General features: G+C 35.2%; 6 protein-coding genes across 9 annotated transcripts; 3 read left to right on the plus strand and 3 right to left on the minus strand.

Moving 5' to 3' along the window:
* The first annotated feature begins 9,257 nt into the window (after positions 1 to 9,257).
* On the plus strand, positions 9,258 to 38,362 carry vri (nuclear factor interleukin-3-regulated vrille). Of its 2 annotated transcripts, none has more exons than XM_036366775.2 (3): positions 9,258 to 10,592; positions 34,290 to 34,703; positions 34,832 to 38,362. In XM_036366775.2, exons 1-3 carry the CDS (start codon positions 10,544 to 10,546, stop codon positions 36,796 to 36,798), a joined length of 2,430 nt encoding a protein of 809 aa, XP_036222668.2. In that variant the 5' UTR covers positions 9,258 to 10,543; the 3' UTR covers positions 36,799 to 38,362. The 2 variants fall into 2 exon arrangements, with proteins under 2 accessions (XP_036222668.2, XP_014100794.3); XM_014245319.3 differs by lacking the exon at positions 9,258 to 10,592 and adding an exon at positions 31,893 to 32,749.
* A 3,477-nt stretch (positions 38,363 to 41,839) lies between these two features.
* GABPI (zinc finger DHHC-type palmitoyltransferase GABPI) lies at positions 41,840 to 51,382 on the plus strand. Of its 3 annotated transcripts, none has more exons than XM_070106219.1 (4): positions 41,840 to 41,925; positions 42,151 to 42,301; positions 42,363 to 43,223; positions 43,284 to 43,806. In XM_070106219.1, the coding sequence occupies exons 3-4, from the start codon at positions 42,406 to 42,408 to the stop codon at positions 43,459 to 43,461; spliced, it is 996 nt and encodes a 331-aa protein (XP_069962320.1). In that variant the 5' UTR covers positions 41,840 to 41,925; positions 42,151 to 42,301; positions 42,363 to 42,405; the 3' UTR covers positions 43,462 to 43,806. The 3 variants fall into 3 exon arrangements, with proteins under 3 accessions (XP_069962320.1, XP_069962319.1, XP_014100353.3); XM_070106218.1 differs by lacking the exon at positions 41,840 to 41,925 and adding an exon at positions 50,925 to 51,063 and having other exon boundaries at positions 41,932 to 42,301; positions 43,284 to 43,464; XM_014244878.3 differs by lacking the exons at positions 41,840 to 41,925; positions 42,151 to 42,301; positions 42,363 to 43,223; positions 43,284 to 43,806 and adding exons at positions 49,774 to 50,695; positions 50,925 to 51,122; positions 51,175 to 51,382.
* Positions 43,791 to 47,768, minus strand: LOC106626339 (uncharacterized). Its single transcript, XM_036366764.2, has 5 exons — positions 47,127 to 47,768; positions 45,662 to 47,049; positions 45,193 to 45,583; positions 44,057 to 44,580; positions 43,791 to 43,994 (listed from the first exon to the last, which is right to left on the minus strand). The coding sequence occupies exons 1-5, from the start codon at positions 47,349 to 47,351 to the stop codon at positions 43,847 to 43,849; spliced, it is 2,676 nt and encodes an 891-aa protein (XP_036222657.2). The 5' UTR covers positions 47,352 to 47,768; the 3' UTR covers positions 43,791 to 43,846.
* SerRS (Seryl-tRNA synthetase) lies at positions 47,877 to 49,608 on the minus strand. The gene has a single exon (XM_014244877.3). The coding sequence runs from the start codon at positions 49,510 to 49,512 to the stop codon at positions 48,019 to 48,021; it is 1,494 nt and encodes a 497-aa protein (XP_014100352.2). The 5' UTR covers positions 49,513 to 49,608; the 3' UTR covers positions 47,877 to 48,018.
* A 575-nt stretch (positions 51,383 to 51,957) lies between the features above and the next one.
* On the plus strand, positions 51,958 to 53,196 carry LOC106625071 (uncharacterized). Its single transcript, XM_036366767.2, has one exon. The coding sequence runs from the start codon at positions 51,958 to 51,960 to the stop codon at positions 53,059 to 53,061; it is 1,104 nt and encodes a 367-aa protein (XP_036222660.2). The 3' UTR covers positions 53,062 to 53,196.
* Positions 52,795 to 54,369, minus strand: cnir (cornichon-like protein). Its single transcript, XM_014244874.3, has 3 exons — positions 54,186 to 54,369; positions 53,805 to 54,127; positions 52,795 to 53,741 (listed from the first exon to the last, which is right to left on the minus strand). The coding sequence occupies exons 1-3, from the start codon at positions 54,258 to 54,260 to the stop codon at positions 53,669 to 53,671; spliced, it is 471 nt and encodes a 156-aa protein (XP_014100349.1). The 5' UTR covers positions 54,261 to 54,369; the 3' UTR covers positions 52,795 to 53,668.
* Between the last annotated feature and the right edge of the window lie 89,810 nt (positions 54,370 to 144,179).

Below are 144,179 nucleotides of genomic sequence, written 5' to 3' on the forward strand. Positions count from 1 at the left end.
TTTTTTTTTAATCAAAATTTTTAGTTTAAAAAAATTTTGGGATATTTACGTTTTCGGTCGTAACAGCATTTTTAGAACGACCACTACGTTCTTCGTCGTCGGTACTCGTATGGTCTGTACGAAATTTAGTAAAATTTTTGGAACTGTTACTTCGCAAGGAGCAGAACCCGAACACAGTTTTTTATATAAATACCATTTTTCCCCAAAAAAACTGTTTCACTAACATACGAAATACCTTTTTAACCAATTATCCGATAGCTGTACAATTTATATACGTATCTTTTGAAGATTAGATTAGAGAAACGATAAGAACTTTTCAGGCTGTCTGTTAGCTATATTTATACTGGCACAACTGGTCGAAAGTGAAAGGGCGGACCTGCGTCATGTCGGACACAAACGGTGACCTGTATTGTCAAAAATTAGACTGTCTGAAGTAATCGTCATTCGCCAGAAGCGCACAGCTTTGGTAAATAGGAGAGGAATTGCGTTTCATCAGCACAACGCCAAGGCCACATACATCGTTAGTGCCTCGCCAGAAGCTCCGAAATCATTGGTTAGGGTGTTCTTATGCATTCGCCTTACCTGGAATCAAGTGATTACTAACTTTTCATATTTATGGAAAATAATTTTTCTTCTTCTAAAGATAGACTGTTCCAGTTTTTGCCAATAGAAAAGAAGGTTTCTATGAGAGTGGCATTACTTTCAAAATGGCAATAAGTTATCGAACCAAAGGATATATCATACATACATATATTTGAGCTTAAGCGGATCATTCTAATTATGCTAAATAAAACGTTCAATTGAATGTGATAATAATGCAATTCTTGTATTATTATATTAATATGAATACGTTATTAATTGTTTGTTCACATTTCTTCGGAATATATTGTACGATATTATGACGCAATTTTGTACTTATTATCAAAAAGATTATCAGAGATAAGCATTGAATATTCAAAATTTGTACCTATACTGGTTACGAAATTCGAATATAAAATACAAATAACGAGTATGTATACCTAATTTGTATATGTATTGACATATTATTTACTTATTGAAGTATTTTTAAACTCTCACAATCGCCCATACACAAAGGTATGTTGGCATAAGCATGCATCGGCATCTGTATGTGCAGTAGAGAATATGATAATGATATTAAATTTAATGATGACGTAGACGCTGACTATGCCAGAGTCAATGTCGGTGTCCTTTTGCGTGAGTGTTTTGCTTCTAAATTTCAAGGTTGAGTCCGCCGTATAATATCACGTTGTGCAGTGTCATTAACAGTTCGTTCACATGGTCCGTTTCCTTCTCATCTTCATTCTACTTTCATTTTCGTCCTTACCGCATTGACATTTGGCAGCTTTAGTTTGCGAGACACCGCGGTGGCGTGGAATAGCTATATGAATATATGTACATACATACCTATGTATGGAAAGTAAATAACTTGCGCATCGAAGAGTAAGGGTAATGGTGGATGATGGTATTTTATATGATTAAAATATTATATTATATTTATTTAACAATTTTGTTTAGTGTTTAAGTTTTTTAATTTATTGTAAATATTATTCGCATGTTTTAAAAGTACCGAACATAGCTCACTTGAATTTACTACTCATTCATTCTCTAAAAATAATATAATATATATGCGTAAGTATATAACATTGTCTTTAGGAAAAATTAGTGGCTCACATATTTGAAATTTATTTGCTTTTTTATTAAGTGTTTTCAAAATAATACTATTTTTGAAATTAAAGCATACTTTTTATTTCAAATCTGCCAGCTTTTTATACGGAAAAACAGGTACAGGAACGAACTCGGTTTCCGTCTAACGTGGAATATAATATTATTTTTCCAATAGCGGCAGACCCGCGACAAGCATATCTACAGCTCTGAGCTATTTCTGAATGGACGAAACTTCTCAAAAACCCTTTGAACAGTTCCGAATCGACTTACTCGGACTTATCAACTATCGATAATACTACGAAAATATTTAAAAAATTTTGTTGCCTTGACAGTAAGTTCTTAACCAATACGGAAATGCATTTGTATCCGGTTATTCCTCAAAATTTTTAGAGGAATGTTTTTCGCCACAACTTTAGCAAGAACAACAAAGAAGAAAAGAAGTTCGATCAAGCATACAGCAAATATGTGGTAATCAGAATTTCGAGCATAATTCTACCTAAGTAAAATTTTCTAAATTATATTTCAGGCTGGATGTATGTCTATATAGTATAACTATAAGTAGTGTGCCACCGTTGTAATACCAATTTCATTTTCCTACAAGCCCTTTTCATTCCAAATACAGCTTTATATGTTTGCGCATGTCTCAGGTCTCTCCAGCCGTGAATGAAGAGCTAAACGAGTCCAAAAACACAAACTTACATAAGGGTTCAAATAGAGCGCATTGGTCTTATGTACCAACAAGAACTGTGTACTTATGTCCTTACTGCATTTAAATGGTTTAAATGCAATTTGCCCTCGATTATATGGTATATTTAAAGTTCATAACCCAGCTCTGAACTTACATAATTATAATTATTGGATTTGTATTATATACATACATATATTATTTATTTAGTTTTTTTTAGTGACTGAGATATCGAATTTGACCCGAACTATCCTCCATATAAACTGCGTGTGCAAACCGAATAGATAAACAATTTTTCCTAGATTAGTACTGCAACCTGTTTTTTATGGTCGTGTGAAGTCCATATATCAATCATTATGTATTTAGCAGCTGTTTGTTTACGACGCGAAAATTTTGCCTGCCGATTTTTACTATGGAAAAAAAATTGCCAACTTGCATGAGCTTTTGTGTTTCCAATTAACTTACGGCTATGGCTATGGAATTATTGAAAATGTTGCAGAAGTATTTTGGTTAGTCTACTTTAACATGAACACAAGTATTTCAATGGCTCAAAGCGTTCAGTCCATTACGTGAAGTCATTGAAAACTTTCCTCATGCGAGTCGTCTCTCCACCCTGTGGAGAAACAGTGCTTGAAAAAATATAATATAACGACGTTGAGTAACAGTCGCAAAAAAGCTGTTTGATAACGTAGCTGAGGACTCTACGTTCATCAAATATATCATTACCGGTGACGAGACGTGGGTTTATGAATATAACGTCGAAACTGTCCAAGAATCTAGCTAAGTAACCATATGAGGATTATAACCAGTTTATGGAAAATTGGTTTAAGCGTTGTCATACTTGTATTGCCTCAGTAGCTAACTTTTCAACCAACCAATTGTTGTTGTTCACATTTTTTAATAAGGATGATGCTCTTTTATTTTGCCTCTACTGGGATATGTTATACCTATATAGCTTTACTAATATTTGAAAGTGTTTATTTTTCTTGCGCATGCAATACGCTCTTTCTTACATTATTCCTCACTCGTGTTGTTTTTTACGGTCTTCCTCTCAATTTTTCGCTTTTGAATTCTAAACGAAAGGGAAAGGCCATTGTTCTTATATACATACGACCAGGATGGTGCGCCCATCCCAGATATACAAAAACATATATATATATATAGACATGTGTTTGTGTGTTCGTACTATTTACGTTGCCAAATATTTTGATTTGTTTTTGTTGTCAGTCTGAACGCAGACAAACTTTATTAGTTGCATGACCCGACATTATGGTCACAGACATTTCCCAAACTCCGTTAGATTTTCTTAACCTCAAATTCAACAGTCATCAGTACTATGTAAGATGGTAGTGTTCAAATTGGTGTATGAAGCAGACAGTTAGGGTACGTTGACACTTTACTTCCCTACAAGCGAATGGCATTGGCGGGTGAAAATTATGTAAAATCAAATTATTATACAAAAAAAAAGGTGGTGTACTGTTATATACTTGCATCCCACGTTTTAAAATTTTTGATTTAATTTTTTACAATTAATCATATAATAATTTTTTTTTTAATCTTCCTAAAAAATTTTATTTCGCTTAAAAAAGAGCATAAGGCTTAAACGTATCTTTAATTTTGCATTCTGTAAAATTTTACGCTGGCGTTTTTGAATATTATTTGTTATACTTGTAAGGAACTAATGCAATATAAAAAGAATGGAAATGTGGAACACAATATTTTCAAATTTCAAATATAATGAATCACAGGATCTCAACATTTATTTTTTTGAATATTTTTTTCGTTATTTAATTTTTTTTCATATTTAAATGAAGAAGAACTGTTTAAATACGAATTTTGTAAAAAAGAATTTCCTCTAAATTCATTGAAAGATTTTTTGGAACAGAAGACTTAAGCAACGTACTAGATTTGGCAAAGAACTTAACGACTATTTAAAGTTATGGTATGGTGTATACATAAAAATATTTGTATTTTTAATTAATATTGAAGCAACTGCACTATATTAACAGAATGTGGCAATAAGTTTTTGAATTCAAAATTTTCCCAGATTGGTAATTATTCGATGACCTTTTATCGTACTTTTGGTATTCATCTTGTAACGATTCGTAATTTTAGACTGGCTTACTCTTTCAAATCACTCGGTTAATGTGGCTTTTGAATCTTATCTTGCATCTTAAGTCAATATATTCCTCAATGACTGCATCTGAATGTTATTTTGCTTTCGAATAACTGTTTATCAAAATGTTCTTAATCTAAAACAAGAACAAAAGTTTGACTTCGGCTGCACCGAAGCTATAATACCCTTTACAGGTGCATTTTTTTTATAACACAAAAGGATAAGGAAAGTTTGAATGGCAGCTATACGCTGTAGTGGTTCGATCTGAGTAATATTATATAAACAGAGATTGTGCTTGGCTAATGATTTGTACCAAATTTTATGAAGATATCTCATCAAATAAAAAAGTTTTCCATACAAGGACTTGAGTTTTATCGATTAGTTGCATGACAGCTATATGCTGTAGATGTCCGATCTAAACAATTTCATCGAAGATTGTAGCATGTCTTGGATAATAACCTCTATAAATATCTTGAAGATATTTGGTCAAATAAAAAAGTTTTCCATATACTTGTAGGAATGTATGGCAGCTATATCCTTTAGTGGGTCGATATCAACGGTTTCGATAAATGAGCAGCTTATTGGTTCGAAAAGTACGTGTCAAATCAGATCAACTTAAAAATTGAGAGACTAGTATATATAGACGTACAGAAAAACGGGCATGGCTAAAATGACTCAGTTGTCACGTCAGGGTATACAAAGAAAGATCTCAAAGATATACATTTTGATATACAAGTATATTAATAAAGCAACAAACATTGGAAACGCCCTTATTGAACTAAATATGTCTATCTTATAAATCATTTGAGTTCCCTCAACCAAGCTAAGTGTCAAGTTAGAAAAAATACAAAATTATACAAGTCCATTGTTCACATAACGGTACTTTTAAAAATTACTAAAATAGCGATTACTAACAAGTTAAGTCATCTAGAATAATATGCCCCTGGTATGTGAAAACGTTCTTCCAAAAAGTAGAATTTGTTCTATTTGGGAGTTCCTTTTTTCAGAAAAATATCTCTTGAATGGTTTTTGCATAATTTAATATATTTTAATGTCAACATTTTAATTAATCGATCATTCTATGGGAAAATGTAGGTATTTCTTCATCTCCGGTTAATTTTAAAAATAATAATTTTTGGTGAAATTTTGAAATAAGGCACTGACCTTAAATCCCTAACAATTCCGGGAGTTTCTAATGTTCATACTTAAGCTTTGTTCTATATATATATATATATATGGAATATATTAAGATCTGTCAAAAGTGAAATGCATCATGATAACATAACGGACCAACAATTAACAATATATTTCTAGTGGAATCATATCGATATATTCAAAAAAGTATAATGACCAGTCGGAAATTATAACGATAACTATAGTTAAATGTATCTAATAAGGTTAATCACATAACAAATGGTCTACGCTACGTATACTATACATATATACTGGCATGTACCATATGCATGCTAGACACACATACACGCACACACATACACATCAGCATGTGTTTTATGCAATTGAGAATAAGAAAGTTGGTTAGCACACATATTTTCTATATGCTGTACATACATATATACATATGTTGTTGTTTGAACATATGCATAGTGGTAACATGTTGTTTCTGCTAAGAACCCAACTTCCAAGTTAACGCCAAATTACGGTTGAGAAAAGAGAAAGCGATCGCGCACATGCTCACATAAGAACACGACGCAACACTATCATAAGTAATAAGCGAACAAACAAAGAAAAACAACACAACAACAAATAGTTATACTTCTTTCTTTTCTTTATTGAAAAAAAAGCTTTAGAGTCGGAAAGTAGGTCAACCACTTCTACATACAGTTACAGGTTAGATCAGTGGCTGTATGTATTAGTACATAAATATATATATATATATATATATATATATATATATATATGTATGTGTGTGTGTTTACATGTGTAAATGTGGAAATAATTTGAAAATACAACAATTGAAATTATTTTATGCACGGCATTCGAGCAAGTTATATATAAATGAGAACAAAATAAAACACTTCTCATTAGAGCACAACAATAACAATAACTGCAACTGAGCTTCTAAAAAGTTGGTAGTACTCAATTCGAAATCTAGTTTCAGTTTTAATAGACGAAATGTCATACTTTTATTTAATGTAAGAGCTTGGAATAATTCCTAAGCAGTCTATGGAAAATACCGCAATATAATTATTATTATTTTTTAATCTCATGAAATGTAACAGAATTAAAGTTTACAATTAGAGATTCAATATTTTTGACGATTTCTTTAATAAAAAGAGGCTATTTTAGAGAGTAAAATTTAATAAGATTGAGGTTAAGGCTTTTATACCTATTTAATTTGAATAAATAAAGATTATATAGAGAAATTACAACAAGTCCAATCTCTTTGAATTTCGCTAGCAGCTTTAGCTTTGGTTTTTGTTTACATTTGGAATCGATTTTTTCCACATATTTGTGCACTTTTCTAGATTAATCTATTTTTTGACATTTTAATATTTATCAACATTTTAAAGTGATCATTGAAATCGGCCCAATCGTTCCTGAAAATATGCACTGTTTTGTTCGTTAGTGTTGCCATTATGAAGGTAAATTCAGAATGCCACTCTAAGAGAAACCCTCGTTCCTATTTGCAAAAAATTATAGTCGAATTTCAAAGAGAAACCTCTTGAGGCAATTTTTTCACCAGTAAAATCATTCGACATAGACAGGATCAGTTAGCAATCATTTGGTGTCAGAGCCGGGCTATATGGTGAATGCATAAGAACCACGCAAGCAAGCTGCCGTAGCTTCTGGCGTGCCACTATACAAGTGTCTGGCCTGGCGTTGTCCAGGTGAAAGACATTTTCAGTCCTATTGGACAAAGCTGACAGTTTTTGGGCGATTGCTTCCTTCAGACGGTCCAATTGTTGACAGTATAGATCTGAATCAAGAGCTTGTGCGTAGGGGATCATCAAACACATAGCGAACCGTAATTCCTGTCAGACTACTAAAGCCACCTTTTGAAAAAATGGATTTATTTTTAATATACCTTATACATAAATATGTATATTCGAGAACCAAACGTTTGGGGACTTGTTCAGTGCAGTACAGTGGCTCTTCTTTTCTCGTACAGTTCTAATTAGTAGCTTGCGTTTAGATTCATTCCATAAAGCACTTTTTTGATTCTGGTGTTACAAAAGGGGACTAGCGAGAGGAAGAGAGAAAATCACAATTTTTTATAATTTATTTTATTATTTTTTTAAGGTTAGGGCTACAAGAAATATTTTCAAAAACTACTAACCTCTTTCAGATATATACAAGTATAGCTGTGGGGCAATAAAAAAACATATATATATGTATGTCAGCACAGTGTGCATTAGTGGGTGCAGTGGAATTAAACTCCACAATCGAACTGCTGCACAATATAATGGAATAGAGTTGGGCATGCGCATAGTACAACAACCGTTGGAATAATGACTGGTATTTGGACAAATATTTTTTTTAATTCTGGTTTATAAAGAGAAATTGTTCAATATATTTAGATTATTTTTTTTGGTGTTATTGCAAAATTGTATAATATTATTACATCTTTTAAATTTTTCATCTCATATTTACGGACATAAGTATTTATTTAAGGGAATTTTTTTAATTTATGCATATGAATATGTACATATATATAATATTTCCAGACGAACCCACACCTTCATCTACATATTTACTTATATTATTCCCACTTATGGACTCAGATTTAAAGTTATTTAATTTATGAGGTCAGAGCGGTGATCATCAGCGCGCTTAAGTAATATTATGTGTACGATTACATTAAGCGAAACTTTCACTTTGAAGGATCATCCAAAGCACATGAGAAAAGAACCTACTTTTGTTCAAACAGCAACGCACATACATATGTATATCAGTTATTAGCGCATGAGCCGAAAAGCCGAAGAGCGCCAACGATCATTTATTGAGCGTAAGCCAGCTTAAACGGGACTTATTTAATATGCCAGTTTCGAAGCGCGGTGCGCTCGTGTTCTACTTTTTACAGTGATTTCTATACTTACTTCTATATGGTGCAGTATTCTCATTCTTGTGCACTTGTGTATAATATATACATATGTATATATTTGTATGTATGGTATAGTATAATATATGTAATAAAAAATTTTCAGCTTGGCAGCGTGTTGCGCTGGTTACCAGTTCCGTGGGATTGGCCCCATTTGCATGCAACTGAGGCACCAAGCCGCGCTGACAATTTGTTAGAGGTTGGGAAAATAGTTGTATGTATGTGTATATATAATGGATAGATCTTCACTACCGCTTCTAACTTGGTCACTGATATTTACGGTTCTATTCAAAAGCCGTACGTCTCTTCTTCTTCTTCTACTTCAATGTGTAAGCAACTTTTTTGCTGCTACCCACTCCACTATGCTGTTAGCCATTTCTTTACCTTTGTTTTGCTTGACGAGAACAATATGTATGTATTTATGTATGTACATATAGATATTCTTTGCTCTTTGTATTGCTAAGTTTATCGTATCGTCAGACTTTCTTCGACGTAGAGCAACAGCGCACTCAACACACAAACAACACATAGTGCCCAACGTAAAGCTATAAACAACACGACAGTCATGCCCACTGGCATACAAATGTATGTATGTATGTATATGTATGCGCATACAAATACCATTACGATGGCAGTAGTCGAAGCAACATCAGCAACAGCACGAATGCCATTGCAATTCAAAACAACAAATCAGTCATAATTCTTACGGCAAGCGTTAAGGAACATATACAGTAGAGACTGAGGCCGAAAGTTTTTTAAAAAATTAATAATAGTAAAAAATTGGTTGAATTTAACTGCTTTTAAAATAAAAAATAAAAACATTAATAAATCCTAGTGAACTGTCATACTTTTGGTGTTTTTGTACACCAACAAACAATTAAATATAGTTTTGGATTTCTAGCAAAGTAGTGTGTTTTTAGTGGCTTGATTGAGAGTCTAGTAAACATTATTTAATCAAACATTAAAGCAAAAACAAAAAATATTACTACTGACAATACTATATTGCGAAAGCTAACTGTAAACTACACGTGTCCGAAGTGATTGTATCGTTGTGGTGAATTTCATAATAAGTCCGCGCGACAATAACATTTTTAAAAGTACCATTAATAGAATATTACGTTGAAATATGCAAACATACATGCAAACATAGAGACAGACATACATTTAAATAACAAATTTATTTGGGTGAGGAAGCGGAAAGAGCAAAAACCCAAACGAAAAGCGCATTTTATTTAATAAAGAAAGGAAACAAAGAAAAAAAAACATTTTGTATTAGTAGAAAACAAAATACAACAACAATAAAAACGCCGCAAAGGCGTCAAAGTACAAGAGCAACAACGCGCAATTAGAACTTTCGAAAATTACCGTCCCCATTCGGGCTAAAAGCAGACGATTGGCAAAATTGCGCCATTCATTCATTCGGCTTTCAGCTAACGACACCTACGTCAGCTGTGCGTGGCGGCATAAATTCGCCTAACAACCTACAAACTTTAAGCGTGTATGCATGTGTACATTGTGAAATGCGCATAGCCGAGCAAAACAAATAACAAGAAATTGTGTCACTATAATAATTAAAGTGTGTAGTCTTTTATATGCGCACGGCAAACTAAAAAAAAAAAACAATAATAATAATAAGCGAAAAGCGCTCAAAACAACAATAATTACTATTTGTGATTAGCCGATTGGAAGAGAGTTGATAACGCACTCTTAAACTATTGTAACATTTTGGGTAGCTAGTGAGAGAGCACGCATTATCATTGCAAACAAAAAGCGGAAATATGAATAGAATTGTGGAAAAACAATAATATATTTCTTGAAAAACTATAATAAAAATAATATAACAGCATTGAAATCGTGTGAAATGCGCAGCAAGAGCTTTCACTTAAAAACGCTTTAAATAGAAACAGCAAATAAAGTGTGATTTTTCTCGAAAAACATTCGTGTGAGTAGAAATCAGTCAGCAAAAGTAGTGAGCTGCGCTTAAGCGACTTCTTACATGTTGGACCAAACTATTGCAGTTAACGGTAGCGGTTCTTTCAATTTGGGTAAGTTCTAAAAATGCATTTGATTTAAAATAATTTTTAAATTTATATATGTTTTTATGTGTATATACATATGTATGGTATGTATGTGGAACTCATATCAATGGTGCATAATTTCACTATACATACACATGTAAATAAATTGAAAAATACATATATTTTTACATATGAAAAAACTTTATAACAATAACAATGCTGTTATGTTATTTGCAAATTTAAATAAAAGAAGAAATATTTTATAAAATATATTTAAATAATGCCTCATAAAGCGTAAGAAAACAATTTTATAAACACAAAATATATTTAAATAATGTCTCATAAAGCTTAAGAAAACAATTTTATAAACACAAAAATATTCAAAATTGCTCAATAAAAACAAAATATATATATATATAAATAAAAAAAAATATTTAAAGATTGTCTTATAGGCTTAAAAAAATATGTTTTAATACAAAAAACACATATATATAATATTTTTGGAGATTGCCTTATAAAGCTTTAAAAAAAATGTGTAAATAAAAAAAAATATTTTCCAAATATGTTTGAAAATTGTTTTATAAAGCTGTTATTTACATATTCTATATTTATCTATATATAATACATATTTACATATACACACATCTACAGTGTATATCATTATCGTTGCAATATGTAGTTTTATTGATATTGCAACGATAATGAGTAAATTCCTATATGCATAAATAATCTTATGTATAATTGTTTAAAGCGCATAAATGACTCATGCGTTTTTCACAGGAAAGAATTTCACTTTCGTTCCTTGCAAAACATTTCATACATACCGACATATATATACTCGTACTATTTCTTGTGTTTGCTATGGCAATCGAGCGCTTCTATAGTATGCATGCCTCTCCTACCCATTAGCAGCTACAACAAATCAATTTACTACACACACACATACACACATATATACAGATGATATGAGAGCTAGGGGCCACGTGCTAGAGCGTTTGTTTTTCTAGCATTTTGATAAGAGCGAATTGCTCATGAAATCAATAGATGCAAAAATGTTTGTATATATAATATAATTGAACATATAAACATACATACATACATATGTACATATACCATACATATGTTTAAATGAATATGTGATTCTTCAGCCTTTTTGGACTTTAAAACCAAAAATCAAAAATATACATTGTTTTTATATACATATATAATCGGTGTCATAATATTTTGAAATCTTACATCAGTAAATCTCATACATGTACGTATGTATTTATAAGTATTGTATGAATGCATCATCGAGAGGGGGTGTGGGCAGTCGCACTGCAAATATAAATCGTAATTTACGCAATCTCTATCATAAAATTGAGATAATATTTAAGTAATCGACCGACAAGCGACGAACGCCCAAAACACAAAAAAAAAAAACAAGTAACACATACACACATATTTTTCATATTCATATAGAATCATATACTAAGCGCATATGCATAACGCAATCAAAAATGTTTCGCACATACAAACATACATATGGGCAGACATTCCATAGAATATAAACAACGCATCTATACTTGCACCAGCCGAGCAAGCGACCCAACCTCGCTAAAGTGAGTTCATCCAGTCAGCCAAACATGCCTGCATCTATATACATACATATAGATGTGTGTATATATGCACATAAATTCATAATACGCTTTACATAGCAAGTATATAAATTGGCGCAGACCCATGCACACAAAAAAAATTAAATATATAGATATATATATATGTGTGTGTGTAAGCTCACTCTTACACAAAGCCAGGAATATTACGAATTTACCAACACATTCGCATGGCGCAAAACCCCTGCCGCCAATCGAGTGCTGTAGTGCAGTTTAAAGTTAATGCACTCTAACAGAAGTTCAAGGCTGTGCAAATCAGTCGTCGCCGTCATCGTTGCCTTCGCTGTCGTGTCGTTGTTGTATGTGTGTTGTTGTTGTTTTTACTTTAGCTTTGTTTTGTTGACGTTGGCGTTTCGCTCTGCCGTCGTTGAAGTATTCTCGGGTTGTTGGTTTTTTATTCTCACATTAAATGTAATCTTTTTTTCGGCAACAGCAATGTGCAAATAAATATATGTACATATGTATGTACCGTATGTATAGAGTATGAAAACAAATATGAAAACAATTTTTTATGAATTAGTATACAGTGAGGCTTGCCTAAGTGGAATTAGCGCAAAGTACAAAGGTATGCGTTAAAATTTTTGATGTGCTTTATGAGATGTAAATATTGATAAAATGTCAGAAAACACACTAAAGGGCTACAATAAGCAGTAATGTACTTCTTTAAAAACAAATGTAAATTTTATTCTTTTATGCTTTCAAAAATATCAAAGGTTTGATTTGCTTGAAAAAACCCACAATTTCCCACAAATAGAACAAACTCGAACTCTCATGACCAAAGTTTATTTTGATGGCATAATAGAGGATTTAAATAGTTATTTACTTATATATAAGAAAAAAATATGTACTAATATATCCATACAAAATAATACGTCTTCAAATGTCATTGTTACTCAATTAATTTCGACTCGTATGCATTCACATTATATGCGCATAACTGTATGTATATACATATTATATTTTGTAATATTCGTGCCCCACGATTTTCAAGTGCAGCAGACGCAGACACAGTTGCGTGAGTTAGTGCTCTCTGCTCAATTCTTTGTTGCCAAAGAGTGCTGATGGTGGGGTCGCCACGACCATATGCGTGTATGTATCTATGTTTGATTTCACGAATGTATAAGTGACACCGGCATTATTCGCATAAAGCCGCTGCAACAAAATGTGCAACAACAACAACAATAACGAACACTCAAACGCTTTGTGTAGCCAGACTGAGTAGTAAACAGCGCAATGATGGACAAAAAAATACAAGAACAGCGACAACACTGACCATACCGCATTGTCAGCGGTTAGCAAAATAAAGGCAACAAATGTATAGCAACAACAATGCAGTTGAATGCTTTTTTTTTTTGCAATATGTATCCACACACTAAAGAGAGCGTACGTCTTTGTTATTTACATACTTACGCCTAGACACCAACAAACATTCATTCATATAAGCACAGTGGCAAGTTGCAAGAGGATCGAACTTACTGCGCACCATTACTAGGTATAAATAACGCGCTACAGGAGAGGGTGGAGTTGAACAGAGTTCCTTAAACTAGCACGAGTAGTGAGCGGGAGACGCAAGCGGCAGACAATTCATATGACGGTCTGTCGCCTGAAAAAGTCGGCACTGTGGGGGCGGAGTGAAGATAAGTGTTTGACCGATTCACTTTTCAACAGAAATTATATGTATAAAAGCACAAGCACAGGCAGGCACACTGTCATAAATATACATATATATATACGTGCATATATATACACACATACATACATAATTATATGTATCCAAGTAAGGCGTGATGTCTGCTTTTGTATATATGGGACAAGCGCAGCGCAAGGGATTGACAAGGGAATGCCCTTAGATATAATTCCAAGGCTAGAAGGGGAAAGCTTAACAACAACAACAACAAAATATAATATAACAGCAAGAGCGCAATAAAGAAGGTCATTGCCGCCGTTAGACAGCAGAACATTTGCCAGGCGCTAAAGCACAATAGCCAAACGAAGTGCAAAAATAAATGCAATAAAAGCAGCGTAAACAACAATAGCAACAACAAGGTGAAAACCAATAAACAGATGTGTTTGCGCATAGCTATAGTCTAATATTTGTATGTGTGTGCGTGTGTTTGTGCGCGCCAATGAGTTTGTATAAATAAAAGAAGGAAAGCTTGCGCAAAGAAAGTGTGCATCGCCAGCGATTAGCAAAATGCGACTTAAGAAATATAAAAATAAAGAAATATATAAAAACATGAAAAAAATAACAACAATAAATAATCTAGAGAAAGCAGTACAAATAATATCTAAAGGCTCATGATATAATAATGAGTAAACTTGTGTATATTAGGGAGGTGCATTGTCTATGAACTATTGGTAAATATTTTTGTAGCATACTTTTCGGCTGTTAAACGTACTTGTAGTTATAATAACTTTCATAAGTTGAACTATTAGTTTCGTATACACATATATTACGAAATTAGTAAGGAAAAATATTTCTAAATTTCAAGCAAGATCTTCTATAGAACTATCTGCTGAAGTGGAAATTAGCCGCATTTAACTTCTGTTTTTTTTTTCATAAAAATAGTAATAAATTTTAAACCACTCTTACCATGCAATTAAAAACTAAGTAGAATTAAGCTAACTTCGACTTGACTAACGTTGCATTTACAGTAAAAGCAAAGACTCTTCAAAACTTGCATAAAAATTATTATATTCACTTTTATTATAATTTTTGCAAAATCTTTACTTACCGAACCACCCTAAGGCTCACGCATGTATGCCAAAATGCGCATGCACAGACGTATACAATATTTACACAACGAAAAGGAGTTTGTGAAGTTGTCGATTTCTCATGTTTCTCTCGTAGGTTCAAGGCCAATGTAGAATGAACGATTTCACAAGCAGCAAATGCTGTCCTTTGGATTAATTTAACTAATTTATAAAGTTCATTAACGCCGAGCAGCATTCAGCACTTATATAACGTCGTATAACGTAATAAAATGTGCTGGTGCAATAATATGTGAATTTGTGTGAACAGTAATATGAATATGTACAATAAATGCAAACATATAAATATAGTGTTTGTTAAGCATTTTGCTTACAACAGCACAATAAATTACTGCATATGCTTGATGAATTGCATATTCTTATATATATAATGCAAATAAGTATAAGTATATGAATGTATCTATTTGAATATCTACAGATGTATGTATGTATATATGAATATTAAATTTGCTTAGATCATCATATAATATAAATTATAAAAGCAAATTCGTATTAAGTAACGTTTATTACACATAACTGTAAATAATTATAAATAGCTGTTGCTTTGATACTTCCTTTGTGCAATATTTGAATGTCCTAGGAATGATAGAGATGAAATTGTGACATAATCGCCACGCACTGTCTTACTTCCATAGTAATCACAAACTCCTTTCTTTAATGACGTTACAAGAAACCCCGTTAGGTGCATTTTTTATAGCATGAAAAGGTATAAAAAGATCTTTATTTTGTCCGGACATTGTGAAAAAGTCTATAATAATCTATGTCAAATTTCGTGACGATATCTTGTCAAATAAAAAAGTTTTCTATACAAAGACATGAGGTGCATTGGTCAGTTTGTATGATAGCTATATGATATAGTTGCCCGATATTGGCGGTTCCGACACATGGGCAGCTTTTTGGTGAGGAGGGGACGTGTGCAAAATATCAGGTGATATCTCAAAAACTGAGAGACTAGTATGACTCAGCTCGACCCACCGATATTTTACATAATATATACTAACGTGTTTTTAAAATTTCCTTTTGTGTGTTACAAATATCGTTACAAACTTAATATAATTTATATGATAAGGGTATAAAAAGTAACAGGGCGAAACTGTCGCATTACCTCTTTCTATCATTCTTAGCATAAATCTAATTAGATTAAATATTACTCTTAAATAAAAATAATAGTTTTAAATTTTCTCTTAGATAAAAACCGTTTTACTTGACCTAATATGTTTACTCATCCATAGCTTTTTTGAATCGAGTAAGAAGAGAGATAAAATTCTTATCAATTGTACTCTCATTAAAACCAAGTCCACCTTCACCATGCATCATTCATAGACAATCGAATAAATAACGCTTTCGTATATTTAGAAGCATATATTGAGATTTACATACGTATATGTAAATATATACAAATGAAAATACAAATATACAAAAATATATGTAGATGAATGTCCAGCACGAAGTCAAAACCCGGCCTGAAGGTGAAGTTTTCATGCGAAAAACAAACAAACCGAAAGGTGTTCAATAGGACAGCATTGCAGTTCGCCACTCAGTCATTCAGTTAGTCAGCCAGTAATTCGGTCGATTATGGATACGTTCTGCTGAAGTAAGAAGCAGCCTACAGTCGGATCTACGTAAGTGAGGTGTTCGTCTTGGCACTTCTGCTGCTCGGCGCATTCGGAAGCAAGCAATACCGGCGCGTTGGGCAAGAACGTTGCTGTCGTGTGTATAAAGACGAGTGCAGCAGCGCAGTGCTATCAAAACAAGCTGAACAACTGCGCAGAATATTTGCAATTTCATTTTGTATTACCCCACCACACCCACCGGTTTGTTGGTAAAATTGTTGTTTATTGGTGACCAATCAACCTACTTGATAGACTCTGTTCTAAATTTAGCATTACGAAAGAATTCTGCCACATACAGCCTTTCTTCTTCGTAGCCTGAAATTCTCGTGGCTGTGGCTTTAGCAGATGCATACTTATATATACATATATATAAATATGTATATGTATGTTTTTGTTTGCAGCTGATGTACATTGGTATGGCAGTTTAAGCAGCTATTTCATGGCCTGCCCGACAACATCTCTTTCTTCCTGCATAACTGGCAATTTAGTTGCTGTAAAAGGGATATTACTCAGCACTTTGAGCCGTCTATAAATACATAAAATTACAAGCATGTGCTATTGCAAACATATCTACATACATACTTAAGATTATATGTATATCAGCTTTTGTATTTATATAATAAATTAATTGTATTTCTTATAATTGTTGCATTATCTCTACACCAGCTAGCTTATATAAATATATATATATGTACATATATGTATTGTATGCATATACATACATATAAATATATATGAATTAATCTCAAAACAAGGCGTTTCTCGTATAAATGCAAGTATGTTACATGCATACATAAGCACATGCATGCTTTATATGGTGTAAGATTGCGCCCATTATCAGGCAATGGCTATTGTAATGCTATTGCGAAATTGCCGGCTTACATAATAGTCTTGATTAATCAGCAAAATTTAAATATAATGTAATCTTCTGATTTTTTCAACATGTTATGTTGAAGATATATACATATGTTTGCTTGTAAGTACAAATATGTATTTTTTAACGCTTGTGAATCTGTGTAGATATGTATGTGAGTATATGATTCTATGCATTTGTCCTACGAATGTAGTTTTCTATTCCCATGCCAACGGAGCTACGTTACCAGAACGGATCCGAATTTATATCCGGCCAAGCGCAGTCAACGCGGCAGCATTACTCATTATTTTTGGGAACGCTCTACAACAGCAATATACAAGTATATACATTTTTTAAGCATTTTTTAAGGAAGACAATATTACAATTTTATATTTTATCAGCGAATGTGCGAACTCTCAACTAGGTTAAATTTTTACCATTGAAGCATATCTGCGAAAATTTTACAAATAAACTTAACTCGACTAACTTAGTGATTTTATGCTTTCAAGCGGTAAATAAAAATATTCGTATAATATTTTTTACAAATTAATATTGCAAATCTGTTATTTACAGAACCAACTTCCTAATATTGCTTTAGAATATATATTTTTTCTATGAAAGTTCAATTTCAATACATGCGAAAAAAACTTTCTAAAGTCAAATTAGTAATTTTGAAAAAATAGCACAGATATATTTTTGTTGTAGTTTTTGGGTTTGAAACCCCAAAAAAAACCGAATTTTCTTTGCTGGTTTTCGATTCATCTCTACTCCTTGAATGCCTTTTTGGCAAGTTTGAGCTTATTTTATGAATCTAGTGCGAAGTTCGCTGCGATTGCTTGAGTATATCTCTAGTAGTTTACTACACTATTTTTATGCCATGAACAGGCTATTAAGTAAGCCACGATGTTTGTAACATCCAAAAGGAAACGACGGAGACCCTAAAAAGTCTATACAAGTATACACACATATAAATGATTTATCCATGACCGTCTATACGTCTGTCTGTATATACGTTAACTAGTCTTTCAGTTTTCAAGATCTCGCTCTAAAATCTTGCATACATCCTTTTCTCGGCAATAAGCTGCATATTTGTCGGGACCGCCGGTATCAGACCATCATAGCATATAGCTGTCATACAAACTGAACGATCAAATACATGTCCTTGTTAAAAAACTTTTTTGTTTGAGACAACGGTACAATTTCCGATGAAATCGGGGTACTATAGAATATAGCTGCGATACAAACTAAACGATCAAAATCAAGATAAAGATCTTTTTATACCCTTTTATGCTATAAAAATGCACTGTGTAGGGTATTATAGCGTCAGTGCAGCCGAAGTTAATCGTTTCTCTGGTTTTTTCTTCTAAAATTTATATTTAAAATCACTAAATAAAAAAATGTTCCCAAAGTCGCAACAGTAATCTCTCTAAAATTGCGAAAATATTCAAGTTTCAAACTCACTTGCCATTAAATCACCTATTCTAATGTAACTTAATTTATTGCGTTAAAAACTGAGCTCATTTATTTCTATAAATAATATGCACTAAATTTTTATAGATATGCACATAAGCATTGCTACATGCATACAAATATGTTAGCTGTTTTCACTTCTACATAATTTAAAGGTTTCTATTATTGCTTCTTTTTACAATTTCTACACTTAATTTTTTTAACTATTTATGACATATGGTCGAAAGTAAGTAGACGAGAATCTACAAACGGTCTAATGCTCGAACAAGCACGGCTAATAAGTAATTGTGTGCGTAATGCCATTCAATTTCTCCAAAAAGTTCACTTACCCAAATACTTGTTTATGCCGCACTAATGGCCAACCAATGCGCAGATGCAGCTTAGCATGCTAAACGTGCCCCAGTAAAGACTTGGCGCTTGATATTAACGGTGACAACATACATATATATTACATACAAACAGATGTGCTTTTCAGCCAATACTTTGCTGCTTAAAGTACAACGACTTCGAAAATATATAGATATATATGTATATACAAGTGCTTGATAAGCGCTGCTATATATAACTCATATGTTTTTAGATATATTTAGTTGTTTATATATATGTATATATACATAATTGTATATAGTTTGACTATTATTTAGTCATTTAGTCTGCCGGTCAAGCGCATACATATGTATATATGTATACATATTTAGTTATGTATTTTCATTCCATTCTGTACGCATACCAAACGCTCTGCGTCGCGATTTTAACGTAACACTTTCTCTTCCTAACCGTTCATTCGAGAGTTAAGTTATAAACATATGTACATATATACATATGCTGTGCGCTACCCAACTGTTGCGGCACTATCGCTGTTGTTTCACTCTTTACCCACATTCATTGTTCATTCTTTATAGTATGTTGTTGCTTCTTGCCTGCATTAGTATTCAACGCTGCCACGCGATCGCTTGTGCATGCAAAGCACCAACAGTCCCACTTACCAGAACTATCGCTCCGCTTTCACAGCGATCAGTTAAGTCTGAAACTTAGAATGACTATGGAGCAAGTAAATATGTATGTATATATGTACAAATGTATGAGTAGGTATATATATATATATATGCTGCTTCTGAACTTTTTTTTTTTGCTTAAGTAACTTTCTTAAGTAACCGAGATACAGACTTATGTATATATATGGTATATGGTATATGTACATACTCTCATATGTATATGTAGATGATATAAGTATATTCCATATACTTGCAACTTCTAGAAACAATGAATAAAACTTATAAATTTATTTTATAATGGAACTTCGATTTACAATGCGCCCCAACACCCCAAATCCAACGCAATCGCGCTTATCTTTACCACTATTGTTCACTTTCTAACTATTCTCCAGTCGTTTCTTCCGCTCTCTTGCCTTTCTTTAACGCACAAACTTCAAGCGCGCCGCTACACTGCACTCTTTTATCAGCGACAGCCAAAAGCTTCGCTTCATTTCTACTTATACATATGTATGTGTGTGTAGTGCCCGCACGAGGGGGCCGGTTAATGGATCAAACGTGAGGTAAACCGGTTCGTTTGAATCTGAACTCTAAATTTTCAACTGCCCACTCTTTCGGCGTAACTTGCATTGCTTTTGTTTTTGCCTTTTCCGTAGCTCTTTCATTCACATTTCACACAGCTGTTGTTGTTGTCATATATTACTCTCATTGCGGTGTTAAGTTGTAGCTCTATTAGCTTTCGCAATGGTGTGAGGTCTGTAGCCGAGTTGTTTGGTCTTACTGTTGAGCTTCGCTCCGCTCGGTTGATATGACGAACAAGAAATCCGTTATATGACCCAATTCTAAATTGAAAGCCAACTAACAGCACTGCAAACGAAGTTGAAAAGTGAGTAATAAAAAACAATACATTTCGTGAGTGCACGAATGTAGTATTGAGTAAAAAGAGACCAGTTATTGAAATACGAAAAAAAGTAAAATTGCACCATATAGTAGAAGATTAGGTCGGCGGTTACTGTAGAAAGGTATACAATAACAATTGCGTGCTAGAAAGTTTCGTAATTGTTTTAGTACAACGGTAAATGTCGATGTCGCCCTGTACGAAAATCGCAGTGAGAATTTTTGTATAAGATTGAGCAAGAAAAATATGTTCACCTGTTACTAGAGCGAAATTTTGAGCTTTACCAGTTAGATCAAGTATGTATGTACTTTTGATTTCAAAGTATATTTCAAAGGTATAAAAAATATATTTTTTTAATATATTTAATGAAATTATTTAATTAGGAAGAGGAAACGTATTTAAAATATTCTTAAAAATAGAAAAAATTAAAGGGGGCAAGCAGTCATATATGAAACCCCAACTAGAAAGCGCTCAAAGAGGATAAGGTAAGGATATGATAGCGTAAGAATGAAAGATTTAAAGATTACGACAACATTTTGGCGTAACTTTTTGGGTTCGAGTTTACCAGAAGTAACATCATAAAAGAATTAAAAGCTTGTTTTGAATGAAAATACCATACCGATAGAGGTTCATGCTTGCTACGGAGGGTAAAATATAGAAATACAAATATATTTGTATTTGTTTGTAGGTTTGTAGATTCTAACATTTCTAATATCTAACTTTTTACTACAGGGTACGTGACAGCATTCTCTCATACGTACATATGTATGTCTAAAATTATTAGCATAAGTTACATGGTGAAAGTAAGAAAGTCGTATGCATAATAATAAATTAAAGCAACTCTAAGAACAATAATAAATTATAAAATAAAAGATAAATTAATAAAAAATGCATTTTGTTAGATTACAATAAAATAAATAGTAGAACTTTGGACAAAGAGAAAGAATTTATTTGCAGTTCTGGCAAGTAAAGCTACAAATAGTAGAACAAATGTTGAAAACTCTATTGCTTTGTTATTTTATATAAATACTTATTTAAGTGTTCATAAATATATTTTCAATTATAGACCCGATCAAGCAGTTGTGAGTTTAATTTATGACACGCACGAAAAGAAAAATGAAAGGAACTATCAAATTTGTATAGTAATTCCAAAGAAATTCAAATTCATGACGTCCCTCATGAATGTATTATTCTGTCCAGCGCATCATAAAAAAAAATTACTTTAACTTCGGTTAGCTATAATACCCTTCACAAATAAAAATAACTTTCTATACAATAATTTGATTTTTATCGTTGATATCGTAGGCAGCTATAGTAAAACGATCTGGAAATTTATTTGGTTATTGTATCGTTGTCTTTTACATAAATTCACAATAATTCATGCAAAATTTTGTGAGGACATCTTGTCAAATAAATAAGTTTTCCATACAAGCACTAGGATCCGATTGTTCAGTTTGTATGACAGCTATATGCTATGATGGTCTGATACCGGCGGTTCTGATAAATAAGCAGCTTCTTGAAGAGAAAAGGGCGTGTGCAACACTTCATGTTGATATCTCAAAAACTGAGTGACTAATTTGTCAGACCAGCTTGTACATATAAGTCAACTTAGCTCGATTACTTCTGAGTGTTACAAATAACATAATAACGGGCGGAAACTGTCGTAATCACTATTTCTATAATTTTGGACGCCATTTCAGGCTTGTTTCTGTGTCTTAACGATTTTAGTAAAAAAGCCTCTTGATGCCTGATATAAAATATAAGTGCAACGGAAAACTTTTTATAAAACTTTTATAAGAGCGTTAGAAATCTCTCCAAATACAAGTCTACATTTCCACTTCTAAAAACAATGTCTAAATTAGAAAATTTCTAAGAGTCTCATAAGCGGAAGTAAATATCAGTAAACGCAATCAAAACTTCCACATCTCACGTTATATGACGGTGGGACGATTTAGGGCGATCGCTGCACAAACTTTTACAAGTTCATTTTACCTCCAGTATCGAACTCACACAATCAACGGTGTTAATATCTAGAAATGTATTTAATAAGCTTTGCTAGCTGTGCATTTAAGAATTTCTACAAAAAGTTTAATGCATGCGGCACGACAGCTTTAGGTCAGCAGCTCAATATAAACCGATCATGCATGACAAGTTGTTTTTTTCAAAAAGAAACTTTCTGTTGATTGAGCTTTCGGCGGCTTTTATAATTCTACATGCATATGTACCTACATATGTATGTATATAGCAGCAACTATTTTAGCGGCGAAATTTCACACTGTGCGATCGTGACGTTGTCGTTCCTGCAGAAAGTGTTCAATGAACTCGCCAACGACATAAATGTGGGTCAGTTCTCTTGTCACTTGCCGCCTGCATAAGCGAGTGAGCGCGCAATGACAACAACATGCATGCATTATACATTGGTATATACAGTAGTTTATTTGTTTGTATATATGTATATACATATATAAAGTGAGTTTTGTGCAAATGAATTTGAATTCACCTTGCTTCGGCAGTCGAAAGAAAAAACAATTGCAGAGAAAGGTTCACTTAAGAAGAAAGAGCTAGAGATTTCAAGAGCTGCTTGAAGCTAAACATCCATACCTGCTGCGACTAGCAATGATAGAAGTTGAATTCTATACATACGTATATATATGTATGCATACCATATGTTTCTAAAATAAGAAACTCTAATTCATTAATAATTTTCTCCAACTAACTGTAAAATATTTAAGTATATTGATCTCGTTAGAAGTGCTTTAATTTTAATGAGATACTTAAGTACTACAACGAATATATATGTATGTAAGTATAAGATTGAGAATATAATATAATACAAATACACATATTATAATGGCAGCCTCTGAGTGTTATGCCTCACGTAATTTAAAGCGTGAAAGTTATTATTACTGAATTATTTTGCGTTCACACAATTTGTTTCTTTTGTTTGTTTAGCGATAAAGCATTTAGCCTTTTTGACCAGTCGTCGCTTCGACGCATTTGCGTCTGCCGCTAGAGTTCATTAGCATTTCGGTCTCATTTTGAACCTTTGTAAATTAATAGTTCTTTTTTTGTTCATTCTCAAAAATGAAATTTCACGTTATGCACAGTGTTCACGATATGGAAAAAACAGCAATAAAATTTGTATAATTTTTTAGTTGTAGCTGTTTTGTTTAGTATTTTTGTTTGCTTATACTTATGTATGTGTGTATGACATTATAAAGTTAATTCAGCTTAACTGTTATTAGTGGTGTCTAATTTCAGAGTGGTAAATGTTGTTGTATATATGATTTATATATTATATATACCTTTAGTAATAGTAGGAACCATTAAAATAGCTGCTTCCAATATATAAGACAGGCTGTGGCGAAGCGAACATCCAACTGATATAAATCATATAGATAGGTATAATTAAATTGAACTAACATATGATTATACCCGCTAATTGATGTAAACCACATACTTTTAATTTACATTTTTATAAGTCAAGTTAAAATTTAGCGTCTAGTGGCGACTAATATAAGAAATATATATTTTCGAAAAAATCTATAAGATTTTGTAAACCTAAATTATAGGTACTACATTAACTTTTCTTCTAAGGATTTAGACCAGTCTATTGTTCTCAAAAAATACCAAAAACGGAATCTTATATTACATAAGACTTATTAATAAATCGGGCTTGTGAGAAAGAAAAAAACTTTTTACAAAAATATTTGCAGTACACTTTTTTTATAAGAAAAGTTGTAATAACCTTGCTTCGGTAGTCGAATGGAAAAAAGAATGGGAGAAAAAGGTTCACGTAAGAAGAAAAAACTAGTGATGAAATATAATAACGAAAAAGTCGTAAACAGTTTACTAGATAGTGTTAAATGTAGTAATCGATAGTCTTCGAAATCCATCGTCGCCCAATTTGAAAAATGTAGTTTCAAAAATAATGAGTTTAAATTTTGCATCCTGAGGTAAATGAGCTGAACAACGACGCTACAACAGATTGTATCTGATGGAATTGAATAATTTGTTTAGGTCTCTAAAGCATTAATTTGTATAGTAAGATGCGAATAAGCAACAATAAAAACTCGGTTATATTTCTGCGCACGATTAGTTAAAAAATAACCGACTTCAAATAAAATTTTGCAGTGAAAAAAATATCTATAAATTCCAGAAATTCTAGTTTTTTTATAAGTAAACATAGTAGGTGTAGTAGTACCAACAGCAAACCAATGAAGTATATGATTTATAACTGGAAAATTAACAGAGTCGTTAAATACAAATTTAGTAAAATTTCAGCTGAGTTGTATGTTCCTTTGACACTCGCTTATGATAAAAACATGCCTATTTCATAACTAAAATGTAGAGCGCACATGAATTCAAACTAAAAATAGTTCACAAATAAAAATATTCGGTGAAATTGTTTTCCAAATAATTTGAATATAATACATAAATATGTATGTATGTATGATTTATATAAACATCACCATATCTACAATTACGCATATGCATACAACATTATATGCGCCCATTTATGTTTGTGTATGCGTGCCACTTTGTATATTATCTGCTATTGCATAAGAATGTTGACTTAATTTACAATTATTTACATATTTTCATAAAAAAACTTAAGATTAGATAACTGTTTATTTAGAACAAATATTTGCTGCGAATTATCACGTTGATTTAGTGGTCTACAGTGCTACCACGCCTACTTGTGCAGCATATACATACAAGCATACTTACATAGTTAGATAAAAATATGAAAACTATTTTCTACTGAAATTCCCACAATTAAGTGTACACACACATGTAAGCACACTTCCAGAGCAAATAGCAAATTGTAACCGTGTATGTGTGTATGTTCAACGGCACACCACCCTGTGCTGTGCTGTGGGGGGCTGTCGAGAACGAAGGCGATTAACATCATCACGTTGAGTCACGTTTGGGTATTTGCACAATTCGCTCTCACGTGTGATTGACATTCATCAAGTTGCTGCCGAGAATGCTTCGAGCAACGTGGCCCATTGGCGTCGCAGCTAACACTGTGCCATTGTAAGTTGCTTTGTTAGCCGACTTGTTGCGCTTACTGCGAAATTCAGTTGTTGCAGTATGTAAATATTATGTTATACAAACATATTGTTGGCATAATTAACATATCGCAAATATAATAAAAAATATGTATGCACAATTAACATTAATTCATATTAATTTATGGAAGCTTTCTGATTGAATTCTGTGAAAGGGAAGTAAATATTGTATATTGAAAATCAAATGTTAACATTTCGTTGTAATCACTTTCCAAGTCCTTGCATTCGGTTATGTGCAAATCTTTTAGCAAACACTCATATTATGTACATTCCTGTGTACTTAATAAGTAGTTACGTATACGCCCTGGTCACCCAAGGAAGCAAAGTTAGGCGCATTCTGTATCCTGTAATATTAAATATTACATTTAAGACGAACAAAAAAGCTAATCTAAAGTGAAATTCACTTACTTAAACTCAAAATTCAATATAAATAAACATTTTACATAAATAAATAATTTTATAATTCAAACAAATTCAATATAAAATATTAAAGATAATTTAGTAATTGATAGAAACATAAAAATAAATATAATTAGAATAAAAAAGATAAAAATATAATAAAGAAATAAAAAAGCAATAATAAAATACATATATATAATATCAGAAAGAATAATAATAATAATTTTATTTTTGATTTATGATTTAATACTTTATATTTTAAAATCCCTAATCACACTCGGTTCTTTTCAAATACAAAACTGAAAGTTGTCACCTTTCTACATTTATTTTAATTATTTTGCTCTCCGAATTCCATGTTCTTATAATTATTTTTTATTTATAAAAAACTTTCATTAAAACTGATGAAAAAATAAAACAATACTTATAAAAAAACGAGGTGGCAATTTCAACAGTCATAGTAAACTCTGAAATAAAAAAAACTTTGCTTATAGTAAAACAAAATTATATAATTTCAGAGTTGCAATAATTTATTTCAAAAAATGTTATTAGCATTTAAATTCTTTTTTTTTCTAATTTCTTAATTAAAAATAATTAAAAAATTTGTAATCCCAAATATCGGATCGAAAAATTAAAAATAAGATCTGAGTCTTACCATATTGAAAAAGTAAAAAACAATTTAATCCCTACTACCGTATTGAAAAATTAAAATAGAGTTAATCCTAAGTTTATAATTAAATATAAAAAAAAAATTTTGAATTTACCTGAATTTCCCAAAATTGAAATTAAAAGTTGGAAATCTAATTTATAACTGACAATTTTTTAATTAATTTTCAGCCTGTAAATGATAATAAAAAAATATAAATAATTCATATTTTAAAATAATATAATTTTAATAATTTTTTTTATTTTTACAATTTAAAAATATAATTTTTTACACAAAATTTTTTAATTAATTTGCAACCGTGTATATAATAAAAAAAAAAAATAATAATTCATCATATCTTAAAATAATTTCATTTTACATATATCTTCTTTATTTTATATAGAAATTAAAGAAAAATAAAAATATTAAAAAACGAAATAAGTTTAAAATAGTAAAAAAAATTAATATAAAAATAATATTAAAAAAATTAAAAAAACAAACATAAATATGTCCAAAAATTGCAATAATAACACCAAACTTATGTCTTATTAGTCAATCGTGAGCTTTTTACAACAGCACAGTCTAAAGTACTACTAGATTTTGATAACATCGTCTACAACGCTTAAAAATGAAATACAAGTAAAGATAAAAAACTTTAAAGTTGTAAAAAATTATGTAAATTATACGTACTATGTCAACAGTCTGAAGATTAATCAAAGTGTTTATATACAAATTTCAAACTCATAAAGTAAGTAGTTTTAAGAACCAATTATAATTGAAAAATATAAAAGAAAAATATAAAAAATTTAAGACAACATAAACTTAAAAAACAATACAAAAATTAAAAAAAGATGGAAGAAAAATAATTCGAAATTAAAAAAATTTGCATACTATAATAAAATTAAAAGAAAAAAAAATTAGGTTACATGATTTACCTCAACAATACCAATCCTATGCCTTTGTAATAAACACGCTGTCTAAAAAATACTTTTAACTACTACACAACCCTTTTACAATTCCAAAAAATTCTCAACTCCTTATCCCTACTATTTTAATTTACATAATCAATGTGAAAAATAACAGATATCAGAAAGCAAAAAAAAAATTAACAGCAAAATTAAGTTTTACTATAAAAAACTAACAAAAGTTTACATAATCGTTATATTATCAACGAAATTAAGTATATTCAGCGCATTCGATTCCATCATATTCGCATATATTTCTACTTAATTCGATGCCATTCGCACTGCCCCCAAACCGCCAATAAATCACCCGCCCGCCACCGCTTGCCCAGCGTTCGATTTATATGGAAAAAATGTATATTATTATATTCTTGAGTGTTATTGTTATTGTTGTTATCGCCATTTCTGTTATTATTGCACCACTAATCGCTACAACAGCGAAATGAGTGTCTAGAACATGTGAGCTGAGGGAGCGTTGCACTGGTGTGTTTTTTTTATAACAACACCAAGCACATTTCCCTACACGTGACACACGTTCTACCTTCGTCGGTTGACAGTGGTCGCGTCGTATGCCGCCCCGTGCATTGATATATAAATAGCGCTGATTCTAACTTATAACAGCGGCTATGACAACAACTACAATTGCAACAACATCACCAACGACTATAACAACAATAGCAACCACATCAGCGGCCGCCATGATATCAACAGCTGCTGAAGAATGTGCTTTTGCTATTACGTTTTTATAAGCAGCGGTGTTTCGTAACCGCTCGCCAAGCAAACCGTTGGAGAATTGTATGAGCAACGTGTATGGTTACATGTATATATACATACGTATGTAGGTGTGTACATACATGCCAGTATGTAGTTTGCAACGTGAGGAAATATCGCAGCGAATTGATTGCATTGCGTCTATAGAAGTAAATGATTTGCCTTGTTCGCAAGGGTGGAGGGGGGTAGCAGGGAAAAAAGGTTGAACAAAATTAAAAGATTAGAATTTAATTTAAAGTTATGTAGTATATTTGTTTAATTGCTATTGCACAGGCCTAGTAGTCTACTGCAAGATAGTCGGCTATAAACGTGCCTAATATCCGGTGTTAATGAGAAAATTATATAGTGTTGTTATTGTTTTAATTTTAGTGGAAATGCACTTCTCAAATTAACAATAACTGTAAATAATTACGCCCACTATCTTCGCTCTTAATTTATTAACTGTATATATTTGGGACTTAAAACTGAGCTTGCAGCTAAGACAGGCTTCTGCTTTGATTCATTGGAGAGTTTTGATACAAAACTCGGCTGAATATTTTGAGAATCTCTTCCAGAGCAGAACTACATTCGGAGGTTTTCAATTTGTGGCTAGTTTTAGTCTTCAAAAGACTGATGAGTTTTATGAGAAGTTCTTTCTTGGCAGAAATTCACTCGGGGGCTTGACTTTATTGGCTGATGGGTGACCATTATTCCAAAAAATAACTAGTTTTTTTTTAGTCGAAAAGGGAAGCCTTATAGACCGCCTGTAGAGCATCTCTCAATTCTACACCACACATACAAACATACATTTATGAAAATGAGAAAGTTAAATCTTATGAAAATTATGAAGAATTGCAATAACAGTAACAAAACTAATTTAATATTTTATACCCTACACTAAATAACATATTTTACACCATTTTAAAAGTTTGAAACAACTTCTTAAGCTCTCTGTCGGAACGCAAAATGTTGAGGGTCTCTTTATTTGAGAAAACAATTTTAAAAAATATTTTTTTGTGTCATTATTAAAAAATTATTATAATTTGTGTTTGAAAAAAAAATTTTGAGATTATGTTTTTGTGCCCATAATGACGAAAATTTATTCATTTACATTTTTTTTTCAATTTATTTAAAATTTTTTATTTAATTTTTTTGAGAAAATTGTAGTGCAAATATATTATTGAACTAAAAAAATGTACATACATCCATACATATATACATATTTTATTTAAAAATTGTATTTATTAAACGACTTGTTATGTATTTTTTTTGAAAAACAAATTTGAGAAAAATGTTTGTGTGCTCATAATGAATTAAATTTTTTTATAAATACATACACTTTATTATTTAATATTTAATTAAGAAATAAAAAAAAGTAATTTTATTCAAAAAAAATAATAGAGGCAATAATGCTTTTATTCAAAATTTGAAGTTTCAAATGCCACTGATTTACTAAAATTAGTCATACATATAAACAAATTATATTAAAAAATTATTCATTAATTTTATTAATTTTAATTGAGAAAAAAACTAATGTCCATAAAAAAATGCAACACATTCACGCTTGACCCACTAAAACAATTTTAGCCATACAATTAAAAAAATTCTAACTCTAGCCTTTAACTCTTTATTGAGCGCTTAAAAAAAGCGGTTCAAATATTATTAGAAAGCTCCAACACCATTTTCTCCCTTGCAACAAAGCCGCGGCATTAAGAAAATGTCGACAGTGAAATGAATATTATCTTTTACTGAGCCACACTTTTTTAACCCACCATTTTTTGTCTTAAGTAGGGCAATACTTTTGGAGAACCGTTAGCATGGCATTATCACATTATGCCCTACTGACGTGCATACACTTTGACTGGCTTAGACCTAGAGATCGCTTGTACTTGTTCCTCTATGGGAGTATTTTGTACAAACTGTGTGTGTACATATATAATATGTATGTATTTATGCATTTATGTATAGTATGTCTTCATGTAACATAATACATTTTTGAGAAAGTAGAATTTCTTTCTATGATCTGCTTACCATGCTATGTGCACCGCCTTAAACTGCTCATTGTTAGCAGCAATTCTTGATAAACCTTAGCTCCGCAACTTTTCGTTGGATAATACTAAATTATATTCGCTAAACGCCAATTAACGCAATGCTAAAAAAATATAAGAAAAAACACCAAGCCAGCAGCGCCAGTGTCAGCGATTACAAAAACAAAATTCACAAATCACGTTTTAGCGCAAACCTATGTAAGAACTAACATACTTACACATATAGCTTTGTGCTACATGTAATTAGTTACGCCACGCTGCTGGAGTTGCTTTCAACGTTCTTATACACGCTAACGGTGTTCGACGGCGCATACGCCAAGAAACCGAACTAACGATACGAGTACGCTTGCTGCCGTCGCGCAGCCTCGATTAAGCAATGGACCCATGCGGAGTGAGAGTGCGGCCCTGACGCGTGACTATGCAAACGCCACGGTCGGAGTCCAGCAAGTATGGCGCACAACACACACCAAGCCCCACTACCACACGCCAGTGTATGCACTTTAGATTACATGATTACTCAATACAAATGGAAATGTGCAATGTGATCTACTCGTCGTTGGAGCAGCGACGGACGTACAGACGTACCGACGACGCTGCGCTTAGTTAGCACACGAAACACATGGCGGTGACGAATGCGCGTTCGTGTAGAACTGTGCAAAGCATTGTTGGAGCGGCGCGCAACATGTTCTAAAGCGCAGCTTAAAAGAAATTTCACTTTTACCCATACCAACTTAGCCCAGTAATAAACACCGTTAAGCAACAACTACAAACACACATGAAAACTTATAGCACAACAACACTTTATTCAACGCTATTTCTGTGAGTGTGTGTGTTGGTGTTGTTGGTGTCTGTGCTGCAGTAAGCCAGCGCTTAGATGCTTTTATTCAGGTGAGAGTGGGCAGCGGCGTGGTGGTGGTTTGACACAGCTGTCAATACCAGTTTTATTATGAAAAATGTGGGTTGCAACATGTTCGAAACGCGACCAACTAAACGTATGTTGCTGCAACGTGACCGCATTTACAACGGCAAAATACAGAGAATCATGCGCGCTATAGCCATTAGCCAACACAAAGCACACACAGCACAACAGCAATACCAACAACAGCAGCAACCAGGGGAGTAGCAACAGCCACAGCCAGCAGCCGCCAACTGAGCCGATGTGGCTGCGCTTGCTATTTGCCTTTAACGAACAGTGAAAGAGGTTTACTTGTGAAAGCTTTTCTATTTCAATTGTGTTTTAACAGTCGTGCTTAACGGTTGTGCGATTTGCTACTCCGCTAATGCAATATTCTGACCAAGCAAATAAAAAAGCAAAACCAACAAGATTCCATCCAAAAACAAAAATTGCTAAATTCATAAATGGAACGCAGTAAATAGCGCTAAGTGTGGTGGCAAGAATTTCCAAATCCAGTCACGCCAGCGGCACAATGGGCGCGCAGTGAATTTTTCGGCTACTTATTTACATTTACCTTCGTACTTGGCTAACGAAATATATGCACATATAACGGTTTGATTACGTTGCGCGCTACATTGTGTTTGAAAATTACAAAATATTACTTAGTACTTTGAATTATTAACAATAAAAAAATTGTTGTTACAACAATAAACAAATATACAACAAAAGTTATGCTGTGCAGAACTGTATACTGAAAATAAATTAATAAAAATGAAGTGACTGCATTAAAAGTTAACGGAAATTAAAAAACAATTAAAAATTAAGACTAAAACAATTTAACAAAATGAAAACAATTTAAAAGAATTAAAATTGTTAGACTCAAACAGTTTGATAAAATATCAAATAAGCTAAAAATCAACAAAAAACATTAACAACACAAAATAACAACAACAGCAAGCGCAAGTGAATAAAGAAAAATTCATTACAATGTCTATTGTTTGCACTTTGGAGCCAAAAGTGAATTTGTTCAAAAATTCGGCAGCTAAAAATATGCTTGTTTTAAAAAATAATAATGCGCTAAAGCACACAGGGTCAATTAACGGCGCAGTAGTGGATCCAGCCAAAAATTACAACAATAACATATACGCAAAGGATAAAAGTATGTTGAAGCAAATGATGTGTGAAGCAAATATTTTTTATGCAAAGCATTTATTTATGAAAAGCATTTATGTATGAAAAACATACAATATATACTTACATAAATATCAACACAAAAGCCTAGCAGCGAAATCAGTTGGTAGTAGGAAGAGCATCAAATTCAACAAGTCAACATATTGTATCAAAAAGTTGAATTTTTTTAAAAATTAGCTAGGAGCTGTTGATTCTCAACAACTGGTTCCAAATAGTTTCACACTAGACCAAAAATAGACTGTCTAGTTGTTGAATTTTTTTATTATTTAGCTAAAAGTTGTTAATTTCATCAACTGGCTTGAAATACACTAGTTTCAGCCTAGTCCAAAAAGCTACAAAATTTCCCGTCGCACAATTTTATATGAAAATGTTATGTAGTCAGTTTCTTTTATTTTAATCAGCAAATTCTTGCTATAAACAGCTTCTTTATGTCTACTTTGTTGTTCCACTGCAAGTCACATATAAAATCGCACTGTTTTGCATATTTATTTATGATAAGGACTCATATAACATTTTGTTTATGTGGTCGCTGCCTTAAATACTAACTACATAAAGCGAATGTATATGTATATGAAGCTATATATGCATTTATATATTTTTTTCTATGACATATAATACAAATTATGGGACTTCCCCTCAATAATGAGTGTGAACTGACCTTAACATGGCTTATATATGTTAACATATCTATATGTTTGTGGTTTATGGCAGTAATATTGCATGACTCAGAAAATTTATTTTCCCTAGCTACTCCTTCGATTCTCGGTGGTTACTACATGCCTCTAATTACACACATGCATACATATATACTTGTACATATTTAGTAAGAATTCATCATTATTCATCGCGAATTTAATGCTAGTATTAGTAAGTAATGTAAGAGACATCAATAATTAATAATTAATTAGTTTCTTTCTTAATCATTTTATTACATAATTAATTTTATGAAATGCTTGGCATTTTTCTGTGGAACTTCATATATTGCTTTACTTGTTCTCGACTTATTCTAGACCGCAATTGCACTTGCTATGACAAAAATTTGTACTTTATGCCAAGCTTTTCCCAGCGCACACAAAATTTTAAGCGAAAGCTTTAGTTTCTAAAGTTTCAAGTGAGCTTTTAATTTAACTAAGCCAGAGCTTTCGCAGTTTTTGGCACGGTTTATATTTGAAATTGTGCTTTCTTCAAGCGAGTAATGAATTTTTGCGAGCAAACAAAATTTAAAGTAAAAGCTTTAGTTAATAGAGCTTTTAGTGAGCTTTTAATCTAACTAAGTTAGAGCTTTCTCATTTTTCGACGAAAAATCATGCTGCGTGAATTATTTCCAACTAAAATTTAACTTTTTATAACAGAAAATAATATAAAACTAATCGATGAAAATTTAAAAAAATTTGCATTCTCTATATTTTATTATATATTTTATTAGATTTAAATACTTTGTATTAATACTAATAAAATAACGAATAATGTGAAATATTCTAACGAAACCATTTTTTTCTTCTTTTCAGATGTAACCTATAAAACCAACCACATTAATAACAAAAACACTGACATTTACAATAACAATAATTGTAATAACTTCAACCAGCAACAATTAGAACTCTTGCAACAGCAGTACAATAAACGGAATACCGTTGCTGAGCTGATCGCTCGCCAACAACAACAGCAGCAACAGCACCAAATATCCAATGATATCAGCTCCTCGGCCAACAGTGAGGTTTTGAAAAGTGGAAATTTCGTTACTGATATGCCGGAAATTCTCAGCGTTGCTGCCTTAAATACTAACCATCACAAGAACAATAATAACATAAGTTCCTCCGTAGCAGGTTCGAACACAAAAACAGCTACAATGCACAACGTACGCTTACCTTCCATTTCGCCGACATTATCGTTGAACGGCAGTTCAAATGATGCAAACAATGGTGAGTTTACAAACTATTTAGTCTCATAATTTTCGTTTATATACAACTATATATATATGAAAAAAAATTGTATGTGTTAGACATATAGTGATAAAGCCCTTCTTTGCTCTCTCTACTCCTACTTGCAGTACACGCCTACTCCATGTACGGCCCAATCAGTCCGCAATCCAGCGACAGTGGCCACAGCTTACCCGATAACATGTCGCATGTAAATGGCAAACAATACCGCAACAGCTTCAGCGGTTCCAACAGTTCATTTGACTCTCACAACATGTCAAAATCACAGTCGCAAGCACATAAGGATCTGTTCACGCAGCGCAAGCAGCGCGAGTTTACGCCGGATAACAAAAAGGACGACAGCTATTGGGATCGACGTCGGCGCAACAATGAGGCGGCCAAACGCAGTCGCGAGAAGCGTCGTTACAACGACATGGTCTTGGAACAGCGTGTCGTTGAGCTGACTAAAGAGAATCACGTGCTCAAGGCACAATTGGACGCTATTAAAGATAAGTTCAACATTTCCGGTGAGAATTTGGTGAGCGTCGAACAGATATTGGCTTCATTGCCTACCAGTGAGCAGGTATTGAGTATTACAAAGCGTGCCAAAATGACAATAAATGGCGGTTTCAATGGCGCCACCACATCGGTGCCCACATCCATTGTCTATGGTATACCGGCGCACACATCTGCCAATGGCGCGGGAGGCATGCCGAGCACTACAACCATGGCACAAACACCCACATCCAGTGGCATACTCACACCACAGAAGTCGAACACATTAAATCAGGTGGCGAACAGCGATCCGAGCAGCGCTATGAACGGCGACAACGGTTTGTTGTGCAAAACTTCACAGCAGTCACTGCAGCAAGCCATTAAGAATGTGAATCAAACAAATATGGCCAATACATTAACACACCCACATGCGATATCCTCGGTCGCACATATGCAAATGTCCACCTCGCCAGTACACCTCAATACCGAACACTATCAGCCACAAACACCCCTGCCGCTCAACACCAACTACACCGCTGAAATGGCACGTGCAAACAACACGAGCGTTTTAAGTAACGGCACCAATAACGCTAATGCGCCAACACATTTGGATAGCGCACGACATCTCGCTACAGCAGCGACTCCACAACAACCAGCACCTCCGTCCAATCTGCAGAACTTGCATGTGTTGCAAGCACTCAATCGCAATGTCAACTGCGATGATCTCGATAATTTGCGCAAAGTTGTTGCTGTAGTGGGTGCTGCTATCAACACGAATGGCACACCCGAGACGGCCGAAGATACACTCTATAGCACACCGGTAACGGCACCACTCTACGTGCCACCACATCCCGCCAGCATGTATGCCTACAGCACAAAGGATCAGGTAACAGCGTCCAGCCAAAATCTAGAAAATGGCTATCACACAAAATCACCCGAAGTCAACGGCGTTAGCTCGAGCGCGGTAGATGCGGTTACCTCCTCATCGGTAAACGGTAATGGCGATGTTAACGGTGGCAATGACGTGCTAAATTTATCGCGTCGCGCTTGCTCTCCGGCATATGAGCATATGCTTTCATCCACCATCTCGTCCTCGGCCTCGTCGTCAGGTGTGGCTTCCGGCGATGATGAACACGAACCGGATGGAGTCGACGATATCGAACATAACAATGTGGTGAACATTAGTACCACCAGTCCCAGCAGCAGCGATTCAAACAACTGTCTGCCACTCAAGTTGCGCCATAAGTCACATTTAGGCGATAAGGATGCGGCTGCCACCGCACTGCTAGCGCTACAACACATTAAACAAGAGCCGGTGAGTAACCGCGCCTCACCACCTGGTTGGGTGGACAATGGCGATAATTCGAGCGATGAACGCGATTCGGGCATCTCGATCGGCAGCGCCGAGTGGACCGCACAATTTCAACGCAAAGCCGATAAGAGCAGCTGTGGCAACAACACAATTGTAGGCGTGACACCATCGGAACGCGAGCACATACTGAAATCTCATTTGGCACGTCTGGAATCGGAGGTGGCTAACATAAAGAATATGATGATCCTGTCTGTAGATCAGATAAATACACCGGCAGATTTGAAAATTTAAGTTGCTTAGCGTGCGGATCGTCCACATTGGTTCGCAAACCGTATGCGCTTGTATGGAGAGAGAGCAGAGACACAATAACCTTTTTTTACATATTTGTGGGGAGTGCTTTTGTTATGTAGGGGCGTGTTTGTTGTAATAATCATATGGGAATTGAGTCATGCGCGACTTTAGATTTGTTGTGTGCTGAAAATGTTTTTTATGGTAAAATTAACTGTACATTTAAAAAATAATTGTACAAAAGATTCTAACTGTATATCAGCTAAGTTGTAAATTTATAATTTTTCAAAACAAAGGAAAATAATATTGTATTCTTGGAAACCTCCGGCATGTGAACACACCTTAAACTGTGGCATATGAAACTTGAAAGTGTTAAATATCAGCAAATAAATTGTCAAATCGCAGCATCCTGGCATCATATCATGCATTATTTTCAAATCATCATCAAATCATGTATTATTTTCAGTTGTTCATAGCATTTTTTGTAAAGTTTTAAGCTCAAAAATCATTTCATTGCTGCTAACTTTAATATAATCAATAATTAATTTTTTAAATAAAAAAAAAATATTGTATTAAAAATATATATAAAACAATTTGCAGCTAATAAATCCTATATAGTGTATACTTAGTTGTATTTATATGATATTAGAAATATTGAACAATTTCATTTGTTAATGAAATTTTTCGGTGGTCAACTTGTGTAAATTAATTTAATTATTTTTTTCTTTATTTATTATTATTATAATTTTTTTCATATTTTTGCTAAGATCTCTCTAAGATATAAAGCACACGTAATTATTTAACTAATTATCTAGCTAGCTTGCCACCTGATATTTATATATGCGCATAATATTTGTATTATAAATACCTTTGTATTACCAGATAGCATAGGAAAACGTAATTATATAATCATATGAGATATTAAAGTATATATACATAAATGTTTGCGTACAATTCTCAGCAAAATACACTATTGAAAAAAATATAAGAAAGTGCATAAATTTTTTATAAATATATAATAAAAATACACTTAGAGCGCGTAATTTTAAAAATAATTGTTAAACACAAATTATGTGTATGTATGTTATTTATGTTCAGTTATTAGTATATAAAAAAGTTGCAAATTTTACAAACATTACTACCACCTGTGATTTCAGTAAACATAAAACATTCGCAAGTGGATTTCAGCAGTGACTAGTAGTTTTATAAATCGTATACACATATATACATATACATATATTGTATATGTTTATATGTATGTTTGTATAGATAAATATGTAATCAAAGTGTAAACACATAAAAAAGCGTTAACTGTTCATAGTTCCATTTACATATTTATTACACTACTACTATTGAATATGTAAAGAAGTTTTATATAATAGTTATATATATATATACGTTTGTTAATCACTACATTTATCTATATATTTATTTTGGAGTTCTTATTGCATTGTAAATATATATAGCGTTTGCATACCTAAATATGTATTTTAGTAACTATTGAATTTTACAATAGACAACTACATAAATATTGTAAATAAACCTAAACATTTCCAAACAAAAAAAATTAATTACATAATTGCATTTTTATTAAATTTCAAAGCAAAGAACACGGATTATAGGCCGTTTTGAGCTTATATAGCTGTCGCTTAGTTACGCGAAGCGAAAGAGCAGCTAATCGAACAAACAACTAGTATAAAATCTATAAACTGGCATAATTTTATATAATACATATAGATATAAAAAAATAATTAGCTGTCTTTGTTTAACTAGGCTATGGTAGATAGATAGACAAATTGAAAGTTGAGAAATACACTGCGACTTGTGGTCTATTGTGCCCTCTCCTGTATAACAACACTTCATTTAACACAGTGGAATAAATGCGACTTAGTAAAGCTTCTTGATTGACTGGATTCATTTGTCCAATAGCCTATGACTCCTTATTCCTGCGATTGCGGGGTAATAAATGAGTATATGCGCTGGTACCTCTGCCTTTTGGTCACAGAAACGGCACAGATCTGTGGAGCAGTAACCCAACTCTCTCAGAAACAGCCGCGCCTGACGAAGCCCGCTCCTATGGGCTGGTTGCCGCAGCTTCTTTCAGAAGCTTGGCAAGCTCATTTCCATTGACGCCTCTATGCCTTGGGATCCATAGTAATAAAATGTTATTTTTCGTGGCCACTCAGTTTTATGCACTTCAGTCCAATGTGAATTTGATTTTAACGGACGAGTTTCCCTGAAGTTCCGCTTGACTATCACTGAGAATCGTAATACATTCCCTGTAATAATCTCACCTGCTAATGGTGTAGACCTCAGCTTGAAAAATGCTTAGAAACCTGACGATGGCTGTTTTTCATTTTCGAGCCGTCTGTTTATCATTGCATAGTGCTCCTTCGTAGGTACTCCGCGAGGATGGTGTCCTCCTTTTCACTTCTGCTTCCCAATGAATATTTGAACCTTGTTTTCAAAGTATATTCTCTTGATAATGTTGTCTCTGGGAAAGAGTGCCATCGGTAGATTCTTCCCAATGACACTCTGTTTCTGAGCGATTATTACCCTTTTCTTACCAAGTTCTGATGATAACAAGGCTAGGATATACCTTTTTGCTGCCATTTAAATTCATAAACTTCAGCCAGAGTCAATGAACGATAATTTCTTTAAAAATAGCGTCGGAAAGCGGATAAAATTACAGGTCCATTCTTATTACATTGGCTCATATATTCCTCTCGCCACCATAGGCCAAATATGAAGATCTGCATTCACACTGTAAAGTTTATACTGTTTATATAAGAGTGAGAGTTATCCAGCCAAGGACTGTTAACTCGGCAGGAATTAATTGAGGAATGCTTTCTACCGATAAAACAACAACAACATAAACAGTGAGGCCTGAATATATTGATTTCCGTCTTTTTCCATACAACAACTTGATTTTAATCGTTCAGTTTGTATGACAGCAATATACTATACTGATCCCATCTAAACAATTTGTTCGAAGATTCTACTGTTGCCTTAAACAATAATCCAATCCAAATCCATAACTAAGCCGTAAATTAAGATACAGAACTAAAATTTCGCACAACGAATCACATTAAGGAGGGGCACCTGAGGTTTGAACTCTTTAAAAAGTGGGCGTGGTCCCGTCCCCTAATAAGTTAAATGTATACATCTTCCAAACCCATAAAGCTATATCACCCCAATTTGCACAGGACAAATTTTGTCAACCCTTCTTACGATAGTGTGAAAATAGGTAAAATCGGATGATCACTACGCCCACATGCAATGGTATTGTTAAAAATTACTTTAAGTGTGATAAATCTTTAACTAAAAGCGTCAGATACATTCAATTTTACATCCAGGATGGCAAAAGAGCGATTTATGGAAGCCGGTATTACAATTAGAAGATGGACACCGCCCACTTTTAGGTGAAATCGCATATTACGGGACCTGCTCGATCGATTTCAACCAAATTCGATATATATATTACATTCTTTTCAAATTCCTTTGTTACAGTGCGAAAAGGAAATCGTACTACAACAACGCCTATTTCCCATATGGCACAATTTTAAATTCATTCGGATACTTTCACCATCCCAATATACAAATAAAGCACCAATTAATATAACGGGATAAAACTTTACACGAATAGTACCTCTGAAGTGTGCCACCTTATGATCAAAAATTGTCCAAATCGAACCAAAACTGTTCAAGCCCCTAGATACCGAATATGTGAACCGCAGGGCCTAGGTAGACTTTTACCGATAATATCGGTCAATGTGTAAGATATATAATTGAAATTCAGAAAGAAAAATATGTAATGTTAAGATTTTCGAACTTCCGGGTGACTTTATGCCGTATATTTCGGATAATATGTCAGTTATCTCAACAAAAATAAGAGAGCGTGGTTTTCTAATAACAGTGTATGTTTGTGCTTAAGATGGATAAAATTGGGTGAAAACTTGACCTAGCCCCTATACAACTAATATCAGAATTTTCGAATATCCGGCTGACTTTACTCCCTATAGATTGGTAATGGTATGTGAGGTACCTTAATGAAACCTAGAGAGCATTTTATTAGTACGGGGTATTGGCAAAAAAAATACTAATTCGGGTCAATGATTTCCGGCTTTCCCCCTGACTTTAAATTAAAGGTTTCAGGTTGGTCAAAATGTAATATTTTAATGAAATTAAATGGACAAGTTCTCTTTAAAATTACGTGATTTAGCACGGAATTATATTGGAATTCGTCTAGACCTTGTTATAAACTTCATATCACTTACATATATAATGAACTCCGATCCTCTGGTTGGTGTTTGCCACATCAACTCAATATACATATTAAATTTTGCCTCTTCGATCGGGTTAATATAACTACAATGTATATCTTATTTGATAGTGTTTTGAATATAATTTTGCCTGACGCGAACCAATAGCAAAAAATTAAGTCTAAGTTAATGATCTTCAATATATGGTAAGTCAAGAAGATATCAAGTTTGATTGTCATTTATTGACGATATAACTGATAACGATAATGACTGCTAAATTCTTTCGCAACATTCTTTAATATATAAAGTTTTGCAAGAGTATACACTGTCCGGTTACTTGATTGAACTCATATACGTATATAATTTATATACATATAAATATATCAAAATATTACCCTGCAAGTCAGGTATCAGTTAAGTCACCGGTTAATTGTCCAATAGCGCTACCAGAGATTTCCGTTAAAGTTTTTATAAGTTTCTTATGGCCGATTCATATACAACTTTCTTTGTACAGCTTGACAGTTCATACTTTAACAGCAAAGCGAAGAAAGCCAAGGGAATGTCAAAAAACGCTTTGCTTTCCGTGCTTCTCGCCAATAAAAATTGCGACTGATGCATGTTCTATGTTAGCTCAATTGACAATTCTAACAGAAAGTCTTGTGTACGTGTGATCGTTCATTCTTTTCTTACTCAGTTAGTTTCTTTCAATGTTTAAACTTTCGGTAGCCGTGTCTTGTTGGGTACAAATTGTTTCGATTACTGTTTTTCTCATATTTCGCAAACAAGGGAGAACCCTGGTTCAATCGCATTTCACAAAGTTTTTCTAAGCAATCTGGCATGATTGCCTTACTTTGCGCCGGGGAGTGAAGTACGAGTAGAAAAATATAAACAAAATGAAACTATTTATTGATTACTTGATTACTTTTGCAAAAAAGAGCATTATTGTTAATGAATTCTACAAAATATAGGTAATTAATGTTTGTGTGTATGTTTATTTATTTTTTTTAATGCTGCTTGGAAATTTCGTGTGGACGAAAAAATCTTGACAATTGGTTGTCGCTGGCCAATTTTCTAAATGTAAATTCCATGGCAGACTATTTTTCGCAGTCGCAAAACGAGTCAGATTCTGAAAAAGATACGAATTCAGCTCTCTGTTGTTGCGAATATATAAATCACCAAAATAAGCGTTATCACATTATTGCATGCTGCTGCAATTGTGAAGATTTTGACAAGGTATTTACTGAGTGAGTATATCAAAAGCATTTGTTTTAAAATTGTTATATTTAATGTCGTTGTTAATTATAGTTGTTTTACCTGTCGACGCATCGATCGATCTCGTCAACGCAATATGTTGTTAACTTTTCAGGACCGTTTACGGATACCTTGGCATGGTGGGGCAAAACAAGTCACATTAGATACTCTTGCGCCCGTATTTATTATACCGCTATTAATAAGTATAGCGGCCATAAATGCATACACTTGCATTGTAATATTCTTAGCATGTTCTGCTATTATGTGTTACGCGTACAATTATATTCACCGTAATGCAGGACATACTAATTTCTTTAGTATTTGGACTGTTTCGTCTTTAATTTATTTAATATTGTTATTTGAGTTTACTGTCCCGCTATTGGAAGTACTACCCGAGGAAAATTTGGCTTTAGCGGTGCTCTCAATAATATCCATGCTTTGTTTTTGGCAAGCACGTAAACGAGCCGTCTTAAATAGAGTCATACAACCTGTCACTGGCGGTAGCGAGCTGCCTGATATTGCAGAAACAACCGTTAATGAGGAGAATGAAGCAGAGCAAACAACGTTATTGATTGAGCAAGATATGGATGATGTACAATCGTTGGATGGTGTCAACAGTAATCAGGCAAATCTCTGCGCGACTTGTCGCAAGTGTGTGCCAGCAAGAACTGCACACTGTCCTGTTTGCAGAGCTTGTATTAAACGGCTTGATCACCACAGTTACTGGCTAAATTGTTGTATAGGCGAAAGTAATCATCGCATCTATATTGTTGGCATGATATTTGGAATTTTAGCTTTGATAGTGGGCGCTGATTTGACACTAACGGCGGTGTGCCATCCATTTTTAGCCGCTAACATTGCAGGCATGCAAATTTTGCTACCAGACGATTGTACTGAAATTTTCGACATGTATGAGTAAGTAGAATGCTTTGAACCTGAAAAAGAATGTCATTCATTAACAAAATTTACTTATAGATTGGCCGTAGCCTTTGTTATTGCTATTTATGCTTTAATTATATCACAATATATGATGGTGATGCTTGTGCAACAGGTTTATATGATCTCACGTGGAATAACAGTGTATGAATGGAAGAGCGGATTGCGGGGAAATAACAAAACACTGAAATACAATTGGAAGAGTTTTGTTCTCTAAAAGGTAAAATGTGTAAAGAAAAAAACCAAATATAAATTTGGCATTAGCACAAATTCAACATAAAAACTCAGCAAGTGCATCATATACTAAATAAACCAAAGAGAATTTTGCTTCATATAAATTGCATCAAAAATAATAATTATTCCTTTTATGATAATAAAGTATATTTGGCTAATTCGTCATCCTACTGCAACTACTACAACAACATCAATTCTTTCTAGTGCGCCATTAATTTTGTGCTCTCTAAAAAAGCTTTCAAGTCATTCGAGTTGTGTATAATCAAAGAGATTAACTAACTTATTAGATTGTAGTAGTAATATTAAATAAAATTCAACTCTGAAAAAAGGTATTTTATTTATAAACGATATTCTGATAGCTGCTTTGATTATGGATTATCTCTATTTGGTGTATAATCTGGCAACAGCTCCCATATTTTCATGCGCCAACGTTGACGACGCTCCTCCGTCTCTCTTTCCAACTGTAATACTTGCGGCAAACGTTGCCAACAATCCAAAACTTTCCACTTCAAATGCCTGTAAGCAAATAAATAGTTTTTTAATAACTTCAACAAATATATATTGATATTTATTCCTACCATTCGTGGTGGGATGTAGCCTGTATCATTTTTGCTGCTGCAATAGCGCTCATTCGTGCGCTGTATTGTGCCCATAACTTGAATGTGACTTCGGTACGCTTCAAATCACACCAATCGACGGCCACATTAAATTTACTACGCTCTTGCTGCACATACAATTGCCATGCACATAATGTTTTTCGTTTTAATATTCTATCATATAAATCATCAGCTAATAATTGTTTTTCATTGCGAATTTTTATATAATAGTCGCGCCAGTTTAGGAAGAATGTGCGTTTGAAAATTTGTCGTCTAAAATGCTCACACTTCCGCCTATTTTCACGTTTACGTATTATCAGCCGTTTGAATCCTTCCATACCAATGCGGCGTAGCAGTAGCCGTCGATAAAACTCATCAGCTTTATGCTTCGCCTCAAGCGCTCGTTGATGCTCACGTTCCTTAAGTACTTTAGCCATTTTCTCTTGGCGACGTTTTTCTTTTAAAGCTTCAATACGCATTCGCTTAGCCTCTTCATCTTCGAGACGCTAAAAATTTGATGAAGAATTTCATTACTAACCCTTATTAATGCTACCGAACCAAGTTCATACTATTAGGTATAAGAAAGTTTTCAATAAAATTTAGGAAACAATCAACTTATATTTGTTACTAATAACTTGGAAACCTAAACATTGAAATTAGCTTCGGTCTAAACTCTTATCAACATCTTATGTTTTTATACCCTGAAAAGAGTATATTAAGTTTATCACGAAGAAGAACACCCAGAAGCATCGGAGAGATGCATGATGAGCTTAGTTGATTGAGCCTATCTGTTTGGAATTAAGTAAACTAGTTCCTCAGTTTTTGAGATATTCTTTTCTCCCCAAGAAGCTATTCATTTATCTGAACCGCCGAAATCAAATATAAATAATCAAATCAATATACAAACTGAACGCTCAAAAACAAGTTCTTATATGACGAGATATCTTCACGGAATTTGATGAATGAAACTAAGTAATAGAAGCAGAAGCTGAGCCAAACATCCAGCGAAAGATGTAAAATAATATAAAAGTGCATGATATATCTAATATTCTGCTTGCTAATTTAAAGTAGTATAATTTAAAGAAAAAAATGTCAATTTATACAAAATTAGAATAAACCTTTGCTTCTTCAGCAGCCATCTTTTGCGCCTCCTTCTCGGCCTCTTGTTGCAAACGTCTTTGACGAGCTTTTTCGTGTCGAATGTTTCTTTCCAAAGCGCGTTCCTCCATTTTCAGTAAAAATTTAGGCATAAATAATGCTTTGCCCTGTAAACTGGTCATATTTTCGTCTGTTTTATCACGCAGATTACCAATGAGCTGTAGACATTTGGCTTTTGCTTTAAACTTCGGATCACCATGGCGTATGATGGTCTTCAGCTCATTTTTTAAGTCTTGTCTGGCCTCCTTTGCCTCATCTGACAGTTTATGTAACTTTAATTCCATAATTATGCGTTCCTGACGCTCAAGCTTAAGCCTTTGTAGATCAATAATGTCCTGTTGTATCTTTATTCTGAAAGAAAGTGATATGGTAGTTTACAAATTTCCTCACTTAAGTTTTTAATTATAATATAACTCATTTTAAACTTACTTGTTTTGATATTTTTTTGTTGTTTGCGTTGAAACTACTGGCGTTTTTTGAGTTTGCTCACGTGCTTGCCCTGTATTACACTGGCGAGCATAGCGGGTTAAACGTAATTTCTCTTTTCGTATTTTGTCCAAGAACATATTGATTTTATGTACGCGATCACTTTTACTGGACACATCTTCTCGTTCTATCTTCTCAATAGTTATGAAATGTATCCATTTTAAGAAATACCTTCTCAACAACGTAGTGTTTGTGTTTGCTCGTGGCCGAAAAAGTTGTTGAATAATCAAGTTTTGTTCATGGTTGGAAATGCTTTCGTCTTCTAACTCTTCCGAAGTTGTAATTGCGGAATCCACTTCTTTCGGTTTTGATAGTTTTGTTGTTTTTGTTGATAGTTTTGTAATCACAAGTGGTTCCAATGTGTTTTCTTCATACCGAGATGTTAATGTATCTTTAAAATTAATTTCAACTTCAATGGGTTCTGCGGCATTCTTGGTTTCCATGTTAGATTCGTTTTCGTGGGTTAGCTTTTCTTCTGCCTCCATTTGGAGCTCGAAAAGTGCTTCCTCCGCTAAATCCGAAACAACTGAATCTATACCATCACTGGTATTTGAACAAATGGAATTCTCCCGATTAAAGTTCTTTATATTTACTGTTTCAACAAAACGCACACAACGTTCCCTACAGGAAGCTTTAGCATTTAACTCCATATTCGCACTATTGGGACACTTGCATCTTCCTTTCAAAAATTCTTGATCTTTTTCTACACATTTATTTTCAGAGATAGTGTCAGGCGTACTAAGTTCCGGCTCATTGCCAATTTTTATATTACTCGACCCAATTTCCTCAAATATCTTTTCTGAATATTTATTTAAATTAACCGTTTCTGTATACTCAACATTCGCATTATCGATGATGGTATTTTTTAACAAATGATCATCCTCACTTCCAGCGCTTGTTACATCTGCTGCTAATTCAGCTTTGAAAATATTTTCTGTAACCACTTCCGTAGTGCCTTTGATATTCTCATTCTCATGAGGTTCCTCAAGTTCTTTGTTATTTTTTATTAGCCTAGCAGCTTCACATACTTCATCAACTTTTTGCAATGCCTCCAAAGGAGCAGCGTAAAAGTTTTTAATATGCTCTGCAGTTCTTACCAAACTCTGGCTTAAATATTTGTTGTCCATATCATATATTTTATTGTCAACATTTTGTGATATTTTCATTCGAAGTGTGTTCCTTTTGTGATTTTTCTGTAGTTGCTGTCGAAATTTGTTTAGTTCATTCATTATGTAGCGTTCCTCAACAACCAAATTATGATTTACACAAGCATCAATTGTTCGTAGTCCACCCACTGTAGCTAAAGGTAATTTTCGTGGTATTTTTCGAAACTGTTTTGTAAAAATTATATATGTCAAATAAAAAGATGTATTTTTTTATTACATACACTTATTTTAACTTCCATTACCATTTCGTGTCGTATATCCATAACAAGTACAGGATTAAGCACTTTGTTTGGGGCGCTTTTCCCACATAATACGGATTCATCGTTCTGGTTGATATAGTCCTTCTCAATAAAATTTCTTACAATATCAGTTTTTAGTGAATATGAGATTTTACTCGTGTTTCGCTTTCGTATTCGATCCCATCGGGTAAGCTTTTGGCTACTTTTTTCCTTGATTGTTTGTTTCATTGTAAATATAGAGATATTTTATTGTATATTAATGTATTTTTTCTTTCGTACTAATTGAAAATTTGTGAAAATTATGCGATATTCTACAAATTGAAACAAACAAGTTTGTTGGTTTCCAAGGTAACCAAATGAGTTCCACTTGGAAAAAGCACTGATATATAAAATCGGCTTTATACAGCAAAACAAATTGAAACCAGTTGTAAATAATTGACTTTACTACATTGTTGTTGTTACAGTAATAAAAAGGCCAATCATCTAAATCGTTTATAAAAGAATCGGGTCTAAGCAATCAAACTTATTTCCAGCCAAGCGCTATCAACTCGTCAACACTCCTTACAATTTGTGTAATGTTTTATGCCACCACAAAAAAAAACAGCCTGTTCTATAAACTACCAGCTCTTAAAAACATCTACATATTTATTGCGTTAAGTAATTTTATTTATTTACCATATTCTTCGTTTCTTTTTTGTATTTAAAAAAAAATCACACAAGCCAACATTTAATCTTAAATAAATAAATGCAATCTTTGTGTTTATTATTTTAATGATTTGAAAATCTTTTTTATTTAAAAGCAGCAACTCTAAAATCGACACTTTCAGTTCGCATTATAGTATAAATAACAAAATTAACTTCTAGCGTAGTTCCATATATGTTTCACAGCAATTTTCTAAGCAGCAGGGTCTTTTTTGCCTTTTCCTTTTTTGGCAGCAGCGGCAGCTGCTTCAATATCAATTGGCGCTGGCTTTACGAATGGAATTTCGTCACGATATTTTTCTGGCATATATTTTTTCAGTGGCTCTGGCACCTTTACGCCAGTCTCCGTTTGATGAGTCTCGAGGATAGCACATATAACACGGGTTGTGGCGCACATCGTGGCATTTAGCATATGCACGTAATCCACAGATGCATTCATTTTCTTAGTTTGACCATAACGTACAAGTAGTCGTCGTGCTTGATAGTCAAGGCAGTTCGAGCAAGAAACAAGTTCTCGGAATGCGCCGCTACCACCAAACCAAGCTTCCAAATCTAGTTTTTTTGAAGCAGCATGATTTAGCGCACCAGACACAATATTAACAATGCGATATGGAATATTTAAAGACTGGCAGAATTTTTCAGCGTTATCAATCATTTCGTCCATCATCTCCCACGATTTATTATCATGTGGAGAGGTAAGTACGAATTGTTCAACTTTCTCAAACTGATGAACACGGAAGATACCGCGTGTGTCGCGACCATGAGAACCTACTTCTTGACGGAAACAGGTTGACAAACCAGCATATTTTATAGGCAGAGAAGCTTCCGGCAGCCATTCGTCGCGATGATATGCGGCAATTGGTTGTTCTGATGTTGCAATAAGATATTTTTCATCCGTAGCAACTTCATCGCCGCGTTCGCTGCTTTTGCCAACAACTTTGTATAGTTCTTCATCGAATTGCGAAAGTTGTGCTACTTCCTGCATAATTTCTTTGCGCATAAAGAAGGGTGTATACAAAGGTGTAAAACCACGGTTACTCAACATATGTAGTGAATGTTGAATGAGCGCTTGTTCTAAAAATACTGCAGGGCCAGTCAAGAAGTACCCACGTCCTCCTGACACTACTGCACCCTTTTCAGCATTCATGCCGTCTATCATTACAATAAGATCGACGTGAGAGTACTTCGCTCGGCGTTCACAGTCTCCAAATGTCCGTTCAACACGATTTTCTTCCTCGTCATTGGATACTGGCACTGTCTCATGCAAATGATTTCCAACTTCACGTAGTGCAGTATTTCGGCGCTGCTCGGCTTGTTGCAGACACCTTTCATTTTCTGACATTGCCTCATCGATTAGTACGCGAACCTTCTTTATCTGATTCACTGTTAGCTGACGCAATATGTCTGAAGTTACTTCAGTCAAATTGGCCTTGACATTTTCAGGAACTTCTTCACCGGCATCACCTTGGGGTTCTTTTTTCTTCATTTTTTCTCCAATTTCTTTGCTGCATAAATTTTTCGCCTTGTTTAGATTGTCGGCACGGTGTCTGCGTTGTCGCCATTCTGTGTCTTGCTCAATAACTGTCTCTACCAAAGCCAAATCCTTGAAACGCTTCTTCTGATTCTCTCTGATAGCGTCTGGATTTCCGCCTTTATCACTACGGAACAAATCTAAATCCAAAACCATCTTTATTTAAATATATTTTATACAAACGTGAATCACAACGTGGCGACTAACTTTACAGCCGAATTTGCTTATTTTTAAGATGATACAAACAGTGCTGCCACTTAATATACTTAATATACAAATTACTAATTGCGCGTATCCACTATTTGTAGAAAAATATAAGTGGCCATATTGTTTTTATTACCAGCAATTTGCAGCTATGAAGTTGATTAAAGAAATACATACTATACATACATACATACATACACATCTACATACATATCTACATCAATGCAAACAACTCTTATGAATTAGTAAGGGCTTAAAGTACTGTTGTTATTGTTGTTGTTGTTGTAGCGGCAGAATTCTCGGGCTTAAAGTGCTTTCAAACTTACTTCAAAATAACTAAAGGAAATATTCACAAATATGTCCACGCCAATAATTCAAATAACTGCAGAACAAGTTCGTGAGGTACTTAACTGGAGATTGGTGTGCGCAGCTGTAGAGGAAGCTATGAAGTCGGTTTCGTATTCACAACAAGATCAGAGTCCCGATCACGACAGCCCGCAAACGAGTCAACCACCTCGTAGCATGACAATTTGTGGTGCTAAAACCAATATTTTATTAACCATGCCAGCATATGTAGGCAATTATAGGTTAACTTCAAGTTCTAATAATGATTCCATTTTAAAATCCAGTACAATAGCTTGTAAAATGGTGACATCATTTGGAAAAAATCCTAAACGCGCAAGTCCACTACCAAGAATTATGGCAAATATTCTTATCTTCAATACGGAAACAGGAAAATTAGATTGCATCATTGATGGCACAGATATTACTGCTTGGCGCACCGCAGCCGCTTCTTTAGTGGCCACGAAGCACTTATATTTTCCTCGCTATCCTGAAGGCATTGTACGACCAATCACAGTGGCAATAATAGGTACTGGAGTTCAAGGTGAAAGTCATGCACTTGGAATGTGCTCCTTTTTCACAGTTAGTGATATTTATCTGTGGAATCGCACTAATATCAAAGCCGAGTCATTGGGGAAAAAACTGAAATCTGAAATAGCAAACGTAAGAGTTCATGTCTGCTCAACCGCATCGGAAGCAGTTGCTGATGCCGATGTCGTTTGCGTGGGCACATATTCTTCCACACCTTTATTTACACATGCCATGTTAAAGAAGAGTCATGTTCATATTAATAGTAAGCTGCACATAGTATATATATGCATACAATCGAAAATAGTACATTTGTCCATATATATGTACATACATATCTTTTCTCAAATAGATGCAGATCATAAAACCTGCTTTTGATTTTGTGTTAGTAATTGAGAAAATATTAATATTTAAAATTAAATAAAATCAAGAATTTAGTTTAGTCGTAGGACATTTGCAATCAAATATATTAAATACTTGTACCAATATTGCAGCGGTTGGCGCTGGTCAAGTGCATTTTGGCGAAGTTGGTCCAGATATTTACGAGAACGGCAAAGTATATATTGATTCCTGGGAAAACGCGAAAAAAGAGTTGAATGGATTAAAAGCTGAAATTATCGGAGAAGTAGGAGAAGTTATCAATACAGAAAAATATCCAATGAATGATAAAATAACAATATTTCAATCGATGGGTAGGTGCAAAATAATAATTGTGAAGCCAAATAATATTTGATTCAATTCTAGGTATGGCTGCTGAAGATGCAACGGTGGCCCAGTCAATTTTAAACGAAGTTCTGTCTAAGAAATAATAGGAATCATTCGCCCAATTTTCCGAGATAGTTTAATGAAAAAATAATATAAATCATCGAAAGGACTAGTTAAACTCAATAATAACTATTAGTTATTACTAGTTAAAATCAAAATAAACAAATAAAATTTGTTACGTTGTAAATTTTATTTATTGTAATTCAGGATTTTTCTGCTTCTAGCTTGTCTTTTTAATACAAGCATTTTATTAATTATCTGCTGTTTTTAGTGGCAAAGATTTTTCCAACAGAAATCAACCACCGTTCACCAAAACTAATTTTTGGTCCAAATTCTCTACGTTGGTTAATGTTAGTAAGTTCTGACATTGATTTAGGCCCATTCATTTTTTAATCATAAACAAAACATGCATTTTTAGTGACCTTGATAATCAAAATTGCACCGTCAAGACGCCATAATTTAGAATATTGCTGACAGTAATATTGCTGCCAGACTACTTCAATTTTTGGATACCAAATCATCTTAAGTTATTAAATAAGTATTATTTTCGGAATTTGTTATAGATATTAAAAATTTAACTAAGTTTTACGATGCTTATTAAAAAATTTAGATATGAAAAATAACATATGTATACGTTGGTATTGCAGTAATTGTGTTTTGGTGACGCGGCAACCCTAGCTGTTGCACATTTGGAAATTGAAAATAAATATTCACACTGGAAGTTAAAAAATAAATAATATTACATTGAAGTGACTAACAATTATGAGTATAATTGATTTTGAAATTGAAGAAATACGTAAGCTGTGTGAAAATACAGTGCGAAATTCTACAATTATAGCTTGCATTAGTGGGGAATCACCGCTTGTGCGCGTAGATATAAACGAAAATGAGTCGTATCGCCAACTCACTGTTTGCTTGCGCTTTCCAGCCAATTATTCAGAGGAGCCAATCCTTGTTGAATTAAAAAGTCGAACATTGTCTAATAAGTTTCTAGACGGTCTTACAACACTTAGTGAAAAACATGCGCGACAACATTTGGGAAAACCGCAAGGGCTACAGGTACTAAGATTTGTGCAACAATATCTTACAGAAAACCCACTTTGTGTTTGTTTTGACGAGATACAAGATCTACGCCGCGATCTCGGCCCGGACGCAACACCAGATCAATTGAAATTGAAACAACGTGATTCGATTGTGCAACTCACTGCGAAAGGTGGCGAGTACTACTATAAAGTAAATGCATTTTTACCGAGTGATTACCCGAAACAGTCGGTGCAACTACAGAATCTTGAATCGAATTTACCATCAATTTTGATTCGTTACTTGAACGGACAATCACGAGAAATAGCTAGACAATGTGTAGAACCGCCACTTCGTTTGAATAGGAAGGAACAAATGGCCTTTCAACCAGTACCGAGCTTATATCGTGCTCTCAAATTTTGTCTGGCCGCTACATCTGACTTTCATATAGAGTTATGTCCAATTTGTGAAAAAGAGGTGTTACCAAAGAAACCAACGCAGCTGGAGATAGATGATACCAAGGACGCATATGTAGAACGTGTATACTGTGGGCATCTTTTTCATCAGGCTTGCCTTAAACATTACCTACAACAGCCACCTTTTCCTAAAGGTGGTAAATTATGCCCAGCTAAGCGACGGCACCCGCGTTCCGATGCAAAGTACTATATGGGTGGCGCCAGTAGAAATGGAAAGCAACCGATTGTCAATAAAGATAACGGTGGTATTTGCGGTATTCGGTTGGCGCACGATCGTTGGGTTGTCAACATAAAATTAGCTGAAACGCGTTGGGCGCAAAAGCAAGCGCGAGAACGTGAACTGCAGGAAGTAGTAGATTTTCTAAAATGAACTACATTCTGGTGCCTTACTGTGCATACCCAAATTATAGTATTTTGTATATGGTTTATTAATTGTTAACAGGTTTAGAAATATTTAAATTATATATAGATACTGTTCAACAATAAATTAATATATTAAAATGTACATATATGTATTGTACGTCGTGTATATTGATAAATCCGAAATGAATGGTTGTAAAAAATGATATACCAAAGTATATGTTTTCATTCGCAAAGAGCAAAATTGATAAATGGCGTCCAATATTTAATTTACGTCAAAGTAAAATTTGAATACATTCTTTTCCGACAACGAAATTAGTTAACATTCGACATTATTTAGCGTTATGTATATGTACAAATGCGTTTACGTGCGTGTACACTTATTATTGAATGAACAAGTCGATACAACGTTTAGAGCGAATGAACATGAGAATTGACTAAAAATGGATTATGATGCGCAAACCTTGCACTTAAATATAAAAAAGGAAGACACTACTACTTATCCTAATACGGTGCGATTGTGACAAAATTTGACTAGTACGATATTAAACTAACAAAAATCTACAGCTATTTGACTATAGCGTGTTGCGTAGTGCAGCTTAGAATATACGATTCCTTTAAAACTCGGTTATAAATTCTCCTTCCTCATGTCGTTTAATTGGATCTCCCTTGATTAGTGAACTAATTAAACTGAAATAAAATAAGAAAACAATGTTCATCCAAATGAAGAGCTCTATAGTAGATGATACCAACCAGTACATTGCTACGAAAAACATAACGAAGTAATATCCCAAATAAATCATGCAATTTCTGAGATGCACTTTCAAAAGTCCACGACTATGTATATCGATTGGATCGTAAACACCCAGGCTATCTCTGGGCTGTCTTTGCAATTCATAACTTAGCCATATGGCCATTGGCATATTAAGTAATAGCATTATCCAGTGTCCACCAAGCAATAGTAGTATACAAAGTAAAGCATGTATTCCGAATTTTGGTATAACCCAAAAGTTTAAACGCGAACAGCATTCTTGAGCGTTTAGATAGTCACTCTCCAGGTCCGCAAGTGTCAGTACCTGTTATATTCAATATTGTATGGTATATGAACTACAAGTACTACTCTTTGATACTCACATAGTAAATTAACAGTAAAAGTATTGATCCATACACAAGTATGGTTATTGAAAATGTTACCGTTTCCGGGAGCATAACCGTTGTAATTTTGTTTCACAAATTTAAATTTGAAATTCTACTATTATTTAAAAGGCGTTAACTTTCATTAGCGATACTAATTTGTTTACTACAAAGTTATCATTTATTTTGTTTTCATTTGTTCGTTTTGACGTTTCTAAGCGTACAAGAATATAAGAAAAAATAAAAATTACAGGGTGACAATAATGCACAAAAACTTTCAGTTTTCTTCAACAATTTGGCAGAAGTTGCAATTTTTAGCTAAATTTAAGAGAAACGGTTCCCTGCTTTCGCGCATTTTCAACGCTAATAATTAAATACAACAAAAGTGTGTTAATTAATAACCAATTAATATTAAATAATTCGATAAAAATGAAAACTGGTTTTCAAAGTAACATGCTCGGCTCCTCCAACAGTTATGTGTATAGTCATGTAGATATTTAGAAAACTTTCATACTCAATAAGTTTTTTATTTTTTTTTCAAAAAACGCCTTATAAATATACTATATAAATTATAGCTCCGACAATTCTTTAACGAAAGAATATTCGTCTGCTTATTATTATAGAGTATAGAAGCATCCGTTGCGCACTGTAGTTGTTGCTACTATTATCCACAAGTGCTTGAACACTCATTTCCTATTACATGTTGTACTGATATTCACTAATCTAGTACATTTTTAACCATACAATCTAAATGCTTAACTAATACGTGTATCGTTAACTTACTTTGTTTTATTGTTGTTCTTTATTTTCATCATGCAGATGACAGCACACTCTTTTAATTTATTCACACTCGCTGGTTTCACACAATTTTCACGCTTATTAACTTTTTATTGGTATTGGTAGTACTGGGAGTATTAGCATACATTTTTTAATTAAAATTATATGTATGTATATGTGTCTGTACATTAAGCATAAGCACCACCTGACAAGCGCTGCACTGCTATTTGCGGTTAGGTTTTTGAAATGCTGTTAGTTTGCTTTAAAATTGATTCTTAAACAGTTTTCGCACTTTCGTAGTTTATATTTTAAGAAGTATTTACAAATTTATTATAAAATCAGAAGTTCTTCTTCTAGTGTTAAAATATTATACTATTCACTCGTTGGCTGAAGTGGAACTGAAAAGGAATATTGGAAAACGGATTTAGGGCTCTATTTTCTCTTTCGAAATTTTATTTAAACCTATAATACCAGTGAGTAAACTACTTTTTTTTGTAAATTTAGAAAAATTATGTAAATAACAGTATACATACATACATATCAGATATATATTTTTTGAAAATATGTAAGTGTATTATATGTACATAAAATAAAAAAATAAATAAAATTATATACATAGATAACTTAAATTAATTTAATTTTATTTACATATGAATATAATTTTTTTTTTTGAATATACTAAGCCTCATCCATTCAGGGTATTTTTCGAAACAAAAATCATTATAATACCAATATCTTTTTCTCCAAAACCATTAATTTTATTCATTAAATTTTAAAAAAGGTATTCTATTTGCATTTCCTGTAAGTTCCATTTTTATTCCTATTGAAATACTACCAATATCACCAATGTCAATAGAATGTTCATAAGTGTAAACACTTTGCGAAACTAGCGAGTGTGACTGAATTTAAAGAAAAGAAGCAGTGCTCTCAGCAACTGCAGTAAGACTTTACAAGACAACAAAAAAAAAAAAACTAAGTTAACGACACACACATTTTAGTTAGTTAAACATTTAGATTGTAGTTATATTTAAAAATGTAGGAGGTTAGTGAATGTCGGTGTTAAATGAAGAAGAGAATGAGATACAGGCACTTCAGGACAATAACAGCAACAAACAAAAAGAGCTAAATGCTAGGATAATGATCAAAAATGCATACACCATATGTACCATATATGGAATAAAAAGCAAATTAATATTCTTTCGCGAAAGAATAACGGTGGGAACAATGATTTGAAGGTTTTCTGTCTTCAAAGGCTTCTCAGCCTTATACGCTTTAATTTTTATACCCCTGACAGGATATACGAGGTGTGTTCAAAGGAAAAGGTGAATTTTGATTTTTCGCGGCCTGGGTACATTCGATTATCGATATTTTGTTTTTGTTATAATCGGACACATATGTTTATCATGTGCTTCCATTATGAGCCAATTTCGATGAGTAGTTTGTTTTTGACAACAGAAAACATTAGTCACGTTCTTGTGTGCTCTTCGATTTTTAACTTTTGAAAAAAATGGATAATGGAGAATTTCGTGTTAACAAAGTAATAAAGTGCTCCAAGGTACATGAAATGTTGATTGTGGCATTCGGTGAGCCCACTTTATTTCATAAAAGTTTTTATAAATGGTACAAGCGCTTTACAGAGGGCCGAGAAGACGTTGATGACGATGAGCAAACTTGCGGTGCGACCACGTCAAGAAGCGAAGAAAACATCGAAACAGTAGAAAATTGTTCTTAAAAATCCTCGAATCACTATTAGAAAAGTTGCAGAGGATGTCAGCTTATGCCATTCAATTTGCTCGAATGTTTTGGACATGAGACGTGTGCCAGCGAAGTTTGTTCCGAAATTTCTAAATTTGGAGCAAAAGCAATGTCGCATTTATATCGCTCAGGAGTCAAAAACATAAACGTTATCATGCCTCACCACCGTATTCACCAGAATTGGCTCCCTGCGACTTTTTCCTATTCACAAAGCTGAAGAAACCAATGAAAGATAAGTGTTTTGCCACAATTGATGAGATCAAGTCAAAATCGAAAAAAGAGCTGATGGCCATACCGAAAAGCGCATTTCAGAAGTACTTCGAAAATTGGAAAAAGCGTTGGCATAGGTGTATTATATCCGAGGGGGACTACTTCGAAGAGGAAAAAATAGATATTGATGAATAAATAAGTACTTTTCAAAACAATTCAAAATTCAACTTTTACTTTGAACACACGTCGTAAAAAGTTTGCCACGAAGTTTGTAACACCCAGCGGAAAGCGTCGGAGACCCTTTAAAGTGCCATATAACCGTATATAAATGATCAGCTTGTCGGGCTGTCTGTATATGCGCGAACTAGTTTTTCAGTTTTGCCCTTTCTCCCTAAGAAGCTGTTCATTTGTTGGAACCGCCGATATGGGACTATTATAACATATAGCTGCCATACAAACTGAACGATCGGAATCAAGTCCTTTTTTATTTGATTTTTTAATTTTTTGCATTAAGTTAGTAAATCTACTTCTTTGAAAATTTGGTATTCCAATACAAAATGTTCTCCTCTATAGAAAAGGTTTAAAAGATTATTTTCATAAAAATTGTGTTGCTCATACGGCATGGTGTCCTACATGTATGCTCTGTACATTTTATGCCTAATTTTAACTGCGTAAAACAGTAAGTTTCCTTCGATACTGAAAGTTTCGCAATTTAAATGATTTTTTTCACTGACTTATAGAATTCATAGAAAAAAAATTCACAGTAAAATAATTAAACATAAACTAATAGTTAATATCTTTTAAGTTTGGGTTTACGAGTAGGCTTATGAAAAAATCGTAAAAGACCATTTTGTAGATTCAATTTTATACTAAATCTATGAAACGAGATATTTTTTCAAGTATTTGGAAGCAAGTTAGGCATTTTTCTATCTGATACTAAGAATTAAACAAATATAAAACTGTAAGGCGGACGATCTTCCCGTTGCAATTAAGAGCTCATACTGGGAGAGATTTTCGTAGAGGTGAGAGAAACTATTTTTCAGAGTACCAAGTGAAAAAATATTTGTTTTTTTTCACCCATACTAGTATATACGTACATAGTTGCTATAAGAAATGCACCTCTAAAGAGTATTATAGCATCCCAGCTGCCGCATATGGTTTTTCGAAAGACAGCATTCTGAGTACCAGAGGTCAAAGAAAATATTGAAAGATCACACACCGAAATGTCAGCAATAAAACTATGTATATATTTCATTTAATAAAAAATATGTATGAATTGTCCTTTCAACTGTTGCTAACCGACCAAGGATTATGTTATATGATTTTTAAACATTTTATGATATGAATACACATATTTAGTGCTATATATGCGTGATATAGGTATACTGGGGAACCGAGGACCTTAATACTATTTTTAAAATATCCAATCCATTTTCTCTCGACAGTGGTATAATTGACAAATGTTATAAAAAATGTGGGTTTTGAATCAAAGAGTTTTGTATCATGTCATCCTTGAACCAACTAAACTCTTTTGTTATCGCCGTTGGTTTGTTTCTGATGTTTCTCATTAAAAAGATGGTAGAGTTTCTTCGCTTGAAAAGATGGTAAAGTTGCCATCGCTTACAATATAGCTTATCAGGATATTTCAGCTGTTGCTTTAGTAATCCCACTACTCACCATATCTAATTTAAAATGGTGATTAAAGTCTAAAAGGTACCGTTAAGTGCTCAACAATATTTTACTTTTACAACTTGCAAGTCAATTATTAAAGAAGTAGACAGTGTTAATTATGTATCTAGTTTTTTTTAATCATCTCAACAAAATTATAAAAACTTCTGATCCATTTTGTTTGATATGTCAGGCATCCACACTAGCTTACTTAGTGCACCAGTCTGAAGTGGTTTATTATACAAAAATTAATAAACTGAAGTGCTTGATCAGCCTTTATTAAATACTCTGCATCTCCATTCGAATTACTGTAAATTAAAATGCGTAGCATTTGAAAATAATGTTGAACAAAAATCCGAGTTCCGAACCAACCAACGAGTGCTATCGGCGGCCATGTGGCTTGTAACTATAAATGGTTTCTCGTCTGTAATTTTATTTTTATTGTTGCTGACACTTAACTTTATTAATTTCGATTTTCATTTCCATTTCTATAGATAGTTCAAGCTTTTATCGTGCGACTATGGATTTTAATTGCTCCAACAGGTCATGTTCCCCGCATTGAATGGTTATCAAACTTTACTGGCGTTTTCCCTATACAATTGCATATATGTATGTATATACCGGTATGCTTTGTATGTATGTGTGTGTGTGTCAGCTGGTGTGCTGGCAAATGTCTGTATTCGTGCAGGTGACATAAAAATGCTTTCTTTACGATTGCATTAACGAGTGTATCATTAAATTAGTTTATTATGTTAAGTTATTAAACGCCAAGAGAAAGGATGGGAAGGAGAGGAACATCGCCTGTTTTTGTGGACGGTTTCTTAGTTAGAGGAGCGTTTAATTGCTGCCATTTTGTCGCTGGCGCCTCTTGTTGCGGTTAATCGTCTATTTTTATGTCCTTCGTCAAATTGTTCGTTCGTATGTATGTATGTACTAGAAATTTCTCCTTGCTCCAAGTTTGTTGCTATTTTTATGTTCTTTGAACGCCGTCGTTGTTATTTAATTAACGGTAGTGAAGTACGTTTGGCAATTGAAAATAATAAATTTGTGCTTAAAATGGAGCAACGGTATTACAATTCATATATTTGGAACTCCGTTATTCTACAAAAACATTTTGGTTGGCTTTCCTTTAGTATGAAAGACGGCATGGAATCTTAGACAGATTTGACTGATACGGTATCTTTGGGAAACTAACGGTCGCTAATTGAGTATTTTAGAATAATTAAATTGACGTCAATAACCCAACGGGTGATAGACACGCTTGCAACATACTTGACATCGATGCCGATTGAGATTGGTTGTGGTTGGTGCTTTCTTAATAAACTCCTTAATTTTTACTACTGAAATCTCTACAATTTTCAAACTTCTTTCAATTCAAATGGACGATGTGACCCACTGGTGATTTTTGAGATGCCTATTATCTCAGCTATCTCGCGCACCTTTCCACCGTCGGTCTGCCTATACAAAATCATGTCCGCGGTAGTCGTTTCAGTGACATCTGGTAATATCTCATCAAAACCGATCTGTAACGCCGTTGAAAGTGCCGTGAATATGAGAATAGTCATTGTATACAATATCTAATACGATGATAGACATCTTTGTTTTAACTTTGTTATATCTCTTATAAAAATATTTATGAAATCACCGACCACTATTGCTCTTTTTAAATTTTCCTAAAATCCGCGGACATGTCTGCTTAATCACACGTTTAAAACATAACAATGAGGCTGAAACCGCTGATACTCGTAGTAGTCTTATAAGATAATTCCATACAATATAGTAAATTTCTCTTGTAATTTGGGCGCCCTCGGGCAGTAAGGCTAAATACTTATCGGACCATCTTTTTGTAGTATTTATGTTTTAATCAGAATTCTTTGTCTTGCTTATATTTAGATAGGAAAATTTGTTACTGCTTTCATAAAAAGGTAAAGTTTAAGACAAAAAAGCACAGCGTAAACATAGCGAACAAAGAAGTGACAAAAAGAAGGCAATATAAGATATCTTACCAATGGCACCAAGTATGTGTATTTATGGAACATGGTCCAAAATCGTCATGTTATCGTACGAAACATATAAAAGGGTCTCATCTTAGGCGCCTCGTCAAATATCATGTAACGATGAACTCATATCAAATGAAAATACCAAGAACTAGTAGATACTGACATTTCAAGTAACTGTTGACTGGTCTCTCGGCTTAATTACACTGGAAAACACTGTTTTTAAAACACGAACTTTGTGATGATTTTTGTTTATGTTGGTGTACCCTTATTAACAATATATAATAGTTTTGTTTCAATCACATCCAGTTTTTTTGTGACAGCTACAAACCATTAATTTCTGATCTCATATATGTATGTGATTTTTTTCAAATTACTTCATTTACGAGTATATGACTGTACAAATAATGCATTCGACTAACCTACATCATACGTTAGTTGTATCGTAAACATGCTAAGAAAGTGTTCTAACCAAGGTTGTTAGAATCTCAGTTTTTTTATGTGTGTGGAGAATTAATTTTTAAATATCATTGAAGAATTTCACGTCATTAATTGAACAGTGCTATTTAGATTACTTGGGATTGCCTGTAAGGAATCAAGATAAATCTTCGGTTCCACATAAATGTTGTATAACGTCTGTAAGACTGCTATTAGGTTGTGCTAAACAAGAACTCAGACACATGCTAGTTGTTATACCAATGGTTTGGACTGAACCAAAGAGTCATGCATTGTATGTGATTGTTATTTTTGTTTGACTCAAACAAAAGGTATTATAACCAAGTCCAAACACACTACTCAGTATCAAAACTTGTCTGCGGGAAACGAAAAACTAACTAGAATGGGTCTTCTACATAGTGCCGAACTGCCTGTGTCAAAGCCTCCAAATCGATTAGAAAATCAGGATTCTACTCCGGAACTTGTTCACCACGACGAAGTATCTAAAAATAGTCACCCAAGTTAGGAACTTCGAAAGAACCGCACTTATTGAAACAAAGTGATTTAATCGATTTAGTACGTTATTTAAATTTATCTAAAAAACAGGCTGAGTTTTTGAGTCCGCAATTTTCTAGCAAACCATAAATCGGAATCGAATCGGAAAATTACAAAGACTTAAATGAACCTATAATGTCTTATAAAGCATTGGGGTGTAATATGTCCTTAAAAATACATGTGTGAGAAGTTTATTAGGGACATTTTCACAAAGGGAATTATTAAGTGTAAGGATTCGTTAAGTGTAATATCTTGAAAATATTCTCTGTAAATTTCAAGTTGATCCGATAATTACTTTTTGAGTTATTCAACAAATAATAAAGAGCGCTCGGGCACTTCAAAGCATTCGGGAGCAGGTAGCTAGCGGCAGCTGCAAGAAACTTTAAATGCGTTTTTCTCAAAAACTATGTTTTTCGAACTGGCGACAACTGTAACTCGAAAACCGCTCAGTAGAGCTTTTAAAAAACAACATAAATGCGGGTTTGATCGAAGGATTTTTTTTTTAAAAATTTCGATTTTTTAAGACCAATTAACTGTTGATTTCTACCCAAAAATCTAGAAAAAAATTTCCTGACGCCGCCATTTTGTTAATTTTTGAAAAAACAAAAAAAGGTTCGATCAGGCACAGGATTATCTATTAATAAAACAAATTTTTTCCATCCGATTGATTTTAGATGAATTTCCAAGGACTTATGATTGTCACCGCAAGCACCTTTTTTTGGAACTGGGTCAACACAGACAGCTATAACTTTGGAAAATAAAATTTTCGTGACTTTAAGTCAAAACATTGTATAATAATGCCATATTACTACTTTTGTAAAATAACATGATTTAATAGCAAGAAAAAATTACTAAAAATTCGTGCCTCTAACTACCCTTAACCCCTTAAGAAAATTTATATTTTTGTGTCCCAAATTTTTTCATTCACATATTATTATTTGGTGGTCCTAGTACATTCAAAATTTAATATGAATTTTCATGTAACAAAAAACAGTTAAAATTTTGTTAACCAGTGTTATCACTGTTTTAGAAACTCTTTCTCTAAATTGAGAAGGAGAGGTTATTAATAAGTAATAATTGTAGTTAAATGTAATAATACCTTTCCAGATATTGAAATAATATGTATATTTAAGCCATTTCTTCCATTCTATTTATGTGAAGCCACAGTTTTTTTTAAATTTATCTAATGCATAAAATATATGAAAACTTTAATTACCCTCATAGCGTATGAGATATATTAGTTTCTCCATTTTAATTCTAAAAACAGTGAGGGTTGTTGTATTTGTCTGCCATGTACCATACACGCGAAGTCACATGTACATATTTATGTGTGTGGCAAGTGATTTATAGAGTGGGCGTTCGTTAATGGCGTATTGTGTCATGAAAAATTTATTACTTAACGTGATACAAAGGTCACTTCAACTTATTAAATAGCTATTTATGTTTATATTTCTTTTTTTTTATTTCTGTTTTTTTTTTTTTATAGGAATACATAAGTAGTTCGAAAAATTCTCATTAGATAACTATCAACTTGTTCTGAATACGAATGGAGTGAAGTTTGAATTTCAACTACATAAATTATAGCAAAAAATTCAAGAGACTATGAATTCGAAATTTTTATATATAAAATCCTTAAAATAATAGGACATTGTAGGCTCAGGAAAGGGTTGCTGCTGGTTCTTGCTAAAGAAAAACTAAGCTAACCACTTAAAAGAAATCGATTATTTTGCTTAATGTACAGTTTAGGGTTCTAAAAACATTATTCAATTAAATTCAATAGTGAATATTTTTTCGTGTCAATACACTGTAACGGCATTTTGCTCAGCACATAAAACTTTATATTCGTTTATCTCGCATTTTTAGAAACCAGAGATTATGGCAAGAATCAATTTTAAATTTTAACTGCAGCATTGTATGATGTTTTAATTATTATTGCAGTTTTTGTTTTTAAAAATTTACTGTTAATTTTTTCGGTCAAAAGTTTAACCATATTTTACAAGTCCGACACTTTACTATGCAGATTACGATCCCATTTTTATTCGGTTTTAGATAACAGAATGTCGGAGAATCACCGTCGCCCATCGAGGCTCTCTTGAAAAACATGATTCCGAAGATTGACCCAGTAGTCTTCATTTCGTATCAAAATATCACTGTACAAGTTTATAAACAGTTAAATACATGCATATTTTATAGAGCTTGGAAGAGCGAAAATCGATTCTTTTTTCCTTACTATCAAAATAACATGTCGAAGTTAGACATGAGGGTTTTAGATAGGATAGAATGTTTTTTATGAAGTGATTTCGGCACTCATTTATTACGAGTTTCCAATAGACGAGGGTGGATAATTTTAAAAAAATATGAGGCAAAGTTGTAGGTAATGAATAGATCTATAACTTTTGCGCATAAAACTTTTTCAAATAACCTCAAAAGTTTTGTGAAATATACAAATATCCAAGTTTTTGGTTGGGAGAAATTTGGTGTAAATTTACCTTTTTATATCACAAATGCATTGTATTTTTTTATTTAAAATATTTATTTTCTCTTCTTATTTCGACTTAATATCTCACGTCGGCTTTTTGCTTTTTGAGATCTCTACTTTCTGATGGTATAAAACATAAAAAAATATATGTTATATATATACGAGTACATGCTGTTTTATTTTATTTACTTGTTATTCCGTAGTAGCAGCGATCTTTTCATTCTCTACAACTTTGCCATAAGGTGGTTTTTTAAGGCTTCTGTACTGGTCTTAAATTCAATTGGGTATACTTTTATTAAATAATATCAGAGCTATTCATGAACAATTAAAAAATTATAAAATGTGTCCCTCTGCCTCTCTTTATATATATGTACCAACATGTTTAAGTAGATATATTTAAAATCTTTTCCACTCAACTCTTTCAAATTACAGCATCGTTTTCTATGTTATCGCTGTTTTAACATGTCTCTAGACAGCAATTATCACTCATTTCTCGCTTTCCGCATTAAACCGTTGTGTTAATTTCCTACTTTCTAAACTTGTGTATTTTGGTCAAAATTTTGCCGTGTTTATGCCCTCGCCCCGCCCTCTCTCTGCGGTGCTGCCATCACTGTGGCATTGTTTCAGCGTTTCATTTAAATATTATAAACGTGGCGGCGTAATAAATCAAAGAGATGTTGCCACATTTGTTATATTGCCAGTGGCCACATTGCCGCCATCCATTTCCGCCGCACTGGGCACCGCCTGCGCAATGCAAAGCAACACTTCGATGATGGCTGCGGGCCACAGCGGGTACAAAATACCATATAAAACAACAATAACAAGAGTGTAGTACGGAATATGACAACAGCAGTTGCGACAAAAGCCATGAAACAAAAAATGATAAAAAACAAAGCAAAGGTAAAATAGAAAAAAGGGCGCGCTGCCGCCGGCATTGACTAAAAACGTGTGAATACAATCTTGCAAAATTTATGTGTGGTCAGATTACTTCACTCGTCCGTTGTAATTCATAGCTTTGAGTGGGGATAATTTTGCTGGCGATTTTTTATTTCACAAATATCGCTTTCAGTTATGTTCTTATCATTATTTTTTATTATAGTATAATTTTTAACACCATTTTGTTCGGTTTCTTCATTCTTTTCCATTTTAGCGCTACTGAAAAGTTCAACGGAAATTAAAAAGAAAAATTATTTTAATAGCATTTTAAATGAAATATTTAAAATGAAATTCCAATTAATTTAGCCACAGCCGCGTAATTTTTGTAACAGCAAATTGGAATTGGGTTGCATCAGGCCAACGCCAGGCCACACACATCGATAGGGGTTCGCTAGAAACTGTGGGAGCTTGGTTGGAGGAATCTTATGCATCTCCCTTATATTACAAACTAGGCACCAAGTGATTGTTGTATTTTGTAAGCCCGAAAAATCTTCCAAAAAATGAATGGGCATAGCTCCAATTGTTGTGGGCATATAAATGGGGGCGTGGGCGGATGGACCCATTCGGGACTTTTTTGACAAATAGCGCATTTTCCACTATGTGGACCGAATATCGATGTGTTGCGCGAACCGAACAATTATTTTGGTAATAAATTTGCACGTTTTGTGAACGTTGTTAAATGGCAAACCAAACTGAGTATAAATCCAGTTACAGCAGTCAAAAGGACCAATTCCCAAAAAGTATAGCCTCATTGAAAACAACATGCCTAAGAAAATACCTGATTCATTTGTCGATTGAGAGCAAATCGAAAAGTCAACGGCATTCCATCGATATTATTCTTTTATTCAGTTGTTTGATTTTATCGAGTTGTCGAGTTCTTGATCAGATACAAACTGGAGACCTTCCAGTTACCCAGACTTAACTGTTGAGGGAATGAAAGACTCTCTCCAACTGTTTGTTGCTTTAAGGAGTGAAGTCACTCTAAAGTGTCAAAAAAAAACCAAATTATCAAAATTCTCTTCCGGGAAAGTAACGAAAAAAAATAAAAATCATGTTTAGAGCCTTTATTGTCTATATATTTCAATTAAATAATTGTTAATAAAATTATTTTTGCTTGAAACCTGCTTTCCAGAAATTGAAAAGGAATACTAGATACTCCTTTTTGAAAAATAATGTCAAATTTACGAGCAAATCGTTAAGGAATTTAGAGATTTATATACACATGAGGCCACTTCGACAAAAGAAATTTTGAGAAAAACATGTTTGATAGTTTTATGAACCCCGATGGCATAACTTTACTTTAGATAAAAGTGATACACAAACACAGCTATAAACTGCTTTTCATGGTTATTGTTACACGATTTTTAAATTGAATATTGATCGGTTGTTCAAAAGTTGATCCATAAGTAAATCGCCTCCAATAATATCTTTAGCTATTTAATTCACTTTTATACCAGTTTCTCAGTAAAAGTTATGCTAGATCATTTTAAAAAGATTATTTCATCATTAATGTCAAAAATATAGAACTATCAAAGAAAAGTGGTCTCATATCCAATATTTTATGTGAAAATGCATAATGAATGTTATGTGGTAAATGAATTCGATTTGCTGTTAGCGCAAATTCGGGCACTCGTTTGGTATACGAAGCCATTTTTAATGTGAAAATGTGATTTTCATTGAAGCTTTACCTTGTATGGTGTCAAGTGTTTTTGGTAAATGACAAGAACGAGCTTTTGCTGGCATATTGTGTTTGCAAAATTAACGAGATGCAACTATGGCGACTTTTCATCATGTCCTGCTTGTTAGACCAAATGCCGATAGAATGAACCAAAGCGTGCGATTTTTCGAAAGCCAAAGCGGTTTCAGCAGAGGTTGTGTTGACAATGGATGCGTTTTAGATGCAGCGCTGTTGGTTTACGGCTGAAAACTAAAGGGTAAGTTTGAACAAATGAGTGTGCTTGCAATTCGATAGTCAGCTTACCGCCTTTTAGCATTTTCCTTCGTTACGTTACAATGTTGCAGCACAAAGTCGAAACTGCTGGTTAATCCAATGCAGTCAGCTCAGCACTCCATTGACGCTACAATAGCAAGTATGTGCACAAATTTGTATGCAAAACAAAGGGTGTATTTTTTGAAGTGAGTAGAAGTGGACTGATATCAGTCCGCCAACAAAAGTTCATCCAAATAAAGTATTGATTTCAGGTGTTTTTGACTTGCAGGACTCTGGTCCTTTCGTAACTATTTGTCATTTAAATAAATAATATTGACTTGGAGAACCAAAAATCGCAAATAAATTGTTCACAGCTGGCTACATTCTGAGTTCTAAAAAATACCTCAAGTCACAGGGAAAAGTAACATTTTCTGGACACAAGGGAGTCTGGAAATTCTCTTCAGTATTTTCAGTACTTCCAATACTTCCTTATCCTTAGATCTAACGATTCGTTAAAGACGATTCGATTCCTATATAACTTAGTACTGTTGTAGAAAATTATTGATCATAAATGTCAAATAAATAAGTTTACTTTGACAATTGGTTTGACAGTTGGCTTGACAGCTAGTGCTCTAAAAATTTCTACACATCTAAAAAAAACATCCTATACTCGCATATGCATATCCATGAACCAGGTAAGCAGCTTTGACATCGCTGTGACAGTTTCTCCTTTGCAAATATTGAGGCGTTTGACTTAGATATAGTGCGTAGTTGTTGCATACATGGTGTTACCTTCCTTTGCATGCGCATCTTTGGCGCCATTGATTCATATCGATGTGGTAGCCAACAAAGCTGACCACACACATTTTGTATATACACCAAGTTTCAACATTGGCTGGGCATCAGTTAAGTACAGAAATGTGTAAGCGACAAAGATGGTGGCATATGCAAAAGTTTAAGTGGTATTCAGTTTTGATGGAACCACGTCAATCACTGATTGCAGTCGTCAATGTTCTCACTAGTCTTATTACGGTAAAATAATCGCATTTTAAGCAGAAGATTTGTATTGAAAATTTCATATCTTAGCAGAATGGATCTAAAAGTGCTTGATTGTATCGTAAGGCAAATTTTTTTTAGCTGAGTCATTCTTATTCAAAAAATTTCGATCCTTCTACTCACCGTTAGATGGCGGTTGATCTACTGCTGCGTAGCGCAGCCATCTATGCGCACGACTAGTGAAATAATGTTTTAATTTCTTATCTGTGACATCGAGTTACTTCATAATTAGACAGGTTCGGATGTTTGGTCATGGCTCCATTTTTATATGGTTTCACAAACAACTGTATACAGCAGTCTATCCATTTGACTTAGTCTAACATAACTTTATCATAGTCTTGTAGAGCTTAAAGAAATTAACCTTTAGATGTAGCTTCGAGAGCGTAGTGTTCTTCATTTACACTTAATAGGTACCAATACTGATTTTGAGTTGGTTGGGAACGCAGTGTTGAATAACTTTTTGTTTTTGAAAAAAAGCTTCCTATTCATTTGAATCCGGTGAATAACAATATAAAATATTATTTACCAAAGATATAGCGTGGTTCATATAGTGTTATATAAATTTATATACTTAGTAATTATAAAGTGCACACATACACCTTAATTACAAAACGCAGTTTCAATCTTGTACCTGTCTCTTAACTCGTATCGATAATACCTTAGCGTAGGTTTTAATTTAACCTTAACGCTTTTCACCCAAATACCGTTTGAAGTAGCATTTTCAAAAGGAAAATTGTAACTGTTTTAAAGTCCTTACCAATCACTCAACACGCCTCGGGCTGTTTGTAAGTTTTGTGAACTTCACGATCATTTGATGCTATGTCTGGACTATAGGATAGATAATCCCGAAGCATCTGGCGAGCCACTATCGGTGTGTGGTCTAGCCTTGAACTGATGAAACACAATTGCTCTACTCTTGGCCAAAACTGTTCGCTACCGAGCGTATGCTTCCTTCAGACGGACAGTATATTGGATTATAGGTAGGTGTAGGTCCGAATTTAGAGTTTGGTCGTAGGGGAGCAGATTATAGTATATGATTGCCTGCGCATCCTAGCAAACACATAACAAAACTTTCCTGACCGTCAATATTTGCTTAAATATCGTTAGAGTCGGCTCACCACTAATAGACCACGACCGTTTTCATTTAATGTTGCCATAAGTGGCCCTGTTTTCATCACCAGTAACCATCCGTTTCAGAAGTGGTTGTGTTGCGATTCGGTTTTTTTTTGTTAACTCGTGCGGTATTAATACTTTTTTTGTATCTAGCCTTATTTAACTGATTCCAAAGCTCCTGGGCAATCCAAACAGTGCTTACATGATGAACGGACGCATCGATTTCTATTATTTTAGCGGTATTTTCGACAATTAGCCTTATAGTGCGCGATAGATCTTTGACATAAAAAAAAAACGGGATCATAACCTATTCACATTTTTAGTCGCCTGGTGTTTGAGTTTCACAAGAATTGCTCAGACATTGAATCTTATTAAAAAGAACAAAACATATTATGCAACTAACCAACAATAACAACAACAAATATTCTACGTAAATAAAAGGTTTTTATTTATATTTTTGATAAAAGTCTTGATCTTAGTTAAGTCTAAATTACTTTTCTTTATGTTTTTTCGTGTAATGCTATTAGATACTTTGCTTTTCAAAAATAAAAAAAATATTTAATATTTTTATAAACCAGAATTTCCAAGGTAAGCACTATTTTGTTCTTCAAATATAATATGTCATATACGGTAAATACACAAAGACAAGTTTACTAACAACATTTAAATAAATTAGTTTTCTATATAAACACGCATAGTTACCACTTTTTGTATTTTTATCTTGCATAAATTGCCATTCGACACTACGTCAAGCTTTTGAATGGTCAGCAGTATTCGGTTTGCAATAATTGAAATGGTCATTTGATTTGTGAGAGGTCAACGGAGCATGCTGTCTCCAATAAGACAGTTCAATGGATTTAGTCCACTATGTGCTAAGATCCTCACAACTGCATTTAATAAGCATATATACATACGTATGTATAATACATGTCAATTAAATTGAGTTTCTTATTTTGGTTAAATGCCCTCTATAATGGAATGTTACTTATACGCACTGGTGTACAATGCAATCCAATTAAAATGAAATAAATGTATAAGAGCTGGCCATTTGACAAATCGCACATTCAAACAGGATTACAATGCACATTTAAATAATTGTATATACAATATAAGTATATAGTATTTGGAAAAAATGCTCTGTCAAAAAAAAAATATATATAATTTTTTTCGAGGTATAGAACTTTAAGTTAGCATTATTGTTCAAGATGTCGACCGATTTAACAGCTGTCAAGTGATTTATTCTCAGTTTGGTTTGGCAATTCATCATGAATAGACTCACGCCTGAACAACGCTTGCAAATAGTGCAATTTTATTTCGAAAATAATGGTTCTGTGCGGAATAGCTATCGCGCACCACGTTAATTTTTTTGGTTTAGCGATGAAGCGCACTTCTGGTTGAATGGCTACGTCAACAAACAAAACTGCTGCATTTGGCGTGAAGCTAATCCCCAAGTGTATGACAAAACACCGTTACATTCAGAAAAACTGACTGTTTGGCGCGCTTTATGGGCGGTGGAATCATTGGTCCGTACTTCTTCAAAAACGATGGTGGCCAGAACGTTACAGTCAATGGTGATGTGTATAGAGCCATGATTACTAACTTTTTCATTCCTGAATGGAACAACCATGATGTTCAGGAGCTGTGGTTCCAACAAGATGGCGCAAATGTCACACAGCTCGTGCCACAATCGATTTATTGAAAGACACCGCAAGTTATTAAAAAAGAAAACAAAAGTCCCAAGAAAAACCATTAACTTAATCTGCACCAAAGATATTATATAATATCCTACTCACACCTTCGATATCTCAAAAACTGAGGGACGTACTTATATACGCGGCTCGGGGTATGAAAACCCGCTGTTTAATGTTTTCGGTCAATTCTCTATGAAAGATGCTAGAAGTGTCAACATTGGATCTTCGAAAACGAAAAAAAGTGTATGGCGATTAACTCAAATCTTTTCGGACTTTCTCCTGGAGAAAAATTCTACTACAAAAAGTCGACACCATCCCAATTTCCTGAATTCCAATTTCTTCTTCTATATTTGCAGTATACAAATACTTTTAATAAAATAGCATATTGCTGTACTATTATTGGCATATAAACATATATTGTGTCCAGATTTAATCGGTTTATCTCGATTTGTTTTGCTCTCAAGCTCATATTTTTTGGTCAATGGATTCCAAAAATCCTTCTAATTCACCGTAAGATTGAAATCACCAATATCAAAACGAGCTCGTGATTGTAGTCGCTCTTTCACAGCTCACAGAAATAAAATTTTACCGCATTTTTCTTCTCTTAAGATTTAGATGAAATGGAATTAGTGACTTTTGCTGTAATACTTAAGTACGCTCGATCTGTTCAAAAATATTTAATTCAGATTCGGAATAAGTGACATCATTGAAAGTTTATTTTAAGCAGATTTCGTAGAAAAAATCTATTTCTCTCATAGAGGAGTTGAGGAATTCAAATGTGTTGTCCCCGCGATAGTGCTTAATCACCGAGCAGAATGTTGGGAATCTCATTTTAATTTCCATATAAAAATATATCTTAATTTAAATACTTCTTAGTTTCAATACGACAATCTTTCGTTTAAATGCATAAATTACAGGTAACTTTTAGCTCCTCCATTGAGAGTTCTACAGAAAAAGTATTCAACTTGCGAATGTGTATTCTCCTAACTCTTTAATATGCCATATGGGCGGCAGCTGTGACTCGTCGATTGCGCACCACTACATTTAATACATGAGAAAAAGCGGTGCAAACCGTTCCGCCTCATAAATTGCGAAATATATTGCAAAAGTGTTTGTTCAAAAGAGAAGTTCTGCTTCGAAAACTTGGTGGCAGCAAGTGTATTTTCACGGAAACGCAATTACAACAACTACGGGAACAGATGAAGTACGATATGTTGGGAGAACTCGCTTTAGAGGCGAATGTGTTGTATAAGTAAGTATACCAATATACATATGTACCTATATAAAGGGTGCGCCATATACATATTTGGTTGGACGGTAAATAATGTATATGTTTCACTTTTATTAGGTTAGATTGAGTTGGAAACCTCATTTTAAAATAACCGTTTGGCATTGAAAAAAGTTCTAGAAAAAGTTACTTCATCCATCAACGGTCAAGACGTTCGTTTGAATGGACAAATTGAGCACGGCGTCTATTGTCGAAAAGAGGTGATATTGTCTAGCCATCCAGACCTTCAGATTTTACATCTTTTGACCTATTGTTCTTGTAGCGGTTGTCTAAAAGCCTGATTGGTGAAAAGGTAGGTTAATTGTTACTAATGTAATCTAAAGATAGGTCTAGGAAACTAGCTGTTTCTACGAAGTAGGATCATAGGGAAACAGGTATTTGATAAGAGTATCGAGTGGTCATGTAAAGATGTGGTTATAAGCATGCGGATACTCTTCACATGCAGATCATATGTTAGGTGTGTCAGAGTTTAGTGGCGATCTAACATATTCTGGGTAAGCAAGATTTTTATCTACTACAGCATTCAGAACGTAATTCCCTTCTCTTTGGTTTCTCGAGGTAACTTTAGGTATTTAAGCCTATTTCAATTAAGAAGTTGTAAACCCCTATTAACTTTGTTTTGTGGAGTTATTTTAAAAAAACATAGGGTACGACAGCGGTACGAAGATCATTGGTGAGTTAAAGGCAAACATTCGATGCGCTAATATTTACATACCGCCTTAGAAAAAGACGTACCCTATATATATATATGCTATATTAAATATTTAATAAATACAAATATAGCACTGGGTATAATACTGTAAGATGACTATTTTTTCAGTTAGTTCAAAGCTTAAAGCAAAACTTGCACTTTAAGTGCGGCCTATAGGATATACATATAGCTGTAACTATATAGAAAAAGGTATTTCTGTGTAGTAGAGTTCAAACCTGGCAAACGCCATTGAAATTTACGCATAGGATAACCGCTAATTGGTGCATCGCATGTTGTTTTCCGGCGGCGAACTTTTGGCGCATACTCGCGACGAGGCGTTTAACGGCCTTTGGCAAATACTTACGTGTAGTATCCAGCATAGGCAGTTGCGTCATGCCCTTGACGACCGCTGCCAACGTTGTGCAGCTTTGCCATATGTGGTTGCTAATAATCACATACATATGTACTACTGTATGCTGCCGGAAAGCCTTTCTGCCGCACAGCAAAGCGTCCGGACGCGTGGGTATGAGGTCCCAATTTACAATGTCTGTTACAAATGCCCGAGAGCTGACACGGAATGCGTTAAAGGCGATGGTGATGTTGCTGTTACAGCGGAGGGAGTGATTGGTTATGGCCACATTTGCATGACCAGAAAATTGACCGGAATTATCAGGCTGGACAAATCAGTTGATAGCCGTGTGTATAAATGTTGTGTGCGAGCGGAGAGGCAAGACGCGAGCGATGGTTAACCGACTAACCAACACCGTTAGTTGGGCAAGGTGATGATGCGATGTGGGGTAGAAAAGTGTGACTTTGTGCAAGTTGAAATGCAACAGTTGCATTTTGTGGCTTGTTTTGTTATAACCGCGTGAAATGACTTCTTTCGGACGCATTTTCAAATCGTAATGCTAGGAAGAGGTGGTTGGTGAAGTTGACAACTTTTTCATTTGGAAATGTTTTCCGGCACATCTTTTCACTTGTTTTAGAGCGTCTGTGAGTCTGAGTGGTCGTTGACTTAAGTTGAGTGAGGTTTACTGGCTTGGACTTCAAATGTCAGGAATACTAGAAAAATCTATACTATCGCTCAACTCGACTTGTTGTGAGACCATTCTCAGGATAGTCGGGTCTATGTAAGCGGAATGGACCCGGAGTCTGGCAAAGAACTATCAGCAAGGCAGAAATCCTTAACATTTTTGGGCATTTTTTCCATAAGTCGCAACTTTATAGGAAAGAATACTGCAAACAGCTTATAACGGGTATTTTTTTTAGCACTTACTTCTAATGAAAAAATTAGTTGCAAATAGTGCAATTTTATTTCGAAAATAATGGTTCTGTGCGGAATACGAATTGCGCTCCACATTCATTTTTTTGGTTAAGCGATGAAGCGCACTTCTGGTTGAATGGCTACGTCAACAAACAAAACTGCCGCATTTAGAGTGAAGCTAATCCTCAAGTGTATGTCGAAACACCGTTACATCCAGAAAAACTGACTGTTTTATGCATTTTATGGGCTGGTTTAATCATTTGTCCGTACTTCTTCAAAAACGATGATGGCCAGAACGTTATAGTCAATGGTGATCTGTATAGAGCCATGATTACTAACTTTTTCATTCCTGAATTGAACAACCATGATGTTCCGGAGCTGTGGTTCCAACAAGATGGCGCAAATGTCGCACAGCTCGTGCCACATTCGATTTATTGAAAGACATGTTTGGTGACCGCCTAATTTCACGTTTTGGACCTGTGAATTGGCCTCCAAGATCTTGTGGTTTAACACCGCTAGACTACTTTCGGTGGAGTCATTGGTCTTTGCAGATAAGCCACAAACGCTTAACTATTTGGAAGACAACATTCGCTGTGTTATTGCCGATATACGGCCATAACTTTAATAGAGTTATCTTATCATCTATCGTCGAACTCACAAGAATGTTACGGCCTTTCTTTCCTTGATCTTTCCGAAGCCAAAGAGGCTTCCCTGTTTGTTTGTTACCATCACCGTATGACGCACAGAGTTCTTTTATGGATACTGGTCGAAAAATCTTACATAATATTTCCGTCGTATACTCGAAAAGCTATCTCGTCCGTTGTGATTGTTTAAAATTTAAAGTTATATTTTAAGACGGACATACCTTGAGAGATGTATGAAGGGTTACTTATGTTCATCCAGAGAAGACTTTACTCCGCAATTACACACTTAATCCCAATAAGCTTGCCAGTAAAGGTGATTCTAAATTGGCCTTAAAATCTAACAGAGTTCTTCGTATACGCTGACTGCTTTTAGAACATTGGAGATTACTCGTTTTGTACCCGCCCAGAACCAAACACATTCACGAAGGTTCAATATTCAATTTACATAAAGCGGAACCTAATTGTTGTTTAGTCCGATTGTAACGACGTCATCAACATACACCGAAATAAAACATTGTTTGACGCGGTACGAAGGGAACGAAAAATGTTGAGTAGTTGCACTTAAAAAGTATGGGTTAGAGATTTTGTTAGATGTCGAGGTGGTCTTATATTACTAAGCGGTCTTTACTGGGCAGCATCTATGCTATCGCTGCTGTGGATCAGATTATTGAAGAAGACCCGAATGAGTCTATGCGCCACCGCGCGCAACAATTGGAGCTGTGTGGATTAACTTTATAGAAGATTTTACGGGAGCATCCTGGTTTGCGGGCTTACAGAGTTCAACTCGTGTATGAATTGAAGCTGAACGACCATCAAGATTAAGTTCGGTGGGTGAGCCCAAAATGAGGTGGCTAGTTTGGTATGCTCTACAAGTATGGGGAGAGGGAATTCATATTTCCTTAAAATTATGCCGGCCACAATGTTAAAGGCAATGGAGAACGCTACAGAGACATGATGACTTTTCTCGTCAGCCGAAATCAGTTTAGGGTGTTAGGGCTAGTCAGAATTTTCAAAAAATAATTTTTTTGCATTTCCGTTAAGTTTAATATCTTGAAAATATTCTCTGAAAATTTCAAGTTGATCCGATAATTACTTTTTGAGTTATTCAACAAATAACAAAGAGCGCTCGGGCACTTCAAAGCGTTCGGGAGCAGGTAGCTAGCGGCAGCTGCAAGAAACTTTAAATGCGTTTTTCTCAAAAACCTTGTTTTTCTAACTGGTGACAACTGTAACTCGAAAACCGCTCAGTAGATTTTGATAAAAGTTATACAGCTTTTAGAACACAACATAAATACGAGTTTGATCGGAGGATTTTTTTTTTCAAAAATTTCGATTTTTAAAGAGCAATTAACAGCAAATTTTTTCTCAAAAATCTAAAAAAAAATTTCCTGAGGCCGCAATTTTATTAATTTTTGAAAAAACAAAAAAAATAGGATTATTTATTTATTAAACTAATTTTTTCCATCCGAATGATTTTAGATGAATCTCCAAGGACTTATGATTGTCACCGCAAGGACCTTTTTTTGGGAACTGGGTCAACACAGACAGCTATAACTTTGGAAGTTACACTTTTTTGTTTTTGAAATTTTCGTCACTTCAAGTCAAAACATTGTATAATAATGTCATATTACTACTTTTGTAAAATAATATGATTTAATAATAAAAAAAAATGACTGAAAATTTTAATTTTTTCGTGCCTCTGACTACCCCTAACCCCTTAAAAACAAAATGGCAAACTTGTAACTATATAACAAATTTTTGACCATAACATTAAATTATATGCGTTTTATTTCTTGTTCAAAACCTTGAAAAACATCCTTTATTTGCAAAAAAATCGAATACTATGGAGGAATGAGATTTATGACGTCATATTATAAGAATGTATAAGTATATAGATCTTTTAGGTGTTGAAATATTCGATGAAAAGAAAAATTGAAGAAGAAGTTGGCCACATACGGTGTTTTAGATTGTGAATTCGCCATTTACCTAAACAAGAAAAGATATATATCGCTTCGAAATCGAAACTGAAATCTAATGCTAATATCATGTTAATTTATATGATAAAAGCCTCATATTTATAAATGTCTTCTTTGGAATATCATTAAAAATTATGGTTTAAAGTGTAGGTGAGATCCTTAGCATCAATAGAGAGCACTATTGAATACTATTAATTGATTTTCAATCCGCTTCGAATAGTATCGCCATAGATGTGGAGTGGACTTAAACGTTTCCCACTTTGCACCAAGTTGTTGATAACGCCACACCTTACGCACTACTAGCGCTTAATAACCCTATATATGTACATACAAGTATATGTGATATGATTACAGCACCCTCTCATTAGCTTAGGATTAGCTTAAATTTTTATGCAATTGCACATAGTTTACAATGCCTCAATACACTTGTAGCCGGTATGTTTACTTTTATTGCATATGGGCATTGAATTTATTAGCAATGGCAAAACACACTGGCAACTTGCAATGTGCATTGGTGTTCGGGCGTGTTGATTTCCCGCATTGATTTGCGAATACCAGCACGTGCAACATAGCAGGTGCAACATTACAATGCCTTTACAAACGCCGTGCCATACAAACGCACCAACACACAACACACCGTTACACGCACCTATTAATACCTGCAGCTGCCATAGCGCTCGTTTTTGTTGTTGTTGTTATTTTGCTATTTTGCTATTGGGTTTGAAGTGGCCATGAATAACAAATTTTCATGCAAAATTCACATTAAACATTTGCTGGGCAAAGTAGTTGGCGTTAGTTGTTGTGGCTGTGGTTGTTGCTGTAATTGTTGTGGTAAGACGCTCGTTTGGTTATTCTGTTGGCACTTTATTATTTACTCAACTCCTGCTTACACTCGGGCTGCTTTTGAATTCTAAGCATATGCGAGGTCTATGGGTGTACCAAGCAACGACAGAGGCCGGAAGTATTGCTGCCACATTTATAATGTTGCAGCGCAGCATGCAACGCAGCGAATAGTGGTCTAGGTGCGCACTCGTATACATACATACACACATATATGTAGAGCTATAATTTCGCTTTGGTTATTGCCTTGGCAGTAGCATTTCCTGCGCTGCTTTCTTATTGCCAGCTCATAATGGCGTTGTTGTGTAGTTCCTGTTGCAAGTCGATATGTTTCACACTTTTTTTTGCCCACCAACAGCAAAGTCATTGTGTTGTAAGTACGATGGTGGTCCACTAACTACTTGGCCTATATATGGAATAAAGAAAGCGATGCTGCAACTTGTTTAACTCGTTTGCAAAATACTGTTCTGTGGATCTTCAAAGTAGGCTTTCGTGACAGCGATAACCTCTTAATTCGACTCCAACTTGTGCCTGTCAAGTGAGGTTTTTTTTGATTTGAAAAAAATAAATAAAAAATCGTTCGGGGCAAAGCTAAAAATACGGTGGATGGGGCATCAGTTTTCCACGTGGAAGAACACTTTTTATACCTTGAAACGGGGTATATTGTTACCAAGGAAAAGGGTATAGGTATGTAACACCTAGAGGGAAACGTCGAAGACTCTATAAAGTTTCTATATAAGAGATCAGTGTTAGGAGTTGACTCGTTTAAGCCATGGCCTCTGTCTGTCCGTCAGTCTATCGATCTGAAATTTTGCACACGTTCTTTTTTCCCGAAGAAGCTGCTAGTTTGTTGGAATCTGATCACTATAGCATATAGCTGACATACAAAGTAATCGACCAAGGGAATTTGGCATATATTGTTGTCCAATGTAAAGCAACAGTCTCGGAGCGAATTGTTCAGATCGGAACACTATAGTATATACGTAGCTTTCATTCAAACTCACCGATCAAGATTAACAATTTTTTCTTTATTAAGTAACTTTAATTCGACTTCAAGGTTGTTTGTATCAAACAACGTGCCTAGAAAGAATTAGCAAAACATTTTCCGTTGGATGCAAACCGTAGGCCGGATACGTTTTAAGAATTAGTTGTCTATAGTGTTGCTATAAAAAATGCACCTGTAAAGGGTTTCGGCGCAACCAAACTTAATCGTTTTTCTTAAATGTCATCGTATTTTCTGGAATTCGGCTTCGAATCAGTCCAAAAATGCGGCAAAGTAGAGATCTATCATCTATATAGAGAGTTCCAAACTATTTCCATTCCGGCCGATAGGACGGTGTACACTTCTATTGGAGCATGTTCGCCGGTGAAGTTCACTATTTCTATTTTTCCTTGGCCTCTCCAGTCAAAACAAAAATTAAAAAAAAACTTCTCTTGCGACAATGCCGTTATCGGGAGCTGAGGCTAAGTCATTATCGTACCACCCTCGTTGTTCGTCGTGCAATGCCAGTAGTTATTTCCTTCGTTTCTATGTTTTTTATGTGCCTGATTTTATATTTTCTATTCTTGTCTGTCTGCCGCTGATTTGCCTGGCTTGCCAAAGGTTTCATTTTCCTCTCCGCTGCGCTTCTGCAGCTTCCGCACTCACTTGCGTATCGAACGCAATCGATATAGCGCATTGGTAGACGCCACAAGGCAATATTCCAATGCAAAAATACTCAAATTGTCGTACGCCGTTTGTTCGCTTTGGGTACTCTTATATATGCAGTGGCAAAGGAAATGTTGCTGTGTTGATAATCTAATTTTTTTTTCAAATACAAATTCCACCTTCTCCTTATCTTTTGTGCTAACTTTTTGACTTTACAGCAGAGAATTTCGTTATTTTTTGTAATAGATATAGCAATAAGATTATATTGTAGTCGTAGAGCCCATGAAAAATAAAACGGCCATCAAAAAGGTGCAATGAATAATTTACTTTTTTTAACCAGTGTTCGATTATTTCGCTCCCGAAGTGTTGTGTGCGTTAGTTGGTTCTGAATTTGAAAAAAATTGCAAAAAAATGTATAAGACTACATAACATTTGAAATGTTTGTTTTGGATTCGGTATTAAAATAACGGTTGTGAATATTTACTGAGAACATATTCAACCCTATAATAATAAAAAAGTAAGGAGGAGTCATTTCCAAAATATATGCTATAGTTGTCTGATATGAACCATTTTTTTGAAGATTGTAGCAATGTCTTGGTTAATAATCTGCGGAAAATTTCGTGAAAATAACTTGTCAAATCAAAAAGTTTTCCATACAAGGACTTAATTTGGATTGGTCATTTTGTATGAAAGCTATATGCTATAGCTGTCAGATATTGGCGGTTCTGACAAATGAGTAGCTTCTTAGTAAGAAAAAGAGATGTGTAAAATTTCGGGTTGATATCTGGACAACTGCGGGACTAGTTCTTGTATATACAGGCGTACGTTTATCGAACTTATCGATTCAGCTTGTCACGCTGAATATTTGCATATATTTTTTGTAGGGTCTTCGACGTTTCTTTTTGGGTGTTACAAACACCACGGTAAACTTAATATACTTTCTTCAGGGTACAAAAGGGTATTGAAGAAATTATAAGAAGGCTAAGGAAAGTACCCACCGATAATCTTCATTTTATGCACCAAATCAAACAAAGTTCAAGAAAAGAAGTCCTCTTAATTTCTTTAAGATACCTTACATATTGAAATATATTCATGTTATAAGACCAATTGGAAGTGAGGATTGGTTGTCACAAAAGTATGCCCACTAAATTTCTCTTAGATATAGAATATTTAAAATTTATCGATACATATCGTATAAATAAAAAAAATATAAAACAGAGGCCCAGAAACCCTCATATTTGATATATTATTATTAGGGCTAGAAAAGGTTTACATTCATATCAACTACTTGAGGTGCCAATAACTTGATTCATCAGTTTATATAGTAGTTATATTCTATAGTGGTCCGCTATCTGCGACTTCGACAACTGAGATTCTTAGGGAGAAAATGTTCGATGTTTCAAAACTTGAGAGACTAGTTCGCCTATATAGAGACGGACGAAGGGATGGACAGGCAGACCTCGCGAAATTAGATATATGGAAAATAGTCATCTTTTTTAGGTTTAGTTATTACAAAAACGTTATGAGACCCAAACTGTTAAACTCCTCTATGTACAATACATTTAAAGCCATCGTGTAGTTATGTATACTAGTTACTATTGTACGTTATTTAAGCGCCCACGTACTTACTTCACTAGACAAATCCGAAATTGCTGAGGTTAACCCCTTTCACAAGTTCGCAGTTGAATATCTAAGTTATCTGCATTTAGTGTTTGCTACAATAAAATCTCTAAAATACGAGCACTTGAATATTCCAACCTCGCAAAAACTATCCCAAATTTCCGTTTAGGCGGCTTTCAGAGACACAAACGTGCGCTCTGTCGCATTCAATATAGACAGGATATACACAGCGCTGAGCTGAAATGCTGGCGCATTGCATTTCCGTTTCATTTAATATAACAGGAAAGTAACAACACAAATACTATTGCATATAAAAATGTTTGAGCGTGTATGTGCAATAGTTCTATTTACCAACAAATGCTCGGCAATATCGCAACGGGTCACAATTGCTGCACTGGGTGGCGGGGCCCTTACTTTGTTGCAATTCAGCTAACGCTTTATTATTGTTGCCAGCTGTCGATATTCCCCAAGGCGCTAGCTAATGGACCTTATGGCGCTCATTTGACTGAATGGATGGAATGAATGTATGGACGCTTGAATGGTTCCAGTTGCTGTGGACTTTTGTGCACCCATGTTGACTTTGATGGAAGTGGCGCATAAAATGCGATAAGTAGAATTTTTATGTTTTGACATAACAAAAATGCGTTAGACACATACGAATGTGCAGATAACATAAAATTATAAAATTTTGCGAGTTAATGAACGTGACCGTCAGTTTTGGAACCTTTCCCAGCTCAAAGTATTGTGTGATATACATTATTTGTTTCAAAACAGCGTCATGTGGTTTATATTTGATATATAACTCTAATATATAAATTCTATCCTATTGCTCGGCGGGGAGGCAAAAGGCCACATTGAGACTTTTTAATCTATTTCCATCTTGCGCTCGCATCTTGACTTGACTCCAACTTTTTAGACCTTAGATATTTCGTTGCTCACATTTATTTTCCATGTTAAAGCAGGTCGACCTTACCGACCGTTGCCTAGTGGTAGTCCAGTAGCTAGCGTTCCTGTGTTAGTGTCTGGATCACGTCTTAGAACATGCTCGAGCCTACCTCATTTACTTTTGAGAATAAAGACTCTGACGGCCCAGAAAATGCACCAAATATTGCGAATGCATCGCTTTGTGAAAACCTACATCTTTTGGATGTCAGTGGCTACAAGATTCCCTGTCCCCAGCCGTATTGAAGTGTGGATTAACTTTGAATTGAATATTTTAATTTTGGTATGTCGCGTAATGACTGAGTAGCTGCAAACCGCAATGAAGGCACCGAAAGCTTATTGGGCCTTCTTGATACTGATGTCTGCTGATGTCTTTTTCTTTCCTCCGTTCGCAGATATAATACTGTCCGAACGGTTCAGTAAATTATAAGGAAATCATATATCTGGAATAAGGTATCACTGTCGTCCGGAAAAATATTAAGAACACGCGAAAGAGTTAACTTTTCAATGTGTCCGACTGGACACATTTTCGGCGAATAGAGGACTAGGTTGTCTAGGAGTTCCAGAGCTCTAAAGAGGCCTAACTACAACAATTTATTTCGGGACTTCTTTCTTACAGAATTTATCAATAGAGTGTAATCTTAATACTGATCGGTAGGCAATTAAACAACAATGCTTCCATTGTGCTTTTGATAGTGTAAATTTAGTTAACCCGTTTAGAAGTGAGATTATATATATCCGATAAACCTTAAGATTTGATTTTAAATTTATAACATTTTAAATGAGGTCCTCATGTAAATCGTTATTGACCAATATCATCAGGTCTACGATTCTTTATTTGTAGAGAAATTCTTTTTTCCGTGTCAATTAACGTTTTAGTAACCCCTTAGTTCTATTTGTATTTTAATTTGTCATTGGAGCCATTCACAATAGTAAAACTGATGTACCTATGTAAAATATGCATAACAAAACTTGGTAGCAATGAAGATAGTGATTATACCACTCCAGTGAAGTATCCGCATACTCTCATGTACGAATTCAACTCGATAACTTTGTTGTTACTCTTACATGTAATTTTTTTGACAAAGAGAGCAGCGCTCAAGGTTAGCGAGCATAGAAATTGCGAATCAAAGATAGATATTATGAATACGTTATACAATATTTGGCATTCTTATATGAGGTTTGTTCAAAAAGTATCGATAATTTTGTATTTCTTAAGAAATTGTTTATTTATTCATGAATATCTTTTTGTACCCTTGAAAGTAATCACTCCTAGATATAATGCACTCATGTCAGCGTTTTTTCCATCCCTTCGAAACACTTAAAAAAGTCAATTTTTGTGATCTTCTTCAGCTCCTCCTTCGATGCAGTTTTTAACTCCTCAATAGTAGCGTAGTACTCATTGAGCCAAAAATGGGCCTCATCGCTGAACAAAATTTGGCTCGTAAACGTCGGATTTTCTTGGAACTTTTCAAGAACCCATGCAAGCTGATTTTGTTACATTTTTAGTTAAAAAACTCGACATGAATTTTCGTAATAAAGTTGAACAATTTGTAAATGTCTGCCAAACAATACTGAATAAAAATAACCTGACAGCTTGACACGATTCACGCGGGGTCTGTCAAGAAAATGCTATTGGAAAAAGTACCCCTATTTGGATCACCCGTTATCTAGGTGTGATTACTTTTAAGAGGACAAAATAGATATTCATGAATAAATAAATTTTTTCTAAGAAATACACAATTTTCGATACTTTTTGAACAAACCTCGCATTGTTGTTGTGGTAGCGACATAAAACATTCCAAAAATATGGAATACAATTAGGGCACGGGTCACCGACTCTCTTGGGAAAAGACTGGTTTTAATATAAGAAAACTTTGATCTAAGACACCGTTAGATCCAGGATTGTTTGGGTCATAGTACACTCATTACAAGACTTACTTACATGAGAACTTGGGCGACAAATATATTATTTTTTGTGGGTGAAGAAATGTTTCCAGAATGGGATTAAGGATGTGTTGAAAAATGTCACATACATTCTTATTATATACGTATATGCGTTCTCATTTGTTTATCCCACCGACATCATGATTGCTGGCATCTAACTGCGCTTAAGACCTTTCCCCCTTACCGCCGCCACTTAATGCCCTTTTATGCATGCAAATAATCAAATCAGTACATACATTACTTACATCTTTATACATACATACACATACACCAACTCAATTTAACTATACTTTGCCTATATGTACAAGTATATAGAATTTTATATGAAATGCACTTTTCAGGCTGCTGCTTTTAGTTGTTCAATCGAGAGTTCGTAGCTTCTATGCTACGACATTTGCCATCTTGTCTATGTGGAAATTTGTATTTTTATTGCCTTCGTCTGGAAATTTCCAGGATGATGAAAAATTTATTAGTATTCCTAGTAGATTTCACTGGCTGCACATTTCGTATGCAACATTGCTTACTTTGTGCTGACCTTTTTTGATCTCTTCTTTGCTATTCTTTCGTTTTCTTTTTCTCTCTTTTGACTGCAAGCGAAGTCGTTGACATGTGGCCCAATACGGCGAACTGAAATTGTTGCACGGATATGAACTCAGCAGGAACTGCAACCTAAATACAATAAACAAATAGAAACGGTGTATTCTTAGAGCAAGAGACATACTTGAGGGATTTGTAAATGTAGTCAATGCAAATGTATTTTTATTTAATATTAAATAGGCAGCTAGACGTCTACGAATTCGGAGCGATATTTGCCATATATTATATATGCAGATGCATAGTGCTCGAGTGTAGAGGGTGTTTTTTTCAATAGCATAGAACTTCATAGTAGGATAACTGTAAAACAAGCTCGCCATTTTAAAATCGTTGAAATACATTTCCGTAACTAGAGATCCATACGCCAAACTTATATTAACTTACGGTTACATCTTCAATAAGTAACATAAATCGACTAACTGTTAACTGGGTCCAGAACAACAGTGTAACAAGTCATACAACGCTGGAAAACATAACTTTATTTCGACGAACTTCTAGTGAGCCTAACCAGAAACGAACTTGTCAATAAGATTTTATACTATTTTACTAAATATACATTATTTTATACTAAACAGACATACTCTGGAACAACGTCTGCAAATCGTACAAATTACTATTGCTGCTGTGGAGCTGAGTATCGGAGAAGACCCAAACGAGTCCATCGGCCAACGCGCGCAACAATTGGAGCTCTGCCCATTCACTTCATGACAGACTTTTCGGCCTTAAAATAACCAATTACTGAAAGAATTGAAGCCGAACCACCATCTAGCGCGTCGGACGTTCGGTAAATGGCCCCAAAACAAGATGATCACCGATCCTGATTTTTATAAGAAAATCATTGGCTCATATTTCTTTAAAACTGAAGCCGTCCATAATGTTAGAGGCAAAGGGGAAAGCTATAGAGCCATGATTAACGTCTTTTACGTGCCTAAATTGGGGACTGTTGATGTGGACGATGAAACAATCAATTTATTTTAGGAAACTTTTGGTGAGCGCATTACCTCGCGTCATGGACTTGTGGCGTGGCCTACAAGATCGTTCGATTTAACACTACTGAACTATTTTTTGTGGTGTTCTGTGAAGTCGCTTGTCCACGCAGATAAGCCCGAGACCATTGACGCCTTGGAAGGAAGACTATTGCTGACATACGGCCCAAATAGCTGCCGGAAATTGCTGGTCGAAAATTGGGGCTCTTGGCTAAAATTTATTTGGGCCAACCGCGACGGTCATTTGCCCGAAATTAGTTTTAAACGAGTGTACAAACATAATGGCAAACGCTTATCTTTATAATAAAGTTAAACTCTTGACGTTACAATAAATTATATGCGTTTTATTTCTTCTCGAAAATGACATGTCTAAAAAACACTTTTTACGTGGTTGCCATATGCCCGAAATTCCACACGAACGCAGAAAAATTTTGCGCACTTATAAAGCATAAATAATGATCGGGTCATTCATTACTCTGTTTTTTGTTAAAAATAACAGTCATATACTTCTGAAAAAACACCCTATAGTTACATACATGCTGCAGTGACCGTTTAAAAGAAATAAAAAAATTTAGCAAATATTGCATGCGAAATATTTTCGGAACAGCTGCATCAAATGAAAATTAAAATTTTCTTTGCAAAATGTTGTCTTAAATTGAGAAATTATTGCAATAACAACAGACGACTGCTTTTTTTCATTCAAGTAAAGATGGACAAGTCAGTATGAAGCAAAACATTTGAGCTACAATTTAAATTTCTTAAGTCAAAAAATTAAATCGTCTCAACTCTAAGAGTTTTTAACATTAGTTTAGTTTTAGTTAGAATCCAAATAAGGAATTAAAGAAGAACAACTCTTAGAGTTTTATAGCTTAATTTACTCTGATTTCAGTGCACCAAATATTCTAAATATGGTTGGGTGAGCGAAGGACGAAGTATACTGTTGGTTATTTCGCCAACCTCGGCGCGTACCCTATAGATTGCCAATTCTATTCTATATATACAATAATGTTGTGAGTGAAGATTTTGTGCACAAATGCCTTTTAGTGATCCTAACTCTGATACTGAGTGACTTCTTGTCTGAAAGTAGAAGTTTTTTTTTCTGTTTATCATCCAAACTGCCTTAAATGAATCTAGCATATTTTGCTTTAAGTAGTCTCATTGAAGAAATCGAATGTTCATATCATATATTCGGTTTGATTTGTCGCTAAAAGCACAGTGATTGTCTTTTTGGTTTGGTGCCCAATGATTCTCTATGTGGTTGTCATAGAAAAATCATCAATCAGCATCGAATTTTAACCCTCCGTTGCATAGGTTCATTTGTACCGCCATTACAAGCAATGGCCATACTTCTGACCCAGTCTTCTTTGTATAGGAAGAATACCCCATTTTAACCTCCGCAGATCGTTTTCCATTGTCACATTGCAAACTTAGTCCGAGTACCTTAACAAAATTTAGTGTTATAAAAATTTCCTGTTATGTAGAGATGACTTACATGGGATAGTTCTTAGCATATATTTATAATACAAAGGAATATACACAGTTTTCAAAGATTTAATGCGACATTTCTTCATTATCAGGCAATGTCACTTCTACTTATGCTAAAGAATATTTATATCAAGAATTATTGATTTTTGAGGAGAAAACGGCGCCAACTTTCAAATTCTTTGCGTCGAAATTTTCTGACAGAATGCCATCGGTGTAGTACCTACCGAATAGATAACACATTAGTCCTGCATTGCATTATATCTGTAAAAGGAAGCTCAAAGGAAAGGATCATAAATCGTATACGGCCAGCTTTCGGCGCACTCAACGCAGTCTCGATCATTACGCGGTGTACCAAAATAAAAATATTAAACACCAATCTTTAGTCTACATTTGTATACGGCTGCGAAACGGGGAACTCGAAGCCTTTGACGTCTAAAAGCTGCAAGATTTCAAAAATCGGTTTCTATAGGCCGAAATTCTGAAAAGAGAATGGGCCTGGCTCGCGCATGTTCTGAGACGAGATCCAGACACAATCACTCAAAAAGCTAACGGTTGAAATCCACAAGCAGCCGACGGAAAGTTCGATCCGCTCTAACCTAGAGAAGGAATTTGAGTATCGAAATATTTTAGGTTCAAAAATGTTGAAATTAAAGCATGAGTACAGCACAAGACCGAAATAAATGGAAGAGTCTCATTGTGGCCCTTTGCTCCTCCGCGGAGCCATATAATACAATATACCATATATAAGTCCTGCAGCCACTTTCGACAGATGTAGGTTTGCCTCTGGAGAGAAAACCGCTCATATTAGGAATATAATAATAGGACCCCAACCACAACTACTTCTCTTATGCTGCAATTTTGAATATAAGAGCTTTTAGGAGCTGCCTTTCTCTGAGCAAATACTGAACGTTTATAACTGAAGATTTGAGTGATATCTTAATAGCGTTAGGTTCGCTGAATAACCTGTTTCATTACGGGTATGCTGTTTTCTGTCTGTCCGGTTGACTTTAAAGTAAATACCCAGCCAAGAAGCGAGAGAACTCAATAAAGTTAAGTAGATGTTTTGCTTGCGGCATTGAATAAAGCAAACCAAATGTTTATTTATATTTAAATGCCAAATTAGTATTGTGGAGTAGCTTAATCCCCTCACAACTATAACCTTCAACAGCCATAACCCCCATCGTCAAAACTGCTACACAATATCGAAAATGTTACACAAAAAGGATAACTTTAAATAAGGAGTAGCAAAGCTAAAAATTTTGCTTGTGGCACAATAAACCAAAAAACAATAGTAACAACTAAGTCACTTGTAACCGCAGATGTTGCATTTCAGTGTTAACATGCAAATATTTTACAAAACAATAACAAAAACAACAGAAAATTGGCAGAAACATATGTACTGTGTAAACATATGCAATTACCAGCACGGCGAAGCACATCAAAACAAACGTGCTGAAACGCATACACATACATACCAACATATATAAATATGTATGTGCAACATTTTTTATGTGGCATGCAACATCTTTGTGACGCCCACTAATGTTTGCATTACATGTAAAGTAATATATGCATATATGTTTAAAAATACTTAATAACTACATATGCTGTGTGCTTGAAGGTATGTATCTATGTATGTGTATGCGATATGTATATATGTATGTACATATATATTTTGAAGAGTGTTAGTTTCGGTTGTGTTGCAGTTTCCAATTGCTTGCATCTGCAGATTTGTTAGTTTTACACACATTTGTTAGAAAAGTGTTTCCTCTTTTGTTATTTCGCAAAAGTAGCATATATAGGGTGTTTTTGTCAGAGGTGTCAAATTTTTGAACAGTGTGGATGAGGATATACACCCAATCCTTCATTGAAGTGCTAAATGATTATAGCAGAACGTTATTACGCCAAAGTAGCATATATAGCGTGTTTTTATTGGAGGTTTAGAATTTCTAAAAAGATATGGGTGGATTCTACAAATCACTATTTTTCGTTTATGTGCTAATGGTTTTTGCAGGACGTCATTTAACCGATGTTTGTACATACCTACATATATGTATAGGGTGTGTTTGTTAGAGTTTTATAGTTTCTAAGAGAGTGTGAATGGGTTTCACACGTCAATATTATTCGTGTTAAGTCATAACGGGTTCTAGTAGGACGTTATTACGCCGCAATCGTATGAAGAGGGTTCTGTTGTTGGAGGTATAGATTTTGTAAAGGGATGAGGATGTGTTTGCCATCTCAAATTCCTTGTTTATTTGAAAAATGGTTCTTAATGAACGTTATTTTGCAAAATTAGCATATATAGGGTATTTTTGTTCAGAGGTTTAAATTTTCTTAAGGGTTTAAGTTGGGGACCACGTCAATTTTATTCATCTAAGTGCCAAAAGCATCCAGAAGGACGTCATTTCGCAATAGTAACATTTATATATTAATTGTTTTTGTAAGGTCTATATAAATTTAATTTCTAAACGGCTGGAGCAGTTTCCAGACGCCAATTATTTTCGTTTATATGCTAAACCATTGAACAAGGATAATGCGAAAACTTTTCGACCGCCGGCTCTGACGGTTTGCCATCTAGGTTAAAGCTTCCGTTAAGCTATTTTTTGTGGGGGTGCGTCAAGGTAATGTCTTCTACCGATAAAGTCACTAACACTGATCGTTTAAAAACGAATATATGGTGCGTTAGTAGCTAGATAACTTCAGCTATGCTCTTCATTAGACACAATCGACGTTGCAATAGGTTCAAAACTCTTACGAAATTCTTTAAAACTACGTTGCCTGCCAATTAATAAATCCAACATTTTGTTATTTTATTAATTTTTCTTCTGCTTCGCTTAAAATGAAAGACTCTGAACTCTAAAAAATACCTTTTATTTAGAAAACAACTGTAGAGATACGTAGTGTTTTCTTATGCGGATTAATAAAGGCAAAAGAGTGTGCTCTGTACACTTGTTTCCTTATTTTATTTGAAATTAAAAACCCATAACTTTAAAAATACACCCTTTAGAGGCAAACATTTGCGGTTATAATATATTTTTCTTGCAATTACAATCTTATATATATACTTAAGATTCGGCGCACTATTAGCGAGATATGATCGGCTGTGCTCTTATGCATAGCATTTACAAATTAATAAAGCCAAAATATTTCTCATTTTCTGGAGATAATTGTTTTTTATTCCTGTGTATTAATCAAGCCAAAATATTTGCCATTTTATAAAATTTTCTTTCCAAAACTTAAAAAAAGCACCCTTTATTTGTAAAAATTTGTGGAGATAATGCTTTTTACTCAGAGCTGTATACTTTTACAAAATTATATACATATACACATATACATATGCAATGTGCTCAAATGCATCTATGTATATGGATAAGTATGTAGGCGTATATGTATGTTTGTACGCAAGCAGCATCAGTGAAATTAAAATTTTATAAGCGAATGCATGGCCAACGGCCGCCTGCGCTACTGTGTGTCCACCAGTGTGTGAACACGCCCATATTCTGCCCCACCCGCAATTAAGCTTAATTAAAAATGCCAACAGACCTACAACAACAAATATGACTCGTTGTATTTAAAATATTCGAGTTGTTATAGTTGTTGTGCCCTTTGGGCTTCTTTGCTCATGTTCGAGTTTTTATCTTCAAAAGGAATTCCCAGAATGACAAAATGAACCAACAATAAAACTTGTTGCGGTTAAAACTACCAAATGCCTACATATCGTACATATATAGATACGTACATGTACCGCTGTAGCATATGCGCTTGTGTATGCAAGTGTGGGTGTTTGTGTGTGTGGGTGCGAGTGCTCATCGAGTACACGCTTAAATGGCACTTCAATGAAATTATATTATCTTTGCGGCCATAAGCCATCATGTTACACATTTTAACATTGTTGTTGTTGCTGCTCTTGTTGTTGTTATGTTCGAAGTTATTGCACTTATTGCGTTTACCACTGTGCATTATTTTATTTATTTATATTTTTTCGTTTTTTGTTTGGGCGTTTGTGTGCATGTGTTTGCATTGCGCTTTCTCAGCACACATTTTTGCGGCCTTGTCGCTGGTCAGCGCGTCTGCTGCGGCATCCGCAATTTAAATTTTAAATACCGCCAACAGCTCTCACCGCCAACGGCGATACTCAGCAATGCCACGTGAGCATGCACAGCATGCCACAATAGCAACAACGGCTATAGCAAAAGCAGTCGTGCATTTTTTGTGTGCGCATGTCTTCTTCGCCTTCGAGCCATAACGGCAAGCGCACAGGTAGCGGCACGACCTTCCACGAGCAGTGCTTGGCGCCGCCGCCGCACCGCTGCAGTGTCATCTGCTCGTTTGTTGCAGCAACGCGTAATGTTTCCGTTGAATCTGCGTGTCGCTGCAATATTGATTATTAATGGAATTATTTATTTTTTCATTAATAAATTCATTCGTGAAAACCATTTGCAGCCGCCAATGCGGATATTGCCCACGGGCGGCACTTTTATTTGTTGGCATTGCATTTAAGTGCCACCAAAGAGGTAAATGCATGCACACTTTCAACTATAGCATATATATTTATATATATGTGTATGCAGACAACATGTAGTGCTGCTGTTCAGTTTGTAAGACATTTGGGTGCACCATGTGGTATACGTCACTAGAGAACCTTATGTGTGGTTGGTTGCGAAAATACTATTATAAATGCCTACATGGAATTCAAAGCTTTGGTTTTTGTTGGTGCTTGATCTAATTTTATATATGTACATTAGGCAGTGCTATGTACTTAATCTTAGGCGAATTTACTCAGAAACAATGAAGGATTAAAATTGAAAATTTGATAAGAAAAGTTAAGGTTGTTATAAATTTCGATATGTCGGACAATGATAGTATATATGATAGTTACATGTCCACCACCTTCTTGATATTTTGGCTTTCACTTTTACTTTCTATTAAATTGGCTTCTGGTGACTGTGATGTCAAATCCAAAGTAACAATATTTGTTCAGTTTTAGACTGAGCAGTGATTTCTTCTGAAAAAGGAGTACCATAGCTTTGTCATCACTTTTAGATGAAATGTGATTCCTCCCCTTTCCTGGCGTGTAATCTACATTTCCAGTTTCTCCATAATGATCAGACCACCCCTTTACTCATTTCTTTTATTTCATGAAAAAACTTGACATATTAGGAATATTGAAAAAACTGACCGAATCATAAGCGTCAGTGATCGCAATTGAACTTGTGTTGATTTGCAAAAAATTAAAAATTAACGCGCAAAGAAAAAACATTATGTGAACGCACTGTACATATTGGTTAAGTCTTAAATACTTATGATACGCAGTACCGGAAACTTTTGTTTTTATTTTGTTATTAAATGACTACAAATCTCGGAATAACTTATTTGAAATGACTTACATTTGCCTTCCAGCAAGATTTGAGACGTTTTGGCCACTGAACGACTTAATATTTGGATGTCTAGTAGAGCAAGACATGTCCTTCCATACGCACCACAATTTATATTCTGCATGGGTTGTGGTCTGGAACAGCATTTGGCCAATCATCTATTGATATCAAGTACGGAACGTTGTTTTGAGCCACAGTGGAGTCGTTTTTGCGTTGTGAGCTGGATCTGAGTCTCGCTGAAAGGTCCACGGCTTGTTGAGAGGCTTCACAAAATGCAGCTTGGTAACGCTATCATAGCTCATTACCTACCATACCATTACAGACGCGGGATGGTGTTCTCTTTGTACCTGAGAGATGAGTTGGGATGTTTCTCTTGATGACCGAGCAAACACACGATCAGTTTGCTTATTGAGCGATATTTCTACAACGAATATTTTCTCGTCAGTAAACAGAGTTTGTTTTTGTTGTTGTAGCGACAGAATTCTGCCGAGTTGACAGTCCTTGGCCGGAATAAATCCAAGTCCGTTCCAGTTACGTAGACCCGAGTGTCGTGGGAACGGAACAGAATTTGTCTGAGAGCATTCTTCGCGTAGCGGCTGCGTAACGCTTTCCATTTTCGCTTGCGTTGTTCCTTCAGTGCGGTCGTGAGCAGGTCTTCAATATGTCGCTTGTACCCGCTGAGTAAAAAATCTTCTTTAATAAAGTGGAACGTGAATTTTTGCGAAAGATTTTCTTGATTTCGTAACGATTTGGGTTGGATCTCTAGAGTTTATTAGAATGATATGAGCTAGTTGTTAAACGGCTCTAGTTATATTTGTATTATATTGTCTGGTGCATTCGTCTCCTTAAAATACTTTAGAACATCTTCATATTTTTAATTGTGGTATCACGGATGCACGGGTTAAATGAGGATAACTGCGCTACATAAAACCTGGGCTCGATTTCTTTGTCGACAAGCATAAATATCGGCCGTCCCTCGACTGAAAATGACCTCAATCCGCCAAAATTGTTTTTACTGTTTTTTCCTCCAATAAGTTGGACCACAAACATCGAATGATGTGAGTTAACTGTCAAATCCCTAGACCTAACTTCAGACTATACCTGATATTTCGGCTTAACGTGAGAAGTAACACTGCGTAGGATCAGAATTTTCGTTTCTATTCTGACCAAAATGAAACAGTTTATTCTAATAATGATCGACCATAAAATCTCTACCTAAGCCCGCACAGACTTGCCTTCAGAACCTATTTACTCAAAATAGTACTTTCGGTTCCCCTGACTATTTTTTATATATTAGGTTAATTAATGAAAGACATGTTTTACTAAGTTTTTGAAATTGATATCTCAATTTCGTTGTGGTGACCCTTTACTTATTACTCAATTCCTTTCTTTCTAGCGATAATTCCCATAGTAATTCTATTTGAATTTCCATATCCAAAAGATTCATACTGAGTTTGCCACCAAATCTACAGAGTTGCCACATTTCAAGCACTTCAGAAGCCCTAAATTCGATGGTTTACTCCACTTATTTGGCTTTTGTCAAAGGTAACCCTATGAAAACATAGAGCGCGAGAGTACAATAGTTTTACTCTTTATAGGAAAGGGATTGGGTGATTTTGTTTTTCTCGTCAAATAAAAAAAAATATATTGTGCTTTTTTCGGATTAAAAGTGAGTTCGTTTCCCTTCACACAGGCGGCTGAGGCATATAATACCTTGAAAAGAGGACCGCTGTAAATTCAAACTCGAACTTAGTTCATCCTTACTTCTTGAAATATGTAAAAAATTTAAAAATGATAAAATCTGTAGCAAAATATCTCATTGATTAGTGAACTTTGCGCAGCTTCTGCTCAGTTCAAACGAAGCCAAGCAAAGAACTATTAGTTAAAGCCACACGATGCTTTAATTGCTCATTTAGTCAGTTGATGGCGCCAATGCGATGCCTTACTAAAACGCTGCACGCTTCATAGTGTTGTAATTTCAAATATTAAAACGAAATTTTTGGCTTCGCTTGAATGTTCATTTATTTCCATTTGTGGTTTCACAATTTGGCGATGAGCCAGAGTGGTGCCGAGAAACCGACAAGCGAATGTCAAACACAAAAGCCAACCAACAAGTGAGTGCATACGCATTATATGTGATATATATATACATACATATGTACATAAAGGTATAAAGAAATGTATGTAGACTATATGTGTATGTAAGGGGCTTAAAACGTTATTGAGAAGCTCCAAGGAATTTTTATTTGAGAGAAATTAAAGTTGTCTAATATATATTAATAGTAACCCGCAAAGACAGTCAGTACCATATTTCTACTGGTCTCAAAAACTCTTTCTGATTTCTACAGTTCTCGCTGTTTTCAATAGTTTTTCATTATTCCTCTTTCCACAGATGAGAAAACATGGATTTCCTTGATTTCTTGACGATGTCTCAGAAGTTGCACCTATAAAACTTTTTGTATTGATGAACTTCAACAGAAGCACAGGGTGGTTCAGAGAGAACTTAATAGAGTGGTTTGACAATGGGTCTCCAAAAGGCCTAGGTGCGTCGTCAGACATCCACCCAACCTACCTACCTACTCGCTCTCGGCGAAAGATCCACAGTTCTTCTTGATTTTGTACTTACCTTCCTAAAAAGGAAGGTCTTCCTAGAACAATGCCGTCTCCAGTGGTACTAACCTCTTTTCTTCAAAATGCTCTAAAGGAAACTTAGCAGTCGTACTCATATCTATATATACCCGCTGAAAGTAATAAAATTTCATCTGTCGTCGGGAATGTCTAACCCCAGCCGAAACGATTTGTCTGCTTTCAAAATTAGCTATAACCATATTAAGACTGTCAAAGAGATAAAAATTATGGAAAATAATGTCTTTTTCATTTCTGGCAAACACAAGTGAGCATTAATTTGCTAAAAAACAAAAACATTTAAACTAACTTCTCTATATTTAGCCACACATATGGAGAGACTTACTTATAAAACACTTCATCGAACTTAAATAGCGCCAACAATCAATTTGTGTGAAAATCTCACAAGAAATTGTAAAATAATTTTTGGGACGATTCCAACAAGCACCACAACAACAGAAAAGCCACAATCCACTTGCATGGTATATATGTAGAGAGTCTTCGTAGCCACCGTCAAAAGGGAAAATAACAAGCAAACAAACAAACAAAAAGTATAAAGACAAATCTAACCTATGCACCGCATTACGAATTCTCCTTTGAGATGTTGGTCTGGCTATTTGCCACAGGCGGAGTTTCGAAGATAAACATAGAACATATGAAGCGGATGAGCTCTTTGGATGACTGAAGTGTAAAGTGAAAGATTGTATAAATATGTATTTGTAAACATATTTGTGTGTGTAGGGATGAACACGAAAATACGAAAAACTATAAGCGGCACGTTTGGAGCAAGCTGCGCACTGTGTGCTTTTCGGAAAATTGGGGACGGAATCTTTGTGAAGCTGATAAGAAGATCTAATGGTGGCTTAAGCTTGTTGCAGAAAACGAGGTTCAAGTGTGGAAATTAACAGAGGATGCCCGATAGGTTGACAGGACTGTTAATAAACTACTACATCCACCAGAAGAAGAAGAACTAAAATCGCCATTCACCAACTGATTAAACTAGAAGTTGTTCAAATATTGCATATATCAGCTGATCAATTGTTTACAGAACTTCCGATATTATTAGCGTATGTTCTGATTCGAGCAAGTGTTTATCGAGTGGGTATAGTCTTTCCATGTCAAGGAAAGAGAGATAAAATATGAAAAAAAAATCTTTGCGTAATTTTTGACAACACTTTCGTGGTGACCGCTTATAAACTCGGATCCGTAGTGTTTTAACTGTCGTCGTTGAACTTCTACAGCCAGGTTACAGCACCGAGTTGAAAAACTCGACAGCGTATTAGAATTGAGCATCTTAGCGCATTTTCTGGTTTGAACGTGTTGACCCAATGTACAATATGTAGATGTTCACTGAAAATATTCTATATTTTATCAGGTTTTCAATTCATTTGGTTTTAGTAATTGATGTTCCTCAAATAAGTTTTGGGAATGCTTCCGAGGCAAACGCATATAAACCAAGAATAATTTCGGTTACATAGATTTAATTGTTGTGCAACTTCAAAAGTTGCCAAATTGAAGAATAGAGAAGAGAAACTTGTAGATCCACAAACCGGCCAAAAGTTTGAGCGTATCGCCCGAATACATGCAGACTTCCTAGCTCGGAAAATTTTTCGGTATTTCTTACTTGGTTGAGGTATTATTGCTCTAACAATATAAAATATTTTACCTATAGTTTTTAAGAATGCTGCTGTGCTGAAAGCCTCTAACCGCACATAAATACATCACTTGGTTGTTCGTATTTTTGCCTCTTTGGTGAACAAAAGACAATAAGATAATCACTATTATGACCTCATAAAATTTTAATCCCATGCCATTTTCCTATAGACTTGACATCTTATAAAAGAAATTAATCTCTTTTGCCCACATATTGTACCAGCAGAGGCCACTGTATATAGTATGAAAAGATGCGAACAAATTCGATTTGAGAATGATTTGTGAAGACAAAAAAATTTCGGAGCAAATTGTAAATATAATCGACGGTTGTCAAGTGTGACAACATGGATTTCGCTGAGCATCGAGGTGAAAATGTGCAAGTATTTGATTTCACTTTAGGGATTAAGAGATATTGAGATTATTATCATTCACCTTGTGATCCAAAGAACATAACAGTCATAACGGAGGGCATGTTTGCCATGTGCTTAAGCTGTTTTCATTTACCGTTGCCTTATTATTGTACAAATATAAAATACAACCAAGGAAAATAATAAGCATACAGATATATGTACGAAGTGTTGTGTAAAGAAATCTCGAATACGACTAACAACATGAAGCAAACTGAGGTGGTTGCAGGTGTTTAGGCGTTTTGTATTGTAATTCAATTTGTGGTATGCGCTTCAATGCCATTCTACAAGTGGTAAGGCTTAAAAGCTTGAAGCTGACTCAGAGCGGTTGCTGAGGTCAACACCCATTGAGTGGTAGTCATGCTTCAAAAAAACCTTTATAATCTTGCAAAGCTTTTTTCATTCCAACTAAATTGCTATTAGCTTATGTGAATATGCCTAGAGGTCTTGCATCAAAACTTGAGAACTATTTTTCAGCGTTGATCGATTTCATTATTTAGATATTTTCTACTACATGTGGTACACAGCTCAATAAAAGTGTAAGTTAATGTGTAAAAAAAAAACTATAATCTTCGGAAAGAGCTCCACCAAATGCATTTAAAGGCTTATCCTAGAATGAGGGCATAAATCTGGCATAAAATCTTTCTCTAGTTGTTGCCAGCTTAGCCTTAATCGATTTTGGCCGCATTTCTTCTAACACATGTGGTTATTTTAAGCTTGAACAAAGCTGAGGGGAAGCTTATATTATATAATACAAAACTGCACCAAATGTGTTTAGGAAATTCATCGATCATGTTTCATATACTATTGTTCGAACTTTGCTTTCGGAGTTATAGGTCGCCGGCTTCACTTCTCAGCTCATTTAATACTTTTAGAAAGTTCTTTCTCCTTATCTTAACGGAATTAAAACTATATTCTCTCATTTGGCGCTCCTCACAGTTATCATTCGTGCTGGTATTACTTCGTTCACACTCCCCAGCAGTCGATAAATAGAGTTTAAGAAGTTAAGCTTTGACCGCACTTCTTTACTGTTCTATAATCTTTAATGACTGTACTGTAATCTTATTATATTTCTAACGGGATTCGCTAATATTTGTACTCTGTTGACATGTTGTCAAGCTAACATCGACAGATACATGGTTATAAGTATATATCAAAATTTTCAGGAGAACGTGGCGAATTGAGTTCCGTCTATCGTCCATCCATCTGACAATTCAGGCAAGCCATAACTTGAGTAAAAATTGAAGAATCTTTATGAAATTTTGCAGTTGTTGCTTGGTAATCAGATGAAGTTAGAATACTCTTATTGAATATGAATGAAATCAAGTCATTACCACGCCCACGAATCCCTCAAGTAGTCACAGTAAAAGTAAACAATGGTAGAAGCGATTTCAAAAGTTGAAACAAGTCTTGATAAGTTCATGTGGAAAAATTTCAATGAAAATATCTCGGTTCTATACTAAAGCTAAGGAAACAAAACGCGCTGAGGACATTTACTTGATGTTTATAATGCCAAAAGTCGGGATTTCAAAGTCTAGAAGAAACGGAGGGAGAATTGTAGAAATATTTTTATTAAGTCGTCGATCTCGGCAATTCAACTGTCGACCTGCAAGTCCAATCACCGGGAGCGGTTTTGGCAAGAAGAGCTTGATTATACCACAAATACTAACATAGCCTTTACAAAAGTTGAGTTCTGATCTCAGATTTTGAGATTCTTACATATATCTGTATATGTATTGTTTGTATAAGTATGTATATATATCGTTATAAGCTCAATTGCATGCCTAAATTAGGAAAATATTTACTTGACATATATATAGGTATATGTGACTATTCGATTGCCTTTGTTATTGCACCACTTAATACCTACATAAATGTAGCACTCCTACAACACCATATACATATTTATGCATGTATATATATTATATATTGCCGCAATGCATACGAGCACCCGCATGTCGATAAAGATTCAAGTCGAGAAATTCTATGCGGATTATTTAAATGGATTTGTATCCATATGATTATATTGGCAAAATAAAGCTATGGCACGGATTGGCTTTTATGAGTTTGTCATAAAAATATGATTGCTTCGCTGCTTTTAGGACTTGCATATATCATTTCACTAACACTAAACTAGTGTGGAGGCGTCAAGGACGCTGGCAACTGCTGGTGGGTATTGTTTTGGGGTGCAGTAAAGTGGAAAAGCAGATTGCGGATTAAGATTAGGAAAATATGAAGTTGTTGGCGAACAGATGAAACAAATACGAGATGTGATATACTCAACAAGCACACACACATCTATACATATATATGTTTGCATATAAAATCAGGGAGGAATAAAGTGGATATGTGCTAAATGATTGGGTGCGAGGATTAATATTGGAATTGTTGGCTGTGGAAAGCATTCGCAAAATTAGTCAATCTGTTTAAACGATCGGAATATGTTGGCAATAAAAAACATGTCTCTCTTGCAATAAAAAAATATTTTATTATATTCTTTGCATTCGATAGCTTCATTTAGTTTACGACACGCTTGACTTAAAAAGTTGCAAGCAATACTACCGAAATCGCTAAAAAGTAGCTAAAATTACATAGGTCAACAAAAAAACTATTTGTTTTGCGCATGGGTTTTACTTAATATATTCTGGTTTTATTACAAATATACATGGAAAAGGACGACTACAACCATTTGACCATTTTTGATTTTCACACCCAAATAATGTGGGTCCACGCTGGCTTTTACCCTGAGAGGAGAAGGAAGAGCACGAAAGATAGTGGTTTTGGCATCGCTCGTTGTGTACGACAGTATGTGTTTGGACATTGCAGAGGAATAATGTGTTTCATACTTTTGTTATCTGTATACCGGTACAAAGTGTCTTTAAGAAGTTGTAAACGAGGCGCTAACTGGTGTTGATATATTGTATTTGCGGCGAATTTATTAAATTAGAGTAAAAAAGTATGATTTAAGTAAAAATTTAAAAACTTGGGAAGCATATCAAGCTTAATACAATCTACCTTTTAAATATCAGGTAATAAAAAATAATCAACCCTAAAATAAAAAAATTATGAGTTGTGATATTTTCCCGAAGTTACTTAGCCATTGGGAGAAAACAGCGACAATGCATTGTTTCCTTAGAAACCATAGGGCTGGCAATTATGAATCTCTACCATCGGCTGTAGAATGCCTCTATAGGTGCAAGATAATATGGGAGCTTATTCGGAATTTAATGGAATTTGAGAGACGCTACCAAGGCCCGTATACTGAAAGCATGAGTGGGGGCTATATTTGGGGGTTATTAAGGGAAACTTCTGCGGAACATGACAGGAAAAGTAAAACTGTTCATTTTTAAACATTTGGAGTCTATTTTAAAATGTATATTATAGGAATGAATCCTAAATGAATGTACGGTATCTTTTAATAAATTTATTATATGTAAAATCTTGGTGTATTTTTATTTAGTTGAGTTTACTAATTTTTATACATAAAAGCAAATGCATACTTTTTTATTTCTATTCTTATTTCGAGGTATAAAAGCAACAAAAAGACAGTATGTATAACCTGTGCGCAAAAATGCTGTTGACCGGTGTAACCAGATAAAAATTAGATAAATAAAATTTATGATATTATGCATTATTTGTTGTTGTATTGTATATTTATGAAATAATATTTTATAGTTATTTGAGGAAGAAAATCATTTTCTTCGAGCTTTCCGAAAAGAACTTATTTGCTAAAAATGATGGCTCCTATATCAGAACTCAAAATTTTTTATATCAAAAATATTGTCGGAAGCTTAACTTAACGCACTTGCCGGAGAATACTCTTTCCTAAGCGCACAAAATTTCATCAGCTGTACTTCTATTAAAAATTAACTAATAAAACTGTCCTAATATTCGTAATATACTTGCTTAAAGAAATGAAATCTTCACATAAATTGGGTCTTTCCATATATCGGGTTTTCCAAAAGGGATGACATGAGTGTGGTTTGGGCCTTGTACGTCATGCTCTGTAGTTTTTTTTCATTGTATTCAGTAATGTTTATAAACCATATTTCAATGAGGGCGTTCTAAAATTTGGTAGTCAAAAGGTGCAAGGTCTGGTCTATAAAGCCAGTGAAGCACAACTTTCCATCCAATGTTTGCCAAATAGATTTTAACTGGCTCATAATACTGTACGTCCTTCTGATGCCACCAAATACGGAGCATTACCTTGGCGTCTGGAATATTCAGCTTTGCCGTTGATTTGGCTGGTTGGTCAGGTTTCGCATATGATTCTTCTTTCTGTTACGTTCAAGCAGTATTTTCGACACGCAAAATTGTCTTTCACCGCCTCTTGGCTTCAATTCATATGTCATCCAATTTCCTTGCTTTTGAATGTGTCCACCTTCTTTTAAACGTTTTGAAATGGCTGCTTGTGTGATTCCTAAATATTTTGCGACTTTTGAATCGTGCAACCCATTTTTGGCACGTTTGCTCAGCTAGAGCATGTTCTCTATAAACATCCATAAAAATACGATGACTTTCCTCCTGATGAACTCCCTGCAAAACCTTGAAACTATAATGTGACTAAATATCCTCACTCGGAGGATCGGACAATCTTATATTCTGTTTATGGATATATGACCGATCATTAGGTTACATTTTATGTTTAATTTCCTTCAACTAACGCCATTTTGTAGGCGTGGCTTTTCAGAGTGCTGAAGACCACGTGATTCAATAAGATATCTGGATAAGTATACAGGACTCCAGAAATCAATTCTGACCTTCACCCATTTCGATAGTATTACAAGTATCCATATATGATTTACTCCAAAACGAATTCTCTGTATTAACAAAATGAGTAATTGGACATAATTCACTTTAACTGTTAGTATTATATTTAAAAATTTATTTTAAATTAAACACACTATAGACTAATCTCGAAGATTTAAAGTAATTTAACTTACTCAATTCAGTCACATATACTCCTTTAAATCTATAAATATCCATATACTTGTATATATATGTATATATATATGTATGTTTCTTGTGGGTATCACTTCCACCAAATAAATTAAATAATCCATGTACGAAATGCCAATATTCCGTTTCAATCAAAATGAAATTAAAAGAATTCTGCGGATTTCCGTCATTTGTACAACACCAATGAGTGCCATAAGCCCCACTCCGGCGCCTTTCAACTGATGATGGGTATGAATTGGAATCAAAACATGCTGCCGCATAGCTGCGAGCTGTGAACTGCGCGCTGCATTGCCACTGGCTGGATGCTACGCCGTTATTGACGCTGAGCAAAGAAATGAGCAAATAAAGCCACGCAAACACACAATCCAATCATGGCTGCATTTATTATGAATGAGCTCTGTGGCAAGCAGTCGATCTGGGCTGCCCCGAATACGATGGATAGAGTCGAAAGTATACTTTTGTATGTATGTAAGTAAAGAGCAAGCTGCAACTAATAACGGCAGCGCGGGTTTTTCGGTGGACGGTGGCAACTTAGCGCCATTTCACTCACCCTCGTAATGCTGTTGAGCGTGCTTTCGGCATTTTTAGTTCATCTGCTTAGCGGTTTTGTTTTGTTTTGAATCCGACTTGAAGTTGGGGAGGCTGAGGGGCATGTTTTCGTTGTTAAGTGTAGGAATAAGTCCAGTATGGCGTTGCAAGCTAAAGAAGATTGAGTTGAAGAGTGGCATTGTTGTTGTTGTTTTTCGCAGCAGCAGCATTTGATCAATTCGCTATCATAGCCTGCTTCGTTGTTGTAGCAGTGCCGCGCCACCACTGCGCTTGTTGAATGCCTACGAATGCGAAATAATTGGACATAATGCGGTAATCCTCAAGTAATCTGTGGTTCTTCTAAATGTCTGTAGGTATGTATTTGTGTACGTATATATATACATAGCTATATATTCGTAATATATATTTGTAGCTAGTTCGCTGTCGCTAGTTAACCGAAATACCCACATTTTCGAAGCTATTTACGCCAACTTTCACGACGATAATGATGATGTTGGAATAAAATAAGAATACTCTGAGCAGGAGCGCAGTAATCTTTTTTCTTCTCGCACACAAACCCAACAACTTTGTAAGATTTTCTTCTTAGTCGGAGCAAATTTCGAAGGCTTAGTTCGCCATGAGGGTTGCCCTCAGGCTTGACTTGATTGTCTGGCCGACGATAAGAGTACGTTGCGTGTGTCGGTCGAAAGTGTTGCTCGGCTGTCCACGCTGATGGCCAAATAGTTGCAAATGAATGATGCAGATTTAACACCCCGACACTTTGCTTATTTGTACGGATTTCGATTCCTCCGCCACAGTACATATTCATACACGCTATGTATATGTATATAGTTTTGTATATTGGTATAAATGATTCTGTGTTGCGTTGAGCCTGTGGCGGATAAGAGATGGCTGATAAATATTTTGGGAGTTTGTTTAGGATTTAACAGCTAATGGTAGCAAATGGAGCAAATTACGGCAACTGGTCGAGCAGAAAGTAAGTGCCAATTGGGAAATATTAAGAAAAATTAGTCTATGTGAGCTTGGATGTGTGTGCGTGTGCGTGCAAATGTGGGCTGTCAAGTAATGAACTTGTGCGAGACGTCCTAAGTTGTTGTTGATAGTTACGTAACTGATGGTCACATTACGAAAAGCCTGTTAAGTAGGCTTAAATAAAGAAAGCTATAACCTTTTTTCAAACCATTACATTTTGAGCTAAAAGTTAAATGGAAATGAATACAAATTTAAGTATAAAAGAAATCAATTGAGTTTTTCATCTAAGTTTTGTAATTGATGATATTTGGGAAAATAAATAAAATCAGTGCTCATCTGAAATAGAAATTCTTAGCATTCAGTACCGACTGATTTTATATATAGTCACTGAGCTATTTTAGTGATAAAGTTAAGCTTTTTGGGAGCTCTACTTTGAAATATTTCTAATTGCGAAGTCCACAACAAATCAAAACCAATTATATAATCTGAAATCCTTGCGATAACACTGTTTACTTTAGTTCGTTCCGTATTGCAGCTCTTCGAAAGATCGCAAACCAAACAAGTATATGGTATAAATCGTATTAACTGGTATAAAGCATTAAATAGTGCATATACATCACTTTGATACTTCGATTTGCCAGACTTCAAAAATCGTCGAAACGAACAAGCAAGTGGCATAAATCATATGAACTGGTATAAACAATTAAGGATAGTATTCAGAGAGGTTATACATATCACTCTTATAAGGATACACTTTTGAGTTGAACTGTATAACATTTTTGTTGCTTAAATTTTTTTATGAAGGAAAATTGAAAAGAAAATTAACAAATCGAACATTGCTATTATGAAATTCACAGAACAAGAAAAATATTTATATATTAAGGGCAATAACTTGCAAACAAGTAAAGCTCAAATATAGTATATAAAGTAATAGAGCCAAAGGACGCTATAATGGCATTAAACACTCAATCTTTTTAAATAAATAAATTTCAAAATGTGTATGATCAATTTGCCGCAGTTTATAATGATTTGTTTCACTTTGTAAGTACCAAAAAAGATATTGACTATGAACTGCAAATTATTTTTTAGTTTTAAGCATCTTCCTTAGGTTAATGACACTTATTGTTCACAACGATCATCGTTCAAGAGAAGGTACCTGCTGAACCTAAGGACGCTAACCCTTGGCGGTACAGAATTAGAGGTGACAAATGAGGTCAATTATATTGGTGTCACTTTGGTTTCCAGTCAACGATAGAACAAGCATGTGGAACTAACTAGAAAAGCGCTCATGGTGTGCAATCTTTTGGCTGGTAAATTCTGGGACTGTAAGCCAAGGATCATCAGGGGGATATACATACTATGATCGAGATACGAATTGTTACATATGGAATAGTAGCATGGGTATCGAAAGCATCGCAGACTTCGATAGGTCTTCAATTATCGAAATTGCAAAGACGTATGAGCTCATTACCAGCACTTAAATTCATGCTGGAACTCCCACTGCTCAACCTGGTAATCAATCAAACAAAAAACATATCATGCTTCACATGACAGCAGAAGAGTATGCGAAAGGAAATGTAATCTCGTTTCAACAAATGGAGGCCTTAAGCGGAGAGACATCACTGGCTCCATATCACCTCAATAACATTACGAATAACATTATTTACTCAATGTTGGCTATAAACCACCTAAATTAAATTAAAACTATTATTTTTATTTAACAGCGCGAATGCTGGTAGAAACTAAGACAACTCTGATGGCTAGTTGCTGTTGGATTTTTTAGCGTAGCCATTTCACGCTTTTTATACGCCACGCTTTCACTTTAAATGGAGCTCTGCAACGCGCATTTTAATTCAATTTGTGTTTTCCATTGCAGTCACAAATATTATTATTGTGCATTTTTAATCCGCATTTTTTCGCTATTTTCTGCTACGGACTAATAGAAATACATAAATATATTTCGATAGAATTTTGCTATTCATCAAACATTTAGCGGAACTAGTTACTCTATGCCTAGAACAGTATTATCCTCTGTGTGACAAAAAAACTATTTTTATTCTAGTTAAGAGCAAGTGGGTTGCTTATATTGGAAATAAATTTAATATTGCTCTTTTTATATTTTGGTATAGTTTTGATATTTGATTTTATATTATGAAGTCTAGGATAGCTTTGTGAACCAGTAAAAAAAAGGCGTTAATTAATGGTTTTGGATGGATGGAACTTGATGTAATTGTATCTTGCTTCTAAGTCCGAACTTTTTAGCAGTTTTCGCTCTTTATTAAATTATACCAGTATAATGTATTTGTACCAGTTGTTGCTTCGAACTTCACACTTTAAAGCTTGTGATATCGAAAATGTCAATGAAGATATCTAGAACTCGTTTTGAAACTGGTATAACTGGTATATTAATTGATTTACATCATTGATGGAGATCTGTTTAATTAAAAATAGGTTATATAGATACCTCAATAAATTGGTATAAACAATGTACCATGTATATGTTTATTATAACAGTCCCCAAATTAAAGACAGGTTAGGCACTTAAAACTGGTACAACTACTTGATTTTCAATATTTACCAACCTTTGCAACTTATACCAGTTACTTGTTCGATTCGCCCCTCTACAAAACTTGGTAAGTCGAAGGCGATTTCGATAAGAATATGCCAGTCTATGAGATTGGTGCTAGTTGCTTGCTAGTTTCGTCACTATCCAAGCTTCAATAAACGGCAAACAGCTTGAATTATTTCAAAGTCGCCCTTAGCTCTATAATGTAAAGAAACTGAAATTATTGCACATTAGTCAATAAAATATCTAAAACTTTTTCGTTCCTGCAAATGTAAATATCCATACCTGTTGATTTTCGTACTCACAAATGTATGTGTTAGGCATCTAGGGTATACACTGACCAAGTACCACCGGCATAGTTTCCGAGTAGTTAAATTATAATATTTTTTTCAAAGCGCTTTTGTAAAAATATGAAATTAAATTGCTTTTAATCTGGATTAATGTAATTGAAAACGGCCAGGCAGAGAACTCACGGTTGCCATTTTTAATTCATTTAGATTGTATGCTCAGCTTAAGGCCGTCGTACCGCTTTACTTGAGCCTTCTTTCCACCTACAAGCATAACTACGTACGCTCGCATGTCGCGCGCCGAATGGTGTGACAGAGAGTTGTGCGATTTAAATGCAGCATTAATTCAGTTTTAGTTCACTTTGTACATTACTATATCAAGCATTTTTCTTAACTAGATATATCTATTTGTAGATCCATTTGTTTGTGTAGATAGCGAAGCTTTTTTTCGTTTTTGATTACTTTTTTCCAGCTGCTGCCGCAACTGATGTCCGCTTTAAGAAATAGGGCTGTTAGTTTATTTTTGCGCGCTTTTTTGTGAAACAAGTTGACAACGCTTTGGTATGCGTGTGCCCAGCGGGAGATGATTGCTGCAGGTTGCGCTTGTCATCATCAACGTCGGCCACAAAGCAAAAGCAAGCGCAATGACAGTTGTAGCTTTAGTCAGCACCAGCATCAGCGCCAGCAACGGTTTAAGCGCGCTGGCTTTGTTTGGCCACTAACAACAATAGTTGTTGCTCATCTCCGTTGCGGCATCTCTCGACTTCCGACTGCATTTTACTTACTGCTCCGCTTTGCGTAACGCCACCGTGTACGGTTCGTACGATTCGTTCGTTATCGCTTTTCCTCACGCCATGCAGCGCTTTGCAAAGAGTACATTTTTAATTAAATTGAGTTTCCGCTTCGTAGATTTTTATGAAAAACTTCATTTTCTATAGTTAAGCTGGGGAGCTGGGACGCTGACAGTTTGCATAGCTGTGCTTTTGCATGCACCGCATGTACATTATCGCCATCTCCGATTGGACACGAATACGTGGTGCGCGGCAAGTTACTTCTAGATTATTTAGCTTTGTCAAAGCAATGCTGGTATGATCTGATTTACTTATTTTCCATATTCATGGAGTTTGATTCAGTATCGCTTGCACGCATTCGTAGATTTATATTTGGAACTGTCACGCCATACACAAAGTATTCTAATATTTTATGTGTTAACTATGATTGAATTATTTAACTCAAATAATTACATATTTCTCGTAGATTAAAATTAATTTGAGGGATTAGATTAAAATTCAGACCCTCAGATTTCAGATTGACAAATAGAGTAATTCGAAGTACATGTTTATTAGAGAGATAAATTGCACTGCAAATTATTGCTTTCACTGTTTAATAAAGTTGGTATTTTCCAAGAAAGTTCGAACATATCAAAAACCTATTCACCAAAGGCCTAGAATGCTCGCCTAAATAACTCGAAAATTAATTTCTCTATAAAGAGTCCACTTCGGTAAGCTATGACGATCTGCCGAGAGAGTTTTCATAGTGACAAGCACCCGACGACCTAAAGTTTGTTCAAGATTCATTACGTTGTCTGATTTTGTATAGTAGCCTTTTGTAAGAGTAGCCTATGTAGGGTTATTAAAAAAACTCTTTTTTTCATAAATACCTTTTGTAGAGCTCTGAGGATAATCGGAAAGCTGTACATTTTCTTAGGGGAGTTTAAGAAAAAATACCTCACCAGAATAGTATAAATTCAGTAGTAGCTTAGTTTCTCGAGTTTCATTATAACATCTCTCTTATTGCTCTAGACATCGATTAAAATTTTAAGCTTCTTTTCATGAAAAATTGATGAAAAACTTAACAGATTACATCCCTGTTTTGACACGAAATTTACCAATACACACTTGTAAATACTTTACATACGTTTATATTTTTATATAATATAAGAGAGCATTTTTAAATCATTGAATACTACTATTGGATATTCTATGGCTTGTCTAGGTTGTACGATAAAAAATTGCCTAAATTTGGACGGACTTCTAAACTAAAAACTATATGCTTTTAGCTGCTGTGTGAGTATGTAAATATTATTTCTTGCTTTTCTTCATTCTTAAAGTATCAATTTACTACTCTCTGCTCCATCAACAAAATTGGACATACAAGGGTGTCTGCGGATACCTCATTAAAGTGGCAGAATCGCTTACAATTTAATCTATGCCATATTATACCAGTTATGTTATGTTAATTATACCAGTTATTTGTTCGGCACACACCAAAGTATTGATTCCAGTATTCGTGTCAGTGTATTCCGTTGTTTTGCTATTACTGCAACCTACCTAGCGGTTTTGTAATCTCGCTCGGCGCGGCTGCTCTTAATTGCAATATAAATTTGCCGCCTGTGAGGTTTGGTCGCCGCTGAACATTCGTACGGTATGTTTATTTGGATAAAGTAAGCCAATAATGTGCGTATAGTAAACTTTGGTCGTGCATAAGCTTTTGTCTATTTGTGTTTGCCCATTATAGTGCACATAATCGAAAATTATTGAAATTAGCACGAACCGCTGAACAGATAACTGAATTTGGATTGCGTTTTAGTTTGGCGATCGCAGATTTTCGTAAATATGTATTATTGTCTGTTGCCTCAAGCATTCGCATTCATATGTAAATAGAGCTTCAGAGTACCCATTAATAACGGAACATTAGTGATATTTATTGGGAATATTTCTTGCTGAAAATTGTTGGTGCTCTAATACTAAAAAAGAAAAAAAATGTTTTATAATTATAGCAAATAATCCTATAGCCCCCATGTCGCTTATTTTTTAATTAAATATTGATTTTTAGCCTTACTGAATGGGTTGTCGCCGGGATAAAGCTTTGTCAGGGCCTATGTGCCCAGAGGGACATTGAGAAACATACTTCTGTGATCAAAAAGTAAGGTGGTTTTCTTAAAAGAGGTAAGTTCTTTATTTATTTTTCCAAATCAATTTCATCCTCTTCAAAGCAATCCCTATATGATAAAACAAGTTTTTTACAGTCCTTGAAACAGTTATCTCCATATCGCACGGAGCCTAATCAGGAGAATACGGTTGCGGAAGGATATGAGTCGAGTTTATGGCAAAAACAGTCCTTAAGAACCAATTCAGCATGCGTTGCTCGCTCATGATTACAGCCATTTCAGAGTGAAGCTTGACTCAAACGACGCATAGCGCTCAAATAATGTAACACAGATCATACTGAGCACAGGTGTTGCCCAGTTATTCAATGGTAAGCAGCAAGAAAGCAATCCATCGCCACTACACTGTGATCGGGAACTCCAATCAGAGAGAGAGGAGAATCGAGAGAGGAAGAAAGAGAGAGTTTTCCATTTTTAGAACAGTCGTGTTTACGTTATTAGAGATTTTTAAACTACCAAGGCCTATCTACTCGGTGGATGTGGAAAATTTTTGATGCCACTGTAAAACATTATTTTTTTCTTCCTTTTTCTGTTTTTCTTCTCCGATAGACTGAGGGAGTATACATATACACCATTTCGTGCAATCACCTAAACCAAATCTGTCTAGCGAGTTCGTAGTACGTTGAAGGCCGTTTGAGGTGCATTTTATAACCATCCCATCTACATATGCATTTGTCAGCGATGAAATTAGCATAGACTGTGAAAACGCCCTCAAATTCATCGCTGGCCGAGGAGTGCATAGAAGACCACAACGTCTGCTTTTCGATTCAACATACGAAGCGAGTATAAAGGCGTATGGTACCAGCAAAGTTTGTTTTGTTTTTTAGTAGCAATTGACCTCGTATTAAGTATCAGCACAACTAGAAGGGAGTGCATAATATACGAAGGCGTTAACGTGTAAATTTCCATTTTTAAGATCGAATTGAGTTGATAAGTCACTCGCAAAGGTGTACCTAACTGAAGTCATTGAGCCGGCCTGGCATGCTACAACGTTGTAAGTGTCTTCCGGCTCTCTTGCTTTTCTGCTTTCAACGCCACTTGCTCTAGCCTTCCCTTCGAGTAATTATGTTCAAAATAAAAATTAAGCAAAACACATGTTTTGCTCCTTCGAGCTGGTAAATACGTCATGTTGATACTAAATCTCAAATGATTTATGGGTGTCAGTAGAGCTTGTTGTGCTATAATCTAAATATAGTACACCCAATGGTGAAATGTTGGCATTTTGAAGTAAAATTGAAATTATGTGAAGGTATTGTGTAAAAAATATTACGATTTCGTTTTAGTTTCTAGGTTATGAAAAAGCTAAACTGGCAGTTTTTACCGTTCACCATTCTCACTTTCTTGCAGGTAGTTGCTGCTACATTTTTTGAAGCTTAAAAAAAGTCAGGCGGAATATGTTACCATACCGATTTTTAACTATGTTGATTTGGGAGTTAATATTGACCCTAAGCCTAATTTCAGTCTTCATATTGATACCATGGTCTTGAAAGCAAAATCTGTCCTCAGTTTTGTTAAACGTTGGTCTGAAGAATTTAGAGATCCGTATATTACTAAAACACTTTATACAACTTTGGTTAGACCTATATTGGAATATGGCTCTGTGGTATGGAACCCTAGCTACCAAATCCATTCTGACAAGTTAGAGTCGGTTCAAAAACAATTTTTACTTTTCGCCTTAGCGCATTTCCGATGGGATACTAGGGTAAGTCTACATCCATACACTCGTCGTTTAAAACTTATTAATCTACCTACACTTTCTAGTCGTAGGGAAATGCTTGGCATAATATTCTTAGTGAAACTTTTGAATGGAACTGTTTGCAGTTCTTTTCTCCTGTCTGAAATTAAATTTAATATCCCGGTTCGCCTTTCGAGGCAGTTTAGACCTTTACTGATAAAATCCTGTAGATCAAATTTTGAACTAAACGAGCCATTCCGCCGTATATGTCATGATTTTAGTTCTCATTATCGTGTAATACCCGTCCCCTTTCAAGCTGGTTCTCTGGTATATCATTAAATAAGTGGGAAGCTTTAATGAATATACTTCTGTTAACAGTAGTTAATTTAAACACCATTTAAGTGATTACACGATTAAAAATGCATAAATGCATGTACAAATGCTGTGGTCCATACCTGCCTGGTTTCAGTACAATGCTCTCGTAGTATTCATTGTGTTCATAAAGCCTTCGGGCATTTTGAAAAAACTTAAATTTATGTATGCGTGTACTTTATGAATTTATTGAAGTTCGGTTAAATGATAACGTTGATCCCTGCAGCATGGTAAATTTAAATGGCGCAATGATGGAACACGCGATTAAAAGTGACTAGCCATAAATATATAAGGTACACACATAAATACTTGTATGTATTTTGAAATATAATGTTTAGTTCTACATTGCTTTATAGTATATAGGCCGTGAAAAAAATCCAAAACTGTAGAAAAATAAATATAAATATAAGTATAGGAATTTCTTGGCCTTAAGGCCAATACAAATTTACTCAAATATTTTATTTCAATTCCGATCACCTCCCCGGAATGTCTGAAAGTGTGATTCTTAGGTGTTTAAACCTTGATTTCAATCAAAAAGGAAGATGTGGATATGTTTCTACCTCGTCTTCTTCCGAACAACTTTTACAACTGGCGTCCGGTGAAATTTGCAACCTAACTACGTGAAAACCTATGGCACAATGACCAATTAAAACCCCTATAACTAGAAAAAAGCTAACCTTACTGAAAGCGAAGAGCTCATTATATATCTTGGGTTTCATTTTGAGCCAAAAGGATCTTGCGACGGCGCAAGAATTAATGATAGCCCAGCGCAAGGCAAGCTCACGCAATCTTGTTGTAGAACACACGAAGAGATCGGAACTCAGACCCGTTCCCTTTCTATTGATAGAGAGGTGAAAGTGCCATTTCTTGCCTGTTCGTCAGTTTTGCCCGGTGCCAATCTCATTCCACGTTAAAAGAACAAAGATTTCGAATCAATGTCAAAATCTGAACAAAGTTAAATAAAATGTAAAATTATAACAGTATTTTCCCTTCACTATATTGTACAGGACTGGTTCATTTTCAATTCGAAAATTCTAGTGCTGAATTGACCTTTTCCCGACTATTTTATTATCTTTCAAAAATTGCTAGGATATCTATTTATCAAAAACAATTTTAATCGATTGTTTAGTTTTGTTTGAAAAAATATGGCACCTTCATGGTTTATGCGGAAACTTCGGCCCATAACTACAACTTTTTGATCATGCAATGGCGTTCCGTAGATCTTTGTTTTCTGAAGGTTTGCAAAGTAGTTCTCTGCTATGGCGATAAACTTCTCATTTCTCTCAAATTTCTGCCCGTTGAGTGACTATTTCAAGAGGAAATTGTGGACAAGAGGAAATCACACAAGGAAAAATATGAAGAATATGGGGGATGGCTGTTCGTAGTCTAAATCGACCAATTTGAGCACGGTGATGGTGGAGGCAATAACCGATACATTGCCATGGTGGATAAGCACTTTTTACGGCACAGTAAAACGCTGTGAGTGTTATTGTGCCCTTCACCAAATAGTCGCTTTCCTTGGAGTATGTTTAGCTGAAGTCCATTCTGCTGCTTAGTCTGTGGTGTGTACTGGTGGATCCATGCCAGAATTTAATCTTACAGTAAAACTCATATATGCCACATATTGTGGCTAAAGTTATTCAGATACAATACTAAAAGCATATTTTATTAATTTTGTTGACAAAAAGTAAATCTTTTGACCTCAAAAACCAATACTCGAATACCGCTAAATACGAGTATTTCTTATGAAAAAGGAGATTTTGTTGATTATTATGTCTGCATATGATGGTTAGGCTAGTGGCCGTAGCAACATACATACATACAAATAAGTTTGTATTTCTTTTTTTAATCAGATAAATCATTTCCTTCGCCATCATTAGCCGATGCTACAACTGCCATTATAAACTGAGCTCTTCCTGTATCCTGTTGAATAATGTCCTTGCTATTTAACCGGCATACCGCCCATCTAAAAGATCACAAACATTTGCGGCTCTTTTCTTGCTCTACTTACATCTCCCATTTCAGTTGTCGTGGTCAAAAGTCCTTTCTGATTTAATTTTTTGCATTGCTCATGCTGTTCTGCTCAAGTTTTGTTTTTGTATGAATATAGGTGCAAGCTAGAAATGTTTTTGAGTGCTGTCAGAGGCGTGGCGCGCGGCAATGGCGAATGGTAAATTTCTTTTTAATTTGTGGCATTTACTCAAAGTCATCGTCATACTTGTATATTAATGTAATTTTCTTATTTCTTCGTCATGTTTTTTGGGGATTTCTCTGCTGTTTGTAGGTCGCGTTCGTGTGCTTTTGCTGTGGCGGAGGGCTGGCATGGCATTAACTTGGGTTTGTCATTTCGTTTAGACCGCTGTTACGAACATTCATGGACCGCTGGACCTTTTTCATAAGCATCAAGACAATGACTTGTGATTTATGACGGGCGGCAATGCAGCAAACACATGCCACGGCTGTTGTAATATGAGCGTTGTCCATTAGTTTTCTCTGATGCCATTTGGTGAATTCGGTGCAGAAGTGTGGAGAAGGAGAAAAACATAAAACACAAAATGCGGTAAATCTGGCTTGCGAGTCAAGTCAAGGTTAATTCAATTTGGCGATGACTTTAATTTTGTGGAAAGCAGACAAAGGGTCGCTAGCAAGAAAGTGAAATTAGCTTTTTATGCAATTTAAACATTCTGAAGTGCTTATGTTGCAACATTTGTTAGGTATTTTACTTAATGCTCAACTATTCGTGCGTGCTAACACAATGCGTATGTACAAAGATGGTATTTGTACGCGTGGTAAGTTCGTGTGTCGAACTTACTCCATATTTTAGAAAGGGGTTGAAGAATGAGGCGTTACATACATATTTTATGAACGAGGAAACATAGAGAGGTTTAGTGTGCGCGTTTTAGGTGCTGCTTGGCAGGAAGAAATTCTGCTTGGAATTGGAGATGAAACTTTATGCTTTGGCGATATATACTCGTAACATATAACATGAGTGTTGATTCCGAGGTAGAAAGGTCAGTTATGCACTTTTTTCAACTAAGTCAGCCTTTCTCGATACTCGGAACGTGGGATCCATGAACTGAAAACTAGTCTTAGAATTGACGTAGGTTGTGGTTTTGTATTCAAAAGTTTGCTTTTTATGCACCGTACAGCTTGTTGTACCGTCCTTGTTGGAACCCTATAGTATGACGATCGATATTGACATTAGGTATCAAGAAATCAAGAATTGAAAATCAAAGTAAACTCGATACGATTGAGATCGGCTCATTGATAGGTGTTTTAACTGGACACTGTCTCATTGGCACTTATGCAGTGATGCTAAAAATGACTAAGGTTGAAGGATCTCGGTCACCATACTTATAACGAACTCGCCGAATTGGCTGGAATTGATATTAGCAGCCTCAATAAATTTGTGGCAGGTTCTAAGCGTTTTGCCGATATTCAACGGTCTTTTCAATCCATACTAGGCGCTCTGAGCATCACAACGTACAGGCGTCTCTAGTTGTCCAAGTGGGATTACTCGTGGCACGAGAAATCAGCCTATTTACCTAACCTAACTTAACCTATACTCAATAGAACATAAAAGTCAAACACATAAATTTACTTTGACAGTCGGTTTGAAAGCTATTCTTCTATGAAATTCTTTAGAAACACATATAATATATGGTAATTAAACTTATCGCATCCACAAAATGCAGAAATGTTACACATATCGTTAGTAGTAAAGGATAAAAACGTCATGAGTTCATATTTTGAAAAACTATATTCTCTCCAGCAGCATCCAATAGCCTACAAATTTCATTAGGCTCTCGGTTTTCCAGAAAAAACCCTCGGAGAAATATACTTTTTTCTTTTAAACAGGTAGGTTTAGGTGGAATATTTTGTGATTTAACTATATTGATGCATTTCTGATGAAATCTGCAGAGGTTAGGGTTTGTTTTGACATAATTTAACATTAAATCATTTGTAAATATTCCTTGTAGGACGTAGCGAAGTTAGATGATTATTTCATAGTGGTATGGTCTAAAAATTAGAAATACGAGTATGTTACTGAAGAATCGAATGAAAATCTACATATACCCTGTATTTTTGGTCAATAGGTTACACATATGAAAGAAGTACTCAAAAACTCTGACCACAAAATGCTCTCGAACCATTAACACGAGTTAAAACTTGAAAAGTACCACTTTTGTTTATATCCATTTCTCTCTCTCTCTCGCTCTCTATCTCTATTACTTTTTCGCTAGAACGCACCTCTTTCAGTTGCACGCATAGTGAGGGCATTACACAAAGTTTTTACTGCTTGCCATTCTAGCCATCTGTTGCTGCTACATTCTTTTCCGCTGCTGCGAGATAAAGCATATTTTATCTTATTTTCCGCTGCTGCCGCTACGGAGAAGTGGCATGGAGTGTACAGTTTCCGTTGGCGTTGCCTGACCCAAAACGTGACGGTTAGTCGTGCTGTTGCTGCGCTTGACCTTTCCGGCAGTGCGTGGCAATGTCAGTGGGAAAGTCAAGCAAGTGTCTTGGTGGCGCAACTTAATAGCTTAGAGTTTGGCGAAAGTATGTCTTGGACAGATGCTTAATGTTTCATTTATCTTCTTTGCTTACTGGGCGTACATGCAACACAGCTCTGTCAGCAACATTGGTGGCGTGTGTAGTTGACAGCATTTTTAGGAGATTAAACAATTACCGGACCTGAATGAATCCGAGCCAAGTTGCTTGCTCACACACCGCTTTGTATATATGTATACATATGTATGTGCATCTATAAAAATGCTTTTTTTTTCGGCGTGTATAATGAATTTCCAGCAGCCACTAAGCACGTGTTGCAATGTTGAAACGTGAGGGGACTGTGTTTATTTCTATGTATGTAGTTGCGTGTTTGGCTGTATGTATTGAGATTTCTTCAAAGTTTTAGCGTATGACAGAACACTATTAGTTAGATGTGGCATACAGACATCATTCTAAAGAATTTAATTAAAAATCACAGATTTTTGCTGATTAAAAGTTAATAGTTGAATTAGTGGTTAATATACACTTTAAGGATGATTTAGGGCCGTATATAAAGTTTAGCTGGGATATTTCACCACTTTAAGATAACTTTTGCTTGTAATATATATCAACTTTTAAAAACCAGAATTCGAAACATTAGACTTTACCTAGTTCCGACGGAACTGACCTGACTCTACCACGAAACTATCGCATTTGGTATTATTTCGTGCGAGGGACGAGATGTTTTAACTTTCCTCGCCTCCCGGGTCATCTATGTACACAGGACACTCAAAGCAATTTGGGTTAACCTCATTAAATAATCTGTAAAGTATAGCCCTGAGGCATCCGTTCTTACTTGGAATTTGCGTCACATGGAAATTAAGATCTAAGTCTTGTAAGCTATGATACTAATATTTCCCCGGTTGGTGTTTCTAGCTCTTTTTAGAGGCAATATTGAGAGCTCTAAGCGCACATATTTACCTACATGAATACTAGCGAGCGATATACTGGTAAATGCTTTAGATAAGAAGCCCTATTGTATATGGTTGGGAAATGGGGTTGGTATTTCGTTTATTTTTTGCATCCATACTAGAGCAGCATGCATTAACGAAATATTGAGTGCACCATTCCGACCAGTCATCATACCTAGATTCTATTTACGTTGAATCTCTCTAGAGCGCTGTATATTTCAGTAGCTTTGCCCGATGTCTACATCATCTGGAATTTAATTTTGTGTTTAAAGTATAATATTATTCCCAGATACTTAAATATACGCTATGATGTAATGATAGTGATACCCTATAGTAAGCGATATGTAGTTTTTACCCTTCCGAGAGCTTATGAGTAATAAGCTTTAAGCTAATCGCAATGTTCAGCTTCAGTTATTACTACGAAATCGTCTTCATAAATGTTTTCTATATTTCCTTTTTCTAACTTATGTAACTAATTACACTTTTTAGGGCTTGTCGAATTTCGAAATTCAATTTAAACCGTGTTCAATGGATCAGATGAAATCCATACCAATAAGAACAGTCCCCAATAAACATTGATCAAGATTCAATGTGTATACAAGCTGCAAAATTAACTATTATAATCACAACTATAGAGATTGAAGACTAAGAATATAAGTATTCATCAATATTAGAAACTTTAGTCAAAAGATCTCCATTAATTTTCCAATAGATGGCTTTGCTAATTTGTATTTCGCTTTGTATAAGTGCGAACGGGTTGCTTTCGTAAGAACTATAAGCCTAAAGAGGTAATTTCTGAAGCTGATAGTTATTGTCGTTGAAAAGTATGTCACTATGACAGCGTTAAGCGAAAGCGGTTGTTGTCGAATCACGGTAACCCGGCGCAAACGGTGGTCAGATCACGATTGCCCCTTAGAAAAGTTTTGATGTGTGTTTGGTGGGATTGACAGGGAATCATCTGCTATATATTGCTTTCCTACCGCCAAACTCTTAACTCGGACCAGTAGTGCTAACAATTGGACCGACTGAAGGAATCATCAATCGTTCAGAAGCTTGAGAGCTTGGAGCACTGTTTCTGGTGTTGGTATATTTACTTTCTTCTTGATGTTGCTTAACTTATGGATAGAATTAGAAGCATAAAATCAACTATTTTGAGGTAGAATTTCTGTGACTTGGAACATTTTTCATGCCAGTAATATACTCAAAGATTTGGACTAGACTCTCAAATGCAGCAGCTACCCGTTTTGTTGAAATTTCTTTCCAAGTCAAAAATGAACGATAGCTGGTTGCTTTTCTATTTCTAGACTTGGTCTTTTAAGCGAATACTAGTCCCAAATCTTTGTAAGATTATTACAGAGAAACAAGTAAGGAAGGGCTAAGTTCGGATGTAACCGAACATTTTATACTCTCGCAAAGTCAAATGGTATACTCGTTTGAGATTTCTTTGTGGATTGACTGATATTTTCGATAGAAGGTCAACTATAGGCACTGGGGTCCACATATTTAGTACTTAGGGGTTTGAACAGTTTTGGTTCGATTTAGACAATTTTTGGCCGCAAGGTGGCATACTTTAATTGCATTATTCACGCAAAGTTTTACCCCGATATAATCATTGTTACCTGATTTGCATAGTGGAAAGTGAAAGAATCAGATGGAATTGAAAATGGTGTTACATGGAAAGTAAGCGTGGTTGTAGTCCGATTTCGCCCATTTTCGCACTATGACATAGAAACATGAGAAGAACGTTATTCACCGAATTTGGTTGAAATCGGTTGAGCAGATCTCAAGATATGGGTTTTCACCTAAAAGTGGGCTGTGCCACGCCCACTGACTAATTTTGAACGCGGTTCCTATAAAGCCAATTTATACCATCTTAGAGATAAAATTTAATGTCTCTGGCGTGTTTAGTGTTTGATTTATCGCGCTTTTAGTAGTTTTTAACAGTACCGTTATATGGGGAGTGGGCGGAGTTGCCACTCGATTTCAACTATTTTCACACCGTCAATAGAAGTGCTAAAAACATTTGCTTCTAGTGAATTTTGTTATTATAGCATTAGCGGTTTAGGAGATATGCACATTAAACCTATTAGAGGCGGGACCACGCCTACTTTTTAAAAAAAAGTTCTAACTGCAGATGCTCCTCCCTAATGTGATCCTGTGTACCAAATAACAGTCTTGTATCTTATTGCGGAGCTTAGTTATGGCAAGTTATTTGTTTTCGATTAATGGCGTTTTGTGGGCGTGGCAGTGGTCCGATTACGCCCATCTGCAATGCCAACCGTCTCACGGTACCAAGAAACATGTCTACCAAGTTTCATAAAGATATCTCAACTTTTACTCAAGTTAGAGCTTGCACGGACGGACGGACGGACGGACGGACAGACAGTCACCCGGATTTCAACTCGTCTCTTCATCCTGATCATTTATATATATATAACCCTATATCTAACTCGATTATTTTTAGGTGATACAAACAACCGTTAGGTGAACAAAACTATTATACTCTGTAGCAACAGGTTGCGAGAGTATAAAAAAGCTGAAAAAAATTTGTCGAAAATGGTTGTAGTAGCACAGCAATTGTATGGTTATCGGTTGGTTGATTGACTTAACTTAATTGGCTTTATATTACATATTCGAAAATTTGTGTATTGTTTCGGATATATGGCAACAGCAATTGTGTCTTTGAATCAACATTCGTTCGCCTAATGGTCGGTTTTAACAGTATAGTCGTGTTTTATGAGCATAGACTGCCGAAGTAAATTTTCATGCTTACACGAAAAGCATGAAGCACTTGTATGCTGGACTTCGATGTCAAACACATGTCTACTTTGACAATTCGTTTGATAGTTGTGTATATTCTTTGAGGTTAATAATACTCCCATATTTTACTCCTCTTTTTATATAGTTTTCATATACTGACACTTACGATATGCCTTAAAGCTATAAGCTTTATTCATTTATTTCTCCAGTTAAGTATTTTCGAAAAAAAATTGTTTTCGAGTGCCATTAATGCTGCTAACAACTTCTACAACCTTGAGACAAACATAACTTTTCCAGTTCTTTATTATTCCGTGAAATTTTCCAACTGAAGCTAAATTTCCGATGTTGATTCAAGAAACTCATTTCCGTCAATCTTTGAAGGTAAGTAGGCCAGCTCGAAGTTTTTTTAAAGTCGCTGTCAGTGTTCATAAATTCTCGCCATACCATCCCAAAACAAATCAATGTATGTGTGTAGATATTGAGGTATTAATAGGGCTTTAGATATATACTAAAGGGTCAATGAATGGATTTTAATTAAGATAATGAGATTTATTTGAGCATGAAGACAAGTTTATATGTATAAGTATGTATAAAATGATATAGTCGCAGATATTTCGAAAACACTTTAAACAACTATTGGAATGACGCCACCATTGTTTTAGTTGTATTTGTTGTTATTTTGTAAACAAGCCACGAAAGCATACGGAGGACAAGAACACAAATTTAATGACAGTAAATAAAGTGTAGACACACAAGCGCATTTGATATGTTGCGGTTAATAGACAAAAAGTGGTGCAATGAAGCTCGTTTGCATGTATGTATTTATGTAGGTATGTAAAAATAAATAGTTGAATGAGGATAAGCTGGCAGGAAAATCACTTCTCAGTAAATACTAGATTTGTAGGTGTGTGTATATTAGCATATCGATTTTGTGTTGTTGTGCGCAATACCTCATTGTTAACAACATAAATGTGGCTGTGTGTGTAGGTGTATCCATAAACGTGCTAATACACTGTCTTAGGCACTTACACATACTAGTACATATAAACATATTTATTTGCCAAAGCATGCGCGTTATTTGTTGTTGGTGTGTGTTGTGCCTCTGTGTGGTTAATGGAAGTGACGGCAACAAGGATAATTCAGGGTCATGTCGCTTCCATTTGATCGAACACTTCCGGTCTGCTGCATCACACAATGCCAAAAGCAACTGACTCGTTATCCTCAGTTCATAAGTGGACACACACGCACATACACATATGTACAATTATATATATATAAATAAACATAGTTTGCTTTTTGTGTGCAGAAATTTGTATAGAATTAAGTAAGCATGCGTAATCTTTGATTTGCTTCCATTGGCATCTCTCCAACTTCCACCCAACTCAATTTGTTTGCTCACTGGCTTTGCCGAGTGTCCTTTGCACAGCAAGCGTTTAGTTTTCCATTTCTTATTTGGCTTTTTAACGCATTCACATCACGTGCCAGCGACCCCTAACAAATATCTCAAATATCATTCCACCGAGCAAATGACTCGCCATATGCTGCATGGCGACCATAATCAGGCGGAAGGCCGCTTAAAGCTTGTATGTGTATTGCGTGTGCCCGGGCGTATGAGTGATTTCGACATTTTCTTATTTACTCGCCGCTTTAGCAGTTTGGCATGCATGTGCTTGATGCTGCGACTGCCGCTTGTTGCCTGTTGCTTGTTGCGTGACTGCTGCAACAGTCGCTCATTTTGCATTTCAAGCACATCCATAGTGTAGTTGGCAACATATTTGCTCAAATGTGTGTTTGTATGTGTTTTTCTATTGCATGCCCTCACACTTATATACCAAACATTTTCGTTTAGAGTTCACTTGGCTTGAGTTGTTTTCCTTCAATTCCAGTTCCACCAGGTTTTTTATGTTTCTTATCAACAAATGACAAGGAAATTAGTTGTATCACATTTGTTGCATATTAATATTGATGTTGCACATGTGATTTTTGCCAGTTTTTTATTAATTCCGGTAACGTTTACATGGGTATATATAGTATACTATTTTTTTCACCTAACGGTTGTTTGTATCACCTAAAACTAATCGAGATAGATAAAGGGTTATATACTTGTACATATATAAATGATCAGTATGACGAGATGAGTTGAAATCCGGATGCCTGCATGCTTTCCGTTGGTCCGTTGTCCATAAGAGCTTTAACTTAAGTGAAATTTAAGATATCTTAGCGAAACTTAGTACACGTGTTCTTTGGAAACAAAAGTGTCGACGAGTTCGTAGATGGGTGTAATCGGACCACTGCCATGGCCACAAGAGGCCATTAATCGAAAAACTATAAGTTACCTTGACTAAGCCGCAAATTAAGATAGTAGGATGGCAAATAATGCATTAAAAACTTAATTGAATTGAAACATTTGAATAAATTTATTTTTTGAAAATTTAATCTCGCACATAAAAAAAGATTTTTATTAATACCAAAAACCGGATTCTAAATTTAGTTTTAATTTTAATCCCAACTACCGGATTGAAAAATAAAAAAAGAGAAGTTTTAATCTCAGGCATATAATTAAGAATTTAGAATAAAATTGTTTTAGAATTAAAATTTATACGCGTTTATTCAAATCAAAAAATAACATTGGGATTAAAAAATTAAGACCTAATTTTTAATTCCTACATCGGGATTAAAAAATAAAACTTCTCATTTTAAGTCCAAAATTTTTAATTTAAAAATTTACAACTGTACAAAACTGTAATTTGGTAAAACGAATAACATTGACGAAGGGCATTTGCGGTTTAATATTATATATCCCAAACCGTTTAAGCTATATCCCCCAAATTTTCGCAGGACAAATAATAATAATTGCGAGAGCGTGAAAATAGGCGAAATCGGATGATAACCCACGCCTACGCCCACTCCCCATATAATGGTTTTTTTAAAAGCTACCAAAATTGCGATAAATTAATAACTAAATGCGTCAGAGACATTAAGTTTTACACCCAGGATGGCACAAAAGGGCTTTATAGGAGCCGATGTGAAAATTGCACTATGGGTGTGGCACCGCTAACCTTGAGGTGAAAATCCATATTGGGGCCTACTTTACCAATTTAACCAAATTTCGTAAATACGATTATTTTATTATAAAATTCCCATGTTAGAGTGCAAAAATGGGCAAAATCGGATAATAACCACGCCTACTTCCCATATAATATAATTTTAAATTTCACCTGTTTATTTTACTTTACAAATCTATAACCAATCAATATATCCGGATAAGACTTTGCACGAATAGTACCTTTGAGCTGTGTTACCTTATGACTAAAAATTTTCCTAATCGGAATAAAACGATTCAATCCACCAGATACCGGCAAGGTGGACTTTTTACCGAAATTATCGTTCAATGTATGAGATATATAGTTGGCATTCGGTGAGAATCCTTTCCTGATATATAATAATGTGTCTACATGTCAGAAATTGGTTGAATCGAGTCAATATTTCCTTTAGCCCCCATAAACTAATTCAAAGATTTTCGAACTTTCGGCTGACTCTATACCACACATATCGGCCAATAAATATGAATTGCTGTAGAGCTTAATCTATCTGGTAAAGTTAGCTGGTAGTAGACCATTACATCAACTAAATATTTAAAAGTGACTGTTCAAATAATCCGGAAACATGATCCAAATTTATTCCTCAGGAATAGAACCATTTTGTGGTTCTGTCATTAGGGTGAACTTTACTTTTTGAGCAGTTTTATGTAGAGTATTTTAGTAGAGCAGTAAGTGACGACCAAGACTCTACTCGCTCTGCTTTTCTGCCGTCATCGCCAAAGTCGTTATTCATATGCAAATAATAATTTGTTGCAATAAACCTCATCACCATTTCCATCACAGACAGAGCCACCATGACTGCATCACAGTAAACTTCGCTTTCATGGAGCGCAACAAGTGCGTTTGGTATAGAAACTACAAAGTGTATGGCTCATTCGTCAAGCGGCGATATTGCATGTAAATTATTGCTCACCAGTCGCGCCATTTTAGATTCTAATTTTGAAGCAAATACACTGATTTCTTTTTCGGAATAAAGTAATTACTTATTAATCATATAATGAAGTTCGAATTATGTATTTATTAACCATATAATGAGTTATGAATGCACGGTGTCGGTGTCTTTTACAATACCATATGATTACCAATGAAATAATTCTACGCTAAAAGTGTTGTTGTAAAATAGACTTCGAATAAAGGATTTTTAGATATGTGGTTTATAATAATTTAACGTTTTGAATGTTAGATTATGTTTTAAAATTATTTTGGGCGAGGACCGCCACGGCTAGCTTGAATAAATTCAAGCCTTGCGTAGACAAGTATCCTCATTGACTGTAACATTATGATTGTTTTTAAGAAATTCGGACCAATGACTCCCTCTGCCCACATAGCATATCAAATAGTGATTTTGTGTACCCATTTAACCAAAAGTGAGCTTCATCGTTGAACAAATTTTCTTGTGAATATTGGGAGCGGTGGCCATCTCGTTTTGAGCGCATTCGCCGAATGTGCAAGGGTTTTGTATGCCCGCAAACCAAGATCGTACCTCAAAATCTTCCATAAGGTGGATGGGTACTTCTCCAATTGTTGCACGCGATGGAGGATGCATTCATTCAGGTCTTTTTCAATACTCTGCTCCACGTTGGCGTCTACGGTGCGCACTATACGACGTTTCTGAGGATGTGTGATATTCAATAGAGTAAACGTGGGCAACCGATCCATGGTTGCTCCAATTACCGACTCCGCTGGGCGATTATATAAGACTGCGATTGTATTTTCACAGAGCAATCGGGCTTTCAATGAAATATTAGCGTAAATAAATGCAAAAGGTTCAGTAAATGTGTACTAAAAGGTTCTCTTAGATTGGAGTGTGAGCTGACGTGCTGAGAGGTATGCAATATCATTTAGCAAGAATTGGGTTCGATGCCTTTAAAAGCGCTCCCTTAACCGATGCGGTTATTATCTAGGACTCTGAGTTATATTTGGATGAGCATATTGAAGGTCTCTAAGGTATTTAGTATTGTGCGGTGTGACCGATAGAGCTTTACTCCTTGTGTGCCTATTTACGCAATTCATTTGCTTTTTAAAGAAAATCTGTTTGATTAATAATTCAGAGCAAGATTTCATGTATTTTTTTTATTAAAGATGAATTTGTTTTCGATTTTTATAAAAAATATTCTACCACTTCACACCCGTGATCGCCAAAAGTGGTGTCTCAACTTAGGTTCGAATGCGCTGACCGTTTATTTAATGTTAGGGAAGGTTAGGGAATTTGATGAAAGGCTAGAAATAAAAGTATGAAAAAGCTATCATGAAGATTATCTATGAGAGATTGTAACATACTTTATCGAATAAACAGAGAACTGTTAAATAAAATTATTTTGAGTAAGGTTAATTAAATAAATGAGAGAGTCTGCATCAGTAACCTTTACCTTTCTGCCAGTGACGGCTACCAAATGAAGTAAACGGAAAACAACCCACAAACATTATTCCAATTACAAACAGTTAGCAACCAAAATGTTAAGAGATGGCTAAAAGATATAACGAGTTGACGCGGCAGAGTCAACTGAGACATTGGACCATTTGAAGTGGCGCCTGTATCCAAAGATTGCATGCAGCTGATGACACGCTGTGAGAGGGTGCAAAAAGGTCGACACATTAATCCTTTGAAATACACAGTCTATATTGTCGCGCCAAAAAATTCCACAGCACTGCGATTACTTTCGGCGTTTGAAGCTTATTTTTAATTGAAATTAGTCCATTAAGTTTAGGAAAGGCGTCAGTATGTACGCCGTAATGGGCGCACACGTTTTTGGCTGGAACAGCAGCCACTTAAGCACGGACACAGCCAGACGCAGCCGAGCACAAGCATATGGGTAATCTAGCTCATATACTTAAAAGTATGTGAGAGCTTCGAAAGAAGCGCTCTGTGAGTGCAGCGTTCCTGGAAAATGAATGACATTCGTAACAAGGAGTGACACACTTGGCTGCTTGGCGGGCTGTTTGGCTGGCTTGCTATAAGCGACCATATCAATGAAAGTGCCAACACTACAGCGCCAGATCTGCTTCTACTCGTCTAGCAGAAAGCTAGTGGTGCTATTTAGGCAACGAACAGCGTTGCGAGCGGAAGTTGCAGCTTCAATAAACTCGAGAAGGCGCTGGCTAGAAGCCAGGAAGCCAAACAGTTGTCCGGCGTTAAGTTTATAAAATACAAAACCTGATATATGCATGTAAAGGGACAAAATGGAGAAAAGAAGAAGTGACACAAAATGACATTACTACTACGACTGTGTTTTTTTGTGTGGGGTAGGGATTTTCATGATTAGCGCTTTAATGAAATTTATAACTTTTGTATGAGTTTAAATTTATAGATGGGTTGTATTTGATTGAGATTTTATCCGGTTAAATTAAATTTTTGTTGACACTAATATTTCCAATAATATAACGAAAAAACTTTAGCTGGAAAACAACCAGCTTTAGCTACGTCGTCCTTATTGTTGACTGTAAAATTTATTTTTCAATAATAACTTCAGAATTTGTTCCATCCCGCTAGTTCTAACCACAACCCCTTTTCCTATTTTAAGGTGGGAAAAAGTTTTCGGATACTTTACTTCTGGTTATTTCATTACATACAAGGTCGAGTCATCAACTATCACAAATCATACCACTTTGATTTAGAACCTTGAAAACGAGAAAATTATTAGCTTGACCAGATGCTTTGTCAAGTTTATTTGTGATAATATTATGGGAACATAAAGCTAATAAAAAGGGCTTAAAAATCATTATAAATATACCTATCCTGATTCCACTGTGAATTCTATTTAAGCTACGCCACTGCAGCGTGGAACGGAGTAAAAGAGTTCTTTCATAGCAGTCGACCTTCACAGGTGCCCTCAAATAGATGTAAAGGCCATGTGTCAGCCGGGCGAAATAGAAAATTTAATCTGAAATGAAAAATAACTAAGAACTATCAAGGATACCGTATGTATGGACATACAAGGAAATACGAAGTCAACAGTAGATGAAAGCCAAAGGGAGATAGGGGAGGAAGAAGAGGAGAAGAAGAAGAAGAAGAAAAAGAGAAGAACAAGAGAATTACTGCTGCATGAAGAATGCTCTAACGGTAAATTTATGTGGTGTCTATACTTATTGCACTATAGACGTTTGTCTGTATGTATGCGAGCATATTTCTTACAAACCATGCGACATACTGCAGTTGCATGGAGACTTTCCCCGACAGACAGACAGTTTTAGTGCTACTAAAATTGCTGCAAATTAATAATTATCATTCTTCGCAAAGGATCGGATCGAAACTTGGCTTACTTTCACATCACTTGTACACATATACAGATGCACTTACACACACTTCGAACTGCTAATTGGTCGACGGCCGGCGGTTGCAGGCGACTTTCTTACACCAGCCAGCGTGCACTGAAGCGAGTGGCAGTAAACATTTTATACTCATAATCACACTCCCATAGACACTCTTTGTGAATGTAGGTATGTATGTATATATGTGGCCACATGCATATATTTAGATTTTGACCGAGTGTTGCTAATTACAACCCGAATACGTCAATTTCACGAGCGATTAAATTTTGTAAAAATTGCCAAATATATGCGGCAATTTTCGCACTCACACATACAAATATACTATATATATATATAAATATATATATATATATACACACGCTCCACAAACTGTTTAAGCAATCCATTAGCTTTCGAAAACTTCGTACTGAAATGAGACAAAAGGCAGTTAGATCGAGCGTGCCAAGACGGGCTCCCTTTTGGAGAGTGGTGGTTCATGGAGCGGAGAGTGAAGTGGGGTGGAGAAGAGTTGCTCTCACCATATTCTTGGCGCACTTCAGTTGTATGTTACTTGCAAGTGTCATTAATTAAAAATGTGCACAAAGCAAAAACCAAAAAGAGAAGATGAAGAAGAAGAGTGAGCAGCAGGCAGCTTACGCTGGCAAAGTGTGGCTGGCGCGATAAGCGAAAATGAATGATGGAGCAAATGGAAGCTCATTGAAAATGCTGTGGATGTGGCCGACCATGTCTAATGGTTGGCGATCGCAAATTAAAGTGTTGAGTGCGATTTTGATAATTTATTTATATACTCGTTCATATATTTGAGGTTTGTAAAATGTTGTTGTGTTTTATTGTAGTCATTGAGGAACATATATTAAAGATGAGAATATGCTTTTGAACTTTGAGTACTCAGTTGGTCAGTTGAATCCTACCAAGTACGATAACCCCATTTATTTTATAAACCTGGTTCAACAAATAGCGGTAAAAACTTCCAAAGAGTGATCGAATTTTTAGTCTAAAAGAAAGAGGAAGACACAGCGAGACTTCAGTTTCTTTGAGCCATCTGAAAAATAACTTTTCGAGATATAGTCCTCCGTTACGACAACAACCTCTGCAATTACTCTAAATTTGTGGACTGTGGCGAGTGACTTTTAGTCGCTAAGCCTGGATAATACGGTGAATATGATAGCAGTTCGTAACCCAATTCTACTAATTTGGCCCTGGCAACGGTGGAGGTGTGAGTCAATCAAATTTATCATGATAAAAGTGAAATTTTTTCTTCTCCAAATGCAATCGTTTCTTCTGTAAGTCGGAAATGAAACGGCACAACAGTTCGGCATAGTAGAGTTCTGTGTTTTGCTTTTTCCCTAAAAATTCATGTAGATCCCAACTTCAGAATCCCAGAACCATGAGGGTCAGGTGCCATAAACTTTAGGCATTAACCGATAGGACAAACTTTCAAGAACACTGCAATCAAATTTTAAGTACAAACAACGCAGGAGGTCACAATTGAAGATAAATCCAATCGAAGTTGATTTAATATTTGCTTACAGTTTCTTCTTATGGTCTAGCGCCAGATAACTGAGCTTCGTACAACCTCGGTTAGCGCTGATCAACAACCAGAACTTGCTGGACTGCAAAGTCCTTCTGGTTCAGAGTAGAGTTCAAGAAATCCAATGAATTACTTCGTCTTAGCAAGGTTTGTCTTCCTGCAGTTTTAGTTCTCTCAGCATATTTCGATATGATATCATAGACAGGAACAGTCGGTAATTACTTGGTGCCAGGTCTGAATTGTAAGGTGGATGCAAAACATCATCCAACCAAGCTCCAGTGAGTCGTTAACGTTCTATGTCGCCTGGCGTTGTTCCAATGGAATAGCGTTCTTCTCGTATAGGTCAAAGCTGGCCGGTTCTGGGCAATTGCCTCCTTCGCTTAAGTCCGAATTAAGAAATTGAACAGCTTAAAATAATTTCCTGCCAATTCCAACCATCCACCATTTGCGCCAGCTTATCGCTATTGGATTGTGACCGCTTTCACTTGACGTTGCCGTAAGTAATCCACTTTTCAACACCACTAGCCACGTACTTCAGGTTTAAATTTTTTTATAGATATTTTCGACAATTGGCCTTCCAGAGCATAGTACTTTTTTGAAGTCAAAATTAGCGAAATGGAATCGAAAAAACTTGTGCGAGATTCGCTGTTATAGTATCGGGACCATAAACACTATTCACATTTTCATTCTAAAATATGTTGTACCTATTTACTCTCTGCTGGTGTCGTTCTTTGAAGCGTGAACAATCATCACTAAGTCAAGCAATTACATAACTGTCTGAGAAGGTTTTACGCAATCTTATCTCTCTAACGCCATGCAGTGTTACCCGATCACACTTATACTCCACGAAATACGCATTACTATGGTTAAACCATATATTGGAAAAATAATTGATTTCCTTTTACTAGAACTTATATTATATTGGATACACCTTCCCGTGTGTGCCACTAATATGTTGAATATACTATTTTCTGTCAGTTTGACTTTAAATTATATACGAGCGCAATCCCTTTTAATTATTACAAATTTCGACTAAACTTACCTTTCCTTATTTCTTGTTTAATTTCGTTATCTTTTATCTGAACAAGAAATAACTATTTAAAACAATTCGCAAATATAGGCCTTTTAGTTTTTCGGTCCCCCATTACCGCGCATAACTTCTTTGTGTTATTCATTCGTCCAAAACCCAAGAAAGTAAGGCGGAAATGCGTGCGGGTGTACATACATTCAGCCGCTACCAACAGCCGGCGTTTGGGTTAACCACAGCCATAGTAATTGTGGGCCTTTGCGCATATACAGGGATTTATTAAATTTTGAGGTCCTTTTACACCAATTATCTACTTTTACTTACATAGTTGCTGGCTCACATTTCAGCTTCATGAAGATTTCAGAAATATTTGTAATATACTAATTTCTTTACAACAATTGTGACACATACAGATGTACACACACACGCATATATATATATACACAGGTTTGTAATTGTCTGACTTTCGACAATTTCAAGAATTTCTGCCCCGAACAAAATGAATATTTTGCATACTACAGTGGAGATGTGCTGATGCGGCACACGGACATGGAAATGTTAACAATTTAATTAAAAGAGAGACATTCATTAAGTTATGCACATGTAGCTACACACTTACTTAAATACGAGTAGGAGTAAAAATATCAATTTAGTATTAGTCCAGAGTATTTATGCGACAAGTGAATGCAAGTTGAGTGTGTCTTGTAATTTCATATCCTCAGTCAAGTGAAAAACGTATTCGTAAAATGCAATTCAAATACTGTTATGATTTGGAACAACAAAGTAACAAGCTGTTCCAGTATATTTAGGAAACAGGGGTTTTATGAAAAAGAAAGTTTTGGAACAAAATCTAATTATTTTAGTTTCATTTGATATATATGTCTACTGGTAGAAATTTTCGGTGATGGGAAAATTTTGTTATGAATGAAAGTGTAGAAATCCCAAAAAAAAAGGAATATGGTATGGTAGATGAATACACATGGGAACTTTCCATCGGCTTCTTCAGTTTTAGGCTACTGCAGTTTTAGGCTACTGCAGCGTCTTTCAAGGGGAGGTGGTTGCCGTAAAAGTAGCAGTAGATCTACTGCTCCGAAGTGCTGCCTCCTTCAGAGTGGTGACCATCCGCTCCGATAGTAGGGCAGCGATATTATCCTTGAGTTCGCTGACTGTGCGCTCAAGACTAGCGAAAGGATGTCTGGACTCCTTAACTCTAGCATCGAGTAATTTTATGAATAGACTGATTTGAGTACCTGTCCATGGCAATCTGCTGAAACTGTAAAGCTGCTTGCTAGGTTAGGTATTTGAGTCTCACTAACTGTGGAATGGGAACAGGTAGGAGCTCCGTTGGCTTTTCGTAGTTCACTACTGGACTTCTTGGGCCACAGACCAGCTCAGTAAGCGTTGATCAACTACCAGTGCATCAGCAAGGTCCTTATAGCTCAGGGTAAATCGTAAAAGGACTTGCTCTCAGCAAGTTCCACCTTTCAGTGGTTGTAGGTATTCCAACTGGACACTGTCCGGTCGGGATTCATTTGGTAAGATTGAACATCTTACCGGATGACAGCTGCATCAGCTATTTGAAAGAAGTTTGAATAGAATAATCTAAACACTTTCTCCTGGAACGTTCCACTTTTATCAGGTCAAGGAACACCTCAGATATCAGGTGAAATAGCGTAAATAGAAACCAAACACCTAAGCAGAATTGTGATATGTTTATGGCGTATTGCCGATAGCTGATATCGAACTTCAGGAGGTTAACTGCCTAATTGCGATCTCTGCCGCATCATTATAGAAGAACAAATTTTTCTTCGCCTAATTGAGTCTGTTTTCTTTCTTCGACATCGAAACGCACCAAGAATTCGACATAGTAGAGCTCTGTGCCCGCTTTGCCCTTCCCCAGATAGTCAATGAAGATCCCATCTTTTGAATTGGACAACTGCCATCTTCTTCGGAGTGTGTTCGCTGGGTGAAGTCCACTGCTTTGACTGTTCTTTAGGCGGTATCTGGTGTGTACCACTGAATTAGTGCTTCGTCTACAGTCTCTAAAGAAGATCCTACGATTCCGCGTAAACAACGTTATTCGGTGCTGTGAAGTGGTCCTAGAGTTATCTTTAGTCCATTTATGTTGGAGCATTGCCTTCTCTCACTACTTGGAAGTATAATTGTTCGTAGACGATGGAGCCCTTTTTGGGATCAGATAGCTTTTACTATAGCTAATACTTACCCTAAATAAATATATGTCCGTCTCGCGGATTTACATCGGATAAATTTCTGTTATGATTTTTATATTTTATCCTTAAATATATTGCCCATAGTTATCGTCAGAGATGTGGAAGATTTGCACTGACACCAAACAGTTCCAATCAATTTATCGAACAAAGTTATAAATGTTTATTTCCACCAATTTTTCATAAATATTCATTAAGCATTTGATTTTGTTTACAGGATCCCTGCAAAACCATCTGCTTCGGTAGAACACTTCAACTGAGACCATAAAATATGCAATTACATACGTATATTGGCCCCAGGTGACTTATCCCAAAGAAATTTTAGAGTTCATTAAACGAATGAAGTGACACCGTCAACGCCAAACAAATTGACGCTCAACCAACAGACGGCGAATATGTCAAGGCACCAGCAACTTCAGCACGAGGGAGGTGAACAGATTGAGATACCTCAGCAGGACAACGGAATAAAAAAAACCGCCTTTGTTTATGGCAAAGTTCTGAGTTTCGACCAAGAGGAATCGCACACAATTGCGGTAAGGAGAGCCGAACACGAGATCCACCTGCTGTCACCTCAATTGAAACGACGCCGGAGCTGGCGAGGGCGGGTGAAGATGAGTTGCTATTAAGCATTGTGCACAGCGATTCTTATTTGTCCACTCACCACTTCGCCAACTCCCAACCAAAGTTCCGTTGTGACCTCAACTTGTTCGTGCTACTGCTTCATATTCTTAACAGCAATTCGTTTATCAAGTATGAAGTTGGGTGCGTTTCATTGCTTTTTTGTTTTTCTTTGGCTTTTTTTTAGAAGTGCTCGAAGTTTTCAACGCGTCTGTTTTTGGTGATAATGCGGCATCCGCTTCGAGTGAGGCATCCGCTTCCTGTTGACACTGACTTGCCCACAACCCACCTCCCTCTCTTTTTCAAAGAGTGTGAGTGCTCCACTTGGTTTTGGTGGGAACAGACAAAAGCGTACTGCTGGCGCTTGAGCAAATATTGGCACGTGCATTTATCTATTCGTATACTTGCCGACTGCGTTTGCCGATAGAGTCCGATGATTTTTTTTTTTGCTTTGTTGCTATTGGTTGTTGACTCTGCGTTGGTTGTTAAAAGCGATTACAGTTACCGGCAAGCGACTACGGTTGCACTAAACTTCTATCTGTCTGTCTATATCTGAGACAACGGAGAGTAAAAGGTAAGTTTTGGTTGCTGTGCGGTTGCGGCATGGCGAAATCGAGTTAGCTTTTGATAAATTTGTTTGCTTTTTTGCTTTCACTATTTTGTTTGCCTTTGTCTATGTGTTGCTCTAACGGTGAAGTGGATTAAAAATGATAAGCAGAGTTGATTAAGTGGCTGGAGGAAAACTTATTGTTGTGTGTTCGAATTGAGTTCATGTCTCAAAATTGTGTGTTTTGTGACTGGTGTCGAATGAAGTCTCCCACGTTTAAATGCTGTTATGCTCACGCACGTTTCGCAAGAGTCTAAGTACAACTAACTGTCGTTTGTAATACCTCAGAATAATCGGTATAAATGCAATTTATGCACATCAAATTTACTAGTATTAAAAGGCGAATTGATTTTGTGACCTCAGTTTGTTTGACGATTCAATGTTTTTCAGCTATCCTTTATATGCTATATATTGTATTTTGGTGTATAAAATTATTTTGACATACCTCCGCCTAGTTAGTCTTCTTTGGTTGTGCATCTGGATACTACGGAGCCTGGAGTGTTTCTCCAGTTTTTTTGTATTAAAAGAAATTGTTAACTTTGTTTTCTTAGTCGAATCCGCTACAATGAATAAATTCCAATTTTCTAAATCTAATTTCAATATTTATTTAGTCCGCATACTTTCATTATTAAGTTATCTTAATTTGACTAGAAGTTTGTCTGTATCAAACTTCTTCTGCTTGAGTCCAGTCGCTAGAGCACCATCTTCCATGTATATACGTTGGGTTTTTATGCGCTTAACTATATCCACGTCGCAGTAAAGCTCATACAGTTCATGGTTCTATTTTCTTCCATATTTATCGCTCACGCGGATGGCTCCAAAAATCTTGCGGAGAACAGTTCTCTCGAATGCTCCAAGTGCTTTCTCCTCTCGGTTCGTCATCGCCCATGTTTTTGCACATTATAATAGGGCGGGAATAATGAGATACTTTTAGAGCATAATGAACAACAGTGACGTAGTTCCCCAGACACGAAGAATCTTTGTGTGTGGCCTCCAGGTACTTTGTCTTGTCCTCGTTCACCACAAGACCAACCTCTTTCGCGTCATTTTGCGGGCTGGAAAAAGCTGCACTGGCGGCTCTGTTGTTAAGGCCTACGATGTCAATATCATCTGCGTACCCCAGTAGCATTGTACTTTTAGAGTAGACAGTGCCACTCGAACTAGGAGAGGTCCTTCCCGATTTTAACGGAGCTGATGGTTGTGCTCAACGCCATGCCGGATAACCGTTTGGGTTTCGCAGGGATACCAACTTTGGATATAGCGTCGTATAGGCAGCTCCTGTCAGTGCTTGGCCGTTGGCAGGTTATAGCTACTGCGCAATCATAAAAGTCTTTTGAATTTGAATCCCCAAATGTATAAATAATTGTCCGATTGGTATCTTCTCTTTTTAGAAGTCGTCTGGGAGAAGGCCAGGTGGTATCGTCTGAGCACTACCTCTACGACCATCCCGCTTTTGCGTAGCTAAGGATTGATATAAGATCTTTGCTTCTCACTCGTTACACTCAAGAGTAATATTTGTTATTGATATACAAATATTGGTATATTAAGTTCAAGCTATTTTTCTCATAAAATCAAGGGTTGCCCTATCGTAATTTTTGGCAAGATATTACCATAATTCTTCAGGAATGATCTTCCGATCGATATCCGAACCGAAAACCGAACGTAACCGAACCTAAGGTAAACTATTTCAAGATAAGATATTCTCAAACACCTTTTAACAGTGTCAGTCATTTAAATAAAAAATTATTTTTTTAATAAATTGTATCATATTATATATTCAAACTTCATATTGAAAAATTTGTGAATCATAGTAACAGCACTTATTCAAGCATTTTTTTAACCAATATTCATTAGTACTCATTATTATTCAGTTTTAAAGACAGTTTCATTACTGTCATTTCCTTTAACATTTTAACCATTATTCGTTATATTTTTTTTGCTTATGCTGATATACCATATGTAAGTACTTGAAGCATTTACTCAAATCGTGCGCTTCCAACACCTCAACTACAGTTAGTTATTGCATTAATTTAAGTGAAAATTCATATGAAACATTGTTTGTGTTTGCATAACCATTTGCAGCAATTAAATTTTGCCTTCATTAAAAATGCAAATTTTGTATGTACTCCCACTCAACTAAACTCAACTCAACTCGACTCAACTTAACTCGAATCGACGGACTGAGTCGTGCAGCCGCAAGCAGTAGACATTGTCATAAGCTGCAGCACGCGTAAAGTTCAAACGTATTCACAGACAAACATTGGTATATATTCGTATATATATATATGCCATATATATACGTACACATATACACCAGTATGACTGCATGTATATCTGCATAAATGTTGTATCATGAGCCAAACGTCTTGAGCTCGAAAAACTGCCTCATTAATTAATACCAGATATGTTTGTCAAAACTGAAGTATTGAGTGATAAATCCATGAAAAGTAAAAACGTTAACTTCTGTTGCAGCAAAGCTTTAATACCCTTCACCCTTACGAAAGATTCTAACAAAAATTTTAATCGGTCAATTTGCATTGCAGCTATATGCTATAGTGATCCGAGCTTCAACATTTCTTCGGAATTTGCACCATTGCCTTAGGTAATAATGCGTGCCAAATTTCTTGAAGATATCGCGCTAAGTGAAAAAGTTTTCCATACCAGCACTTTCTTCCAATCGTTCAGTTTGTAAGGCAGCTATATGTTATAGTAGTCCGATATCGGCCGTTTCGACAAATGAACAGCTTCTTGGTGAGAAAAGGACGGGTGCAAAATTTCAGATGAATATCTCAGAAACTCCTTACTACAAATGTCGCTGACGTTTCCGTTTGGGTGTTCCAAACATCGTGGCAAACTTCATATACCCTGTGCAGTGTATAAAAATCACCAACTAGACGGCTATAATACTATGTGAAACTGACTTATGTTCTGTTTAAAGAATTTGGAGTAGACTCTCTTTATACTTTCTTTATAAGAACAAGGCTGGTATACCTTGGATCTCTTGTCTTTAACAATCCTCGTGAAAATTGGGAATGTAAATAAAAAGTCTAGATATATTTATGTTGGCTTCAAGGGTCTTAGTCGATACCTGATATGTGCCTACTAAATGGTTCTAACTATACATAGAACTTGCATTTCAAATGTGATCGCCTACTTGAGGATGGGGATCAGCCTTACCTAACTTCACACTACTTTGGAATATTCTCACAACACGTACATTTAGAATGACGCTATACAAAGACGGTTTAGGAAATTTCATCTGAATCAAGTTGGAGACAACTTTTATATAAGTACAAATCTTCAGGTAAGATTCCGAAGTAAGCCCGAATTTTGTGCTGGTTCTCTCCCTAAAACTCTGTCGAAGAGAAGAGGAAGGAAAGGCCAGCCATATTTCGAGTTCTCATATAAGATTTGGATAAGACGAATTTACTTTTGGGCGATATTTTTTCTAGTTCAAGCTTGTTGCTCTTAGCTATGCCCGAGAGTCCTTTGAGTTTCTAGAGAAATGTGTGCTAAGTAGTCCATAGTTTTAATCGACTATTTTTATTGCTTTGTGACATAAATATTTACGAAGACGGCTGGCCTGTTAACAGTTTCTGGAATTATAAAAGTTCGGGACCATATTGTATACAAAAAACCCACTGATGTAATTCTGAGACCCCTATTGTGCCCTGTGGTTCCCAGCAGACCTTCAGTCCAAGATGAATTTTATTTCGGATAGGCATATTATTTGCTCGGAGCTCATATAATAAAATTGGGTTAAAACTTCCAAAATCATTCTTTGTGTATACTGAAGACCAATATCAACATCCTGTTTTGCCATAGTTTTATACTATTCCCAAAAGTCTTTTAAGAGATCATAGAAACACCATTAAAGAGACTTACTGGGACATACGGCCGGTAGACAGTAAACTCGCACTCTGTTTTCTCTCAGCTTCTTCAACCCACTAAAGTATGGCAGAGTTGTTGGTAAATCTCGACTCATCTTACCTTGCGACGTAGACAGCCTAGGCTGTGACGCTGCCGAGATGATGATGGCGATGCAAGGCTGGAATGGTCGAAAGTTGATTGTTTGTTTTCATACATTTATGACAGCCAAAGTGACAAGTGGCAAAACAATGCGGATGCATGCCGATGAAGGGGCAGAAGGAGGCGGACAAAACAGCGCTCAAGCACGAAAACACTTAAAAATCATCCAAAACAATAAAAAGGAAAAAATCACGAAAGGAACAAAGTAGAGTGAATGCAAACAAACACTTGAGCCAAGCGGGCTTCTTTCTGCTAGAAATGCGAGTAAATGCGTGGGGGCATGCTCACATATATATTCAAAAAGATATGCCGGAAATCGGGAGTGTGCATGAAGACGTGTGTTTACTCTACGCAAATGACGATGAATATAATTCATCCCTCACATGTAGGCGCTCTTGTCTCTTGTGTGTTGTACATTATTTAAATATACATTTAAACGTTTTCATTTAAAATTTTAAGGCGAATGAAATTGAAGGCGTTTATGTATGGCCGCTGATTTCTCAAATATTTGTTGTATAAATATAAAGCAGGCATAATTAACGGACTAGGCCGGGCTAGCGTCTTCAAGAAATGCCTTCATTTGACAATTTATTTTGGGAGTATGAGAAGAGAAAAAGAAATTAATCTCTTTCAGATCTCATTAAACATGTATTTGAGTGTTAAAAACTCTACTACTGGATCAATCTTCGCAATCCCACCTTTTCAAGAGGGTCTCGACGGGCGACGTTGATTCTTAGAACTCGTGCTATTTGCAACGAAATGAAAAATAGGATCTTAATATTAATATATATATGTATTTAGATTTATATCATACCCACTTCCCATATCAAAAAATGTGTCTATTATTTCAATTAAATGAAAAATATTTAAGATAAAATGACTTTTATAACAAAATACGACATTGCAATGTTTTCTTTTAATAAAGATTAAACGACCTGAAATTTTTAATGGCAAAAGGAGCTGTTTTATAAATCTCCAACGGCAGTAAGAACAGTCTAGATTAGTGAATAGATAAAATGTAATCTAATCCCTTAAAATTTTTGGTCGGAACGTGCTGTTAGATAATCTCCTTCATAAAGTGGCGGATCTCTAAAAAAGGACAAATTACTAACCGAAAAATCAGCAATAAATTGTTAATAAAAAAAGTTGTACTGTTTGATATAAACAATCTTCAAGTCGGATTATCGAATTACCACTGAAACTATAATACCCTTCTCATGTGCTTATTTTATATTATAAAAGGGTATAAAAAGAGTTTATTTTGATTTTGATCGGTCAGTATGTTCGGAAGTTTTAGCAATGCCTCAGATTAGAATCTTTGACAAATTTTTGGCTATATGCTATAGCTTTGAGATATTAGCTGCTCCGGGAAATAAGCAGCTTTTCTGAGAGAAAACGTGTACAAAATTTCCCACCAATATCTCAAAAAATGGGAGACTAGTTCCCGTATATACAGACACAGATAAAAGGGACATGGCTAAATCGACTTAGCTCGTCATGCTGATCATTTATATAACATGCATATATAATACTTTATAGGGTCCGACGGTTCCGTTTGAGTGTTACAAACATCGTAGCAAACTTAGATAAAGTAAATGTGAAGCTACAGTTGAAATTTCAAGTATACCATATATCTGCGATAGTCTTCGAGTACCAACGTCGCCCTATTTGGATATGACAGGTTTTAGAAAACTCGCTTAAACTTGAACGTGAGAGGCTAGCCGACCCAAACGCTTCGACAATTTTTGAAAGTCCTAGATTGACTTAATCTGTTAATATAATTTTTATGTACTCGTAAATATATTACGGTTACCTTAAATTTCTTTTTTTCTAAATTTGCACCCAATACGTGCTAACATTGCCTTTCAAAAGCCAGTAGAAAAAGTAAAATAGGAATTTTCGCACTTTACACCACCACACTTAACCCCTTTCTGAATTTTCAGCTGCTTGGAGTTTAACTTTTGTTATTCACTGCTACTGCGCTCGTCTTCTTCAGTTATAAATCGTATAATCCGGATTGTCGAACAAAGCAAGTTCCCTATCGTGCAAAGCTGAAAGTAAACACAAAGTGCTCTCAAACCCTTAATATGTAGTAACAGCTCGGCGCAACAAAGCTGCGTGGCTGCATTGAGAGCAGGAGCTGAAAAATGCTGGGGCGAAAATGAGAAGAAGCGAAGATGACAAAAAGTATTGTTTACCCATAATAGGCGATTAAAAGTTCATTGTATACTGAATGAATATTACAGCATGCGTAGAGCTTTTGTGAGAGCTTTATACTAGAGATTTTCATGAATGTGCTTTGGTTGCACTTGTGGAATGAAAAAAATTTCGATATTTTATCAGAATTGTGTCATTAGACGATAGGTATATATGTATATATAACAGATAGCGATGTCATTGTTTGATTTACATACAGGACTTTTCTAAGCTGACATTGATATGACTGTAGTACTGACTCCTAAATAGGCCATGTCGTCTCAAAAGTTCGTATTTATGGAAGTAAAGAGTCATGTGATGTTAAAATGTGTATAGTATTAGCCCACATTAGATCCACGCAGCTTTAGCTATAGTACAAGTATATTCTCTCCTAGTAAGTAGAGGGAACCCCAAGGTTAAAATACCTGTTTGATACAACGATTGGCAGAATTTTCGAATATTTGAGCTGAAGCGAGTGCTGTAGAATGCAAAATTTTGGTCCTATTCGTGTAGGGCAAGACTGTTCTCTTATATTTCTGAGGCATAAGTCTCACGTCAATCTGCTATATTACTAACAATAAATATTTCTGATGTCATTTTACGTTCTAGCGGTGGATCATCGGATCCAGTGAGCTCGTCAAGCGCTGATCAACAACCAGAATTTGTCCGATTGCGAGATCCTTATGTTCCAGAGTGAACCGTAACTAAATACTTGCACTTAGCAAAGTCCATCTCGCCACACTGTCCAATAGGCACACAAGTGGTGCGTCTAAATATTTTGTCGGACACTCTTTACCAAAGCTGTATGAAGGAAGGCGAGGCCAGATATAGATTGAAACATCTCAGTAGAAATATCTTTGGAGAATCCAGCGAAGTTGCCCACAACGCTCCTTCGATTTATGAGGTGATGCTCTTTATAGACTGATGTCTGTCCAACCTACGATCTAAGCTGCCCTAAGGTCGGCAATATAGAAATGTAGGCAATAACATGAAAAAGAAAAATGTGCCGCCTAGTGGTTAATTATATGCACTTCCGAAGTTTTAAAAATAAACTCATTATAGATTAATATCTTTAAGAATGTCTTTTATTGATATTGAAGAACAGGAACAGGGTCTACAAGCAGATAATAATTTTTAGCAAATATAAAAATGAGGAAATATAAACATGTCAAGGGTGTAGCGGTCATAAAAATTCTGACCTTCAAAAATCAATAGCTTTTAAGAGTAACAACGGTAACGGAAGGGTTCGTTCGGACCTTCTCCTGACTTGCCAAGTGTTGTGAGGCTGAGGATATGAGATGACATAGATAGAAAAACATGTTATTGCTCGCTCAAGAATTATTTATAAACCCCTTATGATCTCAATTTTGATAACTCGAACGTCGCCTTCGGAGAATAATCGCTAGTTATTGTAACCAAATAACTCGGATTTCGTTGTGAGGTTTAAGACTTCTTTACTAAATCTGTGTTTATCCAGACTTGTTGTCGGCCAAATTAGACTTTAATTTCTGTAGCAGTGTAAACTTCTATTTAATAAGACTTGAGCCTGATAAAGGTAGACTTTGGTACTTGCAGCAGACAAAATTTCTGTTTACAAGGATTTGATCCTTATCAAGTTAGAGTTTGGACCAGTCTTCTTATATCCGAAGAACTTATACAGCATTGTTTTCTCTTCAGTTAAACAGTCGGAATTGCAGGAAATTGCACCAGAAGACCTCCAAAAAAAATTAAACAATATTTTTGTCTCTCCCGTCCAACAGGTGAGCTCGCAACAATTCATTTCGTGGAAACATTATTTGTATGAACTCGAGGTCTTGGCTCTACGTCAAAGCAGAAGTCGCCCTAGATGTCATGACAGCTATTATAATACGTGAATACATTCACTAAACCCCATTTTCCATCCATGTATTTGTATGTGAATAGCATTTGAGGTTCATCTTGTATCGCCTTGAATGCCTTCCTTTACGAGATAACGAGTTATGTCCACATCACACCCAGACTTTTCTCTTGCAAACCAAATTTAATTACATGCACAATTGAGTTGCAGCGGGATTTTGACAAGGCGATAAATTAAAATGCTCGCGCACACATACACACATGCGCCGGGTAAAGTTGAAAATTAACACCGTACTTTACCGGAAGCCTAACCGGGCAGCGAGCGTGCCTCCAACTGGCCATTATCCAGACAATGGCTGTTGCTGTTGTTGTTGTTGTTATCGCGCACTCAAATTAATGAATTTCGCATACTTTGACAATGCCGCAAGGCTGCTGGATGCACCGGTTGCCATTGTCATTGTTGCCATCGTTCACGTGCTACGCCGTTGCATAGCAGTTTGCCCAACATGTGCACCTATCTACAAACATATATACTTGCTTAACTGCATATATGTATTTGTGTGCCAGCGTTGGGTTGTAGGGTTGTATTCTTGTGCGTGTGCCTACTACAGTGTCGGTGGCAGCTAGACAGTGCCATTCATTTGTTGACCGTAATTAATTTTTTGACTGGGAGCATATGCAGGATATATCTATATATGTACATACATATATACATAATACCGCTGCTGAATTTCTTTTGACATTTTTGTTGCTATAGCTCTATGCTTGTGTGCTCGGTTGAAAATAAGAAGGACGCGCTTTATGGCCGCCCGCTTTGTGTAGCGGTTGGTTCAGCTTTGAAAGGATTCATAATTGCAAAAGTGTCCAAGTGTCCGATACATTGAAGGGTACAGAAAACACTCTCAAATGCTGGTCACTTCCCGGCAGAGAATGTCGCTGATTTCGAACTATTACGGAGTTGTATCTTTATAAGAATGATACTTACTTCTGCATCTAGCATTTAATCCCTTGGCTTTCTATTTCCGAAATCGGTTTAAAGACTAAATAACATTGAGTTTACGAACTAATCAAGTCACAAAATTAACCATTTCATTAATCTCCTTATGTTTCAGTTCTCTATTATCAGAAAACACTCTTTGTTTTATGAGTGATGCATTAGGGGATCATGGACCGATGTCATCTATTTGTGATACTAATTTGCATTATACGCGATTGTGTTAACAGGACCGTCTAAAGTCATATGCGGTACATGCAGCCTAGAAGAAGATGTAGGCTAGCTTTGAGTATTTTTGAGGAAAGTTGCCATATTTGAAACGATGAAGAAGCAAGGTACCTCTTAAAGTCTATTTCATTATTTTTCTTAGTTAGCTTTTGATTCCGCAATCAAGAGAAAAAAAATAGTTTGAATAGTTTATAATATATGACCCTTTTATCTTAAGGAGTAAAATAAGTGATAATCTTTTCAGAATTTTGTATATATTATATTATATTACTTTTACTAAATCGATTTTCTAAACTCACTATTAACTCATAACTCTATCCAATATTTATATGTTTTTGCCTAGAAGGATGTTGCAATTACTCTCAGCCCTCCTCCGGTTTATTCTAATACATTTCGTGTGAACTGAACCACAAACCATCACAAGCATTCTTGTTGAATAAAAATTAAGTATGTTGCCTTCGATTTGCCACTTTTCTACTTGTTATGCTTTCTATCTGGTCAATAAATCACACGTGAAGAAAACAGCAGAATTATTCAGTTGAATTCAATTAAAGTGACTAACATAGATAGACACCACATTATAGTGGTATAACCGATAACTGTTATATTTCTAGTTGCTCATATAAGTTAGAATAATGAACAAACAACTAGTATAATTGCACATTAACTTTTTCTGGAAACAACTGATATATGGCATTTACGCCTTTTGTTGACTTTCCAACTTTAGATAACTGGTATAATTCGTATATTGATGTTATACTAGTGGTTTTCTCATTTCCCGAACTACTTAGTATATATGAGGTTTTGCATTTATGCCAGTTAGTTGTTCGATTTACCTCGCATCTACTCGACAAGGTTATTAAAAATAGATACTCTATAAACTTGTAATCCATATCGAAAATTCCTTTCGCGGTCCTTTTAACTCAGGAAACAACAACTGGTATAATTGTATATTGGATTTGACAAACAATTGAAATATGAAATGTTTACCGGTTGTACCGGTCTCTACCAGATTTAACCAATTAAATTTACATATATAATTGTGAAACCCTCCACTTAGACTAGTTCAGTTTTGCTCAATTTGCCAGCCATTTTTAAAGTTATGCACATAAATATGTCTCTGTGTATGTATCTAATGTGTAAGTATAGCAGTCCCATATGAAGTGCTCAAACTAACGGTATAGGTACAATCACAGCTGCAACCGTTTTAATAGGAACAACCGAGTTGTGAACACTTGTAAATATGTCGAAAATTGCAATTGTCCAGAATACCCTTCCGTCCGTCCGTTCGTCCAACCAACCAACCACCGACTCCTATGTGGATGAGGTAAAATTTGAAAATTACATTTTGTTTGTCGAAAAATGCATCAGTGCAACAGCGAATGACAATGCAAAATAAATGTATTCGAGCAGCAGCTATATACTTACACGCACACATATAAATCTACTTAAATGTGCTTAAACGCATACATATATATGTACATATGCGCCAAGTTTGCTCAGGTGCTCTTGTATTTACTTGGCTTTGTCCAAAAATTTCGTGTAAATCCCAGAAAATTTATATGACAACCAAATTTTCGAATCGCCATTAGAGTTTGCTTAATGAAAAGCATATAAATTTACTAGACCATTTTGGTTTATTTTAAAATTATGTTGACTATTGAATAGCAAGTAGTTTGGTTCTTAAATTTAACGTTTTGGCTTTTAAAGGTGCTGTGGGCGAGATGTTCAGGTCGAAGATAGAAGTAGATCTAGAGTATAAATATATGAGTGTGGAGGAGATTATTCGATTTCGACTTTTCTTGAAAGAGATTTGCTACAATTCAAAAAGAGTAGTTGTGCTGAATTTTATTTCGAAACCTTTATTAATTTTAAAGTTTTTTTACAGTCACTGCATTCGTATTAACGAAATATCTCAATGATTACCCGAGTTATCGCTTGGAGTTAAAGATGAAACCGATATCAGGAAATCAATTCGTATACAATTAGACACTTCTCTCGATTAATCCACACAATACTAGTAAAGATGAGCTTATAATAGCATTTTGCCAACGCTAAGAAGGTTTCTCTATTATTCTTTATATATATATATATAAGAGGTCACAAGCCTAACTATAAACAGGTAGGTAGAGTGGATGTCTGAAGACACCGGGACTGAAATTCCCTCACTTATGTCCTCTCTGAACCACCCTGT

This window comes from Bactrocera oleae, chromosome 3 (genome assembly GCF_042242935.1).
Source record: "Bactrocera oleae isolate idBacOlea1 chromosome 3, idBacOlea1, whole genome shotgun sequence".
In the NCBI taxonomy this organism is placed as follows: Eukaryota; Metazoa; Arthropoda; class Insecta; order Diptera; family Tephritidae; genus Bactrocera; species Bactrocera oleae.

Bases quoted from the DNA above. Each gene is read 5' to 3' on its own strand.
- GABPI (XM_070106218.1), top strand. From the start codon at position 42,144: ATGGCAGACTATTTTTCGCAGTCGCAAAACGAGTCAGATTCTGAAAAA. The intron at 42,302-42,362 runs GTGAGTATATCA...TGTTAATTATAG, and splicing joins TTTGACAAGGTATTTACTGA to TTGTTTTACCTGTCGACGCA. The intron at 43,224-43,283 runs GTAAGTAGAATG...ATTTACTTATAG, and splicing joins GAAATTTTCGACATGTATGA to ATTGGCCGTAGCCTTTGTTA.
- vri (XM_014245319.3), top strand. From the start codon at position 32,578: ATGTCTATTGTTTGCACTTTGGAGCCAAAAGTGAATTTGTTCAAAAAT. The intron at 32,750-34,289 runs GTATGTTGAAGC...TCTTCTTTTCAG, and splicing joins CATATACGCAAAGGATAAAA to ATGTAACCTATAAAACCAAC. The intron at 34,704-34,831 runs GTGAGTTTACAA...TCCTACTTGCAG, and splicing joins TTCAAATGATGCAAACAATG to TACACGCCTACTCCATGTAC.
- cnir (XM_014244874.3), bottom strand. From the start codon at position 54,260: ATGCTCCCGGAAACGGTAACATTTTCAATAACCATACTTGTGTATGGA. The intron at 54,128-54,185 runs GTGAGTATCAAA...TGAATATAACAG, and splicing joins TTTTACTGTTAATTTACTAT to GTACTGACACTTGCGGACCT. The intron at 53,742-53,804 runs GTTGGTATCATC...ATTTTATTTCAG, and splicing joins TTTTTCGTAGCAATGTACTG to TTTAATTAGTTCACTAATCA.
- LOC106625071 (XM_036366767.2), top strand. From the start codon at position 51,958: ATGAGTATAATTGATTTTGAAATTGAAGAAATACGTAAGCTGTGTGAA.
- SerRS (XM_014244877.3), bottom strand. From the start codon at position 49,512: ATGGTTTTGGATTTAGATTTGTTCCGTAGTGATAAAGGCGGAAATCCA.
- LOC106626339 (XM_036366764.2), bottom strand. From the start codon at position 47,351: ATGAAACAAACAATCAAGGAAAAAAGTAGCCAAAAGCTTACCCGATGG. The intron at 44,581-45,192 runs GTTTATTCTAAT...TCAAATTTTTAG, and splicing joins TGGCTGCTGAAGAAGCAAAG to CGTCTCGAAGATGAAGAGGC. The intron at 43,995-44,056 runs GTAGGAATAAAT...ATTTGCTTACAG, and splicing joins GCTACATCCCACCACGAATG to GCATTTGAAGTGGAAAGTTT.